We start from the raw sequence: 110151 nt of genomic DNA, 5'->3' as shown, positions 1-110151 counted from the left end.
CAAGCTCTGGGGCTGGGCCTGCGAGGTCAGGTGTTTGTTGGGGCCACAAACACAGACAAGAGCCCACTGCCCTCACCATTCTCCCTTTGCAGAGAGCTCTGGGGAGAAGCATGAGTAAATCCTTGGCTTGCATTGTCTCTTCCAGACAAAGAGAAGGAGTTGAGAGAGGACCCAAAATGTTGGTGGGTGTCAAAGGAAGACAGTGTTATAGGAATTCTAAGGGGATATATATATATAATATATATATATATATATATATATATATATATATATATATATATATATATATTATATAATATAATATATATATATTATAATATTATATATATATATATATATATATATATATATATATATATATATATGTTCATAAATGTAGAAGGCAAACAATACATAAGTATATAAACCACGTGTCTGAAATAGTACAGGAGAACAATCCTGAAGCCATTTTGACTCTCCCAAATTGACCTCAAATATGTCTCTGCAAGGAAGGAAATGGGAAAAGCTTTCCAATTGTCTTTGGACTGTAGGGGCTTCCGCCTCCCTGTAAATACAGTCTGGCAAGTATCTGTTAAGCTGAGCACACTATCAATATGCGTAAGACAGGGGTGCCCAAACTTTTTTCAAAGAGGGCCAGATTTGATGAAGTGAACATGCGTGAGGGCTGACTATGCCTGGCGTAAGAGATTCAGGAACTAAGTATTTACCATCTCAAAGGAATGGCCAGGCTGCCCAGAAAAGGCAATCAGATAAGGCACTATCAGGTATCCTGGCAGTACAGGAGAGAAGCAACACAATCAAATTTCTGCTGGGCACTATCTCTTTCTGTGATGTATGTACAGTATGATGTTTTGGGGGGTGGTCTTGAGCTATAGGGTAGGCAATTTCAAAAGTCTATAGAAGAGCTTGCACACCAATGTTCAGGGTTCCTCTCCTCCCTCCCTGCATCGGGTGGGCAGGGGACCCTGTTGCAACAGTTTAATAAAGATCAGGCTTCCTAGCTGCTTTGCTTCTCAATATTCTCTGGTTGGCCTGTTATTTTCTCTACATAAGGACTCTCTACGGGCTCTTGGATACCCCATAAGGGATAAAGGAGCAGTTTTTTCTTATAACACCAGGATGGGGAAGAACCAGGGTCACTTTACTTTGGTGATGTGCCTTAAGTCCCCACGACACCCCTCTCAAGTCTACAAATGCCACCCACCTGCCTCTTTCCAGTAGTAAGGATCCGCTGCAGGGCCAGCAAGTGAAGATTTGCAGGGGACGAGTGGAGAGGGGGTCTGACTCTGGTCTAACCTCTTAAAAGAAAGAGCTGGGTGAACTTAGCTCAGGTGTAGATGCCACACCAGCAAACACAGCATGTCAAGCTGGTGGAACAGCCGCCCCCCAGTAGCCTCCACCCCTTACCATGAACCCAGGGTGCTGGAAGCAACTTCCTCAGGCACAGAAAGAGGGAAGCTCAGCCCCTATTTCACCCCCTCCCTCCTCAAAGCAAGAACAACACACAGAGCTGAAGCCAGTCAAAAATCATTGTTTGCATTATCAGTTGCTCAACAATTACAGCCTTGTACAAGTCATTGATACGTTAAATAAAACACACACGCTACCCTCACCCAACAGGGGAAAAAAAGTGCAGCTGGAACCTTGAATGAGCCCCAAGAGTCCCCCCTCCTGGAGACCTAAGGGTTTTGCTCCGCTTGGGTCAAGTCCCACCCAGAGGGAGGGAATCAGCACAAATATATATATATATCTATATATATATTTATATTTATTTATCTATAATATTTTACCTTTTTTATTAACAGCAGCAACAGCTGGACAGAGCTGGGGCAGAATAAGATTCAGGACTGACTGAGCATGCAAGGGGAAGGGGGTGTTATGAATGAATCAGGAAGGTAGGATTCAGAGACGTAGCTTGAAGAGTCAGAAGCAGACAGAGAGGCTTGGGAGAAAGTTAAACATCCCCAGAGCAGTAGTATTTCAAGGGCGGTGCTTGAAATGGCTGTTTACCATAGCAGGAATGCTTCCCATTCTGCTTTGCAGCTCCTTTGTTATTCCCCTCTGTTCACCACATCCCATCCCACCCCGGGTCAATTTTGAGAACCAAGCTGCAGTTTGCCCTCCAGCCCACAAGGAGTGCTGCTGCAGGAAGGCCACCTCCACCAGTGCTTCTTAAAGGGCCAGCATCTACAGCCTTAAAGAGAAGCAGACAGAGGATAGTCAGTGTGTGTGTTACTTAGGAGAAACAAATCCGTTTCAGGGCAGGGAGTGGGGAGGCCTGAGTTGGGAGGCGGTTAAAGGGCAAACTTGTTTGTTGGCGCAGAGACGGGAAAGACAGCTAGCTGGAGAGGACTGAACACCTCCCTAAAACAAAACAAGGTTAAGAGAACTGACCCACTGGGAGGGAGGCAGAAGGCGCCAATAACCACCCCCCTCTCCCGTGCCAGCAGTGCAGTCGAGGGCAAAGTGAAGGATGGGGCATCACAGGACGGGACTGAGCTCAGACGGCGTCATCCAGGGCAGGCTCAGCGTCAGGGGACGGAACACACTCCTTGCTGAGGCGGACAATCTCCTGGGAGAGAACTTCCAAATCCTGGTGAGGGGAAAGAAAGGAAGGGGAAGAAGCAGGTCAGCTGAGCCCACGGGAAGATGGTGCCATCATCTCCCACAGGACAAACCCTGCCCATATTCACACTCTGCCCCTACTCAGGTTAATGGTCGACGTTTGCAGCTACCTGGTAAAACTCTTAATCTCAGGATAAGGCCCAGACGGGCCTCCGATTCCAAAGGCAGCCTCAGTCACCAAAAGAAATTGCCGATCAAATACTAAACTTGAATTTGGAAAACGTTTTTTCCAAATCTTCTAATTGCATGACGCATTTTCTTATCATTACCAGCTACAGTGGCCTCCAATGAGAGAAGTTTCGATCTATTAAAATGAATTAAGTCTTTCTTTCGATCAACAATGGCTCAAGAACGCCTAAATGGTTTAGCAATGATAAACATAAACCACGATAAGGCGATGTTGCTTGATTTTTCCTGCATAATTCAAGAATTTGCAGAAAAGAAAGCTAGGAAAGCATTTTTAAATGTAAATACTTAAAATAATCCTTTTCTCTATGTATTTTAAAAAAGCACTATTGTATATCTATATTTTCAATTTTGTCTTTATATGCAGATACGGTTCAAGCCTTGGAATAAAATTATTTGTCAGCATAACTTTTGTGAAAATTATTTATATACTTTCTTATTTATAAGACTTCAGTTATCCCCAGGGTAAAAAGGGGGGGGCACATTATCTACCTGGCCCGGGCCTCTGCCTGGCTCTGCTCGGGATCATGGATTCAAGCCCTATGTTGGGCAAAAGGTTCCTGCATTGCAGGGGGCTGGACCAAATGACCCCCGCAGCCCCTTCCAATTCTACGGTTCTGCCAGGCTCCACCCTGGCCGGCCAGTTTTCTTCAGCCCTGCTTCTGGTCCATCAAGTTCTGGCTTGCCTCTGAGACACTACTGCCTTAGCTCTCTTTGTCCTCTTCAGGGACGGCGGGGAGGAGAGTCTTTTTTCAAAACAGTAAGTTGGCAACCCCGAGAACAGAGGCACAGGAAGAAGCCACAGGCACAAATCTGAGTTTGGGAAAGGAAGGGAATGCAACGCTTCAGTCCCCTGCCCCATAGTCATACCTCGGGTTGAAGTAGCTTCAGGTTGAGCGTTTTCGGGTTGCGCTCCGCAGTGACCAGGAAGTAACGGAGCGTGTTACTTCTGGGTTTCGCTGCTCGCACAGACGCTCAAATGACATCATGCGCATGCAAGGAAGCGGCGAATCGTGACCCGTGCATGCGGAGATGTGGGTTGCGTTCGCTTCAGGATTATAGCTGTCAACGTTTCCCTTTTTTTTAAGGGAAATTCCCTTATTCCGAATAGGATTCCTCACAAGAAAAGGGAAAAGTTGACAGCTATGTTCAGGATGCGAACGGGGCTCCGGAACGGATCCTGTTCGCATCCAGAGGTACCACTGTATTGGGAAAAGATGCAGCTAAGAGGAAACACCAGATCTGAACAGGACACCCTTCTCAGGCTGTGGCTACTGACACACATCAATGAGATGACTTGCGACCAGAGGAAGGATTAAAACCTTATAAATATATAAATTCATTATGGGATGATGCAGTTAAAAATTTCTTATTAATCACCATTGGGCTTGAGTTCAGAGGGAAACATTTTTTAAAAATCAAGAAATAAAAGGATATGAATTTGCTGAACTAATTGTGAAAAAGGGATATAAAAAAGGGAGGCGTGAGGAAGTCAGGAAAGTAAGTTAAGTGAAGATGAATATTTAGAAAAGAGTGATTTGTGTTTCTCTTATTTATTGTTTTTTTTCTTTCTTTTTCTAAATGTTTGTACTTTATGTATTGTGAAAGTTTGTATTGTTGTCTTTCATATTTTTTCTATGTTTTTCTGTGTTTTTATTGTTCTATTTTTCTATTGCTAAAACTAATAAAATATTATATTAAAAAAATTATAATAAAAAATCACGAGATAAAGAACCAATCACAATCAATAAAAGAGGCAGAGAGAGAACGAACCAAGTGTGGATTTCGAGAGCGAAAGGGACCTCTTGGAGGCAAGCCACGTGCCATCTCTTAGACCACGCTCCCTTGGCTACAGCATCCCCCCCCCAAAGACTCCTTCTGACCAGTGCCTCTTCCAACCACACCACCTGCAGTATTTCTGGCTGGCAGCCTCTTTCCCAGCTGCACAGCGCCCCCTAGAGGCCCCCACTCAGGTCGCCTACACACCTCAACCTGCCCCAAACCCCAAACCCCACACCCCTCCTCCCCAGCACCACATTATCTGTGGGCTTGCACCCCCTGCAACACGCCCACCCTGTCTCCAAGACAGCTTCCTCCCTCTGCCTCCCCCCACCCCGCTGCACTGACCGCTCCTTTGCAGCCCCAACCTTGACAGTCCGTCCTCTGAAGCAGCTCCGCTCCCCCCAAGCCTCCCCACTCAGATGCAGCTATAAATAGCCGCCTCTTTCCGCTGACATCACTCTTTCGTCCCCTTGCTCCATTAGGACGTTGGAAGGATCAGATTCTACATCAAGTTAATATTGAAAAAGGAAAGGGGGGGGGGAAAGGCCAATATGCTGCAAAGTCTTTTGCTGGGGCGGGCTCCCTCTCGCCTCTCCCTATAGCCTGTGTTTGTGAGCGCTGGTGATTAAAACAGGTGAGCACATGAACGGCCTTGCGGGATCAGACTTAAGGTCTACACAGCCCTGATTGCTAAGCAGCCGTCAGCCAGATGCTTCTGAGAAACTTGGAAGAGCTGGGCAGGGAGACTGACGTCCCCATCAGCTGGTATTTGGAGGTACATTGCCTCTGAACATGGAGGGTTCGCTTAGCTATTGTGGCTGACAGGGGTGCATTGGAAGACATATATCCCAATGAATCCCCCCCCCATAAGCTGCTGCAAGTTTTCCAAAGGGAAGAATACAGTGGAGTGGGGAGAAAACCCTTTGCATATGCTCAGAATATATCCTATACAGTGGGTTAAGTACTTAATTCCATATTCCTTATCACCGCCCCAAAATCCCCTCCCTGCTCATCGAAAAATAATATGCTAGGGAGAAAGGCTAGCCAGGGGTCAGCAAACTTTTCCAGCAGGGGGCCGGTCCACTGTCCCTCAGACCTGGTGGGGGGCCAGACTATATTTTTTTGGGGGGGGGGCGAATGAACAAATTCCTATGCCCCACAAATAACCCAGAGATGCATTTTAAATACAGTGGTATCTCGGGTTAAGTACTTAATTCATTCCGGAGGTCCGTTCTTAACCTGAAACTGTTCTTAACCTGAAGCACCACTTTAGCTAATGGGGCCTCCTGCTGCCGCCGTGCCGCTGGAGCACGATTTCTGTTCTCACCCTGAAGCAAAGTTCTTAACCTGAAGTACTATTTCTGGGTTAGCGGAGTCTGTAACCTGAAGCGTCTGTAACCCGAGGTACCACTGTATATGATGCTCCTCATCCTTAGGTGGGGTTCTGCGTGGCCGGGTCTCGTGCCCAGTCTCTCACTGCCCCTTCTCAAGGAATGCTTGTGCAGGATCTGAGCATTTATGGCTCTCCGAGCACAAGGGCTGGAGAGGGCACTAGCGTCCTCTTCTTCTCTCCCCCAACCCTCTGCGTGAGGAGGGGCAAAGAAGGGCAAGACCCAGGAGACAGCACCCCCACTGCCATGCCCCTCTGATGGCCAGAACGGACCCCCCCACCCGCCCCCATTCAAGGCTGCGGGGACAATTTCTGCCCTGCGCACCCTGTCCTGTCCTGTTTGACTGCTCAGCCCCAGAGGCAGCCTCTCTCTCTGGCTTTGGGTGGTCACCCATTTGTGACACAGGAAGAGAGGCAGCTCCAGCCCCAGCAGATCTCTGGCACAAGGAAGCGGCGGCGGCGGCGGCTGCTCCTCTGCAGCTCAAGGTCACCACGGCTCGTAATGGGGAGGGAAACCTGCTACTCCCTCAGCTGCCGCTCGGTGCCAGGAGCCAGGCTCCCGCTGGCCTCCTCCGTTCCCCTCACAGTCACCTTGACCTGCATCCCGAGACCAGAAGGATGGAGAGAAGCAGCGGGAGGGCAGCTGCCGGAGGCCGGCCCCCCTGGGCTCACGGCAGGAGCACCCGGAAAAGATGCCAACGTCCCAGGAGTTGCCAGCTGCCCTTATTCGCCAGGGAGAAATATCTCCCCATCTCCTGCAGCTGTGGAGCTGCTCCCCGTTCCGCTGCTCGCTTTCAGCTCTCAGCTGTTCCTTAGCGGCTGGGTACATGTAACAGCCTCGTGTGTGTGAAATCAGGGGTGGGACGAAAGCGGGCTTATGGGGAAGGGCCCTGGGCCCCTGCTGCTGGTTCACTGTGATGGCCACCTCCCAGCTGGCCCCTTTGCCACCCTGCTTGCAATCTCTCTGGAACAGGGGTCGGCAACCTGCGGCCCACAAGCGGCGTCTAAACAGCCCACAAGCCGCCCCTGAACCCAGCTGCCCACTCGGCTAAACCAGCGCAGCACAGAGCGGGGACTCGCTTCCGCGGTGCCGGCCCACAGAGCAATCTCCACAGGAGTGAAGCAGCCCATTGCTGACACCTGGTCTGGAACCACCCCAAGTCCTTACTGGCCTCCATTTTGCAGTTGCACGTCCCTGTTAAGATGCAGCAGGACTCTCCTCCCGCTGACCCCACCTTCTGCTGCTATTTGCTGGGATCCCTCCCTGGAGAATTTGCCCCACCCAATCCATTTCTGCCACTGTTAGTCCCTGGGGAGCCAGGTGCTCCAATAAGGCTTCCTCTCTTGACCCCATGTATTTCACATGTGCCAACTGTTTTTTTTTTGGGGGGGGGGAAATACCCGAAAAACCCTACTTTCTCAGGTTGTGTGCTTCTGAGCATGTGCAGAGTTCCTTTTCCACACAAGGAAGAGTCTAATAATAAGAGGCAGAACTGTGAGGGGAGAGACTCCATGAGGCAAGGCCTTCTTTCACCTGCCTTGCCCCACCCTCTAGTCTCTGCCTCTCAATTTGTATTGTATTATTTTACGTACTGTGGTTTGCCGCTGTTTTATTGATTATAGTTTAGAAATTATTTATTGCAACTGCTGAGTGGATTTCTGTTTAACTTTTATATGTTATTATTATTTAATACTATTCTAATGATTGTTGAAAGTTACTTTTTTGATATAGGTTACCTATTTTAAAGTTATGTTTTATTATCACATTTTTCTATTGCATTAGATTGTTATAAGATGTAGGTTTTTTGTTTCTTCAGCTTGTAAACCGCCTTGAATATTTAAGATAAAAAGACGGTACACAAATTAAAAATGATGATAAAAATTGATAATAATAATATACTGCCCTTCATCACAAGACCCCAGGGTAGTTCACAGGATAAAATACGAGGTAAAAACACAAGTAAATAGTTAAAACAAAAACACAAAACAATAACAACAGATCTAGGGTCACAAGAAGAGCCTGCAGGAGCAGGTGTGGCCCCAGGGTTGAGCAGTGCTGTCCATTAGCCCAGCCGGATGAGAGCACAGGGGACGCGGGTGGCGCTGTGGATTAAACCACAAAGCCTAGGACTTGCCAATCAAAAGGTCGGCGGTTCAAATCCCCACAAAGTTGCTCGGTCCCTGCTCCTGCCAACCTAGCAGTTTGAAAGCACATCAAAGTGCAAGTAGATAAATAGGTGCCGCTGTGGCGGGAAGGTAAACGGCGTTTCCGTGCGCTGCTCTGGTTCGCCAGAAGCGGCTCAGTCATGCTGGCCACGTGACCCGGAAGCTGTATGCCGGCTCCCTTGGCCAATAAAGCGAGATGAGCGCCGCAACCCCAGAGTCGGCCATGACCGGACCTAATGGTCAGGGGTCCCTTTACCTTCACCTATGAGAGCACAGAACCCAGTGGATGCAGCAGGCAGGGGGAACCGAGTGGGATGAGCCGGTACCTCCTCTAGCAGCTTCCTGCTCCTCCTCTGAAGGACCCTCATCCTATGGTAAAACTGCTCCTGGACTGTCCCATTCCAGACTGCAGGTAGCAGCTGCGTAACGGCATGCTTTCTGCCCCTCCAAAAAGTTAGCTAGGACTTCTACCTTTCTCCCTTGCATTGTTGTGTGTATGCGTTACATGTATAAACTAGGAACACTTTAACCACATAGAATCATAGAATTGTAGAGCTGGGACCCGAGGATCATCTAGTCCAACCCCCTGCAATGCAGGAACATGCAGCTGTCCCATACAGGGATTGAACCTGCAACCTTGGCGTTATCAGCACCACACTCTTTATCCATTCAGGCTGACATGTGTTCAGAAACGTGCCCATGATCCTATACAGGTAGATCACTGGTTTCCTTGACGTGACTGCAACTTTACGTGGATTGGTGAAAAATAAATACATAAACGCAAAGGGGAAGGAGGGGAAGAGGAAGGGGGGTGACTGGCAAACCCATCAGCCACTGGGATAGCATTTGGGTGTGGCTGGAGAGTCGGTGGAGCAGAGGAAGTTGCAGAGAATTTTGGAGGTGCATGGAGAGAGTTGTAGAGGAGGTTGGAGAGTCATCAGAGGAGAGTTTGGGGGATTTGCTCATTGTCGGGGTTTTTGTTTTGTTTTTCTGGCTTTGCATGATAGCCTGGAACGTAACCCCCATGAAAGATGAGATCTATCTGCAGTATGTTAATGGCGACTTTCAATTTGGACCAGGGAGCGGGGTTCAGGGCTGGCAGTTGCTCTGCTGTCTTCTCTTGAAGAAGAAGAAGAACAGTTTGGATTTGATATCCCGCTTTATCACTACCCGAAGGAGTCTCAAAGCAGCTAACTTTCTCCTTTCCCTTCCTCCCCCACAACAAACACTCTGTGAGGTGAGTGGGGCTGAGAGACTTCAGAGACTTCAGAGAAGTCTAGCCAAGGTTACCCAACAGCTGCATATGGAGGAGCGGGGAAGCGAACCCGGTTCACCAGATTATGAGTCCACCGCTCTTAACCACTACACCACACTGGCTCTTGGCTCTGCCGTTCTCCTGGAACCGGCTCCCATCTCTAGCGCCCTCGGATAATACCCTCCCCAGGCACACGCCTCACCCGCGGTCCCCAAGGCTGCGCCCACAAACCTTCTGCAAGTGCATGTTCTTGGTCAGCTGCTCCTCCAGCATGTTCTGAAGCTTCTTGTTCATCTCCCGCACATTCTCATCTCCCGGCTTCACCAGGTCCCGCAAGACGCTGCTCAGGCTGCTGCGGTCGACTTGCCCGTGGGCCCCCGACACGTCTGTCAGAATTGGGCGGAGGGGAAGAGAGGAGAGAGAGAGAGGAAGTGGGTGTGTAGTGGTTTGATGGACATCTCAAACTTAGTTCTCGGGAGTGGGGGATAAACCTCTGTCAGGGATGTACCATTTGTGAGAGCAAAAGGGGGCCTCACACGACTAGGTGCTCCTTAACCCGGAAACACAGAAAGCTAGCATGTCAGGACTCTGCTAGAATCCTGCTCCTTGACAACTACCTTTCTATAGCCCCATCTGCACCATATATTCAAAGCAGTATCATGCAACTGTAAACAGTCATGGCTTCCCCACAAAGCATCCTGGGAACTGTAGTTCCTTAAGGGTGCTGAGTTGTTAGGAGACCCTTATACCCCTTGGGAAGGGAGACTGATTATTACACCACACTGGGAAATGTAGCTCTGTGAGGGAAAGAGGGGTCTCTCCTAACAACTTTCAGCTCATTTGAGAAACTACAGTTCCCAGGATTCTTTGGCAGAAGCCATGACTGTTGCAAGTGACTGGATATTAAACGTATGATACGGAGGGGACTTATATAGAAGAAGTACTTCTCCCCAACACCAGTCTGAAGCAGCAGCACCGGATACAGGTCTAGCACCTCAGAGAGGGAGAAAGAGACTGCAAGAAGCCACGTCAGGTAATCTGGTGGAATCTAGCAGAAGTTCAGTGCTAATTTTTAATTGTTCCCAGGGAAAAAATCCATTTGCAACCCCATTTCCACTTGCAACTCAAGAGAATTCCGCCATGTAATGTCATGTGATGGAAGGTGGAGCGGCGTCCCAGCCTACAGTTCTTTCCCACCATTTGAAATCTGAACTGCCGAAAAGCCAAAGTTCCATAACACAACCAGTAGCGCAGTGCAAAAAGGGAAATGCTGGAAAATGGGACAAAAGCACCAGCACTATAACTTGCAAAATGCAACAAACTTCATGCCCAGGACTTTCAGACAGCAGTCTTGCTCCAGGTCCCTTCCTATGCCACCTCCCCACTGGAGCCAAGACTCCCAGGCCATTCTGCAAGGCTCTTTCCCCTGGAGACTCCTAGGAAGTGCATTAACAAACACGGTTTCAGGTCGATACTGGCTGGCCTTCTCCCCCAAGCTGCTGAGCTGGTTTTCTAGTTATTTTATTGTCAGGGGTTCCATATGACTGTCTGCTTACTGCAAGCTACCTTGAGGGCTTCTTGGCCATTTCTCCAAGGGGAGTAACAAATACCATGAAATACCCTTGAGGAAAATAATTCCCCCTTTCTCCTCTTAGGCCCTTCCTCCTCTGAGCGATCCCAGGGACCATGTGGGAGACACGAGGCAATTGCAGCGCCAGATTTGCTTATGTGACAATGTTAAAAAGCCAGTTCAGAGTGAAAGCAGGCCATGCTATCCCTCGCTCTGAATGAGCGTTGGGAGGGAGCTGTGCTGAAACAATCTCACCTTTGTTTGAAGGCCCCCATGCCTAGAAAAACCACTAAAACAATGAGCATTTCCCCCCAGGGGCAACACAAACACACACTCCTCTCCCGCTAGTGGGTGTTACATTAAGTACAGTCATACCTCTTGTTATGTTCGGTTAAGGTTACGTCTTTTCAGGTTGTGACCACAGCGCCCCGGAAGTACCGGAAAGGGTTACTTCTGGGTTTCACCGTTCGCACATGCGCAGACACGCAAAATGATGTCACGCACATGCGCAGAAGTGGTGAATCGCGACCTGTGTGTGTGCAGGCGTGGGTTGCATTCTGTCCAGGTTGTGAACGGGGCTCTGGAATGGATCCTGTTTGCAACCAGAGGTACCACTGTATACTAAAAGCAACAACAGTGACACCCACCACTTTCCTCCCATCACCTGCTCCTCCTTTCAGAACTGGCAGCCTGCAGCTGAGCCGTCTCTCTCCACAACCATCACCTCCCTTGCTCTCTAACCATTGCTCACTGCCCTCTTCTCCAGAGCCTGGGCCTGCTCTGATCTCCTTAGGGAGCTGTCATAAATTTGGGGTCTTTCCCTGAAACCTGCTCAGCCACGAAATTAGCAAAACAGCAGGGGAACAGAGAACAGCAGCCACCCATCCTCCGCCCCCACCCCAAGAAACTGGCTTCAAACAGAAAAGAAAAACTGCGGAAGAGGAACTGAATGAGATTCTTAACTCGTATGCTAGAAGGAACAGCCAAGAGGCCTTCCTGCTGTTTTGCAACTTCTGTGAGTGGGAAGGCAGGCTCACCGGACGGATGACGATGACATGGCCCCCATTAACACCACAGCCACTACCTGGACTGGTGGGGTTAGGCAAACAAGCAAGCTGCAAGCAGGGCACAGGCTATGACCAGGTACAAGGGCATCATAAAACACACACACACAAACACACACACACACACACACACACACACACACACACACACGTCGCTTTGGAGCCTGTTTTTAAAAAACAGAGCTGAGCTCTGGATGAACTAGCAAGAGCTTCCTCTGAGCTTGTGCAGAGTGCTCCCTCTTCACCACTGAGTAACCACACTTGGGGACCACACGTCCGGGGATATCAGGGAATGAATGGCCACAGGCTAGATGCAACATCATCGAGTCGAGCCCAGGGATGCCAAGTGGTCAACCAGGCTGCGTGGTAAAACCGTGAGTTAACCAGTACAGTGGAACCTCGGGTTACATACGCTTCAGGTTACAGACTTCGCTAACCCAGAAATAGTACCTCGGGTTAAGAACTTTGCTTCAGGATGAGAACAGAAATCGTGCTCCGGCGGCGCAGCAGCAGCAGGAGGCGCCATTAGCTAAAGTGGTGCTTCAGGTTAAGAACAGTTTCAGGTTAAGAACAGATCTCCAGAACGAATTAAGTACTTAACCCGAGGTACCACTGTACTGAGTTTCAAGAAACCAGAACCTGGAATTTACTGCCCATCTCCAACCAATAACCTGCCGGGTTCCATCCTGGTTCTGTCTTGGTCCACCAGATTCCTCTAGGTTCCATGTCTTGACCCATCACCCCTGGGTTTGACCCCACTTCTACTCCTTCCTATGGGGCTGGTTATTTTAGAATGCAAAAGTTCCAACCAACTCCCATGCTAGCCCTGGTTCTATGCACACAGCTCTATTCCAAGCAGCTTCGAGGACGGAGCTTAGATGGTAGCATCCTCTGTGCTTTGTAATAAGTACTTGAAAGAGTCGCAGAGAAAAGGCTAAGGCTGAGCACCAGGATTCCTGTGCTCTTTCTGCAGGCATCTCCCCCCACTGCCCCAGTAGCTGTCCGTTTTAGTTTGCGCCCTTGATTCCCCAGACTGATGCCGAGCTAAAGTAACCCTGACAACTCGATCGATCCCACCTGCTTTCCCTGCTCTGCAGCTTCAGCACTCATCAGCCGGCCTGTCTCTCAAGACAGAAATCCTTCCATCCCTTGGCTGCGCCGTCATGCGTCGCTCACCCCCACAACGCCCCTGCCTTACACAGGAGAGGAAGGAGCCAGGTATCCTGACTCCCGGCCTCCGCTCCTCCCGCCACCAAACCCAACTCGTACACAGGATCGCCTCTGACACCCTTCGGTTCACCCTGAGTGACTACCACAACCACTCCGGTCTCCCTTGTGCACAATTGTCAACCTGAGTTATGATCTCGGTGGCGCCCTTCCCCAGGGCTGAGTATAGGCAAGTTTAAAAATTAAAATTCTCCACTGTTAAACAACAACAACAACAACAAAAATCCTAATTCTGCAGCCTGCAAAAGTCATGTACCGCAACCCCACACGGGCCCACTTCTGCCTGTTAGCGTTCACTGAAAGGTGGGAGGAAACTCAGCCCTTTGCCCACCCTGAAAACAGTCTAAACTAACAGAAGGTTCTGCCAACCTGAGCATGAAGTCTGCCACAACTAGGAAGCTGCTCTTTAGGGCAGGATAACAGGTGCATTAGCATTTGGGCCGCCTGCCTGCCAAAACTTCCCTCTGTGCTGTGCTTAACTGCTGTTGATAAAGAGGGCAGACCTGCAGCAGCATCCAAATGACTAGGCGTGTCTTAAAAGCACTCAGTGAAATCCCTGCATCGCCTCCAACAGCCCAGCAGCTCCTTCACCTTCAAAATCACCCATACCATCCAGTAGGGGTTGCAACCTCTGAGTCCTCCTGCTCAAGTCGGCCAGTGTGGGGCTTCTGAGTGCAAAACCCCTTTCTTCCCACTGATGTTATCATCTTCCCCCTACCCCACCCGCGATTTGTTTTGTTTTCGATTTTTTGCAATGGAGATATGAAATTTTTTAATGACCTGCATGTGCATTTGGGCTGACATGCTGTACTAAAGCAGAGGCGTCACAGAAACAGAACTATTCAGGCCTGATATATCTATCTATTCCCAATATATCGTATGCCTCATTGCCAAACTGCATCACTTGTTCAATCTCAAATCGTTTTTCTTTTGGTTTGGTTTGTTCCATGGATCTCTCAATAGCATTTTTTTAACCTAAGTTGGAAACATTTAATTGTCAATGCTTTTTTAAAAAAAAAAATGGGAATGGAAAACCACCAATATTTTGTTTGTGGCACCCTTAGCGTCGCTGCTTCTCTCTCTCCCCTCCATCCTCCTAGCTGATGAGTACATTGACATCAGGCCCACTTTCCTCTGGCTAGTCCCAGAGTTCACAAGCCTGGCCCGCTCTCACAAGCTTTAGGAATAACGCCTAGAGCAGTGTTTAGCATCCTTGGGTCTCCAGCTGTTGTTGGACTTCAACTCCCAGCATCCCTGACCACTGGTCCTGCTAGCTAGGGATGATGGGAGTTGTAGTGCAACAATAGCTGGAGACCCACGGGCCTAGAGTATGAGCCACTGTCTGCCCCTGCACAATTCACCAGGCTTACCGTCCTTTCCCTGGACCAAGCCTCCCACCTGAAACATCTCACTCTCCTCTTAGCCTCCTATCTGCAAAGCCCAAATCCACTGAACCCGCTCCCCTCCCAGAGATGGGGCGAGAGGGAACCTCAGTTCAATTATCAAAACCTAAGGTAATTGCCTGAGGCTAAATCCATCTAGTTTATATTGTAGGAGAGGTAGAAATAAAAGAGGAGTTAATTGGAGAGAGAAACACACACACACACATACACCCTGAGGACTCCTGGGGCAGCAGGGTCAAGTGGTTGGAGCAGAAGGCCAGCAGTGACTTCTGGGTTCAGTTACAAAGATTTGGAGGACAAATCTGCCTGAGAATGACAGGCAAAGGCAGAAGGAAGTGGCACAAGATGCAAGAGGAGGAGGAGGAGGTTTGTATTTTTAGCGTTCATGAAATATTCACTGGCTGGGCTGTGTGTTGCCAAGCTGAGGCGAAGGCGACCCTGCGCAAGCTATTTATAACTGGCTCCTGTTCCCTGCCCGCGGCGCAGTTCTGCGTGGAAGTATGGAAAACTTATCCACAGCCGCTCAAGAGGACCCACCAGCCCAGCTGCCAGATTTTTACCTCCAAGCACAGGAGAGGCCCTTTGCACGTCACCCCTCAACATCGCAGGACCCCCCCCCTCTCTCGTCCTTGGCACTGTGGCTGAGTCCAACACCACTGCTCTTTGGCAAGTTCAGGTGGGCCAAAGGAATGGCAGCGGGATCACCATCGGGGCGAGAGTGGGGTGGGGATTCTTATAGAAGGGGGGAGAGAGGGGGCTCAAAGCCAGGGAAAACAAAGCAGAACGGAGGAGACAATCCCTGTGTGAATGCTATGTGGGTTTGTGGGACTGGGGGACGGATTGCAGAGTCTGTCGGAGAGGGGCTCTGGGAATGAGAATCTCATGGCCTGGCGGCCTGGCTCCTTGCTCCAACTGACTTGCCAAATGAATCTGCTGAGCCCGCACATTCTCGTGCCAAGAGCGGAGATTCGAGGGCCACCTGTGCTTTCCACCTTGGTGCGCAGAAAGCGGGACAAAAAACCAAGAGAGCTCTCCCTGGACTCTCCCCCTGGCTGCACCTTCCACCTATAACGGAACATCCAATCTCCAAGAGCCCTGCTCCTCCTCCATCTCTCTCCCTCTTGCCAAGGAGGAAGCCCACGAAGCACAGAGAAGCCACTTCCTTAAGAGATACGGGGGGGCTTCCGCTCTCTCCACCCGCCCTAAAGCGAAGCTGAAGTCCCAAGCCATTGTCTCCCTACTTCAAACTACCCCCAAACTTGTGGAATTTCCACTTCACTGGTAGCCGAAATAAAACCAGAGCAACTGTAGGCTGTGGTCAGATCCTTATCTGGGGCCCAGCCCCCTTTCCCCCAAGTTGGTTGGGACTAAAGTTCTGTATAGGCTATGGTTTTGCAATCACACAGCAGAGCCACAGAATCTGGTGGCAGATGCAAATTTCAGTAGCATGAGATCTGCAGCTTTGCTTTAAATTTTTGTTAAGGGAAAGAAGCTTCTAGTCCCTAAGGCTGCTGGAGTGAAAGTTTGGAAGGCATAAGATAGAGGGAGGGAGGAGCATGGAGGAGGATCTCCATTCATCAGGAAATGGGGCTTCATTGCAATGCAAAGCATCTTGATTCTGTCCCACGTGGAGCAGCAGAGCGCATCATGCAAACAGATGCAAATCCCTTTTGGTATAATTTATGCAGGTTGTGGAAATGTTCTTCCGTCAAGGCACAATTTTTAGCCCCATCCCCAACAAAGCATCTTGGTTAAGACTAATTGAATTAGCCAAGGGACCATGATCCCCAAAAACCAAATTGGGAACTCCAAAAGCTTCAACAAGCTTTGGGAATGTTCAAGGTGGAATGCTGGCAAGGGTGCCAGAAGTATGAGAGAGGAATTTTTAAAAGATCAGTGGAATCAAACTTGCAAAGGATCTGAAGGCTCTCTTATATCAAAGAATCCTGACTGAGGGCCGTGGCGGCGGCCCTCACATCAGCCCCCTTTCACATCAAGGGTAATTTCATACCACACAAGGCTTGATGCCTCAGTCAGGTTTCTGATGTGAATTCAAAACCTACGTTGGCCACGATGCACATTGCATAACCAGAGCCTCTACTGCACTCTCTCTCTTACACATTAGCCATGCAGGTAACATGCGGCCATCGAGACATCCCACCACCACCATCCAGAGGGCAAATGTCAGCAACCCAGAAGCTGTGAAAGCCGCATTACCAATGATCTGCTCTCTGAAAAGCAACATTAAGCAGGAATTCTGTCACAAGGATTATTTGATCTCAGAAATGCGGGGAGTTAACATGCTAAGGCATCAGTTCGATCCAGCACTGAGCACAGAAGCAGCTTATTCAAGGCAGCAGGGCTGCCCAGACCTTACTTCTCCCCACGATTTGCGTGTGTGTGTGTAGAGAACGAAGACCCCACAGTTCGTGGAGCTCGGGATCCTATCTGAAGCTTAATACTGAACTCATGTTGACACCCACACAGGGTTCAGTCCTCTCATCCTTGCGGCAAAATTATACAGTAGAGGAGAAGTAGTGAGACATGGGTGGGCAGCGGGGGGGGGGGGGGGAAACGGGCAGATCTATTTTTATTTGTACTTATTTCATTTTTACCCTGCCTTTCCTCCACAACAGACCAAGGCACGGCTGCAAAGATGGGAGTTCCCAGGCAGCTTCCGCACACAGGCCACTGTCTGGACCTGCTTCATCCTGTACCATCGGACCACCCTGCGGGACTGAGGACGGCTGGCCTGGGACTCCCAGAGGGCCTCTATCAGGAACCACAACTCTTTCAAGGTTATTTCTGCAACCACATGGGTTAGAAACTTGTAAGGAAAACAAAATATATAATAATAATAATAATAATAATAATAATAATAATAATAATAATTTATTATTTATACCCCGACCATCTGGCTGAGTTTCCCCAGCTACTCTGGGCGGCCTCCAATCGAGTCTTAATACAGCATTAAATATTAAAAACTTCCCTAAACAGGGCTGCCTTCAGATGTCTTTTAAAGATAACATAGCTACTTATTTCCTTTCCTGTGGAGGGCGTTCCACAGGGCGGGTGCCACTACCGAGAAGGCCCTCTGTCTGGTTCCCTGTAACCTCATTTCTCGCAATGAGGGAACCACCAGAAGGCCCTCGGAGCTGGACCTCAGTGTCCGGGCAGAACGATGGGGGTGGCGACGCTCCTTCAGGTATACTGAACCGAAACCGTTTAGGGCTTTAAAGGTCAGCACCAACACTGAAAAGCCAGGACTTTAATCTACAGAACGTTGAGGAGAGGTGTTAAAAGCAAGCCCTCCAGCAGATCCTGCAGACTTTGCAAGGCCTGCAAGAGGAGCTGCAGAGAGCCGAAAGGGCAGTGCAAAGGAGACAGAGGGACCTGGGATAGCTGCGCTGCACATGGTTCCCTTTGTACCGCAGTGAAGCCGAGTGGGAACAGCCCTTTCCTCCTGCCTTTGTCTGTGCCTGGTGATGGGAAGTGGCGCTAACAGGGTTTGACAGCAGGTCCCCACGGAGGCTGTCATTCCGGCTGCTGCAGGGGGAGGGGCCTGCCCCCTCGGCTTCACCGGTGGCACAGAAAGGTCCCTTCCGCAGGCCCGGCCTGTCACGGAAGGAACGCAGAGGTGGGAGGCACAGGGTCACGGGCGAGGAGGAACAGCCACATGCAGGCAGGGGACACTTCAAAGGGCGCTTTCCAGCTCCATCCCTCTTCGTGGCCTAGCTTCACAGACTGAAAAACCTTCCCAGCGCTTAAAAGAGGATACCTGCACCCTACCCCAAATACGTGCAAGGCTGCTAACGTAGAGGCCACGGTTCGTGCCTGCTGCCCAAATTCACTCTGTGCCCGTCAGCAGTCAAATATGCAAAAAGGGGGAGCTGCTAATACAGTGGTACCTCGGGTTACATACGCTTCAGGTTACAGACTCCACTAACCCAGAAATAGTACCTTGGGTTAAGTACTTTGCTTCAGGATGAGAACAGAAATCGTGCTCCGGCGGCGCAGCGGTAGCAGGAGGCCCCATTAGCTAAAGCGGTGCTTCAGGTTAAGAACGGTTTCAGGTTAAGAACGGACCTCCAGAACGAATTAAGTTCTTAACCCAAGGTACCACTGTATATGTGTACACCTGCCTGTTCCCCACAAGCTTGAGTTCTGCAAATACGACCAGTTTGAAATGATTTAGCTTCTTCCGATTTACTCTGCGCCCCACGCTTCAGGCAGGGACAAGGCTTTCTTAAGAGGTGGGGGTCAGGCTGAAGGCAAGGCATTGCTCCCATGGAATGGGCAGGCGGGTGCTGATTCGGTGGGGAAGTTGTGCGTGGCTGGACCCCCCCCCCATGGCGTCAGGCCTTTAATGAAATGTCACAGGTGTGCCATGGGATGAACCTACAGAAAGACATTTCCCAGGGCACCAGTGTAACATTTAAAGGGCACCTCCTTTCCATTCTAGAGTGTGACGTGTGGAATTTTTACCATCCTCTCTCTTCCCTGGTGTACAAGAGGGATGGCCCCATGGTGGAAGAGAGAGGTTAGCCAAAAAAGGAGGTGAGGCGACAGAGTCTCAGGAGACCCTCTGAGATACATCTTCTTCCCCAGTTTTAGCCAACGTTATCCACACACCCTTGACATTTCCGCCCCCTAGCAGCCATGATGTTGATCTTTCTTTACAACGAAGTTGAGACATGTCAGATTCTGGATTGTAAGCTAGTGTGGGGAGGGGATTCTAACTATAACACTATTTTTTTAATGATTCATGTTATTTCTTTTATGGATGTATATTCCTAAATATAAAATATTTCCAAAGCACCTTCAGTTTCTCCTAAGATCTATGTACAGTGGTACCTCGGGTTACATATGCTTCAGGTTACAGACTCCGCTAACTCAGAAATAGTACCTCGGGTTAAGAACTTTGCTTCAGGATGAGAACAGAAATCGTGCTCCGGCGGCGCAGCAGCAGCAGCAGGAGGCCCCATTAGCTAAAGTGGTGCTTCAGGTTAAGAACGGTTTCAGGTTAAGAACGGACCTCTGGAACGAATTACGTACTTAACCCGAGGTACCACTGTACATAGAAAGTCTCAGATCGGTTGGTTATGCTCCAGTGTGACCAAGAGAGACGGTGCAACTATGCCTGCCCAGTTCTGCCCCTCATTTGCTGACAGTACTCCTGAGGGATGTGGGCACTGCACTCGAACTTCCTTCCTAACTTAACATCACCTCTTATTCCCTGCAGTCCCCAAAATGGTGCCCCTCCCTCACCACAGAAGAAGGGATGAGAGAAGATCTACATCAAGAATAAAGTGGGGGTGAGGAGAAAGATCAACATTGAGATCTGCTGCCCTGGTGGTTCCTGCTGCCTGAGGCAGCTGCCTCACTTTGCCTCCTGGCCTGCCCAGGCACTACCCATAGGGAATTCCACCAGAGAACTGTGTCAAGTGTGAGGCCCCAATTCAGAGCTCACCTGAGCTGCAAGCCTATTCAGCACCCTCGGGGTTCCCTAGGACCACTATCCAATGGAAGCGGAGAGAATCCTCAGGTGTCCATAGTAGATCTGAAATTCCTGGACACACAATCTTTGCTTCGATCCACCCCCTTCCACCAAGCTGAGGTCAAGGCCACTAGCCCCTGGTTTGCTCAAGCTTATTCCCTCCTGACTGCCAGGAGTCCTCACCGATGCGGCTGTCCATGACGTAGGTCTCGATGATGGCACTCTTCCGACACAGGTCCTCAGCCATGGAAGCACTGCTGACCTCCAGGTGTTTCACCTAGCAAAGAGAGATGGCATCATTCCTCACAGCCAGTGATGCTTAAAGGTAAAGGTACCCCTGCCCTTGCAGGCCAGTCTTGCCAGACTCTAGGCTTGTGCGCCCATCTCACTCAAGAGGCCGTGGGCCAGCGCTGTCCGGAGACACTTCCGGGTCACGTGGCCAGCGTGACAAGCTGCATCTGGCGAGCCAGCGCAGCACACGGAACGCTGTTTACCTTCCCGCTGGTAAGCGGTCCCTATTTATCTACTTGCACCCGAGGGTGCTTTCGAACTGCTAGGTTGGCAGGCGCTGGGACCGAGCGACGGGAGCGCACCCCGCCATGGGGATTCGAACCGCCGACCTTTCGATCGGCAAGTCCTAGGCGCTGAGGCTTTAACCCACAGCACCACCCGCGTCCCAGTGATGCTTACCTGCCCCCAAAACCCTGGAATCCAGAACCTTCACCAATGGCAGGCCAGCCTGTGCCTCTTAGATCATAGGATCATAGAATTGCAGAGTTGAAAGGGACCATGAGGGTCATCTAATCCAGCCCTCTGCAATGCAGGTGTTCCCACCCCAGGGGGGGCTTGAACTCTTGACCATGAGATTAAGAGTCTCATGCTTTTACAGACGGAGCTCCTGGCTAAACATATTCCTTCATCTAACCCTAACATCACTGACTTTCCTCTTGGAAGTCATCTCACCAGACTGGGCTCTGGAAATAATCTCCAGAAGATCAGAATGTGCTGCCACATGGTGGTTCCTCTGGGGACTTTAGAGGCCTTGGGGGCCAGACGCGGCCCTCAGGACTCTCACTAGGCCAGGGCCTGGGCCCTGCCACATTCTACTTGCTGGTACTGCTCCACACCCTCTCGGAAGTGTGTTTTGTGTGGCTTGAATGTAACCCTGAACTACAACGCCTCTTGCTTTTCTGAATGGTTGATAGAGACAGGGGTCTATGTAGGAACCTCTGGATTTGTGTGGCTCGAAATAGCCTACGGTACAAAGGTTAATAGGGGACACAGGTGGCACTGTGGTCTAAACCACAGAGCCTAGGGCTTGCCAATCAGAAGGTCGGCAGTTCGAATCCCCGCGATGGGGTGAGCTCCCGTTGCTCAGTCCCTGCTCCTGCCAACCTAGCAGTTCGAAAGCACGTCAAGTGCAAGTAGATAAATAGGTACTGCTCCGGCGGGAAGGTAAACGGTGTTTCTGTGTGCTGCTCTGGTTTGCCAGAAGAGGCTTAGTCATGCTGGCCACATGCTGTCTGCGGACAAATGCTGGCCGGCCCCCTCGGCCTATAGAGATGAGCGCCGCAACCCCAGAGTCATCCGCGACTGGACCTAACGGTCAGGGGTCCCTTTACCTTTATACAAAGGTTAATAGTCACATCCATCAACCTACCTACTTTTTGCCCCTGATCTTACCACCATCCCTCGCATGCCCCCCCACAAAAAAGTTATCCAGGGGAAATACCGTCCTCAGGCTGATAAAAGTTCTGCACCCCTACCACAGAGTCAAGCACAGGCAAAACTCCCGCGAGTTAACATTCTCAGTCACTGGCGGGAGCTGGGAGTGTATCACTGTGTACAGACATCCGTCTGGGCCAGCCATACTGCAGGAGAGCCAGTATGGACCTGTCGTAAGGTGCCACGCGAGAGCCTATTCTCCCATTCCAAAACCAGGCCTGCAGAGGTTTCCATACCTTCTCCTCCAGCAGCCATTTCTCCTGCTGAACTTCTGCCAGGCGCTGGAAGAGCTCGGAGATCTCCTCATCCGACAGGTCAGCTGGCCGAGGGGGTTGCGACTGTGACTGCGGGCTGCCTGTGGTGGACTGCAAGTGGAGAAGGGGGTTGGCAGGCAGGCTGGCAGCCAAAGCAGAGTCTTTCACTGCATCCATCACCCTCTGCCCCCAAAGTAATTTTAAACATTTCTCTCTCATTTTGCAAAGTGCTCAAAGGTGTCTCACTAATTAACTTTAACATCAAAACTGCATGTAAAAAATTAAGTAACAATTATAGGGATGCAGGCCCCAAGCTACCAATCTAGCTGCTAGGCACCCACAGAATATTCATCGTCCTATAGCGTAGGACAAGGAACCTCATGCCTGACACCCTGACCAATTTTCCAATAAAGAACTGATTGGCTGTTTCTTCTTCTTACAGAAACCCATTTTCTCCAATCTTCAGGCGAGACTTTGGGAGAAAAGAAGCCAGTGGGTGGGTGAGAGTTTCCCTTGGATATGTTCAAGATTATATTGCAGGGGTGGGGAAGAACAAACCCAGTTTATTTTAAGAGTCTTTGTTGTGGCAACTTCAAAGGCAGGTCAAACAACCACACACACACACAGGCAACCTTTAAAAACAACAACAAAAGGATTCCTTTGGTTTGTGCAGCTAATACATAGATCACAGATCAAGTTGATCAGTAATAATAATAATATCTGAAGAAGTGTGCATGCACACGAAAGCTCATACCAAGAACTAACTTAGTTGGTCTTTAAGGTGCTACTGGAAGGAAAAAATTCTTTTGTTTTAATAATAATATATTATTAATTATACCCTGCCCATCTGGCTGGGTTTCCCCAGCCACTCTGGGCAGCTTCCAACCGAATATTAAAAACAATGCAGCATCGAACATTAAAAACTTCCCTAAACAGGGCCGCCTTCAGTTGTCTTTTAAAAGTAAAATAGTTGCTTATTGCCTTGACATCTGGTGGGAGGGCACAGTCACCCCATTCAGGACCAGGGAGTCCCCCACACCAGCCCGCCCCCTGTCCCCCAAGAATAGTACTTCTGTCTTGTCAGGATTCAACCTCAATCTGTTAGCCACCATCCATCCTCCAACCGCCTCCAGGCACTCACACAGGACCTTCACCGCCTTCACTGGTTCTGATTTAAAAGAGAGGTAGAGCTGGGTATCATCCACATATTGGACACCCAGCCCAAATCCCCTGATGATCTCTCCCAGCGGCTTCATGTAGATGTTAAAAAGCATGGGGGAGAGGACGGAACCCTGATGCACCCCACAAGTGAGAGCCCAGGGGCCTGAACACTCATCCCCCAACACCACCAGTTATAAACAATCACCCCCTGGGTAGAATCAATGAGCTGGCCAGAAATAGAGGCGATCCTAAGGAGTTCTTGTGCTGTCTGCAAGACCAGTTGCATGGGGACAGGGACTCCCACAGCACCATCCCTAAAATGGCACCATAGGAAAACTACCAACAACCCAGGAGTGAAAGTCTGGAACATAGGAAGCTGCTTTGGGTCCATCTAGCTCAGTACTGTCTACACTGACTGGCAGCTGCTCTCCAGGATCTCAGGCTGGCATTTTTCCAAACCCTACCTAGAAATGCCAGGGACTGAACCTGGGACCTTCCGCTTATAAAGCAAATGATCTACCACTGAGCTATGGCCCTTCCTCAAATCTGAGGAAAGGCACTGCTTTTGAAAGGCAAGCTCCAGGTGTCTGCTCCCATCTACAGGTGCAGGAAGAGAAATTACAGACCTCACCCCTTCAAGAGCTCTGGCGTCCTTGGCACCCACAGCCAAAGCTCTTGACACCTATCATGCCTCACCTTGTTGCTGCCGGCTCCAGATCCCTCTTTCATGATTTCACGGTAGCTGAAGGACGAGATGCTGCTGCTGTCTCCCGTCTGTGCCCTGCTGGGCGAGCTGATATCCGCCAAGACAAGATCCTCGATTCCTGGAGGGCAGAGCACAATGTTAGAAACGCAAATAAGGGTGGCAGTTCTGGGGTCCAAAGCGGCTAGAAAGCCACAGCCGCTCCCCATTGCCCTGCCCTGTAACCCTCAGGTGTGTAGGTGCTAGCTGGGGGCAGCTCCTTGGCACAGGAAGAACACTCTCTACATGCTCAGAGACAATACTTTCAACAGTCAGAAAGTACACAGGCGCATAAACCATAGCCTAGGTAATGTCCGTTGCACATCACAGGCTGGTATCTGCTCCTCAAACGGGGCTGGCATGAACAAGATCCAGTTCATATTAAACACAGATTCAGGCTCTTCTCTCTCTCCCTCTCCACCCTCAAATCTCTGAAAGCACCTGGCTGCAAATAACCAGCTGAGTGGTTAGTTTAGCTCCCTGGGGGATCTGATTTCCCAGAAGGTGCTATTTCCTAGCATATCCCAAGGAGTATTTTGAAAAAAGATGGTGTCAGAGACTGTCCGCCCAAAGCAGGATTTACCTGAGTGTTTGGATGTAAGTTCTAACCCCCGCACTGCTCTGCGGCTGAATCTTGTCCTAAACTGATCTCACTGTTCTCACATCTCCCCCCAAAACAACACCAACTTCTTTCCTTAGGAGAAACCACCTCTCTGCTTTTGCAGAACTCCCAAGTGGCCCCTAGGAGCTAGACAGAACCAATCTTGTTTACATAATCAGGAACACACAAGGTTCCCAGTGGAGGCAAGCATTCAGAAGCCATTAACCACAGATTAGGGATCAGGAGCAGGCTGTTGGATCCCAGAGTCGCATAGACCCATGCCTCCACCCCCAGTACAAATTCGACTTCCCTCTACTGGCTTTTAGTCTCAGTTAATACTTCTTATAGAATGGTTAATGCTATGCATCTTAACCAGAACCCATAAGCTGGTTAAAACAAAACACTGGCCGTTGTCAAGGTTGGTGTCAATGTAACTCTCAATCATGCAAAAGGCCAGCAGGGGGGTTTGAGAGAACCCACCCCAAAGCCCACTTCCCCAACCATGTTTAATGTATTGGGAGCACGGTGTTCACACACAAGCCCAAGGTGTTTGTCACATGGGAGATTCCTGGCAGTCTGAAGTGGTTTGCTTGTGTTGAATTCCCAGTTTTAAGCTTCTGTGCTACGTCTGCTCACGTTCATGAAAGATTATGCTGCAATGTACCAGCCAGACTCATTTGGAATTCTTCCTACCAAAGGTACCCTATATTTTATTTCTGCTCAGGATACACATAGCAAAAGTCCAAGACATTGTTACTGTTGAAGTGTTGCGGGGATCAAGGAGTTAAACACTCTGTGCTAATTGGGAATGCTGACTCAGCAGCATGTGATGACTAAGCATCACGAGACATGGGGCGTTGCCTAACTGATCCAGCTAGTATAAAGAGGCATGGTTGACTTCCCACTTCAGTTAGTCGGTAGAGGTGTGAAGAGGTGATGGCATCTCCCTGAACGTAATTCCACCTGTGTGCTGTGTATCTTGAATGTACCCACACTGCTTGTTTTACGATGCCGAAAGACAGCAACTGAATAAACCCAAACTGAAAATCCAGCTTGATTCCTGAACGCTTCCTGTGGGGCTCTTGTACATCACAACAGTTACTACTACTACTACTAGCTGGGACGCGGGTGGTGCTGTGGGTTAAACCACAGAACCTAGGACTTGCCGATCGTAAGGTTGGCAGTTCGAATCCCCGCGACGGGGTGAGCTCCCGTTGCTCGGCCCCTGCTCCTGCCAACCTAGCAGTTCGAAAGCACGTCAAAGTGCAAGTAGATAAATAGGTACCGCTCCGGCGGGAAGGTAAACGGCGTTTCCATGCGCTGCTCTGGTTTCGCCAGAAGCGGCATAGTCATGCTGGCCACATGACCCAGAAGCTGTACGCCGGCTCCCTTGGCCAATAAAGCGAGATGAGCGCACAACCCCAGAGTCGTCCGCAACTGGTCTTAACTGTCAGGGGTACCTTTACCTCTACCTTACTACTACTAGCACTGGTATTATTGTTGCATTTTCTTCTCTTAAGGCCATGAAGAGAAACCTGTGGCCCTCCAGATGTTGAGCATTGGTCATTCTGGTTGGGGATGATGGGATGGGATCCAACAACCCCTGGAGGGAACCAAGTTCTCCATCTCTTTTCTAAGGGATAGATCCAAGGAGCTGTCCGAAGTGCTGAAACACACTGCAGAGCCCAAGTGCTGAGAGCTGATGTACAGGAATGAACCAACTAGTCTTGTGTGGTCTATCTTTTTAAAAATAGAATAAAAAAAACCAGAAGGTCCACAGTCTACCAGTGCATTTTATAATGTACACATCAAGAGTACATACTCAAGATCTCTAACACAGCTAAAGTGTAAATTACACGTATGAAGTGATCCTGAGTCTGTATTCTTGCTGCTGAAGAGCATAAAGTAGTACCTTAATAGATTAGATCAAGCTCTAGCTAGTCAAGCATTCTCTCAGAATCCCAGCAAAAAATGCCCACTAATCCATTAGTGGGTCAAGATTTAGCCCACCCTTGGTCTAATAAACAAAACTTTGCTATTACCATTCTTGCTTGGGCACAAAACTCACTGGATTACCGTAGGTTATTATTTCTCAGCCTCACCTACCTCACATGGCAACTGTGATTATATAAAAATGGGGGTGGGGAACTGCGTACTCCACCCTGAATTCATTAGAGAAAGGGCAGGATATAAATCTGCTTGAGTACACACACCCCCAACACAAAACACACACACACACACACGAAAGACAAGGGACACTTTTTACACAGCAGATTGCAGAATGCAGCTTCCAGTACAGACCATCTGGTGCATTCACCAGACCCCCTAAACAATGGAGCCTGCTTCTTTTGTTTTTGTTTTTTTTAAATGCGTTTTAGCAAAGCTGACTGCAGAGAAGCCTCTGGAAGGGGAACCAGTATCCAAGACCAGAGGGGTTTCCAAACCATCGGCTCAATGGGGATCCAGGGGCCGTTTTCCCTTTCTTTCCTGCTCTCCTGTCTCAGTCCTCCTACCTGGGCTTGGCTGGCATCACAAGGGTCTCATCTACCAGCATTGCATCATTTGACAGTGAATACGAATTTATCGTAATATGGGATGACCCCCTTTGGCAAATCATTTGATACGATTTTCAAAGAGGGGAACGAAAGCAGGAGCTTATCAATGAAACAACTGCAAGATTTCTATGAATTAAAGACTGCAGTGAATTAATGAATAGTGATTTTTTTAAAAAACAAAGTATAAAGTTAAAAAGAATCTGGCCACTTGTCACTAATGTCTTGCTAACATCCAGATTATATTACTTGAAACAATATACACGGTGTCTGACCTTATTTTTGTATTTAAATAAAAATAGCAGAAGATGCTGGACTACAAGGCTGAGGACCACTGGTACCTTGAGGGCTGCTGTTTGACAGTGGGACAGTCTGCCTCGAGAGCTCTCCTTCCTTGCAGGTGCTTCAGCAGAGGCCGGACAGTCATCTGTCAGGGATGCTGCAGTTGCAGATCCCGCACTGAGCAGGGAGTTGCACTAGACCTGCCAGGCATTTTCCAGCTCTAGGAGTCTTGCATAAGACGCTATCTGGGCCCTTGAGTCACCCTCAGAGGCTCTGCTTTGCCATCTGAAGTGGGATGCGTAACTACACAAAGCACAACCTTCTGTGCGGAGGTTACGAAACTCCTGTCCAGAGGACGCTCACAAGGCTTTAATCGACAAGCAGAAATGTAGTTTTTACAGGGAAAATTTGGGCTTGTTATGATGCATAATGTTGCTGGATTTTGTTTTTGCTTGTGGTTTGCAACGTCTTATGTGTCTTTATGGGGCTGGACCATAAAGAAGGCTGATCAACGAAGAATTGATGCTTTTGAATTATGGTGCTGGAGGAGACTCTTGAGAGTCCCATGGACTGCAAGAAGATCAAACCTCTCCATTCTGAAGGAAATCAGCCCTGAGTGCTCACTGGAAGGACAGATCCTGAAGCTGAGGCTCCAAGACTTTGGCCACCTCATGAGAAGAGAAGACTCCCTGGAAAAGACCCTGATGTTGGGAAAGATGGAGGGCACAAGGAGAAGGGGACGACAGAGGACGAGATGGTGGGACAGTGTTCTCAAAGCTACCAGCATGAGTTTGATCAAACTGCGGGAAACAGTGGAAGACAGGATGCCTGGCGTGCTCTGGTCCATGGGGTCACGAAGAGTCGAACACGACTAAACAACAAATGTGTCTTAACCAACTGTGTTTTATGTTATTGTGGTTGTTTTGCCATAAACCCTATAGATTAAAAAGTTAGGATATCAGGCACTCCCACATCCCCACACCACAGGACAGCTAAAATGGGCAGTATCCCTCGGAAGAAACCAAAAAGAACTAAAAGAGCACAAATTACTACTCTAGAAAGACAGCAGAGGAAATGTAGAGAGAAGCTGAGCAGCAGACCCAATTCCCCCCCCATTGCGTGGAGATGTGAAGACACTGATACAACTCCCACCTCTGCCACGAGTTTGGTAGTTAAAGGAGAGCCACATCTGCTGCAGCTTCAGCCCCCCCCCCCCCAGCCATGGGAAACACAAGGGATCAGAATGCCCCTGTACAGGGCAGCTGTAAGCATCGCTGAGATAACCTAAGTGAAGCACTTTAAGCCTTTCTAAGCCTTTTATTAGCAAAATGCCCATTGTGGCAATAGATGGGCTGTTTGAGTGCTAGGGACTGAACCTGGGCTACTGGCTGCTTGCAAGGCGTACACTCTGCAATCGAGCACAGGCCATTCCCCAAACAGGGGTAATATGGACGCTGTTCATTTTTATGGGCGGAAGTAACATTTTGTATTCCAGGACACCCAAAGGCTAAATATGGATCCTGCTCCCTCACCCCTCATCCCAGCCACTGAGAACCAAGAACTGTTTACATATGCACAATCCCAACCCCTGCCCAGTTCCAGCTAGATTCCGTTTCTTGGGTCAGGCTAGAGTGCCACATCTCCCTAAATAAAAATTCTCAAAAACTGTGGTTAGTTATAAAAAGTGGGGGAGTAGGGAAATAGAGGGCGGGAACAGAGTCGGAACCTAGAAGCAACATGGCAAGGAGACAGTCGCCGTTTATCTGCCATTCCTCAATTAAAGAAAGAGCAGAAAGAGGCATTTTAATTTTTTTTGAAACACACACACATAAGCTTGTAATAGGTATGCTCTTGCATGGGGCCTCATGAGGAACTCCTATCCAAATCATCTATCAAGTCCTTTCTCCACTTTGCTCCACTAAACTCCGAGCACCTGGTGTTCCCAGACTGTTCCACAAGCCCAGAAATGGCATTTCTAGCCATTTGTGCTGCCTGCCTGCCTGCCTGCCTGCCGGAGAGCTTTGCAGAGGGAGAGTGCTGGGTGTGTAGGAAGTGAGAAATCCTACAAGCAAGTGCTGCAGCTGCCCAGCCCGGCTGGTTAATTTTTAATCCGGTGGTGAAAACAAGAGACCCATTCAATGCTGGGATCTGCCGACTATACGCACCTCCTGAACTCCCTGCTGCAAGTGGCCTCCAGCGCCTTTCAAACCCACCTGTTAACTCAAGCGCTAACCTCCCCTGGGACCAAGTGATGCCTTTCAATCCCCCGCCTGTGACTCTCTTCCTCTTTAGCTCAGCTTTCTTTCTTTTAAAGGAGCAAGCTGAGTTGGAGGTCACTGGCTCTTTGTTAAGAGGGAGGGAGAAGAGGGGATTATGGCTTTTCAACAGAACTCCATGCTGGGAGAAAGCCCTGTGGAGGGAGAAGGACTCTTTTGTGCAGGCTGCTCTGGAAAAAACAGACGCGAGCGTGTGTGCGCACACACACACACAACACACACAAAACGGAGGAATTCAGAAGGCAATGAAAGTCCCTTCACACTCCAGGGTGCATTAGATCAAAGCAGGGAGATAAAAGGCATCCCTCCCAAGCAATTTGCCAGGGGCCAAATGACAGTGCCTCTTGGGGACCAAGGAAGGAATGGCGCTCACTTCAAGGCCTCCTTTAAAGAGGGAGAGGAACAGAGAGAGAGAAAGAGAGAGAGAGATTTCTCTGCAGGTTGCACTAGCAGCAACAGCTGACAATCCCTTTTCCCAACCATACTTGGAGGCAGAGAAGCAGGACACAATCAGGAAAATCGCTTTCAAACATGGAGGAACTCCTCCTTTAAATACCTTTTGACTGCTCTGCTGACCTCAAAGCCAGGGAGCAGAGAAAGGGCTGCACTTGCGACCCATTGAACGCATGCCTATGGTTGGAGGAAAGATTTTCTAAGAGCATGCAAATGATTACCGGGTGCAAGGGTGAAATCTTGTGCTTGTGGCCCAAGAAACGCAAAATGGTGCAGCATCAAGGGACAAGGTGGTCTCCTGGGAGAGGAATGGATCCTAGTGGATGGTCCCAGGAGGAGACTGAGCAGGTTGAAAGTTTCTTGTGCTTTTGTCCTTTAGCAAGTGAGCAGCATTTAGTGGCTTAGAACATGCAAAGAGAGGTCAAGAGATCTGGTTTCTAGAACTTGACTGCAGGAGTTGATGGGACACCTTTCCGAGTGCTTGAAAACACTTTGTGCAGATTATGCTATTTATTTTATAACTGCAGACCAGGTGAAGCCAGGATCACCCCCTGCCGTACTGATGGGCAATGACTGAACTTGTGAAGGAGACAGACAGCCTTCACTTGAGAGATGGTGTCTGCAGGGCAAGGCTAGGAGTTCTAGTCTCCAAATTATGGCCACGGGCCACTTTCACGTGATTAAATTCCTACATGGAACTCTTTTGTGCACTGGAAGATGGTAGAAATTCAGCAGCCCTAAAAGCTTGGGTCAACCAGAGCTGCTCATCTGGTCCTTGAAATACAGAAACGGAGAAAGCTGCTTTATATTGGGTCAGATCCACTGGTCTACACTGACAGGCAAGGGCAATCCAGGTCTTCAGACAGGGTTTTCTCCTAGCCCTACCTAGAGATGCGAGGGATTGAATCTGGAACCTTTTGCATGCAAAGCCAATGCTCTACGACTGAGCCACAGGCCTTCTCAATAAGCCCTTAACATAAACCAAGGGTTCAGTCAGACAGAAGACACTGAGAAAGTCTTACTTGCATAGAATCATAGAATTGTAGAGTGGGAAGGTCCCCTGAGTCCAACCCCTTAAAAATGTAGTATAAACACCGACAACTGGGAAACAATGGTCTGCAAGTGCTCTAATTGGAGGACAGCCTTTACCGAGGGTGTCATGGACTTTGAAGACTCTCAAACTTAGGACGAAAGGGAGAAACGTGCTAAGAGGAAGGCATGTTTGGCAAACCCTCATCATGATCAACTCCCATCCGGAAACCTATGTCCCCACTGTGGAAGGACGTGTGGATGCAGAATTGGCCTCCACAGTCACTTACGGACACACCATTAAGACTGTGTTCATGGAAGACAATCTTACTTGGCTACAAATGATCGTCAAAGAAGACGACGATGCTCAGCTTCCCCTTGCCTGTGTATAATGAAACCCAAGAGGACATGATCACTTCCTCCCAAGGTTCCCTGTACTTTCACTTTGCCGATTAAAAACTCTCGATGCGTTTCATCTGCAGCAAGGGGAAGTTCTTCCCATAGAAAAGGGAACATTTTTCAAACAGTTCTCTTCTTCCTACTGTTGTCCTGACAATGTCTTCCAGTTTCCTGTTGATACTCTATAAAGAATCAGCCTTTTGACTTCCTCTCTCCACCTCCGTTACCTTCCTTTTCGCTTGCAGTCCTCATAGATGTCACCTGTTTCCTCCACGGAGAGCAGCTTGCTCTGACTGTGACCTCACACAACCCAGCTCTGCCCCAGCAGCAACACTCCTACACACACAAACATATGCAGTCGTGGTGCAGGACTGCCAGACACAAATATGACACCCACATTCTCTCTTCCCCATTATCCTCTCTCTCTCTCTCTGAAGCCTCAACCAGATGGCTCATTTAAGAGATCATCTGTTTTCATGCTTACGCACCTGAGGGCCAACTCTACCTTGGCACAGGTCCTTCTACCCTCCCTGGGCCACGCAGCTGACACAGCCAGGTGTCCGACTGACCACAGCACCAGCTGGGCAGCTGGCTTCCTACTGCAGCGGTGTCCGGGGATGGAAGAAGGGGCTGTTTTTCCCATTAGGAATGCTACCCATGTTCACAGCAACGCTGAGCCAGGAGCTTTGAAAGCTGCTGCCTGAGCAAGTTCTTAATAAATTTTCTGGAAATGCATTTGCTCCAAATGCTTCATTTATTCCAAACACAGAATTCAAGCGGACTTTGTTCAGCACTGCGGGGGGAGAGGTGACATCTCAAGCAGGCCTGGTAAGAATCCAGTGCCTCCATCCATCATGGCTCTCCCATTCAGAGGTGGCTCTAAGTCACCCAAGTCCATATCTTGAGTTGAGTCTCAAGAGTCAAGTCTGGAAAGTTCTCCAGTATCTAAAGGCTGAAGACCCTGAGTCCTGCTAAAAACTGTAATATTTTTAAATGCCTACCATTCACCATTTTAAACCTTCCATTATCTCACAACAATGAGTCATCACAGCCTCCCCTCCCTGGGGTGCATCTAACATGAGGTTGAAGACACAGACATGTTATGTGCTGCTAACATAATAATTGGGGCTAAATATATATGCTATGATTCTAGAGGAACTGTGGGGTGGGGGAAGGAAATCCTATTCAGTATAAGGTGCAAAATTCAGTTTGTCTGTGAGAGTATCAGTTTTTGCTTTGTTTTTGCTTTAAAGCAAGTTTCTAGTCCTTATAGTTCCACATGCAGACTCAAAGGAAGTGTCAGCAACAGCTGGTCAAGCTGAAAAGCCAGAGAGGGGTGGCAGAATAATAAAATGTCTAGTGGTCAGCAGGCAACCCTGAGTCGCCCTACGCACAGCTCTCTGCTCCACTCTACATGTAATGAAACCAGAATTATGCAAAATAGCAAACGCTGGGAAATCAACTGTGCAGATCAACTTAAAGTGCATGATTTATATAGCCTGAAAAAAACAGCTTTCTCTTAGAGACGAAGTTAGGTTTCAATGGAGCAAGATTCTCATTATTCTTTTTAAGGCAAAGTGCACCCAGCTCCAAATATCATCTTAGTGGGTATGAAATATGGGCCTATTAGAAGAGTTTTGTGTGAAGGAGCCCCTAGAGAAGGACAGTTGAATAGGAAAAGCTACTTCCCAGCTCGCCCACGGGGCAACTTGTCACACTGTTTTCTACTTGGGTACAAGCCACCAATCACTACATATTATTATTTTACCAGAAAGTCCCACAGCAGGTTACAGCAGTATAAAACACAGCATTAAAAGCTGTTTAGAACAGCTTGCAGCCTGCCGATTGAAAAGAACACCTGCTTGTAAATCAGGGTGGGAAGTCTGAGGCTTGAATGTGGCCCTCCAGACTTTACTATCTGGCCCTCAGCAATCTCCCCAAGCCACACCCCTCACTGCCCCCTTGCTTTGTATCCTGTCCCCCCCCCAAGAAAGAATGCTGATAATGCCTTTTGCTTGCCTAGAGGAAGGAGAGAGAGGGGTGTGCTAAGTGCATGCAGAAAGCAGCCCACTGTACAAAGGCAACATTTCCATGTGTTGCCCCTCCTACTTTTGCCTCTGGCACCACCTGCCACCAACATGTGGCCCTCAGCAGGGAATACCTCCACCCTTCTTGTAGATAGACACAGGCAGTGGTGGGGCAGCAGTTGATTGACCCCTTTCCTACCCAGCACTTCACAAGGAAAACATAGCTATTTTGAAAACACCTGTACCCTTCACAGCTGATCCACCAGGTGCATATGCTCCAGGGACAGAAACACAGGACAATCCTCCCATTTCTGAGCACAGCATCCTCTAGAGGGGAGGGGAAGTTCCTTCCTCTTCCTAGGAGCCCCTCTCACCTGTCCGGCTCTTGCTATTGGTCAAGATCTCCTGGAGCCGCTCCTGGAGTTTGTCCGCTCGCTTCCGTTCCAGGTGGAGCTGCCTCTTGAGGTCCTTCAACTGTTGGGGGAGAGGGAGGGAGGCGCAAGGGAAATCAGGGCTGGAGGCAGGCTTCAGCAAGGCTTAGCCCCACAACCAATTTTCCGTGCCAGAACCCAGCCCTAAACAGGCCAATGCAACAGCATAAAAAAGGGTGCCACCGAGCATGGGCAGAGTTAATACTCCCCCCTCTATCTCACCAGTGCGAGCCCACAACCATCCAACCCAGAAGGAAAGATCAAAGTTGCATACAGATGACAATTTCTAAGCTCCGGTTCGAAAACTGCTGCTCTGAGTGCCGGGACCACGATGTGGGAAGAACGAGGTTCTCTCCCCATCCAGCTTCGAAGGCTGCCACCCAAATAGCTGCTATCCAGTGGAAACAGGAGACACCAGTCTAACTAACTCCATGGAGACCCCTAACCCTAATGCAGTTAAAGGTCATAAGACACACACTTCCAAGGATCTTGGGACCCTTCAAAATTGGGCATCAGTTGGAGGCCACAGTGATCTCCTCATCAGGGGTGGGTAGAGCCTTGGGAGAGCTGAGCTTCTAAGCAGGGGAAGGGGGCAATTTCTTAGTGCGGTGCAGGGGAAGAGGCATCACAGCATATTAATAATAATAATAATAATAATAATAATAATTTATTTGTACCCCATCCATCTGGCTGGGTTCCTCAGCCACTCTGGGCGGCTTCCAACAAAGATTAAAAATACATTAAAATGTCACACATTAAAAACTTCCCTAAAGAGGGCTGCCTTCAGATATCTTCTAAATGTCAGGTACAGTGGTGCCCCGCAAGACGAACGCCTCGCAAGACGGAAAACCCGCTAGACGAAAGGGTTTTCCGTTTTGGAGGCGCTTCGCAAAACAAATTTCCCTATGGGCTTGCTTCGCAAGAAGAAAGCCCATAGGGAAATCCCCGGGGACCTCTTTTAAATGCTGGCCATCGGGAGCAAAGACTTTCGCCCACCGCCGGCCTTCACAAGAGGTCCTGGACCTCTTCTGAAGGCCGGCGGGGGGCAAAAGTCTTTGCTCCCCCCCGCCTGCCTTCCCGGGATAGCGGAGAAGCGCAGCGCGTTTCTCCGCTATCCCGACGGCTTTTGAAGGCAGGCGGGGGGGGGAGCAAAGACTTTGGCCCACCGCCGGCCTTCAGAAGAGGTCCTGGACCTCTTCTGAAGGCCGGCGGGGGGCAAAAGTCTTTGCTCCCCCCCGCCTGCCTTCCCGGGACAGCGGAGACTTCTCCGCTGTCCCGGGGCGATCTTAAAATGATCGCTGCCGCCCGCCAGCATTTTCAGATCGCCCCGGACAGCGGAGAAGTCTCCGTTGTCCCGGGGCGAACTGAAAATGCTGGCGGGCGGGAGCGAAGGCTTCGCTGCCGCCCGCCAGCATTTTAAAAGCCCCCGGGACAACGGAGACTTCTCCGCTGTCCCGGGCGATCTGAAAATGCTGGCGGGCGGGAGCGAAGGCTTAGTTGCCGCCCGCCAGCATTTTAAAAGCCCCCGGGACAACGGAGAAGTCTCCGCTGTCCTGGGGGCTTTTAAAATGCTGGCAGTCGGGAGGAAAGCCCTCCTGTCCCCGGAGCTTGCGGGGTGGGAGGTGGGGAGAAGGGCTTTTCTTCCAACCGCCAGCCTTCAGAACAGCCTTCTGAAGGCTGGCGGTGGGAAGAAAAGCCCTTGTCCCCCCCCCCAGCCTTCAGAAGAGGTCGGGGGACAGACTGTCCCCGGACCTGGTCTGAAGGCGGTTTCCATAGGAACGCATTGATTGATTTTCAATGCATTCCTATGGGAAACGGTGCTTCGCAAGACGAAAAACTCGCAAGAAGAAAAAACTTGCGGAACGAATTAATTTCGTCTTGCGAGGCACCACTGTAGTTGTTTATCTCTTTGACATCTGATGGGAGGGCATTCCACAAGGCAGGTGCCACTACCGAGAAGGCCCTCCACCTGGTTCCCTGCAGCTTTGCTTCTCGCAGTGAGGGAACTGCCAGAAGGCTCTCAGCATCCGGGCAGAACGATGGGGGTGGAGACGCTCCTTCAGGCATACTGGGCCGAGGCCATTTAGGGCTTTAAAGATCAACACCAACACTTTGAATTGTGCTCGGAAACGTACTGGGAGCACAGGGATGCTGTCCATAAAAAGAAGAGTTCAGCTGCAATTCTGTCCTCTGCATCCCAGCCTCTTTGCGTCTGGTCGCTCGGATAACCAGCTGGGAGTAAGGCAGACAGGCAAGAGGGCATGCGTGAGATGCAGCGTGAGAGAGCCAGGAGACCCAAAGCAGCAGGAACAGCAGCAGCTCAGAGTTTGATGCACCTAAGACCCAGGCGGGGGGAAACCAGGGGAGCCCAGTGGCTGTTGTGCCTTCACAATTCACAGCAGCTCCTTCTTTCTGGGACTTCAACCATAGTACCCCACCCCACTGCAAGTGATACATTTCAGTGGACAACTATTGGCTTGCTGCTCCTGATATTCTCTCTTTAGCAGGGATGGGGAATGTAGCTCAGAGAGGGGGGTCTTTAAGACCTCCAGCAGCCTCCAGGTACAGGCTTTCTTGGGGAGAGAGTGCCCTGCCTCTCAAGATGAAATGAGCCCAGAGGGAGAAGGGCAGTTAAAGCCCTGAGTCAACAAGGAATGGCAACCTGGGTTCAAAGAGAAAGATCAGCAGGGGCTCTTGCCTCGCCCGCCCCCCAACCCACTTCCCTTGGGGAAAGCCCATCTCACCGCTGCGCTGCCTTTCTTCTCGAGGATCCGCTGCCCGTCAACTGTGTCCTTCACTTCCTGCCAGGGAGACAAGGCTGTCACAAACCACTGGGACCAGAAGTGCCAAATTATGTTTCTATCACACTTTCGGGGGGTGAAAATGCTTGGCAATTCTCCTCTCTGCTCCATCTCACCCTCTGAGAGGCAGAACAGTTATCATGCAGGGGACGATGGTTGTGTGGATCACGGCTGTGCTGAAAGCTGTGGAATATGGGTCCCACCTTCCGTTTCCCAAAAAATACTAATACCTCTTTTTTTAAAAAAGGACACATTTCTAGTCCTCACGGTGGACTGGACATTCAGTTTTGGCCCACGTCTCTAATCTGTTAAGGTCATTTTGAATTCTGATTGTCTTCAGCAGCACTGGCTACTCCTCCCAGTTTGGTGTCATCTGCAAACCTGGTGAGGATCCCCTCGACTCCTTCCGTCCAACAGGCCCAGCACAGAGCCCTGTGTCACCCCACTTGTCACTTTCTTGCAGGATGACAAGGAACCATTAGTGAGCACTATTCACACTTAGAATCTTCACACTTTGCTGTCCCTCCTCACGGATCTCCCTTCCAAATCCTCTGGCCCCCTTCAACCCACCACTAGGGGCACATTCCTCCTGTCACCCTGCCATTTTTCATTTTTACCTCCCAATCTTTGGTCTAAGTAAAGGGACCCCTGACCATTAGGTCCAGTCGTGGCCAACTCTGGGGTAGCGGCGCTCATCTCACTTTATTGGCCGAAGGAGCCGACGAACAGCTTCCGGGTCATGTGGCCAGCATGACTAAGCCACTTCTGGCGAACCAGAGCAGCACACAGAAACGCCGTTTACCTTCCCACTGGAGCAGTACCTACTTATTTACTTGCACTTTGACGTGCTTTTGAACTGCTAGGTTGGCAGGAGCAGGGACCGAGCAATGGGAGCTCACCCCGTCGCGGGGATTCGAACCGCCGTCCTTCTGATCGGCAAGTCCTAGGCTCTGTGGTTTAACCCACAACGCCACCCGCGTCCAACCTTTGGTCTAAACTAGGATAAATGGGATAAAAACACTGGTGAGGCATCTGAAGAGAGATTCAAGGGACCCAGACCCAAGGATCTCTGCTACACTCAAACGTAGCACGGAGAACTTTCCACCTAGTGCACCAGACGGGGAACTGGGACTCATTGAGAAGGATCTGCAGAAGTCCAGTCTGGATGTGTGATTTGGGGTGGGACAGCACCACCTGCCTATCTGTGCCAGACACTGCAAGCATGCTGGAAAGAAAAGAGGCACAATCCAGCAGATGGGCAAACCCATCAGGAGGGAAGGGAACAGGTGGACCCAGGAACCTCATGCTGCCAAGCACCTGTTCCTGGGGGAAGCTGGCAGGCAGCAGCACACACACACCTGTTTAAGTCGGTTGATTGTGTCCAAGTGTTCATCCTTCGCCCTTTCAATCTCTCGCAGCTTCTCCTTGGTTTCTTCCACCTCACGGTCCTTTAGCTGCAGAGGAGAAAACCCAAGAGCAGGCATTGGGGAGCAGATATGGGATTTTCCCAACCCTGCAATTGTTGCTGGTTTAAAAAATGCCAGTGGCTGAGAAGGAGGTACTTGGAGGGGAGAAGAAAACAGGATCACGCTTAATGTTACCACCTGCACCCCCAGTCATTTCCCCCTGCCCATTTGACCAGCAAACATCTCAAAATCACCAAAAACTCCAAATCAAAGAGCGGAAGCGAAAAGATATCAAGAGAGAACCCACCCACCACCACTTTCCTCCCCTCTGCTGAATGCCAATGTTGTTCTCTTTTAGTTTTGGGGATTCATCCATGTGTTTTAAAGTATGTTTTCTGATCTTTTATGTGCTGTTCTGCTTCAGGTGGTTGCATTTTAAATTTGGGTCCCCACCCTGCTCCTATTATTGCAAATTGCCCCGAGATCCATTTTGATGTAGGGCAGTATAAAAAACATTTTTGAATGACTGCAGCAATAGCTAAATAAATAAGAGGGTGAAAGAGGCATGCTGCTGGTCATCTGAATAACTGAGCTTCACTGTCCAGTTGCTGTAATTCATGGGTAGGCAACCTAAGGCCTGGGGGCTGGATGCGGCCCAATTGCCTTCTCAATCCGGCCCGCGGATGGTCCAGGAATCAGCGTGTTTTTACATGAGTAGAATGTGTCCTTTTATTTAAAATGCATCTCTGGGTTATTTGTGGGGCATAGGAATTCATTCTCCCCCCCACCTCTAAAATACAGTCCGGCCCCCCACAAGGTGTGACGGACAGTCGACTGGCCCCCTACTGAAAAAGTTTGCTGACCCCTGCTAATTGATGAGAAATCCATTGCATCGAACGGCTGGTCCACACCAGAGACACTTCACCCATCAACCTCCTGCCACAGAGTAACCCACACATACCTGTGCCATTATTTATTGCAGTGCCCGTTATATATAGACCCAAGAGACCAATTTATAAAACCCCTGTTTACGAATGGAACACATTTGAATAGGGTGGAAAGGGTGAAATGGCTGCTGAGCAACACCGACGACTTTGTTACTTATAAAGTAGCACTCTATGTGCTGGCAGCTAAGAAGATCAGGAGGAAGGAACTAGATAAAATAGCAGTCAACTGCAAAGGGGATTCGGATATTTAATTTGGCACATCTTACCAGAGAATCTCCTGCTACTCTATTCTATTTAATGCAGCAAATAATTTTAGTAGCCGTGACCGTGGTTTTATTGTATGTGTGGCGCCCCGTGATTTTTATGGTTATTGTTGTTTTTCTTCTTGTTCTCCTTCTGAATGATGCCATGGCCTATGGCTAGTGCAGTAAAAAGTTTAATTGGAATTGGGTAACCCACACGGTCTGCATCAAGGCAGCTGCTGGAGAGTAGAAGTCAAAGACGAGCATCCGCCAACGGCGTCACCTGGGTTCACTAGCCTCCCACAAGACTGTGGAAGCAGCTGAACGGCCAGAGTAGATCACTGCCATTTCTCCCAATCGGGAAAGGCCAAAATATTTCCTGTACCTGCAAGTCAGCCACATGCTGCTCCTTACAGACTCGCATGGCCTCTGCGTGCTCTTGCTGATGCTTCTCTATCAGCTCCTGGGAAAGAGGATGGGAACAATCAGATCCCTGGAGCAGGACAGGAAGGCTTGGGGCAGGAACCAAGCGTTTGGGTCCTACTGGCCCTCTGGTAGGGTACGCCAGTTCTGCCCTGTGACATGTCACTAAGGGGAAGGGGGGGTCCAGTCACCTCCGCCTCTTTCAGCCGCCGTTCAAACCAGCCCTTTGTGCCATCCATGGACTGTATTTGGAGGCGCAGCTCTTCCACGGTTTGCTGCATGGACTCCAGTTCCTGATTGCGTGCCTGAAGGGCAAGAGAAAAGGAAACAATCATAGAATTGGAGACTTGGAAGGGACCCCGAGAGTTATCAACTCTGCAATGCAGGAATCTTTTGCCCAGCTTGGGGATCGAACCCACGACCCAGAGATTAAGAGTCTCATGCTCTACTAACTGAGCTATCCCAGATGCAGGCAGCAGGCCCAGGGGAGTCAGAGCAAACTAAAGATCAGCACTGGGCCTTTAAGGGCAGTGTAGAGGAAGTGAACACACTACCATTTGCTAACAAAATGGCCATCTCTATCACAGGGGAGCAAGGGAAGGGGTGAAAGAAAGGCTGTATGTTATCATAATACAGTGGTACCTCAGGTTAAGTACTTAATTCATTCCGGAGGTCCGTTCTTAACCTGAAACTGTTCTTAACCTGAAGCACCACTTTAGGTAATGGGGCCTCTTGCTGCCGCCGCGCCGCCAGAGCACGATTTCTGTTCTCATCCTGAAGCAAAGTACTTAACCTGAGGTACTATTTCTGGGTTAGCAGCGTCTGTAACCTGAAGCGTATGTAACCTGAAGCATCTGTAACCCGAGGTACCACTGTAGTGTTTTTAGAGAGCATTCCAAAATACAGTGTGTCTCAGATCCCCACTACTCTGAGGGCCAGTTTATTATACCACTGGCGGCATTAAGAAGGAAAACTTTTCTTGGACTGCTGCACCAGAGGTAATATTTCTGGGTTAGAGGAGTCTGTAACCTGAAGCGTATGTAACCTGAGGTACCACTGTAGTAATAATAATAATAATAATAATAATAATAATAATAATAATAATAATAATAATTTATTTATACACCGCCCATCTGGCTGGGCTTCCCCAGCCACTCTGGTTGGCTTCCAACTGAAAATTAAAAACTATACAGTATCAGAAATTAAAAGCTTCCCTAAACAGGGCCGCCTTCAGTTGTCTTTTAAAAGTAAAATCGTTGTTTATTGCCTTGACATCTGATGGGAAGGCGTTCCACAGGGCAGGCGCCACTACCGAGAAGGCCCTCTGCCTGGTTCCCTGTAACCTCACTTCTCACAGCGAGGGAACCGCCAGAAGGCCCTCAGTGCTGGACCTCAGTGTCTGGGCTGGATGATGGGGGTGGAGACACTCCTTCAGGTATACTGGAGTGGGAGGAGGTAGGCAAGATGCCTCTGCACATTTTATGTACAAGATTATGCCTCCTGTGGTGAGCAGGTGGCAAGTTTTGCTCCTGTTGCAACAGGAAGAAACTTTACTTTGAACTTTGGGGCAAAATGGCAATCATTCACTTGCATTGAGGGGGTAAGAAAAGGTTGTATCAAGGGACACTGACGGGGCAGGAGCTAAGCCTACCCCCCCCCCAACCTTCCTACCAAGGTCTGCCCCCAAGTTCCATTTCCTGGTCATTCTAGAAACTGATGTTGGCATGAAGCAGAACCTAGGAGGTGGCTTTTGAGAGCAAGAACTTACAGCATTGCAAAGGACTGTGTGGCCTTTGCTGTGCGTATTCTCTCACCGCAACGGCATTGTGAGTCGAATCAATGCTTTTCAAATTTAATAATAATAATAATAATAATAATAATAATAATAATAATAATAATAAATTATTTATATCCCGCCCTCCCCAGCCAAAGCCGGGCTCAGAGCGGCTAACAACAGTAAAAGTAACACAGTTTACATAAAATCACAATCTATTAATTGAAATACATTCTAAAATCAATTCAGAATCAAATTAATGGCAACCATTGGGCTAGAGTTCTGTGAGGGTTACCAAAGGAGGGGGTCAGACTGTGCCTCAGCCAAAGGCCTTGTGGAACAGCTCTGTCTTGCAGGCCCTGCGGAAAGATATCAAGTCCCGCAGGGCCCTAGTCTCTTGTGACAGAGCGTTCCATCAGATCAGGACCACGGCCGACAAAGCCCTGGCTCTGGTTGAGGCCAGCCTAACCTCCCTGTGGCCTGGGACCTCCAAGATGTTTTTATTTGAAGACCGTTAAGGTCCTCCGTGAGACATACCAGGAGACATACCAGGTAGTCCCGTAGGTACGAGGGTCCTAGGCCATATAGGACCCTCGTACCTACAGATGGAAGGCACAGAAATTCAGCCTCCTGAAAACCTCAGCTCTCGTTGAAAGAAGATATACTAAGGTTCTAGTCCTTAAGACCTGAACATGCCCATGGGAAGACCAGGGCCAGGAACCCAAGCTCCTTTGACCAGTACCTTCTCCTCCTTCAGCTGGCCACGCAGCTCATCCTCCTGCCGTTTCTTGTGCTCATGCAGCTCCCTCAGCTCCCGCTCATATCGCGCCCGCACAGCGAGCACCTCTTTCTCGTGCTGCAGGCGAAGGTTACCCAGCTCTTCCTTGTGGCGCCCCTTCTCCTGCAGGGTCTCAATGGCCATCTCATCTAGCATGGCCTTGCGCTTCTCTGCCGTCTAGAAAGCAGGCACAAGTCAGAGCAGTCTTATGAGACTGATATTTTCTAATTTTTATGGTTTACCACACATTGTAATAATAATAATACAGTAATTTATTATTTATACCCCGCCCATCTGGCTGAGTTTCCCCAGCCACACTGGGCGGCTCCCAATCAACTGTTAAAAACAGTACAGCGTTAAATATTAAAAACTTCCCTGAACAGGGCTGCCTTCAGATGTCTTTTAAAGGTAGGATAGCTGCTTATTTCCTTCACATCTGAAGGGTGTTCCACAGGGTGGGCGCCACTACCGAGAAGGCCCTCTGTCTGGTTCCCTGTAACCTCACTTCTCGCAGGGAGGGAACCGCCAGAAGGCCCTTGGCACTGGATCTCAGTGTCTAGGCTGAACAATGGGGGTGGAGACACTTCTTCATGTATACAGGACCGAGGCCGTTCAGGGCTTTAAAGGTCAGCACCAACACTTTGAATTGTGCTCGGAAACGTACTGGGAGCCAATGCAGATCTCTCAGGACTGGTGTTATGTGGCCCCGGCAGCCACTCCCAGTCACCAGTCTAGCTGCTGCATTCTGGATTAATTGCAGTTTCCGGGTCACCTTCAAAGGTAGCCCCACGTAGAGCGCGTTGCAGTAGTCCAAGCGGGAGATAACTAGAACATGCAAGACTCTGGCGAGACAGTCCGCGGGCAGGTAGGGAGTACGAATTGGAGTACTATTTTGTATCATGCAGCTTTTCGGACTGATGAAGCGTGTAGCGAAACCTGTAATATATCCGGAGAACAGGTCTCCTTTTGCCCATTTGCGTTATTCTCACCAGGGTGGTAGCTTTGATTTGCCTTCCTGTGACTGATCCATGCCTACGGCTTTGTGTTTCCAACTCAAGACCCATTGAAGAACATCTCATCCAGTTCAATCTTTGAAAAACAGCTTTGAAAAATTTCTTCATATTCTCCAGTGTGCTACCCTTGCCATTGTGGCGGCACAGGGTTGCCGTTCTGTTGAACAGTTCATTTATCCAGTCTGCATAACATTTATTGCACATGTAACTTGTTAAGATAGAGTTGTACATCTATCCACTCCGTGTTTACAGTAATTCCAGGCCTTGTTTAGCACATGGCACCTTAGTATGTTTATTGCTTGAATGGTTACAAGTCTATCTCTATTCTAGCTATTAATCTAGTAAATTTGGTTTTATACTTATACGCCAGTTTTTCAAGAAAGCCTGGAAACCAGGCAGAACTGAGTAGGCTTCTATGATCAGGAACTACTTCAGTTCACCGCAAGTTCTCAACGCTACCATTCCTTGCCCTAATTCCCCTTCTCCCTTGTCTTTCACTTTCCTCCAGTCCCATCAGCTGTGGGTTTTCAAAATGCTTGGGATCGGATGGAATCCAATCTGTGTCTTGTTTAAGGCAGGTAACAGGCTGGCCGTATCAGGAGACAGAGCCAAGCTATTGTTCGGTGTTCCATGTATGAGCAGAGCTGAGCCTCAGACCCACAGACTCACTCCTCACATCACAAACCTGGGGATTTCTGGAATTGATCTCTTACTTGCCTTTTGAAAATCAGAATTCAGGGCAAAATATGGTTTGAGGAAAGGGACGCGGGTGGCGCTGTGGGTTAAACCACAGAGCCTAGGGCTTGCCAATCAGAAGGTCGGCGGTTTGAATCCCCAAGACGGGGTGAACTCCCGTTGCTCGGTCCCTGCTCCTGCCAACCTAGCAGTTCGAAAGCACATCAAAGTGTAAGTAAATAAATAGGTACCACTCTGGCGGGAAGGTAAACAGTGTTTCCGTGCGCTGCTCTGGTTCGCCAGAAGCGGCTTAGTCATGTTGGCCACATGAGCCGGAAGCTGTACGCCGGCTCCCTCGGCCAATAAAGCAAGATGAGCGCCACAACCCCAGAGTCGGCCACGACTGGACCTAATGGTCAGTGGTCCCTTTACCTTTACCTTTATGGTTTGAGGAAACCATAGCATGCCATAGTCAGACACAACAACAAGCCAGGTTTTGCTGATGGTTGGGGTGGGTGTCAGTTCAGAAACCCTGGTGCAAAGGGGGGAGGGAAAAGTCACACACGAGCCTCAGGCTGTGTTCTACACCATAGTTTGAAGTTACATCTGAATGTGGCCAGAGTCCAAAGTGAAGTGGGGAGTTTCTTCAGCTAAACTGGGTGCCAAACAGGATTAAATCCACTGCCTGCCCCTCCCTCCATCCTGCCCCCAAACTACTCACCTTTCTGGTTTCATCAAGGTCTTGTAGCAATCTTTCCTTCTCCTGCCCTATTTCTTGTAGCTGCTCCAGGAGACGAGTGTTGGCCCGAAGAGACTCCTGAGGGAGAAAATTAAGATGGCTGTAGAACAAGGCCCTTCCCCATCCCCCAAGTTCTTTGCTCAGCAGCCCAGTTCTGTCACAGACCCTCTTAGGCCTCTGACAGAGGGACTACAAACATCCAAGAGCACATCACTGAGAACAGATTTCCCATAACACATTTTGGCCCACCTTACAAGGCTCTTAGAAGGATTACTGAGATCAGCTACATGATGCACTTTGAACACTCATCTGCCCCCCCCCCCGCCGCCGCCGCCGCCGCCACAAGCACTTCATGTACATGCTGAGAACTTTAAATACCCTTTTGTGCTCGCCATCCAAGAGTGAAAAAAGGGCGGAACTTTTTCCAACACGGGCAAATGCAACTTAACCAAGTCATTTTTGTTAAGTGATCCCTCAATATACTTGAACCACCGTTTTGCACCCACCACTTAAAAGCAAGTTAGAGACAAAGTCCAGCACCGAAACAGCGGTGAAATGTTTCATCTGGAAACAGAAGGAAGGGTGGTGAAGGGGAGGGGGAGAGAAAACTGACTAAGCAGCCAAAGAATAGTTGAAAGGAAGGAAAAGTCGTGGCCAGGGTGGACTGCGAGACTAGAAGCAAGAAGGGGTACTATAAAGAGATAAAATGAAAGTAGAGGAGAAAATTAATAAGTCATGGAAACAAACTTTTGGGCAGCGAAGCAGGACCCGAGCCTTCTTTCTACCTTCTTGCTGTCATTGCAATCTGAACGGCGAATGTTCTAAAACTGGCCATTTTTGCATACTGTGCCCCAAGGGTGGTGGGAGGAAGGAAACGCAGTGTGCTGAGATGGGCTTCTTCCCTCCCCTCCTGAATATGCAAAGTGGGCCAGCTGACCCCTGTATGATGCAGCAGACTCCCCCGGGGGCCTCTGGAAAGGCCTGTGAGGATGAACAGCACCTTGGGCCTACCTGCAGCTGAGTGTTGAGGTCCTCCCGCTGTGCTGCCAGCACCTCCTTCTCGCTCTGTCGCTGCTGCAGCTCGGCCCCCAGTGCCGCCACCTGGTCTCGCATCAGATTCATCTCTTGGGTCTTGGAGGTCTGTATCTACATGGTGAGAGAGAGGGTGCAGGTGGGGAAGAGGGGAGGCTCGGGTCATTTTGAGGAAAGCACAGGATGCCTTGTAGACTGTACACCCACCCAAGTCACGCTTGGCCTTCTGGGATCTGGAGGGCCACAGGTTCCCCAAAGTTCCTTGCCAAGAGGGACCGGCTGTTAAACCAATCTGGGAATTGTGAGGGGAACAGGGGTCTCCTAACAACATTCAGCACCCTTAACAAACTACAATTCCCAGGATTCTTTGGGAAGCGGTGACTGTTTCAAGCGGCATGATGCTGCTTTAACTGTATAGTACAGATGGGGCCTCAGAGCTCTGGAGTTGAAAATAGGGTGCGTGCACATGTATGTGTGCGTGCGCATGCACACACCTGTTAAAAATTGCCAGCCTTGGTCTTTCCCATCCCAGCTTCTGCTGCCACCCTATACCACCCTCTTGAGCGCTTGCATCCACAGAGGGCCTGGTACCTGTTCTAACGCTGCCAGATTGGTTCTCAGAGCATCGTTCTCAGACAGAATGGTCTCAACCTGTTCCTGGCTCTCCGCACTTTGGCAAGCAACCTGATGCCCGACGAAGCACAGGATGGGCAAAGGATAGGGACCAGAGGGAGACAGGGAGAAAGAAAGAAAGAAAGAAAGAAAGAAAGAAAGAAAGAAAGACCAAAGCAGGAGAAAAAGGAGAGAAGGGATTAAAAATACAAAGCAGAACATGGAGGCAGCAGTATTGCAATAGGGGGTTGTTGTTGCTTTTAATAGAAAAAAGCAGGTTTCCTTTGCTTTAAAACCAAATGAGGAGGGGAAATCAACCAGAACTGCAAATTTCAAAGAGACCAACAAAACAAAACAGGTTCCGTACACATAGTTATTGAGACAAGGCACTGTTATTAAAGACTCAAAGTAAGCACAAGACATATTTAGAAAAAGGAGGAGTGTTGATAAATGCAAATGAAGAGGGGGAGGGAAAACCTCTTAGGAAGAGAAGAGGCCTAAGAAAAGAAACGTGAAAGCAAAACACAAAGCGGAAAATATTGCTGGATGGTAAGATGGGAGGGGTCGAGAAGGAGGTTATGGAGGGGAGCTGGCAAGCGCGAGGCAGGCCTTCCACATTATGGCTCAGGGCCAGGGCATCTGCTTGCCTGCAAAGGTTCCAGCTTCAATCCCTGACCTCTCAAGTTAGGGCTGGAAAATCCCCTGTCTGAAGCCCTGGAGAGCCATTGCCAATCACTGCAGACAAGACTGAGTGATGTGGACCAGAAGTGTGACTTGGTATAAGGTACCTTCCTATGTAGGGAGCGGGTGGCGATGTGGGTTAAACCACAGAGCCTAGGACTTGCCGATCAGAAGGTTGGCGGTTCGAATCCCCGCGACGGGGTGAGCTCCCATTGCTCGGTCCCTGCTCCTGCCAACCTGGCAGTTCGAAAGCACGTCAAAGTGCAAGTAGATAAATAGGTACCACTCCGGTGGGAAGGTAAACGGTGTTTCCATGCGCTGCTCTGGTTCGCCAGAAGCAGCTTAGTCATGCTGACCACATGACCCGAAAGCTGTACGCTGGCTCCCTCGGCCAATAAAGCGAGATGAGCGCTGCAACCCCAGAGTCGGCCACGACTGGACCTAATGGTCAGGGGTCCCTTTACCTTTAACCTCCTATGTTCACCCACAGTGCCTCGGGCACAATTAAACTTGGGTGGAGTTAGAAGACTGAGGGCCTAGACACTGAACTATGAACAGGGTGGATAAAAATCAATTTTTTGATTTAAATTGGATTGTTTTGATTTAAATTGGATTTTTTAAAATTTAAATTGGATTTTTAAAATAAAATGCTTTCGGAGGAAAAATCTTTTTAAAGGAATGTTTCTATTTAAGTTACATTATAGTCCAAAGGCTATTCATCAGAAAATAAGGATTTGTTTTACATTTTTCATGTGTGCTAAAACTCAGTCTAAGTTTGTTGTTGTTTTTTAAATCGTTTAACCACATCAGTTAACAAACATGGATACATATGCTATAATGTTATTGTTTCAGTTAAATAAATTGTTTAAATTGTTATTACGGAAATGATTATTTTTCTCCTTCCAATAAAGTACAGCAGAAAAGTTGTCCAAATATAAACAGTTAACCTCACAATAATTCCATAATTATCTGTCTATGTATTTCTAATAGTATAACCTAATCAGTAATTTTGGATATAACTGTAGAAACTACTCTGAAAATTTATTATTCCAAAAATGAAACCTTCATCTGCTTGTAAATATTAAGATTATACCAGCAAGAATAAGTCTTCCTGTAAAAGAATGGTTGAAATCAAGTCTTACTGACTAGTGATTTAAATCAAGTCTACTGACTAGTGATTGAAATCGTGATTGAAATCAATTATTTAAATCAAATCCACCCTGACCATGAACTCTGTGCTCCAACTGAGCCCCCAGGCTAAACTATGCAGTGGGGATAAGGAACCTGTGGTCCCCAGGCAGCAGGGCCAATGATACAGGATGATAGGAGTCTAGAGTCCAGCAACCAGTAGAGGGGCACGGGTCCTTCATCCCTGCTACAGAGGTCCCCAGGACACTGGGCAGCCCACACGCCAGAGTCCTCTTCAGGAGAGTAGGAATAGCTACGGTCACTGCCAGGCAGGCTGGAGTCTGGATTGGCCTGAATAGGCCATGGCTAGGAGTCTGGCTAGCAGTTCAAAAGCATGCCGAAGTGCAAGTAGATAAATAGGTACCACTCCGGCGGGAAGTTAAACAGCGTTTCCGTGCGCTGCTCTGGTTCGCCAGAAGCGACTTAGTCATGCTGGCCACATGACCCGGAAGCTGTACGCCGGCTCCCTCAGCCAATAAAGCGAGATGAGCGCCGCAACCCCAGAGTCCGCCACGACTGGACCTAATGGTCAGGGGTCCCTTTACCTTCAGGAGTCTGGCTAATTGCCTTTCCCTGATAAATAAGGCTGAGCCTTCACCTGCTCTGTTCCACATCCTGACTCAACCCCCAACCCCACACCTCCCAGTAACCTGAGGTTAGAAAACAAACCCTCCAGTTGATTCCTGACAAAACCACCCCCTGGCCCAGATCCCCTTGCCAACCTAGCAGTTCAAAAGCAAGCCAGTGCAAGTAGATAAATAGGTACCACTCTGGCGGGAAGGTAAACGGCGTTTCCGTGCGCTGCTCTGGTTCGCCAGAAGTGGCTTAGTCATGCTGGCCACATGACCCGGAAGCTGTACACCGGCTCCCTCGGCCAATAAAGCGAGATGAGCGCCGCAACCCCAGAGTCGGTCACAACTGGACCTAATCGTCAGGGGTCCCTTTACCTTTAAGCATTGCATACTTGGGTTCGTGCCACACAGACTTTGAAACTGGTATAGAATTCAGGATCCTGAGAATCACAGCTTTCCTTAAAAATAAAAACCTGGGTCTTTAGACTGTAAAACTTGGCATAAAAGCATATGGGCAATGACTGGTGAAATCTCAAAAGCTGGAGATGGATTTCCAGTGGTTAGTGTATGATAAGCCCAGTGCAAGGAACTTGCATGGTGGGACATACACTGAGTCCACACACCAGGAAAGTGTCCCCATCATTGACTGCAACCCAACGCTAACACCAGATTTGAGGTGGGCCACTATACAAATTGGCACACTCTATGCAAGCTACAAAATCCAGTTTTCCTGGTACAGAGTCTGAGCTGTACCTTTCTAGCACACAATTTGTAATGTTCACACTTCAACATTTTTTGGCAGGGAAGGAATCATGGGGGCACTAGATTAACCCTACATATATTCTCAATGTTATAAACTCATAATATAGTTCTTCAGAACTTGCCCTGCTCTGTAGCTTTTACACATTTTTACATTTCCTGCTCCGATTTTAGAACATGAGAAATGTAGAATGCACCATGAAAATGAACAAGCAATGGGATATTTAAGATAGATGTAAAACATCCTTTGAAGGAGCTCAAGATGGAGAAGGGAGGAAGTGAAAGTGAACATTTAGAACAAGAAATCCCCTGTGGGCGTTACAGATCAGAAAACAGTAACTAAAAGTAAAGCACAATCCTTTAGAGGGGAATCCTCTCTCCAACACAATTCACAATCGGTCAGGTAGCCCAAATAGCAGATTGCCTCTCAAAGATATCCCGCACGGTAGCGGAGGTTTAGGATCAGAGTTTTCCTTCTCCTAGATGGGCTTTCTTCTCAGGTTGAAGAGCCCCATCACTTCCCTCTACAGCATGTGCAGAAACTGCCTTCTGGACGATTGGAACCACTATTGTGCTTTTCTGCTCCATCTGCCAGAGACTGTTTTTCTTTCTTTTTTACATTTCAATAATTTTATAATCATTTTAACATTTCAGAACTTGACTTCCTTCCCCCTCTTTCTGCGGTTCCTTAAATTTATTTTTTATATTTTCTGCCTATCCAAATTAACTTAATTTACTCATTTATTCATCTACTTTAAATATATATTCTTACAAAACGGCAGGTTATTACAATAATCCCACCAACGTTCTTATCTGTTTACAATTTATTTGTAAATATTCAACAAACCATTTCCATTCTTTTATAAAAAGTTTGTTATCTTGATTTCTTATTTTTCCGGTAAGTTTCGCCATTTCTGCATATTCCATAAATTTTTGTATCCATTCTTCTTTTGCTGGGACTTCTTTCCAGAGCCTGTCTTCACATGCAGGGCAAGTCCCTAACTCACCAGGGGTTTGAGACTTTTTAAATAATAGTAGCAATAATATATTTATTGTTTATATGCCACCCATCTGACTGGGTTGCCCCAGCTACTCTGGGTGGCTCCGAACAAATTTTGGGACCAAAAGCAAAATTATGCAAAATACAGGACACAGAATTCCATTCTCTTGGTGTCAAATCTGGCTGCTTCACAAGGAGTTCTGCCCTACCCATCCCAGCAAAAAAATAAAATAATTTCTTACCATAAGACAAAGATACATGTTCAAATGGAGAGATTATTTACTCTGCATAGACCATGGGTAGGCAAACTAAGGCCCAGGCCCAGATCTGGCCCAATCACCTTCTAAATCCGGCCCGCGGACAGTCTGGGAATCAGCGCATTTTTACACAAGTAGAATGTGTCTTTTATTTAAAAGGCATCTCTGGGTTATTTGTGGGGCATAGGAATTCATTCATTTCCCCCCAAAAAATATAGTCCGGACCCCCACAAGGTCTGAGGGACAGTGGACCAGCCCCCTGCTGAAAAAGTTTGCTGACCCCTGGCATAGACCCACAATAAAAGGGAGGGTGTGTGGCAGAGGGAACTCACTTGGTCCTGGAGAGCCTGCAAGGCCACCTCATGCTCTTTCCGACGGCTCTGCAGTTGGTCCTTTAAATCTGAGAAGCCCTGTGAAGCAAGGAACAATCTGATCAGGCAGTGAGATTCAGGGGAAGATTTCACCAAAATACCAGTCACCGATATACAGGTGGTTCACCAATAAGGACTATGTAGATAAGGAGGAATCTGGCTCACAGCAAAACAAAAAAATTGGTTAAAAAACCGAATAATGAGAAAGTAAAACAGAGGCTTTGCAAACACAATTTGCGATGATAATCAACAAAGAGGTTGAATGGAACATAAAAAGAATGAGACAAAGGAATTTTGAATCGGCCAACAAATCAGGCAAATGGCTGGCATGGCAAATCAAAAAAAGAAAAGAACAGAATACAATTAACAAAATCATCGTGGAGGGGGAAGAAATAGATAGTCCAAAAGGTATCAGAAAAGGATTCTTGGATTTTTACAGACACTTATATAAAAGAACAGAGAAGAATAATATGAGGAAGATAGAAAGGTATTTAAAAGAAAAAATGGTGCAGAAGATCCCGACAGAAAAAAGAGATAGGCTGAACGCCCCAATAGAAATCAATGAAATAAAAGAGATTATAAAAGAACTTAAAAGAGGGAAAGCTCCGGGGCCAGATGGATTTACAGCAAGATATTACAAAGAGATGAAACACATCCTGTTGTTACCTTTGAAAGAAGTTATGGATAATATTCTTAAGGAAAGAGAAATTCCGGAAACATGGAAGGAAGCATTTATTACATTTATTCCGAAACAAGATTCAGACTTAACACAAGTTAAAAATTATAGGCCTATTTCATTACTCAATACAGATTATAAAATTTTCGCAAGTATTTTAGCAAAAAGGTTAAAAAAAATATTGCAAGAAATCATACATAAGGACCAAGCGGGTTTCCTACCTGGCAGACAGATGAGAGACAATGTAAGGAATATAATTAATATTGGAATATCTGACTGCCAAAAATGAGAAACAAGCTATGTTAATATTTGTGGATGCAGAAAAGGCCTTTGACAATATATCTTGGGATTTTATGTTAAAAAATTTAGAATACATGGAGGTGGGGAAGGAATTTCTCAATGGAATAAAAGCAATCTATACTGAACAGAAAGCTAAATTAATTGTAAACAATATGATTACGGAGGAAATAGGGATATCTAAAGATACGCGACAGGGGTGTCCACTTTCGCCATTGTTATTCATTACGGTACTGGAGGTCTTTCTAAAATCACTAAGAGAAAATGAGGCAATAAAAGGGGTTGCAGTAAGCCGGAACGAATATAAGGCGAAAGCCTTTGCCGATGACCTGGTCATAACGGTGGAAGAGCCTTCGGAAAGTATGAAAAATATACTTATGGAGGTAGAGAGATTTGGCCAAGTGGCAGGATTTATATTGAATAAGAAAAAGACTAAAATAATTGCTAAGAATATGGAGCCAGATAAGATAGAAACTATACAGCAACAAGCAGGTATAGAGGTGGTAAAAAAGGTAAAATACTTAGGTATTTGGATAACCCCCAAGAATATAGATTTATATCAGAATAACTATACACCAGTGTGGAATGGGATAAAGAAAGATCTGGATGTGTGGGGACGAATGAAATTGACATTCTGGGGAAGGATCTCAACGATAAAGATGAGCGTGCTGCCAAAGCTATTGTTTTTGTACCAAATGATTCCAATAATCATAGAATCATAGAGTTGGAAGAGACCACGAGGGCCATCGAGTCCAACCCCCTGCCAAGCAGGAAACACCATCAGAGCACTCCTGACATATGGTTGTCAAGCCTCTGTTAAAGACCTCCAAAGAAGGAGACTCCACCACACTCCTTGGCAGCAAATTCCACTGTCGAACAGCTCTTACTGTCAGGAAGTTCTTCCTAATGTTTAGGTGGAATCTTCTTTCTTGTAGTTTGAAACAAGGGGACTGGGGTCTTTAAGGAATGGCAAAGAGTGATTTCAAGGTACATCTGGCAGGGTAAGAAGCCAAGAATTCAATTTAAGTTATTAACTGATGCGAAAGAAAGAGGAGGCTTCGCCCTGCCAGACTTTATGAAGCCTCATGTCTTTGTTGGTTAAAGGAATGGATAAAATTAGAAAATACAGAGCTGTTAGATTTAGAAGGATTTGACAACAGATTTGGATGGCACGCGTATTTATGGGTTGAAAAGAAGAAAATCCATAAAGGTTTTGAGAACCACATTTTCCGAAGATCGCTAATAGAAATATGGGAGAGGTATAAAAACCTACTTGAAGTAAAAACTCCACACTGGTTGTCTCCTTTAGAGGTTATGAGTGTTAAAAAAATTAATATGAGAAAGAATTGGATTACATATGGAAATTTGATTATTAAAGAAGGGGGGAAATGGAAAATGAAATCTTATGAAGAAGTGAAAGAGTCGGTATATGATTGGTTGCATTATTTCCAAATAAACGATATGTTTAAAAAAGATCTTAAAGAATATGGATATGCAGAGAAAGATTCTAAATTTCAAACAGAAATAATAAATAATGAATATAAAATCCTATCCAAAATGTATAAGATATTGTTGGAATGGCATACAAAAGATGAGGAAGTTAAATCAGTTATGATAAAATGGGCCAGAGATATTGGTTATAATATACAATTTAACGACTGGATAAAACTATGGAATGAAAGTATTAAATTTACTGCATGTACTGCACTAAAGGAAAATGTTATGAAAATGATATACAGATGGTATATTACACCAGTAAAACTTGCAAAAATGTACAAAACATGTAAGAAGTGTTGGAAATGTAAAGAAAAAGATGGTACATTTTATCATATGTGGTGGGAATGTAAGAAAGTGAAAAGCTTCTGGGAATTGATATATATTGAGCTGAAAAAAATGTTGAAATATACATTTGTTAAGAAACCAGAGGCTTTTCTTTTAGGAATTGTTGGTAATGAAATAAATAGAAAGGACCACAAACTTTTCCAATATGCAGTAACAGCGGCAAGAATACTACTGGCCCAGAAATGGAAACAAGAACAAATACCAACGTTGGAGGAGTGGAGAATGAAGCTGATGGACTATGCAGAACTTGATAAACTGACTGGGAAGATCAGATATCTACGAGATCAAAAGTTCATCGAGGACTGGGGAAAATTGGTTGAATATTGGGAATGTATAAGTGATAATGCAATAACGCTAGTGGCATTTAGAGAAGCTCTGTAACAGAATAAGAAATATTGTAAAAAGGCAAAATAGAAGTGGGGGGTAGGTATAAAGGCAATAGTAAAATTTGGAAATGTGTAATTAAAGAAGTTTGAATTTGGATGATTCGGCAGAGAAGCCGAAGGAAGTCAAAAATGGAAAATTTAACAGAAATTGTAATGTGGATTGAATGTATGGAAAAGTAATAAAATATAATTTTTAAAAAAAGAGTTATGATATATTGTAGCCTTTCCCATTTTAATGTTGTTGTTTTTAAGGCTGTTCTATCTGGGCTTATTTATGGTACGTCAGTCATAAAAAAAGGTAAAGGACCCCTGACAGTTGCAAATGACTCTGGGGTTGCGGTGCTCATCTTGTTTTACTGGCCGAGAGAGCCGACGTTTGTCCGCAGTTTTTCTGGGTCATGTGGCCAGCATGACTAAGCCGCTTCTGGCAAAACCAGAGCAGCGCACGGAAACACCATTTACCTTCCCGCCGGAGCAGTACCTATTTATCTACTTGCACTCTGATGTGCTTTCGAACTGCTAGGTTGGCAGGAGCTGGGACCGAGCAACGGGAGCTCACCCTGTCGCCGGGATTCGAACCGCCGACCTTCCGATCGGCAAGTCCTAGGCTCAGTAGTTTAGACCACAGCGCCCCCTGCCTCCCCTACGTCAGTCATAGCTCTCCCAAAACCAAGGAATTCTGTGAACTGTAATTTAGTGAGATGCTAGGAATGTTCTGGTGGAGATCCTTAGCTTCCTCATAGAACCACAATTTCTAGGATTCCTGCGGCAGTTCATCATAGCGATAAAGATACACCTTTATCCATGCCAGGCCACAATTATGCCAAACGTAGATTTCAGAACTGAGGATGGGGTGGGTGGATGTAGAGAAACAGATACAGAGGTGAGGAGCTAGGCTGAGCTTTGAACCCAGAGCTTTGAAACACTTCTATCAACAGGTTTTCCAGCTGAAGAAATAAAGGCCCTGAACTCTACAGTGGTGCCCCGCAAGACGAACGCCTCGCAAGACGGAAAACCCGCTAGACGAAAGGGTTTTCCGTTTTGGAGGCGCTTCGCAAAACGAATTTCCCTATGGGCTTCCTTCGCAAAACGAAAGCCCATAGGGAAATCTCCGGGACAGCGGGGAAGCGCAGCGCGTCTTCCCCACTGTCCTCAGACTTCCTCCGAAGGATGACTGCTCCGAAGGCTGGCGGTGGGGCGGAGAGACCTCCTCCCGCTGCCAGCCTTCGGATGACTGCTCCGAAGGCTGGCGGTGGGGCGGAGAGACCTCCTCCCGCCGCCAGTCTTCAGAAGGCTCCTCCGAAGGCTGGCGGTGGGGCGGAGAGACCTTCTCCCTGCGCCAGCCTTCGGATGGCTGTCCTGAAGACTTGCGGTGGGAGGAGGGATTTCCTTCCCACCGCCAACATTCAGAATGCTGTTCTGAATGTTGGCGGTGGGGAGGAAAAACCCTCCTCCCACCGCAAGCCCCGGGAACAGAGGAGAAGCGCTGCGCACCTTCCCCTCTGTTCCCGGACCTGTCCTGAAGGCTTGCGGTGGGGAGAAAAGCCCTTCTCCGCACCGCCAGCCTGGCAAGCGGTCTCCATAGGTACGCATTAATTGATTTTCAATGCATTCCTATGGGAAACCGTGCTTCGCAAGACGAAAAACTTGCAAGAAGAAAAAACTTGCGGAACGAATTAATTTCGTCTTGCGAGGCACCACTGTATTTCTGAACCATGAGGGGCAACCAATGAACTCGTGCCCTGAGCAGAGCTAAAACTGGAGCTCATCCCTTCCAAAGGAAGGGGAGGAACTCTTACCTGGTTTGCTGTCTGGAGCTCCTGCTGCAGCTTCTGGTTGCGAACCTGCAGGGATTTGAGTTCATCCTCCTTCCGCTGTTGGATCTCCTCAATTTTGGTCCTGAAAGGCGGGCAAGAGTGCTTACTAATAGAGGGAAGGGGTTCACCAAAATGCACCCATTTTCCCTCTTACTGGTAATTCTCACAGCCATTTCAATCGCATTTTCATGGGGACACAAGAAGTTATTCCTTCCTTTGCTGGACCAGGATCCAAGACTTCTTATGCCAGCAACCAGCAGGCGCTAGTTAGCCTACCACAAACTGGTCAAACCACCTTCAGCTACAGTGGTACCTCAGGTTAAGTACTAAATCATTCTGGAGGTCCGTTCTTAACCTGAAACTGTTCTTAACCTGAAGCACCGCTTTAGCTAATGAGGCCTCCCGCTGCCGCTGCGCTGCTGGAGCACGATTTCTGATTTCTGTTCTCACCCTGAAGCAAAGTTCTTAACCTGAAGCACTATTTCTGGGTTAGTGGAGTCTGTAACCTGAAGTGTATGTAACCTGAAGCGTATGTAACCTGAGGTACCACTGTACAAGAGAACAGGAGTTCTCCACGGCAGCACCCAGACTGCACAAACCCCTTGTCTCGCGCCCCATCTCACTTTGAAAACCTTCCTTGTCAGGTGAGCCTTCAGCTTGCTTTCTGCCCAGTTCTGTTCCTGCACAATCCTAACCATGTCTATTCAGAAGTTGTCCCACTGAATTCACTGGGGCTTACTCCCAAATTCAGCGAGGTTAGCGTTGCAGCCTTAACCACTCTGACTACAGCATGTTGCCCAGTTGCGGTTCGATATCGTGCTGCATCACTACGAGTGTCCTGTGCTCTTTGCATTGCTTGCAACATGTCGTGAAACTGCCTGGGATTCCTGGGTATGTGCCCATGTGCCTTTGCTCCAGCCCAACCAGGCATGCGACGCAGCTCATTCCACCCATTGACTGGCCCTCGCAAGCTCACCTTCCTGGTCCCAGCCTGCCAGGCTACACGTAATGCCACCAGCCTTTTGTGGTCTTCTGCTGGTCAAGGCTGCAGCCACCAGCAGTGACTTCCACCCTTGCCTACTGCTCACTTTGCCCCTCCAGGAGTCTTTGCTCCACCCAGGGGACTTTCTCCCATGGCCTTGTCCAAACTGTGAACCAATAATAATAATTTATTATTTATTCCCCACCCATCTGGCTGGGTTTCCAATCACTGTGTGTATGTGGGAACCACTAGCTAGGGTCCAAAAACAGCCAGAGACCTACGTTTGGAAAACCCTGCTCTAGGAAACTCGCTCCATACCTGCTGTCATTGTAGAGAGCTTCCTTTTCGGTCTGAAGCCGCAGAAAGCTAAGAAGGGGGGAGGCAAAACAGAGGGAAATGTTAAACACATGCATCAGGGTAGGTTTCCCAAAAGGACCCACTGTCCTAAACACAGCAAGAACTCCCCCCCCCCACAGTACAGTGGTACCTCGGATTAAGAACTTAATTCGTTCTGGAGGTCCGTTCTTAACCTGAAACTGTTCTTAACCTGAAGCACCACTTTAGCTAATGGGGCTTCATCCTGAAGCACAGTTCTTAACCTGAGGTACTATTTCTGGGTTAGCGGAGTCTGTAACCTGAAGCACCTGTAACCCGAGGTACCACTGTATTTTATGCTGTTGAAGTGTTATATGAAAATATATAATAAAGATATGCATATATATAAACCCCATATCAAACCAGTTGCAGAATGTCAGATTCCAGATTCTACAAAGATGCAGAACAGACTCAGCCCTGCCTGTAACACTCCTGCGTGTCAATGCCCAATGACAGGAAACACGCTTATTAGCTGGGTGTGGCAGAAAGTCCTGACTGCTAATAAGAAAGAAACGTACCTCTCCTGTTTCTTCTTGAGCTTCTCAGCCAGCTGCATAGGAGAGAGAATGGGCTGTGAGTTCCCAATGGCAACTATGATCGCCCCTCAAAAACATCCATGCCATAATGAAATTAAGAAGGTGCTTAAGTGTACCTTTCATAAGAAACCAGAGGCTTTTCTCCTGGGCATGGTAGGCCAATTGGTGTCAAAGAAAGATAGGACGTTTTTTATGTATGCTACAACAGCAGCAAGAGTTCTACTAGCAAAGTATTGGAAGACACAAGAACTACCCACGCTGGAAGAGTGGCAGACGAAGGTGATTGACTATATGGGACTGGCAGAGATGACGGGCAGAATCCGTGACCAAGGGAGAGAGACGGTGGAAGAAGATTGGAAGAAATTTAAATTTTATCTTAAAAATTGTTGTAAAATTAGTGAGTGTTAAAATGTCATGGGTAAAGCATAGCAGATTTGCAGAGATAAATGATTGGACAAGAGGAAAGAAAAGGGTTAAAGAAAGGAATTTATAAGTAATTTAGATCAGGGGTTGCTGAAAAAGTTTAAAATAGGGATGCAGAAAAGGGAGGCATGGGGAAGTCGTTGAAATTGGGTACATGAAAAAATTCTATGTTTGGGTACATGAAAAATTTCTATGTTTGTTTGTTTGTTTGTGTTTGTTGTTTGTAATGTCTTATAATATATGTTGAAAAGCCAATAAAAATTTTATAAAAAAAAAAAAAAAACATCCATGCCGCCCACCCATTCCACTTTCCCTGCCCTCAAGGAGTGGAAAGCACACACAGGCGTTTACATCTCTTCCTTACCTTGCTGAGTTCTTGCTGCAACCGAGACATCTCTGTCGTCTTGCATGCCTACAGGAGGCAAAGAAAAGCACACATTTCTCAAGGGTTCAGAGTGCTTCTCCTCCCTCTCTCTCTCTGAGAAAACCCTTCCAGCACCCCTGGCAGATAGGTCTGCAACAGCCTTCACAATCAAGCTGTGCTGGCTGGGGTTAAGGGAAGCTGTAATCCACAATGTTTGGAGCGCACCTGGCTGGCAAAGCCTGGTCCATAAGGGAACAGCTGGCTTAGTGCAGCAGCAAGAGAGGGGCAAGACTTGTGCTCTTCATTTCCACCACCAAGAAACTAGGGCTGACTCAGGGGTGAAATCCCCAAAAAGGACGTTACTTTTTTTCTGTATGCCACAACAGCTGCGAGAATTTTATTAGCGAAGAACTGGAAGAAACAGGATTTACCAACTATCGAAGAATGGCAGATGAAGATGATGGACTATATGGAACTTGCTGAACTGACTGGGAGACTCCGGGACCAGAGAGAAGAGATGGTGGAAGAAGATTGGAAGAAATTTAAAGAGTATTTGAAAATACAGAATAGTTTTAGAAGTGGATATAGGCTGTACGGTTAGAAGTAGAACATAGTGTATTTTAAAATAGTATTACTTGTAAGGGATAAAATGTTAAGATTTTTATGGTAAAAGTAAGTGTGATTAAAAATGCTTAAAAATGATGATATGCTAAAGATGAGGTAAAATGAAAATCAGATAGTGGGACTTGGGGAATCTCACCTAACAATGTTTAGAAAAAATAAGGATAAGACAATAATTAGTTTGTATTGTCTGTTTTTCTGTTTGTGCTGTTATGTTGTGTTATAAAATGAATAAAAGAAAATTGAAGAAAAAAGAAAAGAAACTAGGGCTGACAGCCCCCAATATAGACAAATTCATAGAAGAGAGGATTATCAGCGGCTTGTAGCCACGATGGCTAAGCTCTGCCTCCACTGTTAGCGGCTTCTTGGTCTCTGAACACCAGCTGCTGGGAATCACAAGCAGAGAGAAAGGTCCCACTTTCCATAGACCTCTGGTTGGCCCCTGTGAGAACAGGGTGCAGGAGGAAGTGCGCAACAGCCAGGAAGAAATACTGAATGACTTGTAGCACCCAGATCAGGGCCAGTTCCCCTGGAGCCCAGTTGGCATAGGGATGCTTAGCCAGAGAGTAGATGACAGAAAACTGGAGAATGCTTAATCTTTTCCCTTGGTCAGCACAAGGCTTGAACAGTAGCCCTTGGCCCAGAATCCCAAGCTCCCTGCCACGTCTTGCTGAGCTTCCACATGCTCTCCAGGCAAGGGTTTTTTGAGGGGAGACCAGAACTGGGTTTAATTTGCTGAGCATCTGAATTCCAGAAGGGGGTGCAAAACATTAGCTCTCCTTGCAGGCTGCTTTTGACCAGCTCAAGCTGCTGCTCCTGGCTAGAAGCCAAAGGCTGGCAGGAGGACGGCAGCAGCACCCAATGGTGCCTCTTCCACACGCCCACGCACCTCAAGGCTCTGCAGCTGCTCCTTCAGGAGTCGTTTCTCCTCCCGCTCCGTCTGCCACTTCAGTTCCACCTCAGACAGCAGCTGCTGGGAGGTGCTGCTGTCAGCTGCCTGCGGCTCCGAACCCGCCTGGCCAGCAGGAGGAGACTCCACAGAGGCGTCGCCCTCCCCGCCACCTCGGTCTTCTCCCTGCCGGGCCACTTCCTTCTCATAGCGCTCCTGCAAAGCTGAGGAACAAGAGCAACCGCTGTGGGTCCCCAGATTCAACCCAGATTGCCTCCAAAGCCCTGCCCCCATCTCAACCAGTGCCCCTTTGCCCTGCAAAATTATTATTTGAAACCAGCCTTTTGAAAATGGTGCCAAGCGCTTTGCCATCACTACAGTCGTGGGCCTGAGAAAGACTGGCAAGACTCAAGACCAACCTGTTTCAGACCTGAGACAGGATCTGAACTCTGGAGGCTCCAACATCCCAGCAGCAGGAAGCTAGGGAACCTATGGCCTCCAAGCATTGCTGGGCTCCAGCTCCAAGCAGCCCCAGAAAGCACGGCCGATGATCAGGGATGACGGGAATTATAGTCCAACAATATCTGGAGGACCACAGCTTCCCGTGTTCTGCTGCAGGCAAGTAACTCTCTCTAGACCAGGGGTCGGCAGGGTTTACCTCGCCTGGGCCGGTTCACTCTAGCAGAGATCCCTTTGTGGACTGGATCATGCGCACGCCTGCAATTTCCAACATCTGAATCTGCGCAGACACGATTTCTGGCACTGTGGAAGCGAGTCGCCACACCACACCGTGCCGGTTTAGTGCGGGGACTCGCCAAGCGGGTGGCTCAGTTCGTGAGTGGCTCTTGGGCTGGTTAAACCACCGCCATGGGTCGCTTGTGGCCCATGGGCCTTAAGTTGTCGACCCCTGATCTTGGCAAATACAGGACTGGGGTGACAGTTCAGCTTGCACATGGGTTATGCAATAGATAGATGGTCAGGGCTGGAGAAGCTACAGCCCTTCAGGATGTTGCTGGACTCCAACTCCCATCTCCCCTGACCACTCACTGGCTGAGGCTGATGGAAGTTACAACCCAACAGTATCGAGAGGCCACCAGATGTTCACTCCTGGCTCTTGGTGCTCCACTTTGTTGGTCTTCCGCTGCATCCAACCAACCACATTTCCCGGACTTTCTTGTGTTTATCCTGAGCAAGCCCAGCCCAATGCAGAGCAGTACCTGCCATGTTCTTCTGCAGTGCAGCATTCTCTGCCTGGAGCCTCAGCAGCTCCCCATCCGCAGGGCTGGCCGGGGGAGCCCCTTCGGGGGCTGCTGGCCCCCCTTCCCGGAGACTCTTGTTCTCCTTCTCCAACTGCTCGATCTGGGCGCACAGCTGGGTTAGAGAGACCAGAGGGTTAACTGCGGGCAACAGCACAGTCTTCAGGGAAGCGGGGAGGCATTCGCAGCTGATCCATCTGGGCAGAAACAGGAACACTGCTACACCAGGATCTTCTTTCCCAGAGGAAGCAACGGCTACCTGCACTCTTCCAAAGAACAGTCGTTGGAGCCAGCCCTGTTCCAGCATGACGACTGCACAGCTCTTTTGCTCCCAACTGTTCTTTGGAAGGGTGCAGGTAAGGGCTGCAACAGCTCCAACTTCACAGGTCTGGAAATAAACCCATGATTGTATCAAAAACTCCTGCCCACATTAATTAACCCACACTATCCAAATTACAGTAACGCTGCGGCTAACAAGGTGCCTCCCACACAGAAAGCATTCAGTAACTCGGTCTCCATGACTCAAGCAACACGCTATGGGGAGGGAGGAGGGGAGGTGAAACCCTGTACTGGTGCCACCTACCAGTCTGACTGCCCAGCTGGGGCACAGGAGTAAAATATATTATTTCATAAACCCAAAGAAAGCCAAGCAATCAGGTAGACAGCTCTTGACAGCTGGTCCTTTGGCACATCTACCATGCTCTCTGTCTGGCACCCTATTTTGTTAAGCTGTGGTCCCCATGAAAAAGGGTGTAATAATAATAATAATAATAAATTTTATTTATAATCCCCCCCCAGTGTAGGGGGACACAAGATCTGGGAGGAGGAAGTATCTCCTTGTGGCCACAGCTGTGGATGGAAGACTAAAAATACAGCATCATATACACAGTTAGCCTACTGTGTTCTGACAACAGTGTGATTCTTGTGCTCCTGTGAACGTCCGTGCCAGAATTCTGGGTGGCTCATCAGCAATGCTCAATGCCATATTATGCCTCACAGCAGCGCCCCCTGGTAGGCCCCAAGTGCTACTGCAGAAGCAACTTCAGCAGTCAAGTACCTTGGACAGCTCCTGCATGAGAGTGCTATTTTGCAGCCTGAAGTCATCCTCCTGGCTGTGCAGTTTTCCCTGAAGCATTTCATTTTCACTAAGCAAGGCATCCACCTCCTGTGGGGGGAAAGAGAGAATTTAATGATACCTCAAAGACAGACGTAAGCCCTGCGGTGCTCATCGTCCCTCCACTAGGGGCCGGCACCTAATCCACAAGCAGATGATTTGTTTGCTTGTTTCCCAACCACAAGAGGAAATGCCCCTACTTACTATCTTCCTGTTAGCTTCCTGCCTTTCTCCCAGTAACATACAGAGCCACTCAGCCCTAGGCAAGTGGTACTTACTCATAGGCAGAGTGCGACAACCTATAGGATAGGTAGCAGAGGTACTTGACTGGACAAGGGTGTAACTGGAAGGGAGGGAGGGAGGAGGAAAACCCGACCCCCCTTCTACATTTAGTGGAAGATGTTTGGAAGGCATTATTCCTACCTCAAGTGTCCACTACCAGTTCCCAGATCTTTTCCCTACTTGACACTTAAAGGTAAAGGTAAAGGGACCCCTGACCATTAGGTCCAGTCGTGGCCGACTCTGGGGTTGCGGTGCTCATCTCTCTTTACTGGCCGAGGAAGCCGGCGTACAGCATGACTAAGCCGCTTCTGGCGAACCAGAGCAGCACACGGAAACGCCGTTTACCTTCCCACCAGAGTGGTACCTATTTATCTACTTGCACTTTGGCGTGCTTTCGAACTAGGTTGAACTAGGTTGGCAGGAGCAGGGACGAGCAACGGGAGTTCACCCCATCACAGGGATTCGAACTGCCAACCTTCTGATTGGCAAGTCCTAGGCTCAGTGGTTTAACCCACAGCGCCACCCACGTCCCTACTTGACACTTAGAGCCAGATATAATGACACAAAAAGTAGCTGTGTCACTATATCCTGAATCTTCAAATGGCCCATCTTCCCAGAATGCTAGAACGTTTTCAAGATCTGGGGTGGAGATGGGCTGGGTAAGGAAATCAGTTTTTTTTCTGGGGGGTAGGGCTGCTTCCACCTCAGCTTAGGTTATTGATACTCCCAACGTATGGGGAGACGGACCTTCATCAGGGGGAAAGGAGGCCTTGCAGAGCAGGGGCACATCAACTGGATCTCCCGCCACCTCACCTCTAGGCCAAGTTTGACAGGTGGAAAGGGTTGGTCACCCTACCCAGATGCCTGCTAGTGTGGTCTGGCGAAAACAGCTGGGCTAAATGGGGGGACCTGGTGGGCTCAGATAGGCCCACAAGCTGGAGGTGCTCCCCAAACCATTGATTGATAGATGGATGATCAAACGACAGGTGTTGGTGGGAGAGATGGAGCTGACCTTGGCAGGATGATAACTGGGAACACCCACAGCAAGCAACACATGCAAGAAGCCTTACCTGAGCCTTCTTGCTCTTATTCAGAGCCTGGGAAAGAGAGAAATTGGTTAATTATACATCAATAGGAAGGTGGGAAAACAGTTATCATTACACCCCAGGGTCAGACTCAATTATTTCTATGGCAGGGTGTACCCACTTGCTCCCATGTGGTTCCCCCACTCCCTCCCACACATCCACTGCAATGAAGAACGTTACCTTCTGAGCTTTGGTAAATTCCTTATCCAAATAGGTCACCCGTTGCCGAAGACCATTTAATTCTAAAAATACCAAAGGAACAAAGGATCAGAACTGAAGAAGTACTTTAGAGAGAGGGCCGCTGGTTTTCTATGATTCTGTACTTGTAGAACACGACATGAACTCTGGTATCTGACACAGAACTCGAATCTCAACATTTTAAATACATGCATATAAAAGAGCAAGTTTCGTGTCCTCTCTTGTAACCGCATTTCAGAAGCAGAGTGTGCATATGTTTCTGCTGCAGTGAGATGTCTTTCCTGGTCATTGGAAATGACAAAGAGGCCACAGGCTCAGGGAGCACGGTAGCAGCACAGCCAAACGGGAGTGTCAGGGGAAAGTTTCACAAGAGGTAAGAAGGCATAGAAAGGCGTTAGGCCTTCCAACAGTGCACAGAGAGCAGTCAGCCAGTCATGTTAAGGAAGGCGAAACCAGCAAAAGAAGAACAAAGGATGAAAGAGGATGCCAGTAGCGATCAGCTGAGGTGGAACCCCACTTCCTATCTGATGGCAAGGCTAGAGAGCTTCAAGCTGGAGAGGGAAGTTGTCTGTTTGGCAACCTCTTCATCCCTTGTCAAAGGATGAGGGGGGACTGGCAAGCCCCTGGAACTTCAGTATAATTTATCCTGCTTCTGCTACTTATAGGAAGGTAAGAGGCTGGTTAGGGCACCAACACCCAACCCTCTGACCACAGGAAAGGTGATTTGGCAATTTGCTTCACTTCTACAATTTCACCAGGCATTGCCTATACACTTCCAAGCATGCCTTTGCAATCATATGGACTACTGGTGGTTTTTAATGAAAGCTGAATTCTGTGGTCAACACCAGATCCCACCCACCCCTTCCTTTTTGTTTTTTTTGCGCTCCAACAAAGCCACAGCATGCAGGTAGCCTGGTGTGTACAGAAAATGCCACTCCTACTTAATGTTTTCCTCCTGCAACCATTATTTTCCTTAAAATTCCAGACTCTACAACAGTTCTGTTGTAAAACACAGAACAGAGCACACGCTACATGTGTGCAACTATTAACATAAATAAATAGGAGTCAAGGTGATTGTGATACTTTAATCCAGCCTTTCCCAACCTGTGGGTCCCCAGATGTTGTTGAACTACTACTCTCATCACCCCTAGCTAGCAAGGCCAGAGCTCAGGGATGATGGGAGTTGCAGTCCAACAACATCTGGGGACCCACAGGTTGAGAACTGCTGCTTTAATCTCAGTTGCAGAACACAGAAGCCTGTGAACAGCATGCTGTACCCAGTAACCAGAGATACTGGCAGTTTCAAGGGGGCTGGCAGGGAAAGGTGCGCTTCTTACCAGCAGTGTTTTTGCGGAGTTCGTCAGAAAGCTGGTAATTCTGAGTCCGAAGTTCCAGTAGCTGAGCCTAGCAAGAGAAACAGTAAAGAATGAAGAAGCTGGCAGGGTCAGTCAATGCAGAACTCTGGCCAGGTTTGTGGACAAGAGCCCAGGGCTTTCTCCACTGCTCAAACCAGGAACACGAGTTCCTTGGGAAACAATGCGTGGGACGCTTTTTGAATTGTGGACAATGTAATCCAAATCTTATTTCATCTGTCCTCAGCCTTTAGGAAATAAGCCTGCATTGCTCTCATTTTGCAGAGGTGAAGCCCAGAAATCATAGAATCATACAGTTGGAAGGGACCAAAAGTGTCATCTAGTCCAACCCCTTGCAATGTAGGAATATTTTGTCCAACATGGGACTCAAACCCACAACCCTGAGAAGAGTCTCATCATCATAGTAAAAAGTAGTAGTACTAGTAGTAGTAACAGTTCAAGGACTTAACCCGATCTCAGTAACCACCCATTTAAGAAATGACTCTCCAAAGCTCATCATCTCTATAGACTTCTTCATAAAGGTCCATGAAACATTATCAAAGGCCTTCTATGCATCTATAAACATCAATGCCCCTTACTTTTCATTTCTCACCTCCAGATATTCTATTATTTTAGTTGTATTCCTTATATTGTCTTTCAACTGATGGCCTGGAAGAAATCTGGCCTTGTCTTGGTGAATTATATCCTTTAATACCACTTTCATGCGGTGTGCTAATATAATTGCAAACAGCTTATAATCCATTAAGAGATCGGCCTATAATTTTTAACAGATAATAAGTCCGTTTCCTGTTTCAGGATAAGTGTAATATACATGTCTACCATGGAGTTTGAGATGGGGGATATGGATACAGCAATCTGGAAGAAATGGAAAGACTGCCATCAGCCTTCCATATGTCTGCATCAGTTTCCCCCATTTGTTATTCTTGAATGCAGCCTTTCCCTCCTTGTGGCCAAAGCTCCCATCGTCCCTAACCCCTGGGTTAAATTTGTTAAGTTGCTTTATCTTGCCCAGGGCAACCCAAAGTGAATTACTACCAAAGAGACAGACAACACCTTCCCCACATTAAAACCAACACTCCAAAACACCCGGAGGGGAGGGCACCAGCTTGGGGATGGCTGTTTTGGCATTGAAAGCCTTGATAGCAACTAGTTTTTCTGGCCACCAATAAGTGAGTCTGAGATTGTGGGACGAGGTGCCAAACACCACACAGTCAGCCATATTTCACCCAGGAGTTCAGAGCTGGGGACTTTCTGGGGAACTCCAGAGGTTGTACTCAAACAACACCCATCAAGCCCAGACAGCAGAGCCAATGGTCAGGGCTAATGGGAGTTGTAGCCCAGGAACACTGGATGGTCACAGGTTTTCCCACTCCTGCTTTATAGTCTTAACTCTGTTCCCTCACAACAGCACACCCCACAACTTGCATATGTTTTTGATCTGTGAAAGAAATCACTGTATCAGCTGCCTTCTTCCCCACAAGAGATAGTTGTGTTTCAGCAGCAAAGCAAAAAGCATACATTGTTTGAGTGCTGGAAAGAGTTGCTGCAGGTATCAGAAAGTCAACATAACCAAGTCTGGAACAGGGCAGAAAGAGTCCTTGTGCTTATCACATGACAAACCCCCTCCATGGCTCCTTTCATTGCTAGCTGGTTTCTCCTGACACTGAACTGACTCCCTCAAGGTCCTAAAACAAAATGAAGTGGACCAAGTTTCTTACTGTGTTATATTCATCAGGAACGGGGAACCTTGCTGTTGGACTACACTTCCCATCATCCCCGACCACTGGCTCTGGTGGCTGGGGCTGATTGGAGTTGGAGTACAAGATCATCTGTAGGGCTACAGGTTCCCTCGTATACATCAAAAATCTACTTGCGGAAACAGGCAGCACCCTTACAGTGAAATTAACATGCCCCTTCACAGGTAAAATTCTCCACTGTGCATGTGATTAATCAAGGACCAATGGGCCCTTATGCACTCTGGAAAAGCAACCTGTGATCCAACGCGCTACGATGCAGGAATCTCATCCAATTTGAAGCCATGCCAGACCCTGCTTAGGTTTCCAAATGTGCTAACAGTTTTATTGTTTGATCTCTTCTTTTATAAAAGCAACTGGAGAATGGGAACTTCATTCACCATTTTTCATGCTTCAAAAGTAAAGCAGCGTGGCTGAAACTCTCAGCAGTGAATCAGGAAGGGCTACTGACTATGTTCAACCTCCAAGGTTGCAAGTATTACGTCTCGAATACCAGTTGCTAGGAATCACAAGGGGGCAGTTCTCAGGTCCTGCTTGCAGACTTCCCACTGATATCTGCTTGGCCACTCTGGAAACAGGGTACTGGACTAGATGGGCCTTTGGCCTGATCTTCTTGGGTTCCAGGGCAGCCAGAGGGGAAACAAATGAGGAAAGCAGCAGCAAGAGAAGAAAGCAAAGGAGGACGTGACACTGCTTCCCCTGCAGGGATGAACTGAGCTAGAATCCCCTCTTCTACAACTATTTAAAACAGATGTGAAGAAGGTTTGATCCTCCAGGTGTTGCTGGACTACAACTTCCATTATCCCTGGCCATTGGCCATACTTGCTGAGGTTGATGGAGTTGTAATTCAGCACCATCTTGAGGACCAAAGATTCCCCACACGATTTAAAGGGCAAAGGAACTCCATTCTTCGTTCTCTTTGTCTCTTAGTATACAGAAGGCCAGCAAGTCCTGCAACAGGTGGGGAGGCAAAAGTAGAGTTGGAGCATGGTAGGGTGGGTTGGGGGAAGCATGTTTATTCTACTTTATTTCTTTAAAATATTTAGATACCGCCTTCCATCTGAAATGACAAGATCGTAAAAAAGAATGCACAATGCTGGCAGTAACGGCCAGTGAAGGCCAGAGAAAATAAGTTGGTTTTGAACATGGGTTTTTAACAACGTCAGTGTTGGTGCTCAGCTTAGTTCAGAGGAGGTGACAATTCCACAGACAGGAAGCCACGAAAAGGATGGGTTTTTTTATTTAAAAAAAATTGTGAACCATCCTGAGATCTTTTGATGAAGGGCAATATATAAATTAAAATAAATAAATTTATTTTCAGTTCATGTGAGAATTTGCCAATGATAATTTTGGGGGAGGCAACAGAAAGCAGACCGAAAGGTTTAAAGCAAACATCAGCAGAGGCTGCCAATTCAAAAGTACTGTGTTTGATAATTCCCACAGGCCAAGAGCTGGCTTATGAACGTTAAAATTTTAGGGATGCATTTAAGGCACAAGTGGGGAACCTGTGGCCCTCCAGATCTTCTTGAATTCCAGCCCCAGCTGGAACACTCAGTGGTCAGGGAAAATGGGAGCTGCAATCCAGAAATATCTAGAGCAGCCGTTCTCAACCTGGCGGGCAAGATGAGGACAGTTCCCAGATGTTGTTGGACCACAACTCCCATCATCCCTGACCACTCTTCCTGCTGGCTAGGGATTATGAGAGTTGTAGTCGAACAACACCGGGGGACCTAAGCTTGGGAAAGGCTCATCTAGAGGACCACAGGCTCCTCAGCCCTGACCTAATGCGTTTTTAACCATAAACCTGAAAGAACAAATGCAGCAAACGCACACACACACATATATATCACACAACTGATTAAACAATCTAGGTAAAGGTAAAGGGACCCCTGACCATTAGCAGCATGACGCGGAAGCTGTACGCTGGCTCCCTCGGCCAATAAAGCAAGATGAGCGCGGCAACCCCAGAGTCGGTGACCATTAGCTTCTGGGTCATGTGGCCAGCATGACTAAGCCGCTTCTGGCGAACCAAAGCAGCGCACGGAAACACTATTTACCTTCCCGCCAGAGTGGTACCTATTTATCTACTTGCACTTTTATGTGCTTTCGAACTGCTAGGTTGGCAGGAGCAGGGACTGAGCAACGGGAGCGTCATGGGGATTCGAACCGGTGACCTTCTGATCGGCAAACCCTAGGCTCTGTGGTTTAACCCACAGCGCCACCCGCGTCCCTTTGATTAAACAATCTACAGCCTTTTAAATATGCATTTGGGGGGGCGTTGTTGGTTTGTTATTGGGGTTTTATCTTTATGTATTTAGGTTCTCTTTATGGATGATCTTGGGGTGAAAGGTGCTATACAGATTTAATAAACAAATAATAACAGCTCCCACCCAGTTCTGGCCCCCAGCCTCAAATCTTCAGGCATCACCCCTCTCTGCACCTCTATCCTGCCCCCCCCCAAAAATCATAATGGCAACTGGACCCCCCACCAGCCCTGAATAGTTTCAACGACACCCACCCCCACCCCGCGCTCATGACACCCACTGGGTGCTGTTCCTCCCAACGCCCCGCCCCGCCCCGCTCCCCACCCACCGCACTAGCCAGCCAGGCCGCCCGGCCATACGCACCTGCATGCGCTCGAACTCCTCCTCAGACAAGGCCTGCGCCATCTTCCCTCCCCCTCCGGCCCCCGGTTCGGATCCTGCTTGGTTCGACCCACGAGAGGAGGAGGGAAGGCGGGGGAGGAGGAGGGGGAGAAGCCCCGCCCCCGCCCGGCCCGGGATGGCTTTAAGAGGAGATCATAGAGAGGAAGCCGGGAAGAGGAACGCTCTGAATGGGGGGTTTCAGTCTCTCTCGCTCTCGCTCTCTCCTCCCTCCCCACTCCCACCGGAAGCAGAGCGGCATGAGCGAGGGCGGGGGGAAGAGGGAAAGGCGCCTGGAGGCCGGAAGTGGGAAAGGTAGACGGGCCGGATACCGGAAGTAAGGGAGCATAGAGGTGCCGAAGACCGGAAGCGCGGAGAAGGAGGAGAAGCGCGACGAGCGAAGATGACCAAGAGGCCAGGAGGCAGCTTAACTCTTCGCGCTTCTGCTCTTCCCCGCCAGTCCGTATTATGGGATGGAGCGGGGGAAAGAGAAAGTGCGGAGGCCACTGGCTCAGGGGGGAAGCTGCGCGCTCCTTTCCCTGCGCCTTAAGACGCGGAGCCGGATGACGGGGCGGAGGTGGAAGAGGCCGCGGCGGAGCCCACAAGAGGCCCGCGCTCTTGTATAGATTTCGGCGCTTTCCACAGCCCCCCTTTCAGCGGAGGGCGGAGGCACCGCAGCCCTCCTGGCCTGACTGGAAGCAGACGAGGGTCGTCAAGCTCCATCCTTTTAATATATCTCTCTCTCTTGTTTAGTCGTGTCCGACTCTTCGTGACCCCCTGGACCAGAGCACACCAGGCACTCCTGTCTTCCACTGCCTCCCGCACTTTGGTCAAACTCATGTTGGTAGCTTCCAGAACACTGTCCCACCATCTCGTCCTCTGTCGTCCCCTTCTCCTTGTGCCCTCCATCTTTCCCAGCATCAGTGTCTTCTCCAGGGAGTCTTCTCTTCTCATGAGGTGGCCAAAGTACTGGAGCCTCAGCTTCAGGATCTGTCCTTCCAGTGAGCACTCAGGGCTGATTTCCTTAAAAATAGATAGGTTTGATCTTCTTGCAGTCCATGGGACTCTCAAGAGTCTCCTCCAGCACCATAACAATACAAGCCTTGGTCGGCAAGGTGATGTCTCTGCTTTTTAAGATGCTGTCTAGGTTTGTCATTGCTTTTCTCCCAATTTCTTTTTCTCTCTCTTAGTGGACATTTTTTAGGAAGCGAGCGGCGTAGAACTATTGCAAGGAGAATTCTCAGAGATTAGGAAAACTACTAGACTCTTACCTCCTTATTCCCGTATTCCTCCGGCCCCTCCCGCAAAGAATTAAAGAAAACAACAACAATTTACAGTGTTGTCAGGGAGAGGAAGATACGTTCACACGAAGCAGAAGTCAGCTCCATGGAGACCAGGCACATTTCCCTCCTAGAGCGGCTTTCAGTCAGTGGAGGTTGGTTGCCCTTGGATAGGAGAGTTTAAGACATGATTATAGTTGCTGCCGTCGGGTTATTCTTGCAGAAGCACTAGAAGCTGCCTGGCAGCAGAGTGAGGCCATTGGGGGGGTATGTATGTGTCAGCGCTGCCCAAGGTCCCAGCTCACACAAGACCAACGCTGCTTCTTTCTTTAGTATAAAAGTCTTTATTGAAGTTCAGTTTCACTTCCACACACGCAGCGTGCAACGCTACGTCTGTACCTTAGACCGCCGAAGCTCCATCTGAATCTCCTCCCCCCTGACACCAGTTTAAGATTCTAGCCTTACTCCACCTCTTCCTCTGTTCCTTCCTTCTCTGGGTCCGCCTGCTAGTCAGAGTCTCACTCTTCCTAGACTCCTCTGACGCTGAGTCCCCTGACTCTTCCCCCTCCCTCCTTCGGGCCTTTGGACCTGGCTCCCAATCCGGGTCTTCTGCTGTCCCGCACTCCTACACATTTGAACTTGGCGCGCGCGCGCGCGCAGCCTCCCACTTTCCTTCTGACCGTTACACTTGTGTCACTGCTCCCTCCTTCGGGGAGGCTAGCTGGACCCGGCCTTCCCTCCGTTTCCCCACTTTCCGATGGGGGCGTGGTTATCCCTGACTCATCTTCTCCCCCCGCTGGAGGAGAGGCTGGTCCTGACTCATGTGACTCTTCCCCCCCCCACTGTGCTCTGGTGGGGGAACTGGTCCTGATCCTCCGCTGCTCCCTTGGGAGTCCCCGCTGGCCCCTTGTTTCTGGAGCGTCCCCCCTGGGACCCCCCTTGCCCTTACCATAGGCGCCCCCTTCTGGGAATCTTCTGATTCGCTGGAGAAGCTCATGGAATCTCTCGGGTCACTGTCATATTCCCCTACGCTCCCCTCGGATTCCTCTCCTCCGCTCTCTATTTGCTCTCTCCCCTGTGCTTCTGCTCCTGAGCCTCTGACACTATGTATGTATGTATGTATGTATGTATATACATAACATACATGTGTATGCATGTATATACATACATGTGTATGTATGTATGTACATATGTATGTATATAATATATACAAATACATAAATGGGTTGGGAGGGTTGTTAGGGGAGGGGTACTACCTCTGGTGGGTGACACTTCCTACTCCTGGGTCATTTTGTCCACCTTTGGTCTCCGCCCTGCACTTGGCTCTTACCTGTGGCTCCTAGAAGCTGTCAGCATGCACCGGCAGCTACATCCCAGGAAGCAGCTTTGACTGGCTGGTTAAACCAGGTGAAGCGAGCCAATGAGTCTCAAACCCTTGGGGCTTCCCCTGCATGTGAAGACAGGCTCTGGCAGATGGACGAGAACCATCATGGGTCCGACGGTCAAGAAGGCGGTTTCTGCACATGCTGTAGAGGGAAGTGGGGAGCAAATGGGGTTCGCCAACCTGGAAAACAGATCCTAAACCTCTGCTGCCTTGCAGGATATATTCAGGAGAAGAAAAGGTTAAGGAGTAAAGCCCTACACAAAGGTGGCTGGATGGTGCTTTGTACACCTCCTTCCAGAAACTCTTGCAGCCAAGCTGATGCCTAACGTATTCCTCTGCTTTCGTTTGGTCCACATCAGCGAGGCAAAGAGGAGGGTGTTGTCATCTGGGCAGCCCTGGACTTCCATACAAGCTTGTGCCCCAGGGAGGTCACTTTGGTGCTGCAAATGCAGTAGTTTGATTTCACCTGTAGAGGTGCACTCTGTTGCCTCTCAAGAAGGATTTATGTCAATAAAAATACACATGTACAAACATATATGTGTATGTATCTATGGTTTGGCATAAGCTGTGCAATATTTCACAGTATGGCTGCCATATAAAAAAAAATGCTAAGCCTTTTGAAGTCTAGAGTACAGACATGGCTTCAAGCTGACTGTGGTGTATAATATGCAGTTCTTTCATTCAGTCTCACCTCACAAAGAGATTTTAAATGCTAGGTCTGCACTTGCCCTCAGGTACTTGTACCACAGTTATCTGCCACCTGTATGATTGGCAGCATTCCCCCATAAAATATTCACAAGTAGCAAGAGAAATTACCACATCCTTATCTGAGAGTGACAATTGAAAGAAGTGACAAGTCGTACTGATGCACACCTTTCATGACTAGATATATGTGTATTTAGCAGTATGGTCTCAGAATTGGAGTCTCGAGTGCAAAAGTATACTGTGGATTAGTGACCCTCATTTTGTTGTGTCTAGGTTTAGTATACAACTCCCAGAATGTTCAGCACCCAGATACTAAATTGGAAGCCCCACCACCCTCAGCTATACCAAAATTTCAATCAAGGTGTGGAGAAATGCTGCCCTGGGTAACCAAGCGACTCCTGCAAATTCAAAAACTGACCATCCCTGGCCTAAAATAAGGTGTATGTACAAACTTCATGGCTGCTGGTTTCTGCAAGCCTTAACAGCATCTTTTGAACTGAGTAGCAGTCTCCTTATCCAGCACCATGGGTGGAATTCAGCATCACTCTTTTCCTCTTATTCCATCTGGTCAAGCATTTCAGTTTGCAGGACAGAAAGACCCCTCCCCCCCAAAAAAAACCCTTTCCCCATGCTCTGCTCTGGAGGATCTTCTGACCAGCACCCTGAGCCAAAGGGGCCTTCTCTTCCATGGAGCAATGGGGGTGGAGGAAGAGAAGGGAGGAAAGCCCTATAGAGCAAGCAGAAGTCTTAGCACAACACTTCCGCTGACAGGGTCTGGTTAGGTGAATGGCAACACCAAAGTCCCACCATCTTATGACATCCAGCTTAGTGTGGCTTTAAAAACAGAGAGAAAAACTCTTTATATACACTCATGACTGAATTCTCCACACGACACAATGAGGAAACAGGTACTAAAGTAGCTATAGAAAATGGTCATTGCTGGTTTATTTGTTTAGAAGCCTCTAGTACTGGTAGTGGGAATGTTTAAACATACAAAGTAAAAGGACAGAAGGTGCAATCTGGGTCATCACTGAGGGTGTAGAATCCACAACAGGAAAACCAGCCCCTTCCCTCAGCCTGAAATTCTATCCCTTTCATCCCCTTAATCAGACTCAACCTTTAGTTAATGGAACCCAGTTCTACTCCTTTTAAGATCTACGACCACTTGCCCTAATCTCATCTTTGCAACTTCCTCTGCGCTCGGTCCTCTTGCGTCTTACACACACTGGAATACCACTACAGCATCTGGTTTACATTGAACACTCACTCCTGTTACCCTCATTTCCAGCTCAAAAAGGTCCCAGCCTAGAAACTACCCATATTTCCTCCTACCCAGTGACAACCTCCAGTAAGGCAGCTCTTCTCAGTTTCAAAGGGTGAAATTCAACATCATGCTAAGGTGACTGTTCCTTTTTTGGCTTGCCAGATGGAGCAATCTCCCGCCCACTGTTCCAGAAGTTCTCCCAACCTCCCCAGAGCCAATTTCATGGGATGTGCGGATGAGATGAAGAAAAGCCTCACATTAGAAATGGAGGTTCGGGCACTGGGCTTCTGTGGACAGGCCTCATTAGTTAAATCCCACCCAAAATTACACTTTCTGAAGGACAGACGTCTGGTATTCCATTTTCCAGCACAGACTTCAGACTATGCTGTAATTCTAAAGTGCGGGAGAGACCCAAAGCCCTCTAGAAGCTGTTAGATTTAAACTGCCATCAGCTGCAGCCAAGATGGCCAATGATCGGGGATGACGGCAGGTAGAATCTAATAACTTCTTAGAGGGGCACAAGTTACCCTAAAAAGCCATAAAAGCTTAGTGCTTTTAGATAATATTTTGAGACAGCTACTCCTGGGTGACCACTTCTGTTTCGAGGGGGTTCACACACATTCACACAGTGGTGAGGGTAACACTGGAGCCCAAATGATTGTCTCTGCAGCAATTGCGGCCACACTTTTACACCCAACAAAGAGTTGGGTCATATAGAAGCCTGCTTCCAGTATTTTAAAAAACTAGTGGATTCAATAAACAGTACAGTCTCATTTGCTCTCTGTTTCTCCTAATGTCCATTTGGTATGCAAAAAGTTTTTGAGTATATAAAAAAAACTTGATTATAGCTTCATTTATATTAAAAAAGAAACAAACAAGGGGTGACAATTAAATGCTGTGTGGCAGTAATGTACCCTTAAATGCAACCACATGAGCAAGAACATTATTTCACGGATTTTTCCGACTCTGCACCCCACTCCCTTTCTTTGCCCACAAAGAAGTCACAAGGGACAAAAATCAAGTTTTTCTGCGGTCAGGTCAGAACTGAAGGAAAGAGACGAAGAAAAAAAATATTAAAAGCGGTAGTTTTGATAAAACGTTGAATCTGCCGACTTAAACAAGAAAGGGTGAGAGTTATGAATAAAAAACGTCTGATAACTATATAAAATAAACCTAACTTTTTTTAAAGGGGAGAGTGCCTCTAAATTATGCAAAAGCAAGGAGGCCACTTTCTTCTCTCCCACCTTAATTTCCCCAAATTATATACAGCAAAGGCGCAAGAATGCAAACTGAGGGTTGGAGTGAATGAACAGGTTTGTGGCTAGACGCTCCTCACACAGTGTTAAAGAAACGCCCTAATAACGTTTAAAATGGCAGGTTTAGGGAAACGCAAAAATCCACTATTCCCAGAGTTTCTGAAGCTTGGGTCCAGAAGGCTTAGGGTCCCTCACTTTGTGATGGGATACCCTATTTCTCTTGCTCCAGGGGAGGACTGGTACTATATGGCCCTGCAAGCCCTCTTTCCCACAGCCCTCTTGCTAAAGAGGCAGCAGCTCAAGCTCTCCCAAAATATGGAATGTCGGGGAAAGGAAGGGGCACAGCCTATAGCAGCAGAGGGGGAAAAGCCTCCAAGATTTGAGGGAGAGGAATACTCAAGAGCAGGAGCAGGGCAGGGTGAGTAAGGGCGGGAGCCTTCTCCAGCTCCTCTTCCACTGCCGAAAAGTCCCAAGCGCTGCCATCACGAATCATCTTCCATGCTGAAACTGGAACGGCGGCTGCTGCCCTTGGAGGCGCCAGGCGAGACGGAGGAGAGGAGCGGATCAGAGGCACCCAGCGGGGACAGAGCGGTCCCATCGTCCATGAGAACATCCTGCAGGGCTCCTCCGTCAGACCCCAGAGCAAGGCCCAGCCCCAGTTCCTCTGCTGTGAAGGGCAGGTCCAGGGACTCTGCAAAGGAAGGAATCGGGTCTCCTCCCAAGGGCTGACTCAGAAGCCCCTGTGCCGAAGTCAAGGGCAGCCCGTGCATCTGCACCTGCAGTTCCAGCTCCTGGGGAAGAGACCAGAGACGGGAGAGTAAGACCCAGCAGCATGCCTGAACTACACCTTCTGCATCCCACCCCACCCCAACCCACTCCTGAGCACGGCACCCGCTTCCTCTACCTGCACTCGCAGCTGCAGGCTGCGGTTGGCCTGTTCCAGCTTGCGCTGCCGGAGTTCCATCTCTTTCGAGTGCTGCTGCTCTTTCTGCAGCTTCCGGATGTAATCCACCGAGGCTTTGAGGATGGTTCCTTTGTTCCAGCGCATCTCCCTAGGGAGGAGGGGGAAGAGGAGCTCGTCACCTGGGCAAGCAAGGTCCGTGCATTCCTTTTATTTATTTATTAAAGTTCTTACGTTACATCGGTAAACATTATCATATTACATCGCAAGGCTTATTATACTATAATTTTCAACATGTATACAGTGGTACTTCTGGATACGAACGGGATCCATTCCAGAGCCCCATTTGCATCCTGAAGTAAACGTAAGACACAACTGAGCGTGTGTGGGTCGCGTTTCGCTGCTTCCGCGCATGCGCATGACGTCATTTTGAGCGTCTGCGCATGTGCAAGCGGCAAAACCCGGAAGTAACACGCTCTGTTACTTTCGGGTCGCTGCAGAGCGGAACCTGAAAATATTTAATTTGAAGCTTCTTCAACCCAAGGTATGACTGTACAAAATTTATATACTAAAAGGGGAAAAAAGAAAGAAAAAACAAGGGCAAAAAACTATTCCAGAATCATATATATATATACCAACACTTTGGACTTCCTGTCTATCCTGTTACATATTCCTTTTTTACAAATGAATGTACTCTTATTTTTGTATATTTCTTTACATTTTATCTAATACATTCCTATATCAATATGTACCCTTGGTCTTATTTCTCAACTCCGTCCCTCTCCAACGTCAATCGAATGCTAGCACAGACAGCGAACCTTTACTGTATTTTTGAACGTATATCTTATATCTATCCTACTTTTCCATAAATTTTTGTTTTGAATTGCGTCTCAGGCTATTTGTCAACTGCGCCATTTCAGCATATTCTTGTAGCTTGTTATGCCAATCCGTTATTGTCAGAACTTCTTCTTCCTTCCACCCCTTTGCCACCAAAGTCTAAGCTGCAGCCGTTGCATATAAAAATACCTCCCTAAAGGCATTTGGGATGTCCCTGCCAACAATACTTAACAGAAATGCCTCTGGTCTTTTTAGAAATGTTTCCAAACTTTTTTTTAACTCATCATAAATTAAGGTCTGTGCGTTCCAATACATACACACACACATTAAGAAGAATTACCGGACCAAGGTCTTGTTGAGTCCAGTATCCTGCTTCCAACAGCAGGACAGTCAGATGCCCCTGGGCACCAAAAGGATGGCAGCCCTAGAATCTGCAGCCCTAGTTATCATGGCTAGTGGACTAAGCAATGTAGGACCTCCCACAAAATGTTGCTGTGTGTACATGGGTGGCTGGCAGGCTCCCTACCTGCTGCCAGGATACTCCATTCCTTCCTTCCTTCTCTCCCCCTGCCAGTCAGTCAGTTTCCATGACCACTGGGCATGCCAAGTCCTCATTGGGTTGTTTTCTGAGTTTTTCCTTTCCCTGCTGCCCAAGGGATTTTATCCTAAAGATTTTGGAGCTTCTGCAACTTTGGGGGTGCACCAAGCCTGCTGACACCTCCCCACTTCTATGCAGACGGTATCATTCTGGCTACATATGGAGAGGCATTCAGAGAATGAAGTCTTCATGGGTATACAGACATATATACAATATATTCTACTCAGCACTGTATACACTGGTAAGATATAGCTCAAAGGACAAAAAAAATCCTGCCACCCAAACAGGCAAACTATCAGTACTTAAGACACATTTAGAATACAACAGCGGTTAGAAGGTGGATGAATGCACTGCCACCAGCCTGATGCCCCCCCCCCCGATATTTTGGATTACAACTCCCATCTGCCCCAGTGAACACAGCTCATGGTGGCTTAGGGCCCTCGTATTTACGAGACCGCCTCTCCTGGTATGCCCCGCAGAGGACCTTAAGTTCCATGAATAACCATAGTTTAGAGGTCACGGGCCCTAAGGAAGTCAGATTATCCTCCACCATGGCCAGGGCCTTCTCAGTGATGGCTCTGACCTGGTGGAATGCTCTGTCCCAGGAGACCAGGGCCCTGCAGGATTTCACTTCCTTCCACAGGGCCTGTAAGACAGAGCTATTCCACCTGGCTTTCAATTTGAACTTAGCCTGATCTTTTATTTCCCTTTTCTTCCCTCCCCCTCCCCTTTTATAAAGATTACCCACTCTGAGACCCCACAGCTAAGACTCCCCTGGCCTCCTCATTGGCCCAAGTAGGACCAATTCAGCCAGCTAGCCCTGGGGATTATCTAATTGATTTTTGAATTTTTTTGTTATTCATGTTTTTATACTGTATTTTATACTGCTTTTACAATTAAGTGTTTTAAATTTGTTGTTAGCCACCCTGAGCCCGGTTTTTGAACCAGGAAGGGTGGGTTATAAATAAAATATTATTATTATTATTATTATTATTATTATTATTATTATTATTATTATTGGAGGTGTAGCCCAATACTTCCAGAGGGTGCCATGCTGACAGAGGGTGGCCTACACTTGCAGGCTTCTCAAGGGAGGAACTCACAGCCTTCCTCCACGCATCCCCGCCCCCCCAGCCACCCAACAGGACTTTATCTCATGGTGCTGAGCAGTTGTCATTCATCTACTATACTTACGGATCATTCGATTTGGGGATGAGAGTCCCCAGCTCTTTGATACGGTCGTTGATATTGAACCGCCGCCGCCGCTCAACTGCCAAGAAGGAGAGAAACGTAAGTGGCACTAGATATCATTAAAGCACAGCTACTCATGTTATCTTTATTGGTTTAAGAAAATAACACAAAAAAACTCATTTCCACAGCACTTTCCAGAAAGCAAAGCATTTTGCCATTCGATCAACTCATTTAAACCTACAACAGCCCTATAAGGTAGGCTGGGCAGAGAAAGCGGTGCCTTGTCCGAAGTCAGCCAGGTATTTCTCTCTGCCTGGTACACCTCCAAACCTCAAACTATACCTTACTGGCATGAGCCCTGGATTCAGGACTGGGGGGTATCCTGAAATGCCACACAAGCAGAGAACCAAGTGGAACTGGGCACCAGATTCAGCTTCACAAGGATCTAATGGTTTCTTTTGAGAGAGAACCCAGGCTTCCAGCCCTTATGGTTATAAAGATAGGCTTGTAAACATGTAGCAGTGCCAGATTTACGTATAAGCTAAACAAGCTATAGCTTAGGGCCCCACTCTCTTGGGGGCCCCCAAAAAATTGAAAGGAAAAAAAACTGGATGTACATTTCCAAAATACACTGGTACCTCGGGTTAAGAACTTAATTCATTCCGGAGGTCCGTTCTTAACCTGAAACTGTTCTTAACCTGGAGCACTACTTTAGCTAATGGGGCCTCCCGCTGCAGCCACGCCGTTGCTGGACGATTTCTGTTCTCATCCTGAAGCAAAGTTCTTAACCCAAGGTACTATTTCTGGGTTAGCGGAGTCTGTAACCTGAAGTGTCTGTAACCTGAAGCATATGTAACCTGAAGCGTATGTAACCCGAGGTACCACTGTATAAGATAAAACCTGGATGTACATTTCCAAAATATAGGATAAAAAACAAATAAAATAATACCTACATACAGCAACAGTGTTTTGTGTTGTCTAGGCTCCGATTTGTTATGTGCAAATGGCTTTAGATACCTGTTAGGTCCATAAATTGCCATATAGCATATATTCAACACAAAAAACAGTGACAATTTGTTGTTGACAAAGGACAGCTGGACATATAAAGGGCCCCATTACCTTCAGTAGCTTAGGGCCTCACCAAACCTATATCTGGCCCTGGCATGTAGGCAGCCCCGCTGGTGAAGTCTCAGGTGCCAGGCAGACTGCTCAATAATATTTCCAGTAGTCAGGAATTCAGTGACCTGAGTAGCTCCTTGTTCCTCCACATCACCATCAACATGTCAAGGAGAAGCTGCCCAAACAGGCTTAATTTCCATAATTTATAAAGGCTGCAAGAATCCAGCGCCTTTTTGCCACAGAAGCTGGGGGATCTTGGTGCAGGATTTGCTCCTACTGCTGTGCCACAGCCTGTTCCAGTACCACACAAGGTGCTTTTTTCTCAGTGCTTGTGCAAAATCTAGGCTTATACATGGTCACAAATGCAGTTCAGATACAGGACCCAAATGGTGTGTTGGTACATCACACAAAATGTTTGGGGAAATGTGGAAGGAGAGAGCGAAGTTACATTGGCCGCTACCAAACAAGCTGAGTCAGCCAATCCTGTTCCTAACCCATCAGATTAGCCCAGGGCATACTCTGTTAACTGGCTCAGCCAGTTTTCACACTCCTACCTGATCAGGTCCACAGGCCTGGCAGCCTTGCACTTTTACTTCCTCTCCCAACACTGGTTTGAGTGGTGTCAACCAACCATCCCTCATTCCCCGCCCCGCTTTTGGATCAATCCAACAGGACCAACCAGTTTAGCATCGAAACCTCCAAACATACACCTTGGTTAACACCGCCACCAATTTCCTCTTGCCTTTTGCTTTAAAACAGTAATGGGTAACACAAAATTTTTAAAAATGCATTCAAGTTTGGTAGGTTAAATGCATCAGTGGACCAAAGGCATTCGAGTAACTAACACCCCAAAAGAGTAGAGTGTACTGCAGGGGTCAGCAAACTTTTTCAGCAGGGGGCCTTGTGGAAGACCTTGTGGTCTCCGGACTATATTTTGAAAAAAAATAATGAACAAATTCCTGTGCCCCACAAATAACCCAGAGATGCATTTTAAATAAAAGGGCACATTCTACTCATGTAAAACCACACTGATTCCCATACCATCCGCAGGCCAGATTGAGAAGGTGATTGGGCCGGATCCAGCCCCCAGGCCTTAGTTTGCCTACCCATGGTGTACTGTATCAATTCTAGCTTAGCTTCAAAATTCTACCTTCCTAGGATAGCTCAGTTGATAGAGCATGAGTCTCTTAATCTCAGGGTTGCTGGCCAAAAAGATTCCTGCATTGCAGGGGGTTGGTCCCTTCCATCTCTAGAGTTCTATGATTCTATGGCAACTCCCCTCACCTCTGAACATTGGCCATGCTGGCTGGTGATGAGACTGATCCTCTGTCAGGGACCCTGGGGGAACTGCCGTCAATCAAAGCAGACAATGCAAACTGTCTTGAGTCGGTATAAGGCCCCTTTCTATGTACCTACAAGCTTCTCCGCCCAAGTATGCAATGCTTAAAGGTAAAGGGACCCCTGACCATTAGGTCCAGTTGTGACCGACTCTGGGGTTGCAGTGCTCATCTCGCTTTATTGGCTGAGGGACGTACAGCTTCCGGGTCATGTGGCCAGCATAACTAAGCCGCTTCTGGCGAACCAGAGCAGCACACGGAAACGCCATTTACCTTCCCACCAGAGCGGTACCTATTTATCTACTTGCACTTCGACGTGCTTTCGAACTGCTAGGTTGACAGGAGCTGGGACCAAGCAACAGGAGCTCACCCCGTCGCGGGGATTCGAACCACCGACCTTCTGATCGGCATGTCCTAGGCTCTGTGGTTTAACCCACAGCGCCACCCGTGTCCCTACTTGACACTTGGAGCCAGATATAATCACACAAAAAGTAGCTGTGTCCCTATGCAATGCTTAGGTTTCAAGATAACAAATACTCTCCTGCCGTCACCAAGGCATTCCTTATCCTCAGAGCAGGCCCACTGATATTTGCAGACATGAATAACTTTGCGTCTATTAATTTCAGCAGCACTTAAGTGGGACACAACGCAATATCGCTTTAAACATTTTTAAGACGGCGTTTTCACCAGTAAAGGGTACTCACTCAGATTATGGTTGTCTTTCTTCTGCCTTTCCTTCAGGAATGCTTTGGCTTCATTTTCTGCTAAGGAAGACACATAAATCACAAAAATGATGGTCAGGGATGACTCTGAAGTTGCTACCCCTTCCCAGCTGTACAGCCTCTTGCTTCTGCTGAGCCCTGATGGTTTGGAATGCAAGAACCCCCAGTACCTGACATCTCTCTCTTGATATTGGGCAGGTCAGCCGGGCAGGAGTTGCTAACTGTCACAGCTGGCTCCATCATTCCTGGGTTGTTGTACACATCCAGGAGGTTTCCAGAGACTGGCAGCTGCACATAATCATAGGAAGAGTTCAACTTACTTTCACATGGATAAGACTGGCCCAAGTGAGAAGTGGGCAAGGCCTCCAGGCCACAGGGCTCTGACACCACCTTGCCAGCTCTCTGCTCTTCAGTGTATTACAATTCACCCAGCAGCGCTGCACACAAGCTGGCTCCAGGTCCCTTTGGGGATTTGGTTAAAACAAGATATACGCTATGGACTATGCAGAATAAGATAAACTAACAGGAAGGATTCAAAATCTGCGGGACCAGAAATTCACAGAAGACTGGTGTAAATTTACAGACTATTTGAAAAGTACTTGTGATGATCAAGACTACAGTTGTAGGTTTGCAAGAAGTTTTGTGAGGTGAATTATTGGAACTATTAGAAAAATGGATAAAGGGGAGGATGGTTAGTTAAGATTATTAAAGGCAATATGAATTTAAGAAATGCATAAGAAGTGGTTAAAACGGTGGATCATCAGGGGTGCTGATGGAAGTCCAAAAAAAGATTGTATAAGTGGTGAAGTTTTGTGGTATGTATCATAATTTATATGTTAAAATTAATAAAAATTATTATAAAAAAACAAGATATACGCTACTGCGATTAACAAAAGAGAAATTTATTCAGCAACAGCATCCTCTCGTTTTTATCAGAGCTGCTGACGAAAGCAGAAGCTGAAAAGTTTCTCCGCATAAGTAAGATTTATTAACTTCCACCCATTAATGCAACAGGAGATTAAATCAATGAACTGTTTTTTAAAAAATAATAATAATCAGTTGACAGCCCTATAAGTTGTGCTAGCTATGGCTGGAAGTTCTGATCCATTTTAAATCCCACTTCCCCCCACAATCACGCCTCTGCCGAGAACCCACCAAAAAGGCTACTCACAGTGCTGGGCATCTGTAGGCCTCCGTAGTTAAGGATTTCATCATTGTAGCTGGATTCCAGGCTGATGATCTCATCAATTACATCATCAATCTAATTTTTAAAAGGGAAGCAGTTAAACCTGAGATAAGAGACCTTAATCAGAAGTCTTTAAAAGAAAGAAAGGAGGGAGGGACAAACAAAAGGTAATTGAGGCAGAGTTGTACTCACTTCTTTCTCAGAGCTGGAGCCAATGTTCAGCATAGCCATGGGGCTATTGGGGGCGCTGCCAGGGCCCCCCGCCACTCCCGGCTGCTTGGCCAAACCATGTTGGGGCTCAGGAGCAGAGGCAGCCTGGGGGGAGCAGGTGGAGGCCCCCGGACTGGTCCCAGCTACAGCCTGCGTTGCCATCTTGCTCCCCATGGCAGTGGAGAGATACTGCTTCACCTGCTGCCTCTGCGCCTGTTGGATGTGATACTTGGTAGGGTTCTCCAGGTGGGTCTGGACCTGAGCTCAGAGGTGAGAAGAGAAGGGCCATTAGCCACAGGAAAAAGAATGCCAGCCAGCCAGAACTCAAGCGACTGAAGCCCAACCTCTGCACTTACAAGGGAGAAGGGTTCATTTCAAAGAATAAGGAGCAGCTGCAGGGGCAGCTTATGTCTTGCCAGATGTTTTGGACCATCCCTGCCTTACAGCATGCTGCCAGCTCTTCCATGAGATCCTTCTGCCCATCCCTTGAGCTGGGCTGAGCTCAAAGCGATGAGGAGAGTTATAGCCCAAAGCATTGCGAGGTGCACCGTGTTGATAAAGTAAAGGTAAAGGGTAAAGGGACCATTAGGTCCAGTCGTGACCGACTCTGGGGTTGTGGCGCTCATCTCACTTTATTGGCCAAGGGAGCCGGTGTACAGCTTCCGGGTCATGTGGCCAGCATGACTAAGCCGCTTCTGGCGAACCAGAGCAGCGCACGGAAACACTGTTTACCTTCCCGCCGGAGCAGTACCTATTTATCTACTTACACTTTGACGTGTTTTCGAACTGCTAGGTTGGCAGGAGCTGGGAGCGCTAACCTCAATAGTACCACAAGCACGCAGCAGAAAGATGCTTCAATGGTGACTTATGCCAGCCAGCTCAAGCTGTGTTTGAAGCCATCAACCATTTCATGGCCATCTTGCACTTTTCCCTGTTACAGTGCTGTAGCATCCCACCCCCAAAGAAGGAAATGCCCCCACCGCTAGGCCACCCAGCCCTCCTCCTGCCACACAGTCCCTCCGGGCATGATCAGAGCCGACTGCCACCCCTCCTGGACTTCCTCTCTCCTTCTGACTCACCTTCAGTACCTCCACAGGAACCTGGGCAGGGGCAGGGCGGGCGAGGGGGCTCATGGAGATGGCGGGCGTGGAAGGGGCCGGGGGCGCCGGAGTGAACTGTGCCGCCTGCTGCTGCTCCCGGCGCTCCTGTTCCTGCGTCTGCGCCCGCATCAGCTGCTGCCGGAGAAGCACGCGGGACGACATGGCGGGACCCTGAGCTGGGGCACTCGGAGGGCTGCCGGAAGAGAGGAAGGAGAGAGAGAACATTCAGCAGCCATCAAGGAAATCTCACTACAATCATACCTCAGGTTGAATATGCTTCATGTTGAGCACGTTTGAGTTGTGCTCTGCGGCAACCCGGAAGCAACGTGCTCCGTTACTAGCTGTAATGATATAAAGGAACATGGATGAAAAAAAAGGGTTTGGATAGAAAATAAGGTGATATTATAAGCTGTAATGCTTTAAGTTAAGGATTTGCTGAACAAAGAATTTAAAAGGGAATACAAGAAGGGGAGGTATGAGGAGGTCAGAGAAATATGTTACTGAAAAGATTGTATTATGAACTATATGTCTTTTTTAATTTTTTTGTTTGTTTTTTGTTTGTATAAAAAATTGAAAATCTTAATAAATATCTTTTTTAAAAAAACCAACGTGCTCCGTTACTTCCAGGTTTCTTCCGGGTTTTGCTGCTCGAGCACACACAAATGCTCAAAATGACATCGTGCGCATGCGCAGAAGCGGCGAAAAGCAACGCGCACATGCGCAGATGTGCCATCGCTAGTTACATTTGCTTCTGGATGTGAACGGGCCTCCGGAACGGATCCCGTTCGCATCCCGAGATACCACTGTACCAGGGTTCTGCACACTCCTGTAATGAAACTACCGTCATACCTCATGTTACAGTTGCTTCATGTTATATTCTTTCAGGTTATGTTCCACAGCGACCCGGAAATACTGGAAAGGGTTACTTCTGGGTTTCGTCGCTCGCGCATGTGCAGAATCGAAAAATGACATCATGCGCATGCGCAGAAGCAGCGAGTCGCAACCCACGCGTGTGCAAATGCACCACTGCGGGTTGCGCTCTTTTCATGTTGCGAACGGATCTCCGGAACGGATCCTGTTCGCAACCAGAGGTACCACTGTAGTGGCAAGATTCCCTGCCCTGGACACAACCTGAACACAGAACAAAACAGGCAGTCGAAAGCTGATGTTACTAACAGAACCTTAGATCAAGCACGTTAGAGAACTATTTTTTTTAAATGTATCAAACTGGGAGATGCAATAGAAATAAAAACCTACCGAACAGGAGAATTTAATGTCAGGTGTAAATAGAATACTTAATGCTGAGATTCTAATCCATTTGAGTGTACATCTTTGTCAGACAACAGTTCCATCGGTTGGTAAAGTTCTTTTAAAAGAAAAATTTGTTTTCTACATTCAGAGTTCTGCAGTAGATTCGGTTAAATGTTAAATATTTGTCCCTATCGCCATCTTCTGTCTCTGAAAAGTTGAAAAAAATAAATGGAGGCCACAGGTGGGGGGGAGCTGATGTTACCGAATTTCATTTGGATAAACATTAAATTATGCAAGGTTTCCTTTTTTTAATATGGAAAAAAAATACATTTTCCCTTCAAGTTCAGGCATGGGGAACCTGTGGCCCACCAGATTTGGCTGAACTGCAACTCCCATCAGCTCTAGAAATTATATGGCAAATGGCCAGAGTTGATGGGAGTTGTAGTCCAGCAACTTCTGGAGGGTCACAAGTTCCCCACATCTGCTCATGATCTTTTTCACGAGGAACACGGAGGATATAAGCAAGTCGGACCCCTGACAATTGAGTCCAGTCGCGAAAGACTCTGGGTTGCAGAGCTCATCTCGCTTTAAAGGCCGAGGGAGCCGGCGTTTTTCCGCTTCCACAGACAGTTTTTCCGGGTCATGTGGCCAGCATAAGCTGCTTCTGACGAAACCAGAGCAGCGCACGGAAACAGCATTTACCTTCCCACCAGAGTGGTACCTATTTATCTACTTGCGCTGTGTGCTTTTGAACTGCTAGGTTGGCAGGAGCAGGGACTGAGCAACGTCGCGGGGATTCGAACCGCCGACCTCTTGATTGGCAAGCCCAAGCAGGCACAGTGGTTTAACCCACAGTGCCACCCACATCCCAGGATTCTCCAGTGAGCAATGCCATCTAAAAACCATTTGAAGCATTGCTTCTCTGACCTGGGCAGTGCCTTTTCCCAAAGATTGTTCCCTACAGCGTCACCATGGAAATTGTTCTCCCAACCATCTGTCAAACCTTGCAAATCCTCTCTCTCTCTCTCTGTTGTTGTTAATTGCTTGCAGGTAGCCTTGAAACCCGCCCTCTAGCACTGATGTCATGGGCAGAACTCAGCCCTCAGTTTAAAGGGGCTCCTTGCACAGAAGGAACGACTGGAGGAGAGCAGTGTTGAATTCCACATTGTCACTCAACATTGATTCCACTCTTTGGCAGGCTTCTTGTGTAAAATTCTAATATTTGCAAGAATATTATTTGTGTGAATCAATTTGTAAAATCAATTTTTTTAAAAATAAAAAAGACTGATTCCAACTCAGCTCTGTTTCTCATGGCTTGCTCCTGTAGAGCTACTCTTCCTGTAAACGTCAAGGAAATACACAACTATTTGACTTTCCAGAGACCTGTATCGGGAAGGTTTCACTGTTCGACATTTATTGTGTTTTTAATATTTTGTTGGGAGCCGCCCAGAATGGCTGGGGCAACCCAAATCAGATGGGTGGCACATAAACAATAAAATTATTATTTTTTATTATTATAATTTCAGATTTCAACAAAGGCTAGAACCTCCAGATACTTTTTATATGCTCTGGCATTCCTTTATGTCCTATGTATCAAAACCATCATTTTCAAGACAACCCTCGTCACAAGCGTGGCAGATTTGGAACTAGACTTGATGATCTGATAAAGTTGATAATCTTTACTTGGACTTTGTTATTTTAACTCATGTGCAACTACTCATTCTTAATGCCTATTTTATATTTTTGTTTTTCATCTTTTAATCTGCCTGTTGTTCTAAATGTTCTCTCTCATACACATTATAAAATGAAATAATAAAACACTTTACAAAAAAAAAAATAAAGATCACAAAGTCTAATTTTTTTCCAGCCTATAAAATACCAAGGCTTGTCTTCATTTTTGTTTTTAAAAAAGAGGAGGTGGTAAGTTATGTGAGTGGAGACTGAACAAGTGCCAGGAGTTTCATTCTAGCTTTAAAAACTACACAGACAATTTATAAGAATGGGCTTTGTGTTATTGATTTTATTTATTTATTGGACTTATTACCTGCCCTTGAACCCAGAAGTTCCCGAGGCAGCTGACAACATTTTCATTACAAAAGCAACAAATCAAACAAAACATAGAAACTTGTAAAACTTGTCACGAACCCACAACCCAGCAGAAGGGACTATAAATCAGTTCTATAAATCAGTCACCTCCACAGACCCGAACGAAAAAGTACATCTTGACTTGATGGTGACCTACTGACATGGGGGACCACCGTACGTCCAGTGGGAAAGAGTTCCACATCCAGAGTGCTGCAACAGAGACGACCCAGAGCACAGAGGTTGATGAGGTCCGTTCAGCCCGGACACTGAGGTCCAGCGCCAAGGGCCTTCTGGCGGTTCCCTCACTGCGAGAAGTGAGGTTACAGGGAACCAGGCAGAGGGCCTTCTCGGTGGTGGCGCCCGCCCTGTGGAACACCCTCCCATCAGATGTCAAGGGAATAAACAACTATCTGACTTTTAGAAGACACCTGAAGGCAGCTCTGTTTTGAGAAGTTTTTAATGCTTAACGCTGTATTTTAATATTCAGTTAGGAGCTGCCCAGCCAGGTGGGCAAGATATAAATAAATTATTATGAATTATTATTAGTGGATGCTCGGGTTGCAAACATGATCCATGCGGGATGCACGTTCACAACCTGCAGCGTTCGCAACCCGCATCTGCGCACGCACAGGTTGCGATTCACCGCTTCTGCGCATGCGCAAAGTGTGATTTAGCACTTCTGTGCATGCGCGACTGCTGAAACCCAGAAGTAACCCATTCCGGTACTTTCGGGTTTCAGCAGTCCGCAACCCGAAAAAATCGCAACCTGAAGCGGCTGTAACCCAAGGTATGACTGTATATTATTATGAATAAGCAGGCCACCTTTGCATATGTAAATTAAACAAGTAATTGTGGGTGCCATTAAAGGATAGGAAATTCCATTAACTATCCATACAGTAACAAAATAAATGAACAAGCTTGGCTGCTTTGATCATTGTGCTGGGAGTATGTCCTGATCCATAATATGAACAGAGTACAACATAACTGCAGCTGATCTGCAGATCATCAGACTAAAACACCCAGAAATGCAGGATGAGGTTGCTGCCGTAGGATCCTTAAAATCAGAGCTTCACGAAAGAGAAAAAGGGGCTGGGGGGGAGAGGGAGGAACATTTTCAGGCCCCCTTGGATGTGAGGAAGAAACTCAAAGATATGTGGTCAATTTCTGCTTAATAATTAGCCACAAGAACGGCAGATCCCTGTGATTAAGGGCCTATCTCCACTCACCGGTCATAGTCCTTTAACTGCAGCCCCCAACCCTTCTCCTCCAACACACCTAATCTCCCTGCATTGTTCTCTTTCCCTGCTCTGCAACCAATAACTCTGAATCTCTCTCTTTAAGCAGCCCCTGCCTACATCCTGCAAGGAAGATGTTGTAAAAAAATGGTCTACTGGTAAAAAACCACACACAAAAAAACCACTCTGCCAGTTGAAAAACTGTGGCATACCCTCATCCTTGTTGTAAACAAAATATGCCCTTTTTCCCTTATGGGGTATCCAAGAGCCCGTATAGAGTCCTTACATGGGTTCCCTATTGGTAGGAGAAAATAACAGAGGCCAACCAGGGAATATTGAGAAGCAAAGCAAATAGTAAGCCTGATCTTTATTAAAGCTGTTGCAACAGGGTGCTCCCCTCACACGCAGGAGGACGGAGGAGGACCCAGAACCCAGGTGTGCCCGCCCTCTTATATAGACATTTTAAATTCCCTGCCCTGGAGCTCAAAACCACCCCTCCATACATCATACATACATCACAGAAGGGGTGCAACCCAAGACCACCCCCCACAGAAAAGGCGGTCTACAACAGAAATTTGAATGTTGTTATTTTTCCTGTCTCCCTGGTGATCTGATAATGCCTTATCTGATTGCCTTTCCTGGCAGTATTTTCCTGGTAGTCTGTCACCCTTTGAAATGGTGATTACTAAATTCCTGTAACGACTGATGGAGAACCTGCAAAGGACTCTCTAAGGGCTCTTGTGTCCCCTATAAGGGAATAAGGGCAGATTTTCGTTTATTGCAGATTTTCGTTTATTACACTAAGAAGCTAGACTGTTGGTCCATCTAGCTCATTATTGTCTGCACTGATGGCAAACAGCTTTTGAGGGTTTCAGACACGATTCTACCTACTCCTAGGTCCACCTGGAGATGCCAGGGATTGATGCGGGAAATTCTGCATGCAAAACTGATGCTCTACCTCTGAGCCAGTTGCAGATCTTGTGCTCTGGGGAATTGGCTGCAGGGGGCAGCCATGGGGTGGCAGAGAAGGGCCTTGTTTGCTTCCCTCCCCACTGTTTGCATTGCATCAGACGGCTGCCTGCCTCACTAAGTCCAAAGGTGAACATGGGTCAGAGAACAACAGCCAGCTTCTACAGCCAGTGCCTACCAAACCCAGTCCAACTGACAGGCAATCGCCGACTTTTGCTGATGCGCACATGCGAAACCCCATGCAAAATGGTCACCACCTTTAAAAACCCCCAGAAGCCTTCCTTTGGGAATTATAGGGACAGAACTACCCAAACTGTATAGAAATATATTCATGTATGCGACTACAGCGGCAAGAATGCTACTTGCCCCAAAAATGGAAAGAAGGAAGTCCTAGTGAAAGAAGAATGGATACAAAAACTTATGGAATACGCAGAAATGGCAAAACTTACCGGAAAAATAAGAAATCAAGATAACAAACTTTTTATAAAAGCATGGAAATATTTATATTGACAAATAAACTGTAAACAGATAAGAACATTGGCAGGTGTCAGGGAACTGCCATCGGAACTAAAGGAGGAGGCAAGGCTCCACAGCGATGCTGGAGAGGGGCCAAGCAGGGAGAGAGGCAGGTCTCCGGTTGGGGAAGAAAATCAGCGCAACACCAGGGATAGAGGGGGGCCGATGGGGGAAGCAGAGAGGGGGCTCCAGGACTCTTCACAGGAGACCAGCGAGGAGAGCACAGGTCCTCCACTGCCCACACCCACCCTGCGCAGAAGACTTCCGTGCAGGGAAAGTAGGCGGCGACTTGGCGTCAAAGAACTTCTTTGCTGGAAGAGGTTCAAGAAACACCCACTGACGGTTTCTGCTAGCGACTGAACAGCCACGGAGTGGATGGCTGTCCAGAGAGAAACGGTTTAACCAGGCAACCTAGCCCAGAGCGGCGGTAACTTACGCACAAGCAACCCCTAAAGCCATTACAGCAGGATTGTTGCAACAACCTGCAGTTTTATAAGAGTATATATTTAAAGGAGATGAATAAATGAGCAAATTAAGTTAATTTGGAATATGCAGAAAATATAAAAAATAAATTTAAGGAACCGCAGGAAGAGGGAGAAGGAAGTCAAGTTTTGAAATGGTAAAATGACTGTAAAATTATTGAAATGTATAAAAAAGAAAATGAATAATAATACTGTAATAAAATAATAATAATAATAATAATAATAATAATAATAATAATAATAGAATGGTCGCTGCCTGTACACCATTCTCAGTGAGACGTTTGTACAGAGAGACTCATAAAGGAACAGAGGACATGGGGGCAGGATAGGAACCTCAGGGAGAAAGTATAAGTCCATAATGCCAGGCCACCAAGGGAAAAGGGTGTCTTCATGTGTGCAAGGAAACATCCGGTTACAAATCCCTCACAACTGTTCCCAAGAACCACTTGGGGCCTTTATGAAAATCCAGTGTTTACCATACTACACTGGAGCAGTCTGAATTTAACTTCTGTTTCAAATAAGGAAGTTTCCTTCTATGTCTCCTGATGAAGGACAAAAAAAATCTAGCTGTGTCGGCAGAAGTCTCGGCCATTTCCTAAACATGTGCATTCCCCTATACAGTGGCACCTTGGTTCTCAAACGCCAAAAACCTGGAAGTAAGTGTTCCAGTTTTTGACCGATTTTCGGAGGCCAAATGTCCGATGCGGCTGTCAGCTATTGTTTCCAGGGCGCCTGCACCAATCAGAAGCTGCGACTTGGTTTTTGAACATTTTGGAAGTCAAACAGACTTCCAGAATGGATTAAGTTTGGAGCTTTGGTTTTTGATATTTAATTTGCGCTTTTGTGGCATTTTTGGTTAATTTGTTTTTGTGACCGTGTGGAACCCAGTCCAGCTACTGATGGATTGATTGTGTGACTGTGGAAATGGATAAAAGCCCCCCCATCCAAATAATGACTATCATCAGTGCAAGTAAGAAAAAAATTAATTTTAATTTTTATCATCTACAATACCGCCTTATTTATTTTATAGTACAGTACATTGATTACTGCTTTCATTTTATGGATCAATGGTCTCATTAGATAGTAAAATTCATGTTAAATTGCTGTTTTAGGGGTTGTTTTTAAAGTCTGGAACGGATGAATCTGTTTTGCCTTACTTTCTATGGGAAAGTGCGCCTTGGTTTTGGAACGGATTAAGTTTGAGAACCAAGGCACCACCATATTAGAATCTTCAGCAAGGGCAGCAATTCTGTCCGGAGACGTGGGCAAGGTAAAGAGAAACCATAGCTTAGCCTGACGTCACGTCATCTTGCCTCTTTTCCTCTGCCTAGGAGGCTGAAGTCCTTAAATGAGCCACCATGCGGCTCTAAGGATCATCAATGCAAAAATAATGGAGGCACCTACACATCCTTCTGCCCCAGTGAGGGGTAGCAGAAGCACCGCAAGGATCCAAACATGAGGAGGTGGGAAAGGATGGTCCCTCTTTGTTTCCCTTGTTCACTTGCGCAACAGCAGCAGATCAAGCAAATCATCCCGACTGACCTCAAGGTGATCTTGGGGTATTCGGAAAGCCTTCCCCTTCTCTCCCCACCGCAGCCCAGAGGCCCTACCCTCAAGCTTACAAGACGGTTCTAAGATGGCTGCCCTCTGGGCTCCTTACCTGACTCCAATGGGCTGGCTCTTCAGTTCGTAGAAATTGTCACTGCTCAGCGAGAGGATATTCTCCAGGTCAATGTCAGCCACAATCCCAGACTCTGGAAGGAGGGAGTTGAAGCTGTTGGAAGAAAAATACAAAGGACACGGGGTCAGAAAGGCGAATTCTCTTTGAACTGCAAGGGCTGTTATCTCGGACAACAGGCTGAGACTCAGACCCAACTCAGCCTCTCTCCATAGGAGCAGAAAACATGCATTTAACCAGCTTTGCTGAGAAGGCAAGCTGTGCCCTTTTCTGGAGACATCTGACTTGTCCAGGGCCGTTCACAATCTTCACAGTGGACGCCTGAAACATGCTCTACACGGGACTGACATGAGGAAACATTCCTAACATTCAACAGGTGCAGAAATGCCACCACTGGACTGCTACCTGGGCCAGGTCAGTCAGAGCGATTATTCCAGTCTTGTCCAATCTGCACTGATTGACTATTCATTTCCAGGTTTAAGTTAGGACACTGTATCTGGAAAGCTGCATCTTAAAAATACATTAGGGACGGCCTTCTCTTAATATGCTCATCCCACTCACACCCACCTTGTGTCAACGCCAGTGGTCTGCTCTGTGTTTTCCTCACTGACAGAAGTATAGCAGATCTCCAGAAAGAGCAGAGGCGCAGGGTTATAGAATCATAGTTATAGAGTTGGAAGGGACCAGGGGGTCATCTAGTCCAACCCCCAGCAGTGCAGGGTCTTTTCAGTTGTGGCTTCAGACGGAGAGTGTTTTTAGATGCCCTGGCAAACATGGCTTTTTAGAGACCTCTCTACTGCTGCTGCAATGGACCTATGTCTGCCTGCTGCATTTATTATTTTGATGGACTGTGCCTTTTTATTTGCTGCACTCTCGCTGTTTGTTTTTGAGAACTGTTTTTCAAATTGTTCATCTCCAGTCTTGGTAGCAAATGTAGATCTTTTGAGGAAGAAAGCCAGAATTCATGTAGCAACAACTGTTCATGTAGCAGACGGGTGTTCTCCCAAACTGGTGCACCAAAGATGTTCTGGACTACCACTCCCATCATCCCTGATCCTTGGCCTTGCCTGCTGGGGCTGATGGGAGTTGTAAGGTAAAGGTAAAGGTACCCCTGCCCGTTCGGGCCAGTCTTGCCAGACTCTAGGGTTGTGCGCTCATCTCACTCTATAGGCCGGGAGCCAGCGCTGTCCGCAGACACTTCCGGGTCACGTGGCCAGTGTGACAAGCTGCATCTGGCGAGCCAGCGCAGCACACGGAACGCCGTTTACCTTCCCGCTGGTAAGCGGTCCCTATTTATCTACTTGCACCCGGGGGTGCTTTCGAACTGCTAGGTTGGCAGGCGCTGGGACCGAACGACGGGAGCGCACCCCGCTGCGGGGAGTCGAACCGCCAACCATGCGATCGGCAAATCCTAGGCACTGAGGTTTTACCCACAGCGCCACCCGCGTCCCGATGGGAGTTGTAGTCCAAAACAAATGGAATGCACCAGGGGTTGGGGAAAAGGCTATTGTAAGTATACCAACACTTGCAGTTTCTCTCAACTTCCTTGATGCCATCTTTTACTGCATGTTGCCCACCACAGTCGGCAGCGTAAGCTCAGGTTCCTCCTTTTCCTTCCTTAAATCTCTGTAGAGTACAGCTTAGTCCTGTTTCACACAGCAAGGGAATCTGGAATGCCCACACCTAAGTCTGCGTGGCATATGACAGCAGCCACAATGGGACAGTGGCACAGAGATCACCTCCCAAAACCGACTTTGTTGCAATTTATCAAGATGAGGCCGGAGCAGACGGGGGAGCAGCGATGCCAGGGCTGTGTGGGCATAACAGAAAGAGTGGAATGGCTGTGTCAGTGTGTTCATACGGCCACAGCCACATGGCTACCTGCCCTGCTCCAGCTCTGCCCAGTGACGTTGGCGTTGGGAAGGTATCTCCACAAGCTTTGCCCCACCACCCAGACCCCTCCTGGTGCTGGGGGGATTAGAATGCTGAACGAGGACTTGGGAGACCCAGGTTCAAATTCCCCCTCGGCTGTGAAGCTCACCAAAACAGAAAGGCTTTGGTGTGCCAAATATCAGGAAGCGAAAGAGACTTTCACAACTACGGACTGCACAGAATGTCATAATAAAAAGAAAGTAGCAGTATTGGGGCTGAACTTGGGGGAAAGGAGTGAGAATCCCACCCACAGAACTAAGAAACGTGGGGTTGTTGTGTTTGCAAACCCAGATATAGGGTTAGACCTGGCCTCTCCCAGCCACCTTGTCCCATCTTCCTAACAGGACTGCTTTTCTTCGACTCTAGCAGGGTTAACAGCTCCCCTAAAAAAATACCAATGGTGTATTTTAAAATTAAAAATTATCCACAGTGTTTCCAGCAATAACCTCTGGCCTTTCAATAAAGGACATTCCAGGTGTTCAAAAGAACATATACAGTACCTGAATCCTCGTGACAACCCTGCAGTGTTGGTCAGTAGTAAAGACCATAAAGAAGGCTGATCGCCAAAGAATTGATGCTTTTGAATTCTGGTGCTGGAGGAGACTCTTGAGAGTCCCATGGACTGCAAGGAGATCAAACCTCTCCATTCTGAAGGAAATCAGCCCTGAGTGCTCACTGGAAGGACAGATCGTGAAGCTGAGGCTCCAAGACTTTGGCCACCTCATGAGAAGAGAAGACGCCCTGGAAAAGACCCTGATGTTGGGAAAGATGGAGGGCACAAGGAGAAGGGGACGACAGAGGACGAGGTGGTTGGACAGTGTTCTCGAAGCTACCAGCATGAGTGGTGACCTGGAGGTGGAGCTATCTGCCTCAAGCCAGCATCTTGTTCTCACAAATGTCACCCAGACGCCCCTGAGAAGGCTGTAAGCAGGACCTGAGCTCAACAACATTTGTGATTCCTGGCAGCTGATATTCAGAGACAGACTGCCTTCAACAGTGAAGACGTAACATAGCCATTATTCATGGCTAATAGCCATTGATAGCATTCTCCTTCATAGAACCACAGAACTGTAGAGTTCTGTTCAGTAGAGTAACTTTACAGTTACAGAACTGTAAAGCTTATAGCTTAAAGCTTTGGAGTTTCTGGCAAAGGGCAAGATTTCAACCAGGGACTTCTTGGTTCTGCCTTGTCATCCCTCGGCCTCTAGGTTCCTACTCCTTGTGGGATGAATGTACACGGCTGAACACTGCAGTAACCAAGATGTGTGGCAGACGGTTACACCTATAGTGGTAACAACAGGAATCCTATGTCACCTTTTAAGACTGACAAATTCACAGGTAGCGCAAAATGTAGAAGCCCGTTGCTTGACTGGGGCCAGCAGTATGGAGTATAATATATCATGCCAGTTTTGAAACAGTTACTCTGGGCTACCGGTCAGTTTCTCGGTTCAATCAGAAGTGCTGGTTCCCACCTACAAAAGCCCTAAAGCGTTTGGGACAAGGGTACCTGAATGACCACCTGTTCCCACATGATGGTACCTACATATTGAAATTGCTTCAGAGGCCATAAGCCTACCAACCAAATCTCAACCTTTTCATATTTACAGTGGTACCTTTGGTTAAGAACTTAATTCGTTCCGGAGGTCTGTTCTTAACCTGAAACAGTTCTTAACCTGAAATACCACTTTAGCTAATGGGGCCTCCCGCTGCTGCTGCACAATTTCTGTTCTCATCCTGAGGTCAAGTTCTTAACCTGAGGTACTACTTCTGGGTTAGCGGAGTCTGTAATCAAAAGTGTTTGTAACCCAAGGTGTTTGTAACCCTAGGTGTTTGTAACTCAAGGTACCACTGTACTTCAAAAGAGTGATCTAGAGGAGTTTGGTAACTCCATTCAATGTACACCAAGCTTGGCACAGATATGGAGCTGGCTTGCTTCCTAGGTTCCCCCTCAGTGTATACATTCCTATTCCAACACTACCATTGTTGTCCAACATGCATCTGATAGCACAGGGACTGTGAGCAGATCCATAAAGCACATCCAACACTGTCGTTCATTAAGGGTGCTGGGAATTGTAGCTTGTGTGGAAAACTACAGTTCCCAGGTCTCTGTGGGATAAGCCAAGTGCTTTGAAGGTGCGTTGGATGGGCTTTCAATGTATGGTGTTGATCTGCCTTGCAGCGCCTCAGTTTGCAAAGTGCCTAATTCAATCCCCACTGCCTGATACCTTGAAGATTTGGTGTCAGCATAGACGATATGGATGGATCCATGGATCCCTGTTCTAACTCTATTTAAGGCAGGTTCTGATGCTCTAATAAGGATGCGGGCCCACATCACAATGCATGTATCAGTCTTTTTATCATTTATTAGCTGGCCTTCAGCCTTGGCTCTCAGAGCTGCACACACTGTAGACTGCCAAATACAATAAAACAACAAACTGCAGCAGTAGATTAAAAGTCTGGATTGTTTGGTCTATAATGTCACTCCTGAAAGCACTATATAAACATTGAAGTATTCTTATTAGTCATGTACTACTTGTAAAATTGCTAGTCACAGACCACATACAAGGAATGAACTGCCTCAACTACACAAATAATTTCAACTGTATTTACTGGCAGCTTCTGCTTAATACACAGGCAACCTTCACCAACACAGAGAACCACAGGCCATGCAGCAGTTCCTATGAACACACCCTGTCAACCTTCTGGACCAATATGCAAACGGCCCACAACATTACCTCCATCCAAAGTTTCATCTTACCCACTTGCGACAAGAACACTTTTTCTTTTCTCACCTCCCATCAACATATATGCATCTCTAGCACAATGTCAAGGACACGGGTGGCGCTGTGGGTTAAACCACAGAGCCTAGGACTTGCCGATCAGAAGGTCGGCGGTTCGAATCCCCGCGACGGGGTGAGCTCCCGTTGCTCAGTCCCTGCTCCTGCCAACCTAGCAGTTCGAAAGCACGTCAAAGTGCAAGTAGATAAATAGGTACCGCTCCGGCGGCAAGGTAAACAGCATTTCCGTGCACTGCTCTGGTTCGCCAGAAGTGGCTCAGTCATGCTGGCCACATGACCCGGAAGCTGTACGCCGGCTCATTTGGCCAATAAAGCGAGATGAGCGCCGCAACCCCAGAGTCGGTCATGACTGGACCCAATGGTCAGGGGTCCCTTTACCTTTAGCACAATGTCAAAAGTCTCTGCACTCCTGGAATAAAACAATCTGTACCTGGTCTGTGTAAGTAACCTCAAAAGTTCATCCCCCTCGGATTGGGGGTGGCGGAGGAGAGAAAACTGGTACAGTATAGCATAAAACCTGGGGAAGAGGAACCTTCAGGTGCTGTTTTACCAGTGTTAGAAACTCAGATATATAAATTTATCACCAAATGGCATTTTAAACCTAGGTTACAGTCGCCATAACAGAATAGGGATGTGCTTTGGGGGGGGGTGAGATTTATTATTATTATTCCTTTTAATTTCTACTGTTTTGTACGTTTAAGAAAAAAATATCAAAGTGGTTTAAAGGTAAAGGTAAAGGTACCCCTGCCCGTACGGGCCAGTCGTGACCGACTCTGGGGTTGCATGCTCATCTCACTTAAGAGGCCGGGAGCCAGCGCTGTCCGAAGACACTTCCGGGTCACGTGGCCAGCGTGACGAAGCTGCAGCTGGCGAGCCAGCACCAGCGCAGCACACGGAAACGCCGTTTACCTTCCCGCTATAAAGCGGTATCTATTTATCTACTTGCACTTAGGGGTGCTTTCGAACTGCTAGGTGGGCAGGAGCTGGGACCGAACGATGGGAGCTCACCCCGCCGCGGGGATTCAAACCGCCGACCATGCAATCGGCAAGTCCTAGGCACTGAGGTTTTACCCACAGCGCCACCCGCGTCCCGTTTACAAAGTGGTTTACAACACGTTAAAACATCAAATAAAACAAGACATAATAAAACAAATTCAAGCTTCAAGGAAAACATTTCAGATCCTTCCCTAAGAGATGTTTGGCTTTCCCCATATTTATTTACCTACTTTATTTTATAGCACTGCCCCATAGCAGAAATACTCTAGGAAGCCAGGGTTGTCCCCAGATGTTGTTGCACTACAACTCCCATCATCCCTGAGCTCTGGCCTTGCTAGCTAGGAGTGATGGGAGTTGTAGTCCAACATCATCTGGGAACCCCCAGGTTGAGAAAGGCTGGGTTAGAGTGTCGGACTAGGACCGGGGAGATCAGGGTTCAAATCCCCACTCAGACATGAAGCTCACTAGGTGACCGTGGGCCAGTCAGCCTCTCAACCAACCTCACAGTGTTGTCTTGGGGATTAACTGAGGGGGGGAGTGAACCATGTACTCCATGGAGAAAAAGGTGGGTATAAATGCAGTAAATAAGCTCTTCTGCTTAAGAAAGTTGGAGGGGGAAGCCAGATGGAGATGTCAGTCGCCATTGGACCCGCACCAGTCACAAAACGTGCCTGGGGGATTTCAAAAACAGTGCTGTTCTCTCATTAGACCCAGCCAACATGGCCAATGGTCAGAGACAGTGGGGTATAGTCCAACACCATCTAAAGGGCCACAGATGTGCCCTCCCTAGTGTAGTGGTTGAGTAGCACATGAACCTCCAGTTCAAGATCTGAGCTCAGCCATGAAACCACCAGGCCTTCGGCTAATCAGTACCCTCAACCACAGGTCCCTGTCTGCAGTACTGAAGGAATAACACTGTCTCATCCCATAGGATTGTTGCTTGCAGCAATAAAGATTTTTCAATATATAGAGCACCATCAGTGCACTGAGTATGTGAAGCACTCTCCACACCTGAATTCGCTGTACAGTATAAATAAATATCAGCTACTATTAGAGCTGCAATGCTTAATTAGCTAATCAGCTTGATCAATCAGTTAGAAGTGCTCTGATTAAAAACATGGCCCCTGAAGAAGAACAGGGTTTTTTAATTTTTTTCAAAAGGGAACTGATTTTCTATTTAAAATTCTAGACTTAGCGGCATAATCGTATACATGTTTACATGGAAGAATGTCCCACTGTGGCCGGGGGATTTACTCCCCAGGAAGTGCCTATAGGATTGCACCCCTGAAGCATTGATACCACATTCCAAACCAACACAGAAGCCATTACTCCAGACAACACACTATTTCTGTCTCCCTAGTCTTATCTATCCACAGTCACTACCATGGCCTTCCAAAACAACCTTTCTACAATTCCCCTTGTGCAGCATTCACACAAGACACAGCTCAGTCTATCTATGACGTACATTCTAGATCTGTGGGCAAGTGCAAAAGCATTTGAACAGCAACATAAAAAAAATCCTCAGGGTTATCCGCACCGCAAATGTTGGGCTGTAATCAATTTATGAGCACACTACACAATCCAACAGCAACAAACCTCTTAACCTGATTTTAAAACCTGCGACCTGGGATTACCCCCTCCATTTCCATTAGAACTTTTTGTTGTTGTTTAGTCGTTTAGTCGTGTCCGACTCTTCGTGACCCCATGGACCAGAGAACGCCAGGCACCTCTGTCCTCCACTGCCTCCCGCAGTTTGGTCAAACTCATGCTGGTAACCTCGAAAACACTATCCAACCATCTCGTCCCCTGTCGCCCCCTTCTCCTTGTGCCCTCCATCTTTCCCAACATCAGGGTCTTCTCCAGGGAGTCTTCTCTTCTCATGAGGTGGCCAAAGTACTGGAGCCTCAGCTTCACAATCTGTCCTTCCAGTGAGCACTCAGGGCTGATTTCCTTCAGAATGGAGAGGTTTGATCTTCTTGCAGTCCATGGGACTCTCAAGAGTCTTCTCCAGCACCATAATTCAAAAGCATCAATTCTTCGGCGATCAGCCTTCTTTATGGTCCAGCTCTCACTTCCATACATCACTACTGGGAAAACCACAGCTTTAACTATACGAACCTTTGTTGGCAAGGTGATGTCTCTACTTCTCAAGATGCTGTCTAGGCCTGTCATTGCCCTTCTCCCAAGAAGCAGGCGTCTTTTAATTTGCTTTTCATTAAGTGTATGGATGGATCAGCCATGCAACTTTTGGGCAAAGATATTCACGATTGGCTTTAGCCAATATCAGCAATTAGGGATGCAAGCTGTCAGTAGACGATTCATCAACTACAGCTGTTGCAGTGTTTATTTTTACAGCAATAAACACTGCTGTTACTAAAAAATGGGGGGGATAGAATAGAAGGCAGCTTGTGCTCACAATGAATGGTGGTGGTTGTTTTTTTCAGCTAAAGTTGTAACAAGAGCAGCCTTCCTGAACCTGATGTCCTACAGATGTTGGACTCCAAATCCCATCAGCCCCAGTCAGCACAGCCAATAGTCAAGGAATATGGGAGTTGCAAGCCTACAACATCTGGCAATCACTAGGCTGAGAAAGGATATTGTATGTCCACTTCATACACTCTCCCAATATATATCCCCACCACTGCCACAAAAAACACCATCTATGATGAGGTTTGGTAATATGTACATCAGGCATAGGCAAACTCCGGCTCTCCAGAGGTTTGGGACTACAATTCCCATCACCCCTGACCACTGGTCCTGTTAGCTAGGGATGATGGCAATTGTAGTCCCAAACCTCTGGAGGGTCGGAGTTTGCCTATGGCTGATGTACATCAAACTTACGAACCAAACAACTTGTTTAAAAGCCAGTAATTAATCAACTAAAATTCTTTAATCAGCTGACAGCATTTATATAGCACGTTTCAGCAGCCTAAACAATTCATCTAAATTGGTGTTTCCCAAACTTGGGTCTCCAGCTGTTTTTGGATGACAACTCCCATCATCCCTAGCTAGCAAGGTCAGGGATGATGGGAATTGTAGTCCAAAAACCACTGGCGACCTAAGTTTGCAAAACACTGATCAACATTATTTCTGTGCGCTCCTGCAAAGGTCAGTGTTATTAGTGCCACATGGCAGACAGGAGACAAGCACACTAATCCTATAAGTATCTACTCGGAGGTAAGTCCCAGTGAGTTCCATGGCACTTCCAGATTGTGTTAGGTGCTGCAAAGCTGCAATCCTATACAGTGGTACCTTGGTTCTCGAACGGCTTAGTTGTCGAACAGATCACCTCCCGAACGTCGCAAACCCAGAAGTAAGTGTTCCGGTTTGTGAACGTTTTACGAAAGCTGAACGTCCAAAGCTGCTTCCGCTTGAGTGCAGAAGCTCCTGCAGCCAATCGGAAGCCTTGCCTTGGTTTTTGAACAGTTTCAGGAGTCGAATGGACTCCCGGAACGGATTAATAATAATAATAATAATAATAATAATTTATTTATACCCCGCCCACCTGGCTGGGCTTCCCCAGCCACTCTGGGTGGCTTCCAACAAAATATTAAAATACAATAATGCATCAAACATTAAAAGCTTCCCTAAACAGGGCTGCCTTCAGATGTCTTCTAAATGTCTGGTAGTAGTTGTTCTCTTTGATATCTGGTGGGTCGGCGTTCCACAGGACGGGTGCCACTACCGAGAAGGCCCTCTGCCTGCTTCCCTCTAACTTGATTAGTTTGAGATTAAGTTTGAGAGCTAACGTGTAAAAAAGCCCCACTGACCATAGTGGGCATTAAGGTAAAGGGACCCCTGACCATTAGGTCCAGTCGTGGCCGACTCTGGGGTTGCGGCGCTCATCTCGCTTTATTGGCCGAGGGAGCCAGCATATAGCTTCCGGGTCATGAGGCCAGCATGACTAAGCCGCTTCTGGCGAACCAGAGCAGCGCACGGAAACGCCGTTTACCTTCCCGCCTATTTATCTACTTGCACTTTGACGTGCTTTCAAACTGCTAGGTTGGCAGGAGCAGGGACCGAGCAACGGGAGCTCACCCCGTCACAGGGATTCAAACCAACAACCTTCTGATCAGCAAGTCCTAGGCTCTGTCCCACAGCACCACCCGTGTCCCGTAGCGGGCATTACTTCTCAGTAAAAGCCATAGGATTGCACCAGGCGGCCACTTAGTGGAGGGATTGAGAACCGGTGGCCCTGCAGAAGTTTTGGGCCATGGCTGACGGGACTCCTGCTACCTCGGCGGGTCACAAGGTTCCTCATCTCTGCACTGAATGACTTCTCAAGAGCAGATGAGATTTGAAGTGAGGATGTCCCTCTATCCAGAAACTGCGCCGCCCAGCTCTGTGCAGAGGAGTTACGAAACCTCCCCACCAATCTCCTTCAAGTGGACTAGTAACTTCCGACAAAAAAGCCAACTCTCTCATTCTCTTGACACGTATCCGGGGGAGGAAAGGGGAGTGGCAAAAACTTCCTGCAATCCTTGGCTGGGCGCCAAGCTCGCTGAACGAGATGGGATTCATTTCGAACTTGGATTGTTGGGGGCGCACATTTAAAAAATAATATCTGGATCTCAAATGTCACGTTATGTCTTTTTCTTTGCTTTGCTTCGACCTGTCGTTATTTGTGTCCATTGATGCGCGAGGGGGCTGTGTTATAAGAAGCTGCGAGAGGAGATCGCTCTGCCGGCTGGTTTTGCGTAAAAGCGCTTTTCTGGAAAATAAACCCCAGCCCACAACTCCACCTCTTCTCTTCCCCCCCCCAAAAAAAACACACACCCCCAACCAGGTCAGACGATGTTGGGAAGGAGGGGGGCGTTGCTGGGAGTTTCCTAAGCCCGTGAGAACTAGGATCGGGCCCGGATCTCGCTCACCTCCTCCTCCTCCTCCCTTGCCGGCGTCTTTTCCCCAGCTGGCCGCGGGCTGCTCGGGCTGCTCCTCCACCAGCTCCCCGCCGGCGCCGCGATCCTTCGCTTCCCTGCCCCACTTTAGGCCTCTGCCCAGGGCTGGCGGCGGCGGCTGCATTTCCTGGTGCGGGCCATTTTGGAGCAGCATTTTAACCCGGCATCCCTGGCTGCGTGGGGAGGAGGGGAGCGCAAAAGCAGAGGGTGTGTGTGTGTTGCACGCACACGCGCAGCGCCTTCTCCACCAGGAGCCCCGGCTGCTTTCCCGCGAAGGGAGCCCCTTCCCCACCCCCGATCTCCCTTTATCTCTCCCCCAATCCACACGAGCAAACGCAATCCGTGTTGCGCATCCGCAAACGCGCCCTTGTTTGGAAGCTATTAATAGCGAGCCCGGGAGCGCAAGCGGCTCGGCAGTGCGCCCCGCTGGCCGCCAGGGGGCGGCAGGGAGGCTTCATTCCAATCCCCCAAGGGGCCCCCGCCCTTTCCTCCGGGGGAGGGGGGAGGGACTGCTTAAAGGGGCCGCGCCTGGATTCTTCAATATGGTTACTATAGGTCTTCTTCGTTTGCTGCGTTGTCGCCGCACCCTGAGCAGAGAAACGAGTTGCAGGCATGGGAAGGAATGTATCGGAGGCAAGATTTTAAAGAGATTAGTCTCTGTTATGTCTTGTAAATTTATCATAATATTTTACTTTTATATTTTGAACACGGTTTCTCAAAGCTCAAACTGATAAAAAACAAACACATACACTCAACGATGTTGCAAAAGAGACTAGTTGGCTTGGCAACTGTATCAGCTAAACATTTCCAGGCACCAGCGCTGGACCAGAAGGAACCAGCGACAAAACTTGCAAAGCAGAAGGAAGAAAAACTGAGATTTTGCTGCGCCTGAAATTGAAACTTTTAAGACAGTTAATTTTTAACATCACAATTCGCAGGATTCTTCAAAATGATTTGTGTGCTGAAACATTTTCTTTTGCATTTGAGAAAGATCATCACCCAGTGCGCCATGTGGCTGAAATAAGACGAGGGGGGCCTGCAACAAAATGTTGCAGTGTGGCTTCCTCTCCTAAGGGGACGACTCCAGCCAGCCTGGAAGGAACAGAAGCCCCATGGGCGGGGGGGGGGGTGGGGGGGAAGCAGATACCTTTGCTTGACCACCCCACAAGCCTTCTGCTGCTGTGCTACATAGCTACCCTCAGCAGAAGAATTCCCTCTCCCACCCAATCCTTCCTTCTGTAATATCACTCTATAATACAGGCAAGGAGTTTAAATTTCACATCACCCCACAATCCTGATTCCCGCTTCTGAAGCTTACTCTAAGGGATGTGAGTTAATTCCCCTTTTCCTCTCCCCTCCCAAGAGCCAATCTTCCCCTCATCTCCACAACCGGTACCTCAACATTTTATACATCCTGGAAACTCACAAGTCCTTGTCAGGCCATTTTGAGGGGTGTTATGGTTTAAATTTACAAATTTATATACTTTTGTATACCTAGGGCAGGTGTAGGGAACCTTTGAGCCACTAGATATTGCTGAACTACAACTCCCAACATCCCTGGTCATTAGCCATACTGGTTGGGGCTGATGGGAGTTGTAGTTCAGCAACATCTGAAGGGGGAAAGGTTCCCCACATCTCACCTTGGCAGTATGTAGAAGCTACTATCTTCTTTTGTGTTGCTCTGCTTCACTTCCAGTTGATAGTGAACTTAGTTGAGTGCCTATTAGAAGGAATGAAAATACATTAAAATAATATAGTATTATCCCTGTTTTGCAAATGGGACAAACTGGATCTGAGAGAATGACTCACTAAGCCCAATCCAGAGCTGTATCTATGGGGGGGGGGAGTTTCTTTGTCCAGAGGGGCGCTGTTGAGGTTCCCAGTCTATTTGTGTGCATACAGAGATGCCAATCTGGGTCTTTGACCCAGGTGAAATAAAGCCTAGTTTCACCCCTGCCCAACCCTAACCATGTCTACTCAGAAGCAAATCCTACTGAATCAAATGGGGCTTTATTCCAAATGAATGGGGTTAGGATTGCAACCAAACTCTATGAGAAAGGTAAGACCTGAACCCGAGTCTCGCCAAGTCCACATCCAACTGCCCATACCTTACAAGCCACAAATGTATCTACTATTAAGTCCACAGTTTCCCCACTCACCTCCCCAGACATATTTCAGACATAATGTGGGTAAACTACTGGGGTTTATCCAAAGGTGGCCCCGGAATTTGTCTTCCCACCCGGCCAATGGTCTGGGATGTAGCCAATGGAAGCTGTAGTCGAGCAATACAAGTGTCTTTTAACCCTGATGGCTATATTCTAGCCATAGCTGTCAACTTTCATATTTGAAAATAAGGGACCAGCAGCCTCAAAAATAAGCAGCCTCACCTGTCCCGGGGACAGTCTATGGGATATCTAACAATCTGGGATAGCAGCGGGAAGCAGCGGGAAACGGAGCTGGAATAAGGGGATTTCCCGCAAAAAAAGGAAAAGTTGACAGCTATGATTCTAGCTCTACGGGAGGGAGGGAAAATGCAGTTGCACTCAAATCCTGTTTCTGAGCTTCTTCCCCAGGCTGGGCATTGTAAGTGCTGCTGGCCTAGATTGGAGCTTCGCCTGATCCAGCAGGGCTTTGGCATTCTTATGTTCTTGAGGACCACAGGTTCCCCATCCCTGCCCTGATCAACAGAGACCACTATCCCGTTCCCCACATCATTTTCAGACTTGCGTCTCAAAGGTCCATCATCTACATTTGTTGTTTTTCCAAAGCCCAGTGAGCCAAGAGTGCACATCTCAGCAAAAGTCCAGCTCTTGAGTCTGAGGCAGGTGGCCTGGGGGTTGGGGGCAGGGAGAACGGAGCAGAAATGGGAATTTGAACGACAGTCAACAAGAGAGCCCAAGGCTGGCACTGATCGGTTCGCAGGTAAAAGTTGAGATCAGCAGAAAGTTTTTGCAGAAAAGGGAAGAATTGGGAGCTAACTGCACCCAGAGAGGCACTGCTGTCAGCAAAACAGGAGGAAAATGAGTCACTGACTGAGCTACTTCTCTCTCCTCCCACCCCCCAGAAACACACCATGAACACACAGATAATTTTGTGGTTTTCTGCAAATTCAAACCACGGGCTGGGAAAACACCAGGAGCCGGCAGGACACAGAGCTTTTGTGTCCCTGTTCCAAACCCGACAGGCCTGGATTTTGCAGGGGAATTCCTATTCGCTTAAGGGGTTTGGTCTAGGTCTTCTGCTTTCACTTTAATTGGGGTTATATAGTTAACCCTAGGTCATGGAAGTCCAGTCTCAGCTGGGTGAGAGGTGGTAAGAGACATGCTTTTGGCACATGCTCAGAGACACCTCCTTTCCACTCTTCTTCCTAAGGCCCCGGCTTCTGACATTAGAACCAGCTCTCTGTGCTTAACCCAGGTGAGCCCACATTCGGATGAAAAGCAGTTTTACATGCCGTGCACCGCAAGGAGGGAAATAAAATAAGGGTAGCACCGTTCCTAAACCCAGCAGGTCTACAGCTAAAGTGTCTTAAACTGAAAACAAGAAAGTATTATCGACTGCATATAGGCCTCCAAGCAGGGTTCGAAACTCCCATTTTTCTAGGCGCATTTTGCGACAGGGAATTTCATTAGTGCGAGGAGTTTTTAAGCTCTGGGCGCAGTACTGCGCCTAAGATTTCAGATTAAAACTGCAGAGGGGAAGGAAAGGAGTACAGAGGTACCTTGGGTTAAGTACTTAATTTGTTCCGGAGGTCCTTACTTAACCTGAAACTGTTCTTAACCTGAAGCACCACTTTAGCTAATGGGGCCTCCAGCTGCTGCCGCACCGCCAGAACACAATTTCTGTTCTCATCCTGAAGCAAAGTTCTTAACCCGAGGTACTATTTCTGGGTTAGCAAAGTCTCTAACCTGAAGCGTCTGTAACCCGAGGTACTACTGTACCTTTTTCTGCCTCCCCACTTCCAGCTACTCTCTGAAGACTGGAGAAGAGACCCTCTTAAGAATATATGGGGGGGGCAAGGGAATGACTAGACCATATGAAAAATGAACATAATATTTTAGCTGCAGTTTATTCATTTTCAGCTTGGTATACTCGTTTTAAAAAAGTGCACCTAGACAGTATGTTGTTGCGCCCACAACCTAGAAAGTTTAACGTGCCATTTAGCTCCTAGCTTTCATATCTCAGTTTCTAACACTGCCTCCAAGACACTTACAAAAGCCCTAACCAATAAACAACACTTCCTCTTCTATAGTGGGGGGAGAGAGAGAGAAGAAAAAAATCACAGACCCCGATTCCCAATAACGCCAGTGCTCCAGGAGTCACTTCTGACCCTGTGCACAAGAGCAGAGTTCTCTTTTTTTCACGCCGCTCCATTCACACGTCGGGGGCCAACTGGACCGCGACAGCGAACACGCGTCGGGCCTCTCCCCACGAGTCGTCCCGTCCGCGCGCCTTGGAACGCTAGCCTAGCGGGAAACGCAGCCGGCCTTTCTTGCACGGGGATTCACGAGTGCCGTTGCACGGATAAGTGATCCGGGAGGCGATTCGGACTCCCCAGGGGCGCTGCCGAAGATGCCCCGCCCGATCCTCATCCCGATCCTAAGCGCGCCCGGGGGGGGGCGCCTTCTCACCTGAGCAGCTGGAGCGCGTCCGTGGATCGCGGGTCTTCCACGAGGACGTAGACCGTGGCGGGGGGCGGCTCCGGGTTGGGGGGCCTCTCGCTCGTGTCATGGGACATCATTCCCCCGCCCCCCCCGACTGGAGCCCCCCCCGGTAGATAATCTGGGGCTCCCGGCGGCTAATGCGGGGAGAGGCGCTCCGGATCCAAGTTGGGGAGAATGGCGCAGAAGCGATTCGGGCCAAAGAGCTGCGGGTGGGTGGCGGGTTCAAGAGACCCGTCTCCTCCCAGCGCGGGAGAAAAACATCCAGCCCGAGTGTTGCTTCATTTTCCGGCTGGAGAGGGAGCAAGCGGGGGGAGATCTCCACGGGAAATGACATCAGACTGGGATCCTCCCCCGGGTGGAGCTGGGATCGGAGGCGATCACTTCGCCGAGGCGAAGCGACGGGGTCTTAAAATTGGTCGGCGCTCAGCTGGGATCGCTAGCAAGCGTGCCTCTGAGCATGTGCAGAATGATGACTGAGATTGCAGGTCCGAGTCCGGCTTGTCAACTTGCGCCCTTGAACCTCACATTTTTAGACGGATGGGCCAGCTGCATGATGTTGCCCACTGGGGGGGAAGGTTAGGTCTCCCTAAGGCAACCAGTAGCTGGGATCTGTGAGAGCAGCATCGAGGTAAATAGATTCCAGGGTCCGGATCTGATCTGGTGCTCTCCCAAAGGAACTTGCAATACTCTTCCCATCCTGTATTAATTCGGCTATCAGCTAAGACCCTGTTCCAGCCTTGCTTGTTTGAATTTGCTAAATTTCTGTCGTTACCCACGGTTATCATATTTTATTCATTCCTTCACAAGAGCACATAAATTATTGAAGAGATTTGTTATACCGACAAATATGACAATATTGCGATCAGAGAATCGAGCCATCGATTCCCGCATTGCAGCGGGTTGGACTAGATGACCTTTGGCTCCCTTCCAACTGTTAAGAATCTATGATTCTAGAAATCAATGGGTTTCATTACCACAGGTAATAGTTGCAGTCTCACATTCTCTTCTGTCTTGTCCCCTTGCCAGCAGACAATATAAAGGTGACATACATATAAGGAAAGAATCTACAGAATCTCATAAATACCAGCAAAATAGATATTATTTGTTGTCGTTATCTTCCAAATCTTCCTTATACTGCAGTCCAAGACACGTTAATTGGCATTTCCCACAATAATCACATGTGAGTTTAGTGGTGAATCATACCCAATTCCTTCCCACCTCCTGATTTCCAAACAAGTTGCTAGTACCTTAACTACCAACAACACAAACGTAACAGGC

At 47.9% G+C, this 110151-nt stretch overlaps 2 protein-coding genes across 3 annotated transcripts; both read right to left on the bottom strand.

Moving 5' to 3' along the window:
* Positions 1-1866: 1866 nt before the first annotated feature.
* On the bottom strand, positions 1867-70542 carry GRIPAP1 (GRIP1 associated protein 1). Of its 2 annotated transcripts, XM_053370479.1 has the most exons (26): positions 70265-70542; positions 65848-65914; positions 64493-64554; positions 64298-64324; positions 62889-62996; positions 61793-61946; positions 60576-60799; positions 59066-59113; positions 58261-58292; positions 57686-57733; positions 56368-56467; positions 51329-51406; positions 46519-46611; positions 45907-46041; positions 44878-44973; positions 42433-42645; positions 40108-40221; positions 39879-39956; positions 38257-38352; positions 36842-36898; positions 34041-34140; positions 24002-24129; positions 22127-22255; positions 20349-20442; positions 9636-9790; positions 1867-2593 (listed from the first exon to the last, which is right to left on the bottom strand). In XM_053370479.1, exons 1-26 carry the CDS (start codon positions 70304-70306, stop codon positions 2501-2503), a joined length of 2571 nt encoding a protein of 856 aa, XP_053226454.1. In that variant the 5' UTR covers positions 70307-70542; the 3' UTR covers positions 1867-2500. The 2 variants fall into 2 exon arrangements, with proteins under 2 accessions (XP_053226454.1, XP_053226455.1); XM_053370480.1 differs by lacking the exon at positions 46519-46611.
* A 4027-nt stretch (positions 70543-74569) lies between these two features.
* Positions 74570-109194, bottom strand: TFE3 (transcription factor binding to IGHM enhancer 3). Its single transcript, XM_053370638.1, is given in 11 exon segments — positions 74570-76709; positions 76711-76959; positions 77073-77220; positions 79699-79774; positions 82856-82912; positions 83044-83161; positions 84045-84134; positions 84252-84527; positions 85349-85562; positions 93568-93681; positions 108841-109194. Coding segments are annotated over 11 exon segments (1647 nt in total). The 5' UTR covers positions 108951-109194; the 3' UTR covers positions 74570-76514.
* Positions 109195-110151: the final 957 nt, after the last annotated feature.

The sequence above is a fragment of the Podarcis raffonei genome, chromosome 17, assembly GCF_027172205.1.
Source record: "Podarcis raffonei isolate rPodRaf1 chromosome 17, rPodRaf1.pri, whole genome shotgun sequence".
NCBI classification, from domain to species: domain Eukaryota; kingdom Metazoa; phylum Chordata; class Lepidosauria; order Squamata; family Lacertidae; genus Podarcis; species Podarcis raffonei.
Note: the sequence above shows the minus strand (reverse complement) of the source record. Positions and strands in the feature narration are given on the sequence as shown.

Excerpts from the sequence above, each read along its gene's own strand:
- GRIPAP1 (XM_053370479.1), bottom strand. The coding sequence starts at position 70,306 with ATGGCGCAGGCCTTGTCTGAGGAGGAGTTCGAGCGCATGCAG. Across the intron at positions 34,141-36,841 it reads AGAAGAAAGGCAGCGCAGCG|TTGAAGGACCTCAAGAGGCA; the intron begins GTGAGATGGGCT and ends CTCCCCCAACAG. Across the intron at positions 24,130-34,040 it reads CAATAGCAAGAGCCGGACAG|GAATCGAGGATCTTGTCTTG; the intron begins GTGAGAGGGGCT and ends TCTGCCCTCCAG.